Below are 144,179 nucleotides of genomic sequence, written 5' to 3'. Positions count from 1 at the left end.
TGAGTATTTGGAATAGGAATTCCTTTGTTATTTTAAGTGATTTCATTTGTGTTTGTGTAGACATGTCCATGCAGACCAAGCTGTCCAGAAAAAATGACAGAGAGGTTGGGAAAAGCCATATAATACTGTCAGGGGTCAGCTTATAATCGTATGGTTTAAAGTCCAACTCCAGGAATTCGAAAAAAACAAAAAATCTATCTTCGCAGTGCCTCCCCCTCCCCCACACTGCCAGTGATAAATGCTCTAGTGGTGCTCCCCCACCATGTACAATACAGGGTTAATAGCCCTGCATTGTATACGATGACACTACGGGACTGCCCACAGACCAAACCTTCGTGGAGAAGAGGGCAGCGCAGAAGCTGGTCAGAGCAGTGGATACGGTATACAATCTGGCCTGTTCTCCATAATAGGCCTGTAACACCTGCAGCTTGTGGTGGCGGTGGTGGTGTGGGGTGGGGGGGGGTGTCTGCTCACTGCCAGGGTAGTTTTTTTCTAATTCCTGGAGTTGGGCTTTAAAGCTTTATTCAAAATAAAAGAAGGGTTACTGTAAGGCTTTTTTCTTCCTTTGGGCAGCGGGGGGCAGTAAAAATAGGCTGCTTGTGACGAGAGTCACTTTGGGTGGGGGGCCCATGGAGCTCAGCTCACTTTGGAGAGGTGGGGAGACCCCTGTCTCAGCTCCCCATATTCCTATTATGTGTAAGTCACCCTGTGCCTGTTAGGGGTACAGGGTGATCTGTCCTAATATTGTGTAGACATGTCTAGGAGATAGGTGGGGTGGAGGTTGTGGATTGTTTGGTGTTATGTGATTGCATCCCATTGTTCTATTGTGTGTCTGGTTAGCAAACTATTATGGGATGTATCAGGGGCGGGCTGACAACTCATGGGGCCCCCGGGCAATAGGGGATCATAGGGCTCCTGTGTCCTTGCCCAAACTCAAAAAAAGCCTATGAAAAAGGTACCAGGGGGAGCTCATGGGGCCCCCTACTGACCCTGGGCCCTCGGGCAGTGCCTGGGTTTCCAAATGGTCAGTCCGCCCCTGGGATGTATGTGTTTATGTGTATTAGCTTAGTGGGGGGGGGGTGTCTCCAGCAGCCCTCCCTCCTGATGGGACTGTCTGCTGGTGTGAACTTTGAATACTGGTGTGTCTCTTGTTACTAAGTGTAGATTGCCCCACCCGGTGTCATTATGCAGGGAGGGGGGATTGTCCCCTGAGTGTATATATCTTGTATCTGTATTCAAATAAAGGAGTCTACCTCCTACTTCAAGACTGGTGTCGTCTAGTCTTGTATGGTCGTCTGAGGTGTCTGTTCTGACAGGGAAGCGGTATTCTAACAGAAGTACTCAGCGCAGGCTGGGTCGGTTCCGTTACACTGCTAATCTGCAGTTTTTACATTCCCCCCCCTTTGACCACCCAACCAAAAGTCTACAATACAGCCGGAAAGGGCTGTTCACAGTGATGACTTGCACTGTGGCAAATATAATGCAGCAGGCCAAGTTGGCCGATAGCACCTTACTTACAACGGGGCTTTGCCACAACCATGAGCAGAGAGCTTGTATATTTTCATCCTGCGGTGGTGTAGTGTGAACTTAGGCTAACTGATTACAAATGTTTTTGCTGGAGTTGGGTTTTAACCACTTCCAGACCGGACACTTTTACCCCCTTCCTGACCAGGGCAATTTTCAGCTTTCAGCGCTATCACACTTTAAATGACAATTGCGCGGTCATGCAACACTGTACCCAAATGAATTTTTTACCATTTTTTTGAGACAGATATAGCTTTATTTTGGTGGTATTTTTCACAGCTGGGATTTTTATTTTTTTTGCTATGTAAATGAAATGTCCAAAAATTTTGAAAAAAAGTGTTTTTTTAATACAATTTTGCAAATAAATAATATTTCATCATAAATCTTTGCCAAAATTTATTCCGTTATCTTTTTAGTAAAAAAAAATCCACATTAGTTTATAACCAAAAATTATAATTTTTAAACATTTCTTTTTACATTTTTATTTTATTTTTTTATATTATTATTTTTTTTTATTTTTTTACATACTGTCACCCTAGCAGTACAGTATCACCATGGTGACACTGTACTACCTGTGGGGGGTGACGAAGATATATTTTTTTCTTTTACATTGATTGCTTTTACACCCATATAGAATGTAAAAGCAATCATTTCTCTTTCTCTCTGTGTGCACTCTTGCACTCATTGAGAAGTACTGAGTGAGCTGTGATTGGTCACAGCTTGTCACATGGTACAAGGCTGTTGTGAATAGGCTTGTACCATGTGACCTCTGTGATCATTCACAGATTTCACACGTAGTAAGCAATGATGTCACAAGTGACATCTTGCTTACTACTTTGCATGTGATCACTGATTGGCCAATCAGTGATCACATGATCGGGACCTCGTACAGAGGTCCCGCCTGACGTCCGGAGGACACAGTGGGCATCGGATCGCAGTGCTGCACGCTCCCAGGGAGCACGCACAAGCAGGGTGCGGGGAGGCCATTTATAAACGGCCACCCGACCCTGCACTGCCACCGTCCGGCTGTTTATATGCAAGGCCGGTTGGGAAGTGGTTAATTTGTTTGCCCAAAACTAGCTGTCTAGGGCTACCTTCTCCACAGGGTGGCAACACTGTCGTGATTTCACTGCAAAACTAACAGCGTTGTCACCACTATTACAGAAAGTGGAATCATTATGGATTTACATACAGGATCAATAGGTAATAAAATTATGTTAAAAAAAAAACAAAAACTGCTGTATAACATTTCATTTTTGATTTTGCCCATAGTACCCCCTTAATGTGATCCTCACCTGTTAAAAAAAAAAGTCAGCGAAAACTTCCTGTAAGATCTCCATTCTACTGCTGCAGCATCCTTCAGTCTCTAAAGCAGTGGTTGTGAACATATCTGCTAAAGGGGGCTTGATATGGAGCCCACATAATGTTCTATATACAGGTATGCTCGAAAGTTTTCATACCCTGGCAGAAATCGAGAAATGTTGGCATTAATATTGAAAATATGACCGATCATACCAAAATCTGTCTTTTATATAAGGATAGGCCCTGATCAAATGTTTCCATCCCCTGGAATGTTTGGTGCAGACACACAAGATGACACACACAGGTTAAAATGGCAATTAAAGGTTAATTTCCCACTTTTTAAATTGCAATTAGTGTCTGTGTATAGTCAATGAGTCTGTTAGCTCTCCTGTGGATACACTGAGCAGGCTAGATACTGAGCCATGGGGAGCAGAAAAGAACTGTCAAAAGACCTGTGTAATAAGGTAATGGAACATTATAAAGTTGGAAAAGGATATAAAAATGGTATCCAAAGCCTTGAATACACCAGTCAGAACTGTTCAATCACTTATTAAGAAGTGGAAAATTCAGGGATCTCTTGCTACCAAGCCAAGGTCAGCTAGATCAAGAATGATTGCAACCACAACTGCCAGATGAATTGTTCGGGATGCAAAGAAAACCCCATAGGTAACCTCAGGAGAAATACAGGCTGCTCTGAAAAAAAGACGATGTGGTTGTGTAAGCCGTGTACCGGGGTGGGCTCCCTAGGATACAGTGAAGTCACGAACGAGGAAAGCAACCCCAACACCAGCTTTTGCCACAACAGAATATTACTTAGATGTGGCAAATAAACACGACCACAAATGCTGGAAACATACAATAAATTTACATACACCCAGCCTAAAGGCTGAGACCCTTGTGCTGCACAGCACAGCGCCCCCTGATGGATGAAGGTACAAAGTGAAGTAATTTACCTTCTGGCGGGCACAACTAAGCTGCCAAACCTTACCTGTTATTACCCTAAAAGAGCAGGAATCAGTGTATGGGTGTATGGTATGGGCTAGCCTGCGGTGCAGCACAACAGCTTACAATCTTACACAAATCTACAGTATTTCCCCTCCCATAACTGGTCCTGTAGCAGGTGCCTGAGTATTCCTTCTGAGCAAAACGCCAGTCTGGCTTGAGTTTGTAGGATTTTATCAACTCTCCAATGTGAAATGTCACTTTAAGTTGTGGAGTCCTTCCAATAATCAGTAACAACACTTGTGGCCTGACACAAACAGAGACCCTAACTAACTATAGGCCTGGACTCAGTCTCAAGGCGCCAACACTGAAATGAGGTGCGTGCACGATCTTACCGACCCGGGTCTGCTTTTCATCCGCTGGTGACTCTGAACAGAACAAATGTCTCTCCAACAAGCATGCGGTCTCGCCGTATATGTTGCTTAATTCCTCTGCTCTCATCAGCCTTCCTGGCAGCAATCTCATCAGCATTCCTGGCAGCAATCTCATCAGCATTCCTGGCAGCAATCTCATCAGCTTCCTGTCAGCAATCTCATCAGCATTCCTGGCAGCAATCTTATCAGCTTCCTGGCAGCAATCTCATCAGCTTCACTCAGCTGCAGCTCTGGTTACTGAGGGATGCATTCACACTTGGATGTAATCGGATTCTCAACTCACACGGCCCCTTCATTCAGCATCGTCCAAAACATGGCTGCCGCCTCCTGTTCCTATTCACTAAACTCCAACTCTTCATGAATATACAAATATCTATGCAGTCTGAGCTTGTGTTAGAAAAACAGTGACATCTTGTGGTTAAACCACAGAATGTCAGTCAAAACATTAATTTACTTCCACACAGTGTTCAAACAATGAGAGCTGTTTCCCCATCTCACAGTTGTTTCAAGGAGCACAATACAACGATGCTTAAACAAAAATGAGCTGCATGGTGGAGTTGCCAGAAAGAATATAATATGCCCCACAACACCATGATACACCTCCTAGCTTCTGCCACACTGAAATCTGAAGTGATGAGAACAAAATTGAGCTTTATGGTCACAACCATAAGCTCTATGTTTGGAGATGGGCCAACAAGCCTATAGAGGCAAGAATACCATCCCCACTGTGAAGCATGATGGTGGCTGACATGTTTTGGGGGGGGGGGGTGAGCTTTAAAGGCATGGAAAATCTTGTGAAAATTGATGGCAAGATGAATGCAGTTATCAGAAAATAATGGCAGACAATTTGAATTCTTCTGCATGAAAGCTGCTTATGGGGCTCTCTTGGGCTTTCCAGCACGACAATGACCCTACGCACAAGGCCAAGTTGACCCTCCAGTGGTTACAGCAGAAAAAGGTGAAGGTTCAGGAGTGACCATCACAGTCTCCTGACCTTAATATCATCGAGCCTCTCTGGGGAGATCTCAAACGTTCAGACGACCAAAGATTTTGCAGGACAAGGAGGCATTTTGGCAAGACGAATGGGCAGCTATACCACCTGCAAGAATTCGGGGGCCTCATAGACAGCTATTGCAAAAGACTGCACGCTGTCATTGATGCCAAAGGGGACAATACACAGTATTAAGAACTAAGGGTATGCTGACTTTTGAGCAAGGGCCATTTCATTTGTTTTGTTTTATGATTGTGCCATTCTGTTATGACCTACAGTTGAATATGAATCCCATAAGAAATAAAAGAAATGTGTTTTGTCTGCTCACTCGTGTTTTCTTTAAAAATGGTACATATTGTATATTACAGATTCTCCAAGGGGATGCAACTGTATGTAATGCTTGAGAAGACTTTCAGAAATGTCAGACCTAATAGAGTAAATTAGGGTCAGAGAGTGTGGACAGGATACATTGTTAACTGGGGATATGCTGCAGTAGACAATCTGAAACTGGGAACATGAAACTAGTAGAGATCAATGCTATTACCCTAATCAATATTCTCAATACGGACTACTGAGGTCTGCCCATCATATACAGTGCCTTGGAAAGTATTCATACCCCTTGACATTTTCCACATTTTGTCATGTTACAACCAAACACATAAATGTATTTTATTGGGATTTGATGTTATAGACCAACACAAAGTGGCACATAGTTGTGAAGTGGAAGTAAAATGAGAAATGGTTTTCAAAATATTTTACAAATAAATATGTGAAAAGTGTGATGTGCATTTGTATTCAGCCCTCTTTACTCTGATACCCCTAACTAAAATCTAGTGGAACCAATTGCCTTCAGAAAGTAAATAGAGTCCACCTGTGTGTAATGTAATCTCAGTATATATACAGCTGTTCTGTGAAGCCCTGTGAAGGTTTGTTAGAAAACATTAGTGCAAAAACAGCATCATAAAGGGTAAGGAACACACCAGACAGGTCAGGGATAAAACTGTGGAGAAGTTTAAAGCAGGGTTAGGTTATAAAAAATATCCCAAGCTTTGCACATCTCACAGAGCACTGTTCAATCCATCATCCGAAAATGGAAAGAGTATGGCACAACTGCAAACCTACCAAGACATGGCCCTCCACCTAAACTGACAGGCCGGGCAAGGGGAGCATTAATCCGAGAAGCAGCCAAGAGGCCCATGGTAACTCTGGAGGAGCTGCAGAGATCCACAGCTCAGGTGGGAGAATCTGTTCACAGGACAACTATTAGTCGTGCACTCCACAAATCTGGCCTTTATGGAAGAGTGGCAAGAAGAAAGCCATAAGAAGTCCCATTTGCAGTTTGTGAGAAGCCATGTGGGGGGCACAGCAAACATGTGGAAGAAGGTGCTCTGGTCAGATTGAACCAAATTTAACTTTTTGGTCTAAAAGCAAAACGCTATGTATGGCAGAAAACTAAAACACTGGACATCACCCTGAACATACCATCCTCACTGTGAAACATGGTGGTGGCAGCATCATGTTGTGGGGATGCTTTTCTTCAGCAGTAACAGGGAAGCTGGTCAAAGTTGATGGGAAGATGGATGGAGCCAAATACAGGGCAATCTTACAAGAAAACCTGTTAGAGTCTGCAAAAGACTTGAGACTGGGGCACAGGCAGGAACGGACTGACCATTTGGAAACTCGGGCACTGCCCGAGGGCCCTGGGTCAGTAGGGGGCCCCATGAGATGCCCCTGGTACCTTTTTCATAGGCTTTTTTGAGTTTGGGCAAGGACACAGGGGCCCCATGATCCCCTATTGCCCGGGGGCCCCATGAATCTTCACTCCGCCCCTGGGCGGAGGTTCCCCTTCCAGCAGGACAACGACCCGAAATATCCAGCCAGAGCAACAATGGAATTGTTTAGATCAAAGCATATTCATATGTTAGAATGGCCCAGTCAAAGTCCAGACCTAAATCCAAATGAGAATCTGCGGCAAGACTTGAAATTTGCTGTTCACAGACGCTCTCCATCCGATCTGACAGAGCTTGAGGGATTCTGCAAAGAATAATGGGCAGAAATGTCCCTCTCTAGCTGTGCAAAGCTGGTAGAGACATCCCCAAAAAGACTTGCAGCTGGAATTGCAGTGAAATGGGGTCCTACAAAGTATTGACTCTGGGGGGCTGAATACAAATGCCGCCAAACTTTTCACAGATTTATTTGTAAAAATGTTTAAAACCATTTCTCATTTTCCTTCCACTTATGTGCCACTTTATGGTGGTCTATCACATCAAATCCCAATAAAATACATTTATGTTTTTGGTTGTAACATGACAAAATGTGAAAAATTTTAAGGGGAATGAATACTTTTTCACGGCACTGTACCAAAGTGCCACAGGTTAGCCATCAGGGCTCTACAACATTTGACACTATGGGGAACAGTTCCTTGCCTGTGTCCTTCACCATGCTCCATAGTTCCTTCCTCTAACCCCTATATCAGTACAGGACACAGCGGTGAGGTAGGGGTTGAAGAATGGAACCACAGCACATGGCGTGGCACACAGGCATCTGACACTTATTGGAAGAGTCAAATGGTGAAAGACTAGCAGACCCTGCAGCACAGAGGGGAGGTAGGGGACAAGGGACCCGGAAGAAGCGAGTTTAGTTTCTTTTCTTGCCTTGTTGGCTTGCCTTGTTTCTTGGCTTTTTTTTTTTTACATGACCAGCCCACTTTAACAAAAACCTTAGTGACAGCTACATAATCAAAAAAATCTTGAGAAAAAGGAATTAATGAAATAATTGTGTATAAATCAAGGCCAGAATTCCAGAAAGAAAGGCTTGGCTATAGTTCCCTTTTGAGGACCCATTTACACTCAGTCGTCTTGATTCAGTTCGGCAATGCATGCCCATTACCTCCATGTGGTAACTTGTATTGCATTAAGGCAGCTCACTCATTATGAGGGCCCATTCGCACCAGGGGTCTAGGGTTGCTGGTGTGCAGTGTGAGGACAGCGGTGCCGACGTGTCAATCCCAGCACATCACACCATTCATTTATTTTTTTTCTTTTGCAGTTTATGGACATTTAATTAAGCTCTATTGGCGGTGGTGTGAACTGATCCCATAGGAAACAAGGCCTTGTGTTGAGGTGGGACTACAACAAGGCTACCAAGGCCAGTCGAAGCACACCTGGTGTGAATGGGCCCTAAAGCATTCTGATGCATGTGTTAATGTACAGTATATTGCATTGAAATGGAACTATGCTCACCTCCACTCCAGAGTTGCAGTATCCTGGAGCTCCCACCACCAGCCCCTAGTGTCTTCACCCAGATTTCTCCTGGGTTAGGATCCTCAGCCATTTTCATTCATCAGGCCGAGATGACATCCCATCCGCACATGTGTGGAAGTGCATTTATCTCAGCAGGTAAGACATAGTGATGTTGGTTTACTTAGGCTGGCCACACACTATTCAATTTTCTTACAATTTTCTGTCCACTTTCGGCCCAATTTCCTTTAGATTTACCCTCAACTATGTAGTCCAAGGGCCTGTCTAATTAGATACAATTGAAAGTGTTATTTAGGTTTGACCTCATATTATATGGTTTTGGTAAATCTAAAGCAAAAAAATCTCAAGAAAATAGTGAAGTTGATTTACGAACACTGGAGAGTGCAGCTGTGCATGGTAGCCAATCAGATTTTAACTTCAGTTTGTTCAAGAAGACTTTGACAAAAAAAAACCTGGAAGCTGACTGGTTTCAATGAAGTGCTGCACCAGGTTTTGCACTCTCCAGTTTTAGAAAATCAATCCCATGTCTCTTGCGCATTAAAAAAAACCTGCCTGTTAGAAAATTAAAGTTCCACTTTAAGGTAGCCAGTTCATTATGAATGCCCTAGAATGGATAAAAGAAAAAAAACAAACCTTTTTTGGCCTCTATTGTACATTGCTCGAAGTGTGGTTGCACATAGCACCACACATAGGGCAGGTGAATGACATGCGGGGGTTTATTTACTAAAGCTGGAGAGTCCAAAATCAGACTCCCTTCTGCATAGAAACCAATCAGCTTCTAACCTCAGCTTGTTCAATGAAGCTTTGGCAATGAAACCTGGAAGCTGATTGGTTTCTATGCAGAAGGGAGTCTGATTTTGAACTCTCCAGCTTTAGTAAATAAACCCTGTGTTGTCTGCCTTTTATTAACCGCTTCCCGACCACCCTAAAGCAGAAATACTGCTACAGAGCAACACGGGTGCGCAAAATCACATATATATACATGATTTTGCATTTCCGGGTAAGGGGCGCTCGCGGCCACAGCTGTCAGTCACCAGATCCCGGCTGTTGATTACCTCCCAATCACCTCCCAATCACCCAATGATTACCGAGGATCTCCGACGGGGAAGAGAACTGTTTTGTTTACTAACAGTTCTCCTCCCTGTCAGCTCAGGCACACTGCTTTGGATGGCTGTGCTTACAGTGAAACTCGGGCACTGCCCAAGGGCCCGGGGTCAGTAGGGGGCCCCATGAGATGCCCCTGGTACCTTTTTCATAGGCTTTTTTGAGTTTGGGCAAGGACATAGGGGCCCCATGATCCCCTATTGCCCAGGGGCCCCATGAGTTGTCAGTCCGCCCCTGCTTCACAGTGAGAGCTGTGAAAATGTGGAATAGATTCCCTTAAGAGTTAGTTCTGGCCAGATCAGTGGATTGCTTCAAAAAAGTCCTGGATTGTTTCTTAGATACACAGAATATAACTGGATATAACATTTTATAGGTAAAGTTGATCCAGGGAATATCCGATTGCCTCTCGGGGGATCAGGAAGGAATTTTGTTCCCTGCAGGAGCAAATTGGATCATGCTTTGCTGGGTTTTTTGCCTTCCTCTGGATCAACTGTGCATTCTGGGAGTGAATTCTTTATTCAGCCAGACTAACTATGTAACTATGTAACACAAGTGTGACTTGGCCCTCAATAGGCTGCCAGTGCACCACAATGGATGAAAAAACATATTTGACCCTTTTTTTTTTACAACTCAGCCCACCACAATGGGCTCCACTGTATGCTGGGGTGCCATTCACAATAACTGGGACTGCAACACAATGCACAAGGGTGAAGAGCTGGTGCACTAACATGCTCCAATACATGCATTTTAGATCTTTTTGCCACAATACACAACCCTTAAATAGAGTATACTGTATCTAGGTTGCTATCCTGTTTCAGCTTCAAAATCTTCAGTAAATCAGGAAATATCGTCATCCTGCTTCTATGTGGGTGTCTTTTGCCAACGTCATCTCTTTGTTATCCCCCATTAGATGAATAGGACCCTAGTGTATTATAGGTAATAATCTGCCCCTTTTATCAAATTGCCAGATCCATCTCCGCACTCCGAGGCCCTTTTTCAGATGGTACTGTCACTGATTTTCCCATTGTAGTGTCCTTACAATGTACAGCAGGGGGGACATTATTCCCTGTACATTGCTGAATTTTGTGTTCTGCCTTTGGTTCTCGTTATTCAGATGATAGGGGTCAGTGTATCCGTCTTCCTTTATTTCAGCAGAAAATCCTGCCGTCAGCTCGTCTGTTTTACCACTTGTTATTGCTGCCATTGTGCGTTCAAAGCTGCTGAGTATGAAGGGGAAAGAAAAACAATTTAGCTGGTTTCTGGAAAAGGGTTTTTGTATAGCGTGCCCTGACCTCTGGATCTAAAGCGGACCATATATACAAAGATTTCACCATTTCATGAAAAAAAAAAAAAAAGCATCATTGTGGAGAAGCAAAGCAATACTTTCATGTGCCTTCAGTGAATGGCAGTAGCAAAAGAATATGCTCTTTAATTCATTAACTGCTTCCCTGCCATCCTATAGCAGAACTACTGCTACAGGGCGGCAGGGCTGCGCAAAATCACATATATATATGTGATTTTGTATCTCCGGGCAGAGGGTGCGCATGCGCCGTCATACCCACGCCGCCATTAGCGTCTACAGATGTTGATCCCCGGGTCCTGGGTGAAGATTCCCTTCCGGCACCCGGCGATCACCGGGGGAAAGAGGAGAGACCTGTGTGTAAACAAAATGGGTCTCTCTCCTGCCAGCAGTAACATGCTGCTGTGTATTTCTCTGCACAGAAATACACAGCAGCATGTTAACCAAGTAAATCACACACAGTAAAACAGCACACAGTTAACCCTTTGATCGCCCCAGGTGTTAACCCCTTCCTGCCCAGTGCTTTTCATTAGCACTGATCACTGTATTAGTGTCAATGGGATGCCAGTGGCATTTAGTCATTTTTCCCCAGTGTCAGAATGCCCGCCGCAGTCCCACTATAAGTCGCTGATCGCTGCCATTACTAAAATTCCAGTATATATACCGCCATTTGTAGACACTATAACTTTTACGTAAACCAATTAATTTATACATAATCTGATTTTTTTTTAGCAAAGACATGTTGCAGAGTACGTTTTGGCCTAAATTTTTAAAGTTTTAAAATTTTTTTACTAGATATGTTTTAGAGCAAAAAGTCAAAAATATATATTTTTTTTAATTGTTGGTCTTTTTTTGTTTATAGAGCAAAAAATAAAAACCGCACAGGTGATCAAATACCACCAAAAGAAATTTCTATTTGCGAAGAAAGGGAAGTAAATTTCATTTATGTACAGCGTTGCATGACCGCGCAATTGTCAGTTAAAGCAATGAAGCGCCATATCGAAAAAATGGCCTGGTCAGGAATGGGGGGTAGATCTTCTGGAGGGCAAGTGGTTAAAAATGAGTGCAGTTAAAACAAACCTCCTTTATTATAACCAAGCAAATCAAAGTGGGCCTATCATCAGATATATGTTTTCATATTAATGGGGTTCTAAAGTCCCTATATTGCAATAGCAAGTTTGATATGGACACCATATTACCCTTCTAAATGCTACATAATTATTTCTATAAAATGCTTCCTTTCTATATTAAATGCCTTTTAGGCTTCATTCACAGAGGTGTATTTAAGCATACATTGAGGCAAAGGGCCATTTTTGCCCCCATGGGATTCACAGGTGCTTCATGCATGTACATACAGGCAGCCCCATTCATGTCTATTGGGATGCAGCGGCTGTACATACACAGCCACTGGTTCCAATTTGACAGCTGTACAGGCAGGTTCACATGCACCTACTTGTTTTCAATTTTCTGCAAAATATACACATTTACATTTCTGGCACAGTGAAAGTGTGCCTAGATGAATGACTCTTGCACATGCAGGAGAGTGATGTCCTCCCGTACCAACCAATAAAGACAGTTGAAGAAGCTGGGGAGAAGATCAGAAAAAGGGACCTCATGGGCTTTGGAGGATAGTGTAGTGCTTCCCCCCTGAGAAGCTGTTTTTTTTTGGGTCCTCTGTAAGCAGCACGATGCTCTCCCACCTACCCAGATTGAAGAAGGGCTGTTTATTGCAACAAAATATACAATACTGTATTAACCAGAGAAATGGAAATGGCAAAAACCCATCAAACTAATATGTAAAACAGAAGCAAAATTGAGTGTTCAGTTGGTAATAAGCAATCAGACCATAGAATAATCCCTAAACCCTTTCTTTACTGATCAGTATGTTGGAGCCCAAATCTGGCGTTGAAGCACTCATATAAAGTTCTTCCGAACTCAGGCAAAGGCTGCTTTCACTGCAAGTGGACAATACTGTTCCTTTTTAATAGGATGCGGTAGGGTTAGGCCAGCGGCCTCTCACCAACTCCTGGGGTGATGACTTTTCACCATCCATTCTCCAATGGAAAAGTGAAGTCAGTGGCAGCGGCTTCCTCCACAACAACTAAGTGATGACACTAGTCAGCAACAGTGGTGCTTTCACGTACCAATCCACTATCCCACCTCTCTGCACCCCCAATGCAGTGATAAAATTTCTACTCACCAAGTCCCAGAACAGACCTTCCTTTTCCTCTCTCCACCAAGCCCCAGAACAGATCTTCCTTTTCCTCTCTCCACCAAGCCCCAGAACAGACCATCCTTTTCCTCTCTCCACCAAGCCCCAATACAGACCTTCCTTTTCCTCTCTCCACCAAGCCCCAATACAGACCTTCCTTTCCTCTCTCCACCAAGCCCCAGAACAGACCTTCCTTTTCCTCTCTTCACCAAGCCCAAGAACAGACCTTTCTTTTCCTCTCTCCACCAAGCCCCACAATAGACCATCCTTTTTCTCTCTCCACCAAGCCCCAGAACAGACCTTACTTTTCCTCTCTCCACCAAGCCCCAGAACAGACCTTCGTTTTCCTCTCTCCACCAAGCCCCAGAACAGACCTTCCTTTTCCTCTCTCCACCAAGCCCAAGAACAGACCATCCTTTTCCTCTCTCCAACAAGCCTCAGAACAGGCCTCCTTTTCCTCTCTCCACCAAGCCCCAGAACAGACCATCCTTTTCCTCTCTCCACCAAGCCCCAGAACAGACCATCATTTCCTCTCTCCACCAAGCCCCAGAACAGACCTTCCTTTCTCCACCAAGCCCCAGAACAGACCTTCCTTTTCCTCTCTCCACCGAGCCCCAGTGATCCTGAGATATCTTCCACAAGTCTCAGTTCTTCAAAAAAGGCTCTTGTCACTCCCAGAATGCACAGTTGTCAACATCCACTTCCTCTGTGTTCCCTGGGTGGTGGGTGGGGCTTAAATGGCCTGCCCACAGCCCTGTTCCCTTTCTTCTCTGCAGCTGCTCCTGTACTTGACAGCTTGAGAGGCAGAGAGGAGGTACAGGACAGCAGCAGTAATAACAGCCCTGGAGTCCTGTCAATTGATGTGTATAAATGCTCAAGACTCAACCCGGGGGACCTGAGTGGCCTTGCTGCCTTCTTTTTGCCAGGGAATATCCAGAAGCCCACTGGCTCACGCATTTTGAGGGCAAGCCCTCTTTCTCAAAGCCAAAACCGAGGAAGTATTCCTGACTTCAGTTCTGGTTTCAGGGCCAATTCACACTGAAATGTATGGTAAATGCATGTGCATTTCCATCAGAGGTCCATTGACATACATTTTGAAGTCTTTTGAGATGCAAGTGCAGCGTTATGGCGTGAATAGGACACATTGGAAATTATGGTGTTTCAGATGTCCTTCCATTGTTCTGCGTTTTACAGCTGCACCGGTGTGATTTGGCCTCAAAAGGAGTTCAATGTTGGGGTTTACATCCACTTGAATGAATGGAGAGGTGGTTCTCAAACAGTGCAACTCATGGCCAGATAGAGGATCCACAAAACACAAAAATAATGTTGAAAAACTTTTTTTTTTGCTTTTGAAGATTTCATAGTTATGGAACTAGCAGATCCATGAAGTACAGTTTTGGTGTACAGGAAAAAAAAAAAAAAACATTTTCCGGTAAATGAATACTTTTGATCCTACAGCAGGCCCATCACACTCAAGCCCAACAATGGCAGCCCATCAGCAGGAAGACATTTGTAAATAGCGGTGTCTATACATTGATGAAGTGCGCTGTATGAGAATGACAGCTCCATTCAATATACCGATGAATAGGCTTGTCAAACATGATGGGAAAATGCTCATAAAATCTCTTTTTCTCTCAAAGAGGGAAGGATCTGAGCACCATTTGTGATAATCAGGTGGAGTGTAAATGACAACGCTTCTATAAAAAGCATTTTGGAATAACGAGAACCGCATCTTTCAAAAACACCATTCATTTTACCTAAAAGTCAATATTGCTCGGCTATAACATTCTCTTTTCAAAAGTTGTGGTTGCCCCCCCCCCCCCCCGGTTAAAAAAAAAAAGAAAATAATAAAGCATCATCTTGGATAAACCTTTTGCCAACAGTTAGTATAACTGAAGGAAATATTGAGGTCTTCTTTATAAAACATTTGTTGCACGAATGTCAGAAGCATTAATGCAAGTTGAACAAAATGTCGCATATTTTTCTAAGTGAAGTTATTTCAGAAAACCATACACCATTTTGGCCACTAGATGGAGCTGATGATAAAGGCATTATTCTCTTTTTTTACATTATGGTGATATTTTGTTCAACTTGCAGGAATACTTCTGACCCGGGGTGGACTGACAACTCATGGCCCCCCCCCCCGGGCAATAGGGGATCATGGGGCCCCTGTGTCCTTGCCCAAACTCAAAAAATCCTATGAAAAACGTACCAGGGGCATCTCATGGGGCCCCCTACTGACCCTGGGCCCTCCGGCAGTGCCCGAGTTTCCAAATGGTCACTCCGCCCCTGCTTCTGACATTCATTCAACTAGTGATGGGTTGAACACCCCCCCTTGTTCAGTTCACAGTCGAACATTTGAACCTGACGAAAGTTTGACTGCGAACTTCAAACTGGGACAATTCACTAAGCGGTGTGTTACTGCATCCGAGTATGGGGTAAGATATCGCACAGCTGCTACAATACTGCATGAGTTGTACTCGGGTCGTTGGTTCGAATTCCAACCACGGCACCACCTGCCTGGTGTTTGCATGTTCTCCCTGTGCCTGCATGGGTTTCCTCCGGGTACTCCGGTTTCCTCCCACACTCCAAAGACATGCTGGTAGGTGAATTGGCTCCTGTCTAAATTGGCCCTAGTATGTGTATGTATGAATGTAAGTTAGGGACCTTAGATTGTACTCCCCTTGAGCGTTAGGGACTGATGTGAATGTACAATAAATATATGTAAAGTGCTGCGTAAATTGACGGCGCTATATAAGTACCTGAAATAAATAAATAATAACTAAATGAGTTATATTAAGTCATTCAGTATTTTAGAAGTGAAGACATTCTTTACTGTCTCAGCTGTCAGCAGGGTTCCCCACTGGCAGCTAAATGTAAAAAGAATTGCCAGCAATTAAAAAAAAAAAACGGCATGGGGGTCCCCCCAAGATCCATACCAGACCCTTAGCATGCAGCCTGACAGGTCAGGAAGGGGGGGGGGGCAAGCGAGCGCCCCCCTCTTGAACCATACCAAGCCACATGACCTCAACATGGGGGGGTGCTTTGGGATGGGGGTACTCCCCCCAAAAAGCACCTTGTCCCCATGTTGAAGGGGAAAAGGGCCTCTTCCCCACAACCGTGGCCGTTGATCGTGGTGGTGTGCGGGCAGGGGGATTATTGGAATCTGGAAGCCTCCAAGATCTGGGGGTCCCTGATCCTAGCTCCCCCCCATGTGAATGAATATGGGGTACATGGTACCACTACTCATTCACAAAAAAAAGTGTAGTGTAAAAAATGACAGGAGGCAGTCTTTGACAAGTTCTTTATTAAAAACAAAAGTAAAAAAATTTCTCCCAAAGAAGATCCAACGTCAATCACTGTGCCTGCCACCACTGTCGACCCAAAAAAAAACAACCCAGCTCCGCTCTCTATGCTGGCTCCCGCTGTCTGACAGCTGCGTCGGCTTGACAATTTTTAAATATCTAAGGGGCGGGGCCACTCAGTGACATCAACTGGGTGACCCTGTCCCCTTGTGACATCATCATGCGCTGTGACTGGCCGAAGCACTGCACCTGACCTGTAGTCAGGTGCATTGCTTTGGCCAATCTCAATGCACTGTCAGGGCACAGTGAATTGTGGGGTGCGGCAGGCGAACAGCCCGCCAAACGCCCAGACCGTTCGTGTGTTCGCCGAACACATGAATGATTAATGTTCGAGTCGAACCTACGTTCAACTCGAACATCAAGCCTAACTCTACACTCAACAAATGTTTTAGAAATGGACCCCTTTAGATCAGAAAGTCTAATCTTGCATCCAAATGTATTCAGCAGCTCTTTCAGCGTGTCTCTTGATGGGCTGCAGCAGTATCACATGAGTCTGTGCTGTAAAACCTTCAGGTCCCAGCATTTTTCCTTTTACCTTGTTCCTGTAGTAGGAAGCAGCTTTTTTTTAGCTTCCTGCTATTGTAGACATGCCCCCAGAACTACATCTTCCAAAGTGCTTTCCTTACACAGTGTGTGGAAGTCAAGGAAGCAACATTGTTTTGCTTGGAAATAAATCAAAGTATATGGAGAGGGACTGAGAGGAGTGTGGGGGGTTAGGTGGAATTCTGTAGACCAGGGGTATTGAATTAAAATTAAAAGTGTGTCCCCTTACATTAGGTGTCGCCATCAGAGTGCAACTTTACATCATGTATTCCCATCACATCAGGTATGCCGATCAGAGTGCCCCTTTACGTCAGGTATCCCCATCACATTGCCACCTTACATCAGGTATTCCCATCAGAGTGCCCCCTTACATCAGGTATCCCCATCAGAGTGCCCCCTTACACTCAAAGCACTACTTTCTATCATATTTCCCCATCAGAATGCCCCTTTACATCATATTCCCCATCAGAGTGCCCCTTTCCATCACATGTGCCCATCAGAGTGCCCCTTTCCACAGTATGTGCCCATTTGTGCCCCCTTAACATAAAATGTGCCCATCAGAGTGCCCCTTAACATAAAATGGGCCCGTCAGAGTACCCCTTAACATAAAATGGGCCCGTCAAAGTACCCCTTAACATAAAATAAGGGGCATGCTGATGGGCACACGTTATATTGAGGGGCACTCTGATGGGCACGTTATGTTAAGGGGCACTCTGATGGACACATTCTATGTTGTGCCCATCAGCGTGTCCCTTAACATTCAATGTTCCCATCAGAATGCCCCTCAACATAACGTGCCCACCACAGTGGCCCTTAACATAAAATGTGCCCATCAGAGTGCCCCTTAACATGAAATGTGCCCATCAGAGTGCCCCTTAACATTCAATGTGCCCATCAGAGTGCCCCTCAACATAAAATGTGCCCATCAGAGTGCCCCTCAACATAAAATGTGCCCGTCAGAATGCCCCTTAACATGAAATGTGCCTGACAGAGTGCCCCTTAATATAACTGTGCCCATCAGAGTGCCCCTTAACATGAAATGTGCCCATCAGAGTGCCCCTTAACATTCAATGTGCCCATCAGAGTGCCCCTCAACATAAAATGTGCCCATCAGAGTGCCCCTTAACATAAAATGTGCCCATCAGAGTGCCCCTTAACATTCAATGTGCTCATCAGAGTGTCCCTCAACATAAAATGTGCCCATCAGAGTGCCCCTTAACATGAAATGTGCCCATCAGAGTGCCCCTCAACATAAAATGTGCCCATCAGAGTGCCCCTTAACATGAAATGTGCCCATCAGAGTGCCCCTTAACATGAAATGTGCCCATCAGAGTGCCCCTCAACATAAAATGTGCCCATCAGAGTGCCCCTTAACATGAAATGTGCCTGACAGAGTGCCCCTTAACATACAATAAGGGGCATGCTGATGGGCACATGTTATGTTGAGGGGCACTTTGATGGGCACAGGTAATGTTAAGGGGAACTCTGATGAGCACATTCTATGCTGTGCCCATCAGAGTACCCCTTAACATTAAATGTGCCCATCAGAGTGCCCCTGTAAGACTACACCCTACCTTGAAAGCAGACAGGAGCTGTGCCGGGATCCTTGCTGGACGCTTGTGTACAGGCAGGGAGCTGAAAGGTGTGGGGCACACACGTGACATCATGCTGCCCTGATGACCACTCTGCTCAGTGGCGGATCTGTCATTGCTGGCTGGTGGTCCGGGCAGCAGTGCTGCTGGGGCCGGTCATGAACCGCGGTCCACCACCGCTGCTGTAGACCATTAGGCAGACTCAGAGTGCATGAAGAATAGACTTTCCCAGAAGTGTCTGATTCTTTGGTGCCTTCAGTGGTGGGGACAACAGGAGAGGTAAGTATTCACTTTCATCTTTACAGAGAAAAATTGTGCCTGTTCATAGAACGGGCTGAATACGGAAGGGGGCATCATTCCAGTGGTGGCAAGCTCAGAAGTGTCTTGGTACAGTGGTGGCAAGCACAGAGGTGGGCATCGATGTTGTGGCAAGCAGGAGAGATGGTAACAGCAGGGTTGGAAGAAAGGTGGTCTGATGCAGTGGTGAGAGTCAAAGTTGATGTGCAGGTGTGGTGCTAGGAAGGGAGGATGGGGGTCAGCTGTAGTGGTGGGGGAGGTAGGACAGGGAAAGTGGTTTTGGTGGAAAGGTGGGGTGGTTTTAGCCATGGTGGTGAGGTCTGGCAGGGGATCCCCATCAGAGACCACCCTTACTTCAGGATCACCATCAAAGTCCACCTTATGGCATAATCCCCATCAAAGTCTACCCGTACATCAGAGTCCCCCTTACATGAGAGTCCCCATCAGGGTCCACCCGTACCTCACACACTTACAGTATGGTTGGGAGCCTGGTGAGCCCAAGAGCATGGCTGTAGCAGCAGGCAGAGATGGAGCAGGTCTGAAAAAAGGAAGTACCACCCTCCTATGAATGTTGGGGCAAGCACATTATTGGGTGTTAGGACTCCAGTGATCCTAGCAACCAATGACAGTGCAGCCAAGGGAACCTGCACTGGAGAGAACGCAGTTGTGGAGAAACAGAGACTGTAGACCGACCCGAAGACCTCTGGGAGAGACCACTGACCCTAGCAGTAGGTCATACAGTGAGCTGGACTTGGAAGACCCCTGCTCTATAGTGAGGCTGTCAGTCTTCTAGCCACCTGTGGGGGGTGCTATGCATATCATGTTATTAGGGGAAGGGGGAAGCCGTACACAAATCCAAGCTAAGAAGAAGGAGGAAAAAAAAGATGCCGCAACATGTTGTGCATAAAGTTAAATTAAACTTTTTTTTTTAATGAAGTTTAAAAAAGTAAACATTTCATGTGTGCTACGTGCACCGTAACGCGCGCCTGCTGGTATAAAGAGGCCCTAAGGGGGGATACAAAAACTTCATTTTACTTCCTATATTCTTTCTTTACAAAAAGAAAGAACAGGATTGGCACTTTTAGTAAGGCGACGTGGTCACTTTAATTTGGCTTGCGTAATTGTTTTATTTTTCTTTCTGCTCAAGCATTGGCTATCTCCCCCTCTCTCCGTGTCATGCAGCAGCCAATCAGAGCATTCCCAAGCTCCGGTACTCTAAAACCCCTTTTTTCATACATTATCAGTGTTTCCTGTGTTGTGAATTCTGCGGTAGAGCTGCTGATAACCATTCATCTTGGTCTGAAGTCGGGATTTGTAATGCGTATGTCACAAACAGGCAAACGACCAGTGCGATCATCAATCATGTCTGAAAACGAGAAACTAGCTAAATTTTTTCAATTAGGTTTTTAAAATGAAAATTCTTCCAGGGCCTCAGGCAAATGTGAACTGAGGACAAATGGTATTTTCTTTAAAACAAGTGTTTAACTTTTTAAAAAGATAATAGAGGTTATATTACATGGCTGTTTTAGGGGAAAATAGCACTTAGCAATGTTCTTTAACCAACAAAATACTGGGAAAAAAAGTGGTGGACTCTGGAGGTTTTCTGGAGCATCATTTATAAATGGTGCTGTGGAATACACAAATGGATGGCCAATGCACCAATAAATGGCTCTGATGGTTTTGGCATTGAACAGCTCACATCAAAAGCACAATGTACGGAGCCAGTCAGAGCTGCTCTGTACCTTGTGACCTCTGTGAAGCAGCGTTCACAGACATTCAGCCCATTCACACTGGAAGAAGAGGAGCACTTAATGGAGAGCGGTACAACAGGCAACAGTGAAGCATGGTGAAGGTTCCTTGCAAGTTTGGAGCTGCATTTCTGCAAATGGATTTCGACAGGATCAATGGTGTCCTCAATGCTGAGAGATACAGGCAGTTACTTCATCATGCCATACCATCAATGAGGCTTGTGATTGGCTCCATATTTATTCTGCTGCAGGACAATGACCCCAAACATACAGCCAATGTCATTAAGAACTATCTTCAGTGTAAAGAAGAACAAGGAGTCCTGGAAGTAATGGTTTGGCCCTCACAGATCCCTGATCTCAACATCATGGAGTCTGTCTGGGATTACATGAAGAGACAGAAGGATTTGAAGCAGTCTACATCCACAGAAGATCTGTGGTTAGTTCTCCAAGATGTTTGAAACAACCTACCTGCCGAGTTCCTTCAAAAACTGTGTACAAGTCTACCTAGAAGAATTTATGCTGTTTTAAAGGCAAAGGGTGGTCACAACAAATACTGATTTGATTTGGATTTCTCTTCTGTTAGTCTCCTTTTTTATTCAACTTATTTTGTTAATTGATAAAAAATAATATTAACACTTCTATTTCTGATTAAAGTTATAGTTGAACATATATATATATATATATATATATATATAGTATATACATATATACACACCGCTAAAAAAAAATAAAGTAAAACTTTTTAATCAGAGTATAGCATCAACTCAATAAAACTCCTGGGATATTGATCAGGTCAGTTAAGCAGCAGAGGGGGTTGTTAATCAGTTTCAGCTGTATTCATGTTAATGAAATTAACAGGTGCACTAGATGGGTAACAATGAGACAACCCCCAAAACCAAAATGGTTTTACAGGTGGAGGCCACTAACATTTTTTTCCCCTACTCATCTTTTCTTACAGTTTTTTGCTAGTTTTGCATTTGGCTAGGGTCAGTGTCACTACTGGTAGCATGAGGAGATAACTGGACCCTACAGAGGTTGCACAGGCAGTCCAACTCCTCCAGGAAGGCACATCAATATGTACCATTGCCAGGTTTGCTGTGTCTCCCAGCACAGTCTCAAGAGCATGGAGGAGATTCCAGGAGGCAGGCAGTTACTCTAGGAGAGCTGGACAGGGCCCTAGAAGGTCCTTAACCCATCCGCAGGACAAATATCTGCTCTTTTGTGCAAGGAGGAACAGGATGAGCTCTGCCAGAGCCCTACAAAATGACCTCCAGCAGGCCACTGGTGTGAATGTCTCTGACTAATCAGAAACAGGCTTCATGAAGGTGGCCTGAGGGCCCGACGTCCTCTAGTGGGCCCTGTGCTCACTGCCCGGCACCATAGAGCTGGACTGGCATTTGCCATTTGAACACCAGAATTGGCAGGTCCACCACTGGCACCCTGTGCTTTTCACAGATGAGAGCAGGTTCACCCTGAGCACATGACAGACGTGAAAGGGTCTGGAGAAGCCGTGGAGAATGTTCTGCTGCCTGTAACATCGTTCAGTATGACCGATTAGTGGGTCAGTGATGGTCTGGGGAGGCATATCCATGGAGGGACGCACAGACCTCTACATGCTAGACAATGGCACCCTGACTGCCATTAGGTATCGGGATGAAATCCTTGGACCCATTGTCAGACCCTACGCTGGTGCAGTGGGTCCTGGGTTCCTCCTGGTGCACGACAATGCCCGGCCTCATGTGGCGAGAGTATGCAGGCAGTTCCTGAAGGATGAAGGAATTGTTACCATTGATTGGCCCCCACGCTCGCCTGACCTAAATCCAATTGAACCCCTCTGGGATGTCATGTTGCGGGCCATCCGACGCCTCCAGGTTGCATCTCAGACTATCCAGGAGCTCAGTGATGCCCTGGTCCAGATCTGGGAGGAAATACCCCAGGACACCATCCGTCATCTCATTAGGAGCATGTCCCGATGTTGTCAGGCATACATACAAGCACGTGGGGGCCATACAAACTACTGAGGACCATTTAGTTGCTGCAATGAAATTTCAGCCAAATAGACTAGCCTGCTGCATCATTTTTTCACTTAGATTTTCGGGGTGTCTTTGAATTCAGTCCTCTGTATGTTGATCATTTTCATTTCCATCAAACGATGGGACATACTTACGTTCCTGACACATTACCCATCCATATCAGTATAGAGATCTGATGTGTTTTCAGAGTGTTCCTTTCTTTTTTTTTAGCAGTGTGTGTGTGTGTATATATATATAATATGTGTGTTTGTGTGTTAAATGTGTAAGAGGAAGAGTGTTAGCTCCTTTGGCCAGAACCGATTTGAAAATGATTAGTGTAGCTTATGTTTTCATTTTAATAAATTCTTCTCTAATATTTAAAGCTGAACTCCAGGGAAGAAGAAATTATCCCCCTGCAATAGGGCTGCAAGCAGGGGTGGACTGACAACTCATGGGGCCTCCGGGCAATAGGGGATCATGGGGCCCCCTACTGACCCTGGGCCCTCGGGCAGTGCCCGTGTTTCCAAATGGCCAGTCCGCCCCTGGCTGCAAGGGAAGATATTCTCTTGAGTGGTGAACTGTTCCTGACATCATGAAGCCCAGAGCAGGTCCCATAGCCCCTACTACTGCTGTATCGTGGGGGAGCGCTGTTTGCCAGAGGAGCGGAGATTCATGTGAGCATAAGGCTTTCTCCTGTCCCCTGGACAAAACAAGTACTTTACCTCTACAGTGCACAGCCCCACTGCAGGGGAATTTTTTTTTTTTTTTTCTACCGGGACTGTGGCATTAAAATAATTCGGCAGTATCTTCAGCTCTCTCTTACATTCTAAAGTTGATCACGTGTATCCCAACTTCAGAAAGGCGATTTTGCAAATGATCCTTTTCAATTCATCTGAAGTCTTTTCTTCCATGCCAGCAGGTGGCGACGTCAGCCATGGACATTTTTGTTTATAATGTATATCTGGACAAAATACTCTAATACTGTTGTTTTATGTATTAGATATTTATATAGTGCAAACAATTTCCGCAGCATTTTATATATATATATATATATATATATATATATATATATATACACACACATTCACATCAGTCCTTCACATCAGATATTTATATAGTGCCAACAATTTCCGCAGCACCTTTCAAACATATATATATATATATATATATATATAGTACATTCACATAAGTCCTTGTCAAAGAGCTCACAATCGAAGGTCCCTTACATTCATACACACACACACATATTATGGCCAAATTAGACAGGAGCCAATTAATCTACCAGCATGCCTTTGGAGTGTGGGAGGAAACCAGAACACCCGGAGGAAACCCACGCAGGCACAGAAAGAATGCGCAAACTCCATGCAGGTAGTGCCGTGGTTGGGATTTAAACCGATGACCCTAGTACTGCCAAGTGAAAGTGTTAACAAGTTAGTAATAACAATAATATAACATGCAAGCACATTCCCCATGTTCTCGGACTTGAAAAACATTTCAAGAACAAAAAAATACCTGGCGATTCTGTCAGAAATCCAGTGAGCTCCTAACTTACCATCTGGGATGACAACTCCCAAGCAGTGTTGCCTGCCCAGCCACGTTTCTCTAGCCAAACTACATAGCACCACCCCCCTCTGCTCATCTCTATACCATAGGGGAGAGGTGTTCTTCAGTCCAGCACAGGATAACACAGAGAGGATTGATGACACGTTGGGGATTTCAGTGGAGCAGAGGCAGTGTTGTCAGCTCAGCAGATTTATGGCAGATCAACATGCATTTGTCTTTTCTTACAGTGTTTTTAAAGATAAAAGGTTCTCCATTTCAGAGATGTACTGAGCGTGTCTTGTTTATTTTTTGCATGCCCTGACATACACTTTAAGGGAAGTGACTGAAAATGTGCCTATTGAGTATGAAAGAAGGAACAATGTTATCTCTTCTTAAAATGGAATTGTTGAAAGGCACAGTAAAGGAGAGCTCCTTGCTGTAATAACATTTTGTGATTTTTTTTTCCAATATAACCTGGGCAATAAAAGTAGAAATAATACTTTGTGAATATATATTTATTGGGCTGCCTGCCTTTACACGCACATGAACTTTAATGACATCCCAGTCTTAGTCCGTAGGGTTCAATATTGAGTTGGCCCCGCCCTTTGCAGCTATAACAGCTTCAACTCTTCTGGGAAGGCCGTCCACAAGGTTTAGGAGGGTGTCTATGGGAAGGTTTGACCATTCTTCCAGAAGCACATTTGTGAGGTCAGGCACTGATGTCGGGGGAGGAGGCCTGGCTCACAGTCTCCGCTCTAATTCATCCCAAATGTGTTCTATGGGGTTGAGGTCAGGACTCTGTGCAGGTCAGTCAAGTTCCTCCACCCCAAACTCCCTCATCCATGTCTTTATGGACCTTGCTTTTCGCACTGGTGTGAAGTCATGTTGGTACAGGAAGGGACCATCCCCAAACTCTTCCCACAAAGTTGGGAGCATGAAATTGTCCAAAATGTGTTGGTATGCTGACACCTTAAGAGTTCCCTTCACTGGAACTAGGGGGCCAAACCCAACCCCTGAAAAACAACCCCACACCATAATCCCTCCACCAAACTTTACACTTGGTACAATGCAGTCAGGAAAGTACCGTTCTCCTGGCAACCCCCAAACCCAGACACGTCCATCAGATTGCCAGACAGAGAAGCGTGATTGGTCACTCCAGAGAACATGTCTCCACTGCTCTAGAGTCCAGTGGCGGCACAGTTGACACCATGGCATCCGACGCTTTGCATTGCACTTGGTGATGTAAGGCTTGGATGCAGCTGCTCGGCCATGGAAACCCATTCCATGAAGCTCTCTACACACTGTTGTTGTGCTAATCTGAAGACCACATGAAGTTTGGAGGTCTTTAGCTATTGACTCTGCAGACAGTTGGTGACTTCTGCGCACTGTGTGCTTCACCATGCGCTGACCCCGCTCTGTCATGTTACGTGGCCTACCACTTGGTGGCTGAGTTGCTGTTGTTCCCAGTTGCTTCCACTTTGTTATAATGCCACTAACAGTTGACCGTGGAATATTTAGTAGCCAGGAAATGTCACGGATGGACTTATTGCACAGGTGGCAACCTATCACGGGACCACGCTTGGAGTCACTGAGCTCCTGAGAGCGACCCATTCTTTCACAAATGTTTGTAAAAACAGTCTGCATGCCTAGGTGATGATTTTATACACCTGTGGTCATGGAGGTGATTGGAACACCTAAATCACATGATTTGGAGGGCGGGGACGATATGTTTGGCAATATAGTGTGTGTGTGTATATATATATATATATATATATATATATATATATATATGAGTAAATGTACTGAACATACACATTCATGTATGTGAAGTTGGCATTCATAGTGGGCCAGAGGAACTGCATATTTTACACACCAAAAGGCTATCCAAGCACTCATTACTATGTTAATTTATACAGGAGGTAATTACCTTTCCTTTGTTATGTTGGGTTATCCTGTTTTTGGGTACATATGTGGAGAGTTGGGGGAAGTTTCACAGCAGGTTATTTGCAATTAGATTGGAATATTCATGGTGGGCTTGTTTATGGTGAAGAGAGCAGATTTGCCATGAACAAGACAAGGAGTATCTATTTAACTTTTTAATTAAAATCTATGCATGCAGCTATTGTAGGTCTAGACTCAGAAGATCACACATGCTACTAAAAGTGGCCAGAGTGCTTGCCATTGTACTGAATGGGAAAATGGTTAAATGTCACATGAGAAAGGGTCACAGGCAGGTTCTCTGGAGGTTTCTAATGATTGCCTGAATATTCCTGTCATCTGCCAGGTCTGTACCTCTGTCTTATGAACTCCCTGAACTGATTGAATGCATCTCTCTAGAAAAGAACCGTTAGTTGCAGCGGGAAAAGTACAATTATAAATATACACTGAACATCCGGAGAAGGGCTGGATTTCTGTCTATGAACTTATCTAAATCCATCTCTGGCAAAGAACTGTTGTACTACTAATGATAAGACAACATTGCAAATGACCTACTTTGAAATGTAACAAGTTGGCCCCTGAGTGCCCTGGTTATCTTACATAAAATTAACATAGCAAAGAGTTCTTGGCTGCTTTTGTTGTGTAAAATACATCTAGTTCAGTCATATTCTGTCTCGGTCAATAACTTGAGAATACACCACATAATATATCATTTTTTTTAATACACATATTAAAACGCTGATAAAATCTACTGCTGAACACAAGTTTTCTGTGTTAAAAAAAAACAAAAAAAAACTGTAAACTTAACTGCCTGTAAACGACAATGTGTACATGGACACATAGGAGAACATTAGGGAGAGTTCAGGGGCTGCTGAACCCCCCGCAGAACAGCTCCTAAATGTGAGTTTATCAGCTGCAGTGTACATGAGCCCTAACATTGTGCATTAGAAGCTGCAGCAAGTCAGATAGAGTCCACCTCATTTCCTGGCTGGAGGGCACCCAGCATCATCTAGCTCTTTCAGCCACATGCGGCTCTTTACACGCTTTAATGCGGCTCTTGTGTGCTGGGCGCCCGCTCCCCTCCCTCCTCTCGGGCGGCAGGGACTCTGCAGCGTGATCCAAAAAAAAAAAACAGCCAGGGCAGCGCGCTCAAATGCAATGATTGGCCAGTCTCGCTGCCACTCACATCCTGATAGCCAGTGATTGGCTGTCAGGATGTGTGTAGGCGGGGCAGCGTGACGAACGTGAGAGGAGCTAGGCTCCTCTCACAGTCCGCCCTGAAGACCGGAACGGCGCGGGAACACGGCGAGAGGAACGCGCAGAGAAAAGGTAAGTGAATTGACACAGGGGGGACTTGGCTTACTACTTGCTACTTACTTACTACTACTATATGAGGGATGAATTAATATGGGGGATGAATTACTATATGGGGGATGAATTACTATATGAGGGATGAATTACTATGGGGGATGAATTACTATATGGGGGATGAATTAATATGGGGGATGAATTACTATATGGGGGATGAATTACTATGGGGGATGAATTACTATATGGGGGATGAATTACTATGAAAACTTATTGAAACTAAAAACAGTGTACCATCCTATGTATTTTCAGTTTTAAAAATGTGGCTCTCAAAATACATTTCAATCGTGGTTTTGGCTCAGTTGAAAAAAAAGGTTGCCCACCACTGACCTAGGGTCTGCATGCCAATACAGCCTGCCTAGGGCATCCACCAATCAAGGCATTTTGATATTTTCATAAATCCTCCCAAGAGCCAGTCCACTGCTTGCACCAGGGTTGAGTGCTCTTAAGAGGGCAGCACAGTGGCTAAATGGTTAGCACTTCCGCCTGGCAGTACTAGGGTCATTGGTTCAAATCCCGACCATGGCACCACCTGCCTGGAGTTTGCATGTTCTCCCTGTGCGGGTTTCCTCTGAGTACTCCAGTTTCCTCCCACTCTCCAAAAACATGCTGGAAGGTTAATTGGCCCTAGTATGTGTATATATTGATGTGAGTTAGGGACTGTAGATTGTACGCTCCTTCAGGGTTAGGGACTGATGTGAATGTACAATATATATGTAAAGTGAAGCATAAACTGACGGCCTGAAATAAATAAGAGGAGTAAGCTATGTACAGAATCTTGCTGTCCTCTCCCACCAGCCATGATCTGCCTGCATTGCATTGAGAAGCATGCAGAGCCTGTGGGTGACATCACTGGATCTAAAAAAAGATATGCAATAAAAATGGAAAGGTCTTTAACCACTTCCCATCCAGCCCATCTGTATATAAACGATCGAATGGGAGCAGTGCAGGGGCGGGTGGCAGTTTATAAACATCCTCCTCGCTTGTGCGCACTCGCTGGGAGTACGTAGCACTGCGATCGGGTGTCCTCCGGACACAGTGGAACACCGATCGTTGTATGGGAACTCTGTACGAGGTCCCAATCATAAAGAGTAGTAAGCAAGATGTCACTTCCTGACATCATTGCTTATGCAGGCCATAGACGGGACGTTTATTGGCCGAATTGTCGGCTGAAAAATGAAAAATCAGTCGGTTTTTTTAGATTTTCCAGCACGACCGATAAAAAGAAATGAGAAGAACCGCGAAAATCAGCCGACGACATTGCCCCACTAATGGTGTGAACATCGGCTGATTTTTCGTACAGACAAAAATTTGGTTGATAAACGACCCGTCTATGGCCTGCATTACTACGTGTAAAATCTGTGAATGAGCACAGAGGTCACATGATACAAGACTATTCACAACAGCCTTGTACCATGTGACAAGCTGTGACCATGTGACCAATCACAGCTCACACATTTCTCAATGGCTGCAAGAATGCAGCCAGAGAGAAGGAGAAATGATTGCTTTTACAGCCTTTATGGGTGTAAAAGCAATCAGTGTGGGAAAAAAAAAATCACTATGGTGACACTGTACTGCTAGGGTGACAGTATGTTAAACCCCCCCCAAAAAAACTTATAACTATAAAAAAAAAAATTTGAAAAATTATAATTTGTGGTTGTAAACTAATTTGGGTTTTTTTTTTTTTTTTTTTTACTAAAAAGATAACTGAATATATTTTGGCCAAGATTTATAAAGAAAGATTTGCTAAATTTTATAAGAATTTTTCAAAATTTTTGGGCTTTCATTTATATAGCAAAAAAAAAAAAAAAAAAAAAATCCCAGTGGTGAATAAACACCACCAAAATAAAGTTTTCTCTGTCTCAAAAAAATGCTAAAACATTCATATGGGTACAGTGTTGCATGACCGCGCAATTTTCATTCAAAGTGTGATAGCACTGAAAGCTGAAAATTGTCCTGGACAGGAAGGGGGCGAAAGTGTCCGGACTTGGAAGTGGTTAAAGACGTTATTAGCTTGTTGATGAAGGGGAAAAAAGAGGAACCAGGAAAGACAGAACATGAGCAGATTAAATTTCAGCTTTAAGGCTAGGTTCACACAATCACGTGTTGATTGATGCATTTGTCTGGGTGCGTTTGAGTGAATTTTGTATTTTGGAACACACGTTTGTGCCGCATTTGGTGGGTTTTTCTTACCAATAGGAAAGTATGGACTTGGATGTGACTTTGGATAGGTGCAACTTTGATGCTACTTGAGTAGCCAGAGCATGTAAAGTCGCACTACATGAACAGAACAGTCATACTTTCCTATTGGCTTAAAAAAAAAAAACCCACAAAAAACCCCAACAAGGTCGCACCCATCCAAATTCCCACCAAAGTGACATCAAAGTCAAATAAAAAAAAAAAAAAAAAAAGCATCAAAAATGCACTTCATGCATTTCTGCTGCATGTCCATTGAAGCCTATCGAACCAAGAATGAACCGGTTTTAATTTAAAAACGTCCCTGATCCTTTCCAAAAACGAGGCGGCTGAAAAATGCATAGATGTGAATGTGTCCCATAGAAACTCAAGTCAAATGGACGATAGTGCATTTCTGCAAAATATGCTAAAAATGCATAGATGTGAATGTGTCCCATAGGAAACCACGTCAAATGGACTATAGTGCGTTTCTGCAAAATACACTAAAAATGCATAGGTGTGAACAGGGGCGGACTGACCATTTGGGAACCCAGGCACTGCCCGAGGGCCCGGGGTCAGTAAGGGGCACCATGAGATGCCTCTGGTACCTTTCATAGGCTTTTTTGGGTGTGGTTTAAGTTTGGGCGAGGACACAGGGGCCCCATGATCCCCTATTGCCTGGGGGCCCCAAGGGTGTGAACCAGGCCTAACTGTACGTGCTGTTCTCTCCAGAGATGTTCAGGAAAAATACTAACTGCACTAGAAGGCTTGGAAAAAAGTAGACTTTCTGGTGAGATGTGTTCATAAATTAGCATCATGAAATGTATGATGAAACATGATGCAGAGGGTGACCTTTTGAAAAATAACCAAGTAGGGGTTCAGGGGAGTTTGATAATTCTGCAGGAGACTTCCCGTAAGGGATGGAGTTTCTGGAGGAAGCTGGGGCACAGCAGGGAGGATGAAGGCTCTGGAGGGGGTTAGGAGATTCGGCAGCAGACTTGGTGGTTCTGTAGGGTATAAGATTTCTGGAGGAAGCTGGGGGCACTGTAGGGAGGATGAAAGTTTTGGAGAAGTCTAGGAGATTCTGGAGCAGACTTGGTGGTCCTGTAGGGGACAAGATTTCTGAAGGAAGCTGGGGGGCACTTGGGAGGATGAAGGTTCTGGAGGGGGTTAGAAGATTCTGCAGCAGACTTGGTGGTCCTGTAGGGGGATGAGGTTTCTGGAGGAAGAGGGGAGACATTGTGGGGAGGATGAAGGTTCTGGAGGAGTTTAGGAGATTCTGCTTCAGACTTGCTGGTCCTGTAGGGGATTAGGTTTCTGGAGGAAGCGGGGGGGGGGGGGGCACTGTGGGGAGAATGAAGGTTCTAGGAGGTTAGAAGATTCTGCAGCAGACTTGATGGTCATGTAGGGGACAAGATTTCTGAAGGCAGCTGGGGTGCACTGGGGAGGATGAAGGTTCTGGAGGGGGTTAGAAGATTCTGCAGCAGACTTGGTGGTCCTGTAGGGGACAAGATTTCTGAAGGAAGCTGGGGTGCACTGGGGAGGATGAAGGTTCTGGAGGGGGTTAGAAGATTCTGCAGCAGACTTGGTGGTCATGTAGGGGACAAGATTTCTAAAGGAAGCTGGGAGGCACTGTGGGGAGGATGAAGGTTCTGGAAGGGGTTAGAAGACTTGGTGGTCCTGTAGGGCATGAGGTTTCTAAGTTAGGGGGGGCTGTGTGGGACACCGTTGAAGGCACTGTGGAAGGCTGGAGGCTCTGCAGCAGACTGTGGATGCTTAGGGCTCTCAGGGAGCCTGGGAGCAATATGGGAGGTATCAGATCTGTAGCTGGCTTGAGACTCAGAAGATGGGAGGCCGTGGCCTGGAGGTTGAGATCCACTGATCTAGAGTCTGAGGTTCAGTCACATTTTTAGAGCTCATTTACACCAGTAGTGGCATTAGGGCACATCCACTGGTGTGTGGCGAGACCCCTGAAGCGCCTGTGTGCTCTAAACAATGAAATCGCATGGCAACTTTTTGTTTTTAGAGCTTGACTGACATGTCACAAAGTAATATTTCATTCAGTTCTATCAGTCTCACCATGGTGTGCTAAAAAAGTACTACACAATTTACTTTTTTTCAGTACACATTACTGCAACATGGTGGCGTGAACTGACCTAATAAGAAACAAGGCATTCAGCTTGTCCATACAAATGGACTGCACTCGACCAAGCTGCCGAGCGCAGTCCCAACACACCTGATGTAAATGAGTTCTAAAACCGAACTTCAGGCAGAAACAAGGACATAAAATAATGCAGCTTTATATTCACTAACACGCCATTAAATGTTTTTTTTTTTTTAAATACATCTCCCATATACAGTTTCTATATTTGATTTGTGTATTTAGCTATTTGCTTGGAATTTACTTTCATATATCTTTGAAGGCGATTATATCGCTCACATTATACGCAATCAAATAATCCCAAGTGAAGCATTTATTTGGAAGGGTGTGGAAACCAGAACATTTTATGGCATGGGACTTTGTAGGTCACAGTGATATCATGTAACAGTAAAACCACTCGTATTCACCATACTTTTAACTTCCTTTATTTGAGCTTAGCACATAAAAAAATAAACAGATGAAAATAGTGTCTTCACACATTGATCATAAAACGCATATTGGTCCAAAAGTGGATTACTATGAATTATTTAAGTCTTTATAAAATTGGTAACATCATTCAATGCAGCTTTTCTTCAGTAAAATAGCTCATACAAAATTATAAATAAATTACTGACAATCTTTTCTTCGAAAAAGGCACATGATCTCCAAAAGAAGGAGCCTATACATGAGAATAAAAAAAAAAAAAAAAATTATAAGACATCTTGTGCTGATACAGCACCTCGATCATCACGGCAGACCAAGACTTCTCTTCGAACCACCCCATTCTGCAGATGGAACTGGCTTTCCTTCAGAGTCTTGACACAATGAATGTTCTTTCCCCAGGTAATGCTTTTCATTGATGGTAAATGCTGGAGGGTGTCCTTTGGCAAGGATGCAACACCAGAGTTTAACAAGTTCAACTCTTGTAAGGAGCTCAGCCCAACAAATACATCTTTGCTGAGAGTCTTCAAGTTCTGATTATTGGAAAAGTCAAGGATTTGGAGAGCTGGTAGATCTTTAAAGCTATGTGGGGCAATCTCCCTTAAATTCTCCATTTTACTGAGAGACAGGTGGGTTAATCCTTTAAGCCCCAAAAAGTTATGATCCTCAATTGTAGAGATGGGGTTTCTGTCTAAGTTAAGGTATTGTAGAGGAATTCCTTGAAGACCATGCACAGAACGCAGTTGATTCCCAGACAAGTCCAAACTCTGGATGTTTGGAACAGGGTCATCGGGTCTTCTTGAGATAGAGTTGATCAGATTGTTGGTAAGGTTGATATGGATTGCTTTGCCATTACTTTTCGAGGTGAAGGCCCCAATTTGTATTCCCTGTAACCTGTTAAAACTCAAGTCAAGTTCCACCAGAGGGGAATAGAAGAAGCTGTGATCAGGAAGTTCTTCCAGTAGGTTGTGGCTCAAGTCTAAAGACTCCAAGTATCTCAGTTTAGAGAAAGTGGTAGGTGAAATTTTCACCAGTTGGTTGTAACTTAGGTTAAGATTGACCAGGGTCGTGTAACCTGGACCAGACAAAACAGATTCATTAACACTTGTTAGCTTGTTGTTTGAAAGATCCAGGTAAGATGTATCCAAAGGAATTGAAACCGGGACAATGTGGTTACCCACTCCACTACAGTCAACTTTGGTCAGGCTGAAACTGTCGAATAAGCCAAAGGTTTCAACTTCGCAAGAGCAGCCGGGGAAACAAAACTTGTTGGCAGCAACCACGCTGGTGAGGAGGAGGACACTGAACCACAGACAAATCCCCATGGTTACACCTAAGGAAAGACAGAAGGTAAGCTATTAATGTAAAGAAAAATGGATACAAAATATTGTATACACATAGCTATCTGATAAATCACAATAAGAATGCAGTACAGGAAGTTATCAACTGACAAGAGTTTTGGAAAGTCCAACAAGTATTTTGTTGAACCTCTAAAATGGGTAAAATGCTTTAAAGAGTATATTTAACAGACCAAAAATACTTGGTTTTCTCCTTTTTGTTGAATCTCACTGCTGTCTATCTCCCGCTGTCTCATTCAGCCACTTCCAGTCTACATGCAATTCATGGACCATGCCAGTGTAACTTTGGCCCTTCGACGGCTGTGGAACTATAAGTCCTATGAGGCATTTCAAGACAGAGTCACAAGCATTACTCCTAGAAGCACGATGGTGCTTTTAGTTCTGCAACAGCTGGAGGCCCAAAGTTTGCCTTTTCCTCTCGTCTACAGCCTCCCTCAATGTTTTGCGAGTGCCACACTTTTTTGGGGATGCCCATGATTTGTGCTGAACTGGCCAACTGTAATCTCAGTCAGGCATTTGTGTGACTGGGTGACAATGTGGGCGCACAATCTGCAGGCAGGAATGTCATCACCCTATGAAAAAGACGAGAGTTGTGTTTTTGAGCATTTTATTTATTACAGGTACTTATACTCACGTTTTTGAGGCTTTGGCTTTTTTACTAGCCAATATAAAAAATATCATACGTTTCCTCATTTGTTGATGTTTAACTTTTTCATCAGCTTTTATGTATTTATTATTATTTTTTTAGTTATTTATTAATATTTATCATTATTTTCTTTTAAGGTTAGGGGTTAACATGTTTATTTCAGGTACTTGTATAGCGCCGTCAATTTACACAGTGCTTTACATATCTATTGTACATTCACATCAGTCCCTAACCCTCAAGAGGTGTACAATCTAAGGTCCCTAACTCACATTCATACATACACATACTAGGGCAATTTAGACAGGATCCAATTAACCTACCAGCAGGTCTTTGGAGTGTGGGAGGAAACCGGAGTACCCGGAGGAAACCCATGCAGGCACAGGGAGAACATGCAAACTCCAGGCAGGAGGTGCAGTGGCTGGGATTCGAAACAACAATCCTAGTACTGCCAACCACTTAGCCACTGTGCTGCCCTATAACTTATGTTATTTATTTCATTTAATTTTTGGGCTGGAGTTAGGGGTTAATATTTTATTATATCTCAAGCAGAGAAACACAACAGAATGACCAAAAACACACAATCTGCATTTCTATGGGGGGGGGGGGACGGACACTTAAGAAAAAACCCAATCTGCTTAAATTGAGCTACAAAAAAAAAAAAAAAAAGCTCCAAAACAGCGTTGAGCTTCAAGCGACTTGATGTGGAGATGTGAACCAAACGCCCCGGTATGAATGCAGCCTGATGGTGGGATCACCAGATATTATATTAAATGAAAGATGCAGGATTTAGAAATATTGAAAAAAAATGACCATGGAACCATATGATTCCTCTAGAGCAGCAATTCTCGACCTCAGGACCCATATTTGTCTTTGGTCATCAAGTCGCGACCCAAAAATAATTTAATTTCTAAACGTTATAATTTATTCCACTAAACAACTTGTGCAGTATTCTGCAATGTATATGCAGTTTTTAAACAGTAAACAAACAGCTTCCTTCCAGAATGGATAGTGCAGTAATCACAGGGAAAATGAAAGTGCTGTTGAGGTAAAAACCCAATAAAATAAAACAGTAATTGAAACATATGAAATGAATTAGAACTAAAACTGGGGATGCTTCTTGCTCTTGATAAGTATCTCAAGGTCTGGGGTGATGGTAGACAAAGCAACTCTGAGGTCGTGTTCATTCTGTTCTAGCTGGCTGCAATAATACAAATATTAAGGCCAGCCGTAACTGCAGTCCTGGCCCTTTATTTATTTCAGGTACTTATATAGTGCCGTCAATTTACGCAGCGCTTTACATTTACATATTGTACATTCACATTAGTCCCTAACCCTCAAGGGGCGTACAATCTAAGGTCCCTAACTCACATTCATACATACACATACTAAGGCCAATTTAGACAGGAGCCAATTAACTTACCAGCATGTCTTTGGAGTGTGGGAGGAAACCGGAGTACCCGGGGGAAACCCACGCAGGCACAGGGAGAACATGCAAACTCCAGGCAGGTGGTGCCGTGGTTGGGATTTGAACCGACGACCCTAGTACTGCCAGGCGGAAGTGCTAACCATTTAGCCACTGTGCTGCCCTTTTAACATTTATATTCGTGTGGCCGGTGGTTTTTATTAAAGCTCTATGTTGTCAGGGTACCAGACATTTTATTGGGGCATTAGAGGGCACAAGTCTGCCCGTGCTCCAAACCCACTACTTGAGATACATGGCTCTAGAGGTTGCCAGGGGATCCTTAAGCAATTTCTGCCCCTCAGATAAGTTCCCGCTGACACCATAGATCTTTTTAGCTATCTATAAGGGGGTAATTCTTCCCAATGACCATACGTGTGAGGAGTATTCTTCCCACTGACCATCACACCAATGCATCATGAGTTGTAGATATAGTACTGAGGGACAGCAGAAATACTTTTATTTTTGTGTTTCGTTTGTGGCCAAACAATCAACTTGTCTGCTTTGTCTACAATTTGGAGTTCCCTTGCCCGCAGGGGGTGGGAAATGGGATTGATCTCAGCAGGGCGCACAGACAGCATGGTCTTTTGTGGCTAAGCTAAGGCCAGACCAGACCTTGAGTCTGGGGGTTTGGACAATCGAAAAGGCCATGCGGTCTTCTTTATGAATGAGAGAGCTAGAGAGAGGAAGTCTCTCCTAACTGAGCCTAACTAGCAGATGCATGGAACTGTGCTGGGACTTGTGGTCCTATAATGCCTGTGTGGTCTTGAAGCTGCGGCCAAGACACAGCCCTCTGAAGACTTATTGGTCCCCTGCTCTGGAAGAGAACAGCTGTGTGAGGTCTGAGCTGAGGCCAGACCCCACTGATCACGCTGTGTCCCTGGGAAGCTACCCTTGCCTGCTGACCGCTGTCTGTCCCCGGAAAGCTACCCTTGCCTGCTGACCGCTGTCTGTCCCCGGAAAGCTACCCTTGCCTGCTGACCGCTGTCTGTCCCCGGAAAGCTGTTCCTGCCTGCTGACCGCTGTCTGTCCCCGGAAAGCTGTTCCTGCCTGCTGACCGCTGTCTGTCCCCGGAAAGCTGTTCCTGCCTGCTGACCGCTGTCTGTCCCCGGAAAGCTGTTCCTGCCTGCTGACCGCTGTCTGTCCCCGGAAAGCTGTTCCTGCCTGCTGACCGCTGTCTGTCCCCGGAAAGCTGTTCCTGCCTGCTGACCGCTGTCTGTCCCCGGAAAGCTGTTCCTGCCTGCTGACCGCTGTCTGTCCCCGGAAAGCTGTTCCTGCCTGCTGACCGCTGTCTGTCCCCGGAAAGCTGTTCCTGCCTGCTGACCGCTGTCTGTCCCCGGAAAGCTGTTCCTGCCTGCTGACCGCTGTCTGTCCCCGGAAAGCTGTTCCTGCCTGCTGACCGCTGTCTGTCCCCGGAAAGCTGTTCCTGCCTGCTGACCGCTGTCTGTCCCCGGAAAGCTGTTCCTGCCTGCTGACCGCTGTCTGTCCCCGGAAAGCTGTTCCTGCCTGCTGACCGCTGTCTGTCCCCGGAAAGCTGTTCCTGCCTGCTGACCGCTGTCTGTCCCCGGAAAGCTGTTCCTGCCTGCTGACCGCTGTCTGTCCCCGGAAAGCTGTTCCTGCCTGCTGACCGCTGTTTGTCCCCGGAAAGCTGTTCCTGTCTGCTGACCGCTGTGTGTCCCTGGAAAGCTGAGTGCTGCATGGGTCCCTGTCTCCTGGCTGCTGCCGCCCCTGACATCGTGAGTGATCCTGCACATGGTCTGCTGCTTGCCCCTGCAAACTATCTGCCATGAGTGCCCCTACAAGCAGCATGCGGGGGCGTGTGGAACTGTTCTTATTGTGTGCTCCTTGCCTGGACTGCCTAAACGGGTGCCCATATCACCCCTGCCTGGACTGCCCCATTGAATGCCCATATTTCCCCTGCCTGGACTGCCCCACTGAATCCCCATATCACCCCTGCCTGGACTGCCCCATTGAATGCCCATATTGCCCCTGCCTGGACTGCCCCATTGTACACCCATATTCTCCCTTGCCTGGACTGCCCCATTGAATACCCGGACTATTGCTTGCCTGGACTGCCCCATTGTGTACCTGGATTATCATAGCTACCTGGACTTCCCCACTGACCATCGCTACCTGAATCGCCCTATACGGAGCCGGATTATCACTGTTTGGACTCCTCCCCCTCTTCCCCCCTTTTTGGGTACCCAGACGCTACCCTTGTTACCTCGATTGGGTGTCTCTCCTATTTCAATAAAACTGTGTGTGTTTATCATCCTCCGTGTGCGTTCTGTCCCGCCTACGCTTCCTTCACAAGTATTTTTTTTTAGCAGGGGTTCCGGGATACTGGAAAAACTATTTTGAGGGTTCCTATGCGTTGAAAGGGCTGAGAAAGGCTGCTATACAGTACAGATGGACAAATCTCCCACCCGCCAAAATATACAAGCAGCAGATGCATTTGATTGGATGCAGCTGCTATTCGGCTGACCATTTTTTAATAAAAAGGATATTGGGCGAGAGGGTGGCGACAGGGCAACCCATTGAACGGATATCACACAGTGTATAGACCGCTCACCTCTCCAACATCTATGAGAAGCTTACAAAGAACCATCAAGTGTTTGAGGGATCAGATACACATTCTACATCCAGACGAAGTACACCGATCACCCTAAATAGTAATGCAGGGAAAAGAATCATAACTTTTTAAAGATATTTCTTACCCCCACAGCGAAGTTTAATTAGCCCGTTTTTTACGGACTGTCCGCAGTTCCCAACCGCAATTATGGCATGGACACAGCATGCTGCGTTCAGATAAAGCCACTCTTCCACTATAATGGGTGGAATTTTGTGCAGCCACTTAGCTGAGAGTCCTGGGTAATCACACGCCAAGAACCCCGTCCTACAACTAGCCGACGTTTTATTATCACGGATATCACGGTAACAGCAGGTGCTCCCATTACTCGCCTCTTACAGGCACAGCCGGAGTGGGTGAGTGTAAATACCAAGCAATCACGGCTCTGCCATACAAAGATGGCACCTATTAACTGCAGAGACTGCTACACCAATATGGAACCGGCAAAACAAAAAAAGGAGGAACAGCGCCCCTCCCAACTCCTTTCAGTGCCTTTTATTTTTTGTTTTACACACCCAGGCAAAAATATATATATTTTTTTACAAACAAGACTTATGAGCTTTTTGGAATAACAAGTGTGAATAAAGCACCTGCACCAAAAAAAAAAAAAAGTTTTTTTTAAAACCTCATTAGATGCTGCTGCTCATTAATGACAAGACAAACATTATAAAGTGAAACCACAGCGCAAATAAATACAATACGTAAAAAACAAAATATATATTTTTTTGGAATGCAATGTAAATTGCGGCCATATATTTTTCCACCCTGGGAGCACAGCTGCCATGTTTAGCTGCCCATAGTAATGAATGGCTGTACGAGGTGATACAATCGATCTCTCTCTCTCTCTCTATATATATATATATATATATATATATATATATATATATATATATATATACACACATATATACACACACACACACATACATACATATAGCACAGTGGCTAAATGGTTAGCACTTCCGCCTGGCAGTACTAGGGTCGCTCGTTCAAATCCCAACCACGGCACCACCTGCTTGGAGTTTGCATGTTCTCCCTGTGCCTGCGTGGGTTACCTCCAGGTACTCTGGTTTCCTCCTGCTCTCCAAATACATGCTGGTAGGTTAATTGAACCTGTCTAAATTGTCCCTAGTATGTGTATGTATGAATGTGAGTTACGGACCTTAGATTGTACGCCCCTTGAGGGTTAGGGACTGATGTGAATTTATAATATATATGTAAAGCGCTGCGTAAAATTGATGGTGCTATATATGTACCTGAAATAATATTATTTCAGGTAAAACATACATCTATACATACATATTTCAAGTAAAACAGTATATTTATATATATTTATTTATATTATTTCAGGTGCTTATATAGCGGCATCAATTTACATATATATTGTATATTCACATCAGTCCATTACAATCTAAGGTCCCTAACTCACATTCAAACACATACTAGGGCCAATTTAGACAGGATCCAATGAACCTACCAGCATGTCTTTGAAGTGTGGGAGGAAACTGAACACCCAGAGGAAAGCCACGCAGGCACAGACCCTAGTGCTGCGAGCAAGTGTAGGTTTATGCAAATACCGGCATATACAGCCATTGATTACCATGGGCGGCTGAATCTCCGGGGTGGGGAGATGTGTGTACAATTAATGTTTTACAACAAAAAGGTTTAAGGTTAAAAAATAAAAAAAATATATATAACTAAACCCCCCCCCCAAAAAAAAAAACAACAAAAAAACACATAATTGCAGAAAAATGCGGGTTGGGGGATCTTATTAAAACGTGTCTGTACAGAGATTGTATTAAATATCACTACCTGCTATACCCAGAAAAGGAGTCCACATCCCAAGATCATGTCAGAAGGCATTTATCGATTTTTAAAGCCACTGATGTAAAGGTGTGGTTAAAACATGACCTAACACACAACCATCATTTTGAATAGCACTCCAACATATTGTTATGACTAAAATCAATACTAATTGAAAATGTAATACAGTAAAAAAACAAAAACAAAAACACAAAACTATTCCCAATCTTCCAATTTTCTATGTGTTATGATGACCATGACCAGCCAATTTGGAATGCACTAGGCTCATAGTGTGCATTTAATGAAAAGACCATACACATTACAGCCTGCGCCAACCAGCACTGTAATTTGAGTACCTAAACAATTATTATTTACTTATTAGCGGTATTTATATAGTGCCTACAATCTTTGAAGAGCTTTACATACTAAACATTCACATTTGTCCCAGCCCACGAGGAGCTAACAATCTTAAGCAGCCTATAGAGGAGTCTGTTTTTGTCGTTCAACTAGTGGACTGAACAAAAAACAAAAAGACTGACTCCATTCTCCCATGCACACATTCGATGTTGATCGGGGAATCCTCCCTGCTGAGCTATTTTATTCTGACATAGGGGGAGACGTATCTGCCTTCAGAATAGACTGATCAGTGTTGCTGGCTGTAGCCTGCAGTGCTGATCGGGTGGAAATTTTTCAACAGGGCTGAACAGAAGTCGATTGATAGATTGACTTCTGTACAACCACAGTGCCTATACATAGATCAAAATTAGGCTGCTCCCTGTTGAAGCAGCCAATTTCAATGCACGTATGTCCGGCTTAAAAAGTTTGTATCTCACACACATACTAGGGGCAAATGGCAAGAGCCAATTAACCTACCAACATGTCTTTGGAGTGTGAGAAGAAAAACGCCAAGAGAAAACCCAGGCAAGCAGAGGGAGAATATAGAAACTCCATGGACATCGTATCCTAGATGGAATTTAGATGACTGCAATACTACAAGACATAGGAACTAACCACTAAGCCACCGTGCTGCCCATTGCACCCCTAGAAACCAACCAAAACTACCTTGATTTAATCTTTTCTACTGACTCCAATGCAGTTTGCCCCAGAATGGTGTAATTTTGACAAAACTATTGTAACAGACTGTTTGGTCAGCTTTAGGTAAAAAGTTAAGGGAAACCTGTATGTCTGGCTTCAATAGTTTTTGTATCACTGACTTAACCAACATGGGTCAAGTCTAAGTGAAGCAAGAGTTCCTAATCAGCAATTCTATTCCAGGTTGGTGGCTCAGAAAAGTACCAAATCTCCTGTTATGGTTTTCAACTTGTAAAGTATAGGGGGCCTCAGCTGTGGCCCCTGAAATCACCAAAGGGCCACACATAATGCCTGGCATATGTAATACTACATAACTATGGAAATACTACAGGGGATGAATGGAGACTGCAGAGATGTTACAGGAGCGGTTGGAGACTGGCAACATGCTGCTGCAGGACACCGACGGGGACTGAGAACATGTTACAAGAGACTATTCGAGATTACCAACAACAGGCCCTTTACAAATCAACTCTCATACTACTGACTGCTGGAGTGCATGGGCTGCACAACAACTACCAAAAGGGCCCTTGGGCTGTGGATTGGGCACAAGGGATCTATGGCATTGGAAAGACAACCAGCATTTTAGATGTCATTCAATACAGGTGCTCTTTAAGCCATATTCTTCAGACTCACAAGTAGGTCAAATTCAGCATTTTTCAAGGGAAAGGCTCTGAATGCGAGTTGCTTTGAAGCCACTTTAGAGCTGCTCCTACAATGTTTCTGAGCTTTTCGTGCATACCTTCACATTTCAGGGATAAGCAACATTTCAAACTTTGACAATCATTTTAAGCTGCTTTTTTAATGCTGTAAGAACCAGCAGCTACATGACACACTGGAAAAACTAGTCTCTTCCAATTTCGACAGAAAGTTCTGTTTTCCCAGGAAAACATGACGTATTATTGGAGACGCACACACCTGTCAGAATAGAACAGCCAAACTAGACACATGAAGAGGGAGAGGCTGTAGAACAGGCAATTAGATCTGTCATGGACACACTGCGCCACCAACCAACCACACACACTTCTAGAGGTGACATATACCTGCAAAACTCTCCCTTGTATAGACATCCAAAAGCCCAAAAGATGGGTGCCACCATCTTGGATGTAATGAAAGCAGCCCCAGATGGTACTCCCCTTTGCTCCTCACCTGGCTGTAGTTGAAAGGACTAGCACAGAAAAGTAGACACTACCAGAAGAGGAGAGGGCTATGGCATGCAAGGAAGGACGGGGCTGTACCGACTTTTACTGGTGTAGTAAAACTTGCTAGCAAGTTCAGGGCACATTGTCTAGCGGTGTGTCTTTGGTGAGCATTCCTAAGAGTTATTTCTCTTGCAAGGTGCTGTTGAGCAGACTCCAATAGGTTGGGCTTGAGGGGCAATAATTCGGGTTAGGAATATTCAGCTGCCCAGGTCATTTTGAGTCTGGACCTGGAGATATGAGATGAGGTGTTAAATAATTGGCTCATGTCCTGCAGCATGGTTTTCTGAGCTCAGTCCCTGAGAAGAGGTGTATGATGAGCTGTGTGAGGTCCTAGAGGAACATAGGCCTTTGAGGAATGTTAGCTGCTGCAGTCTCCTCCAGGGAGGTCCCAGAAGATGCTAATGTTCTGAAAGCAGCAACTGGCGTTGAGGAGGCATCTGTAGCTGTTCCCTGCTAGATGACCGGCTGAAGGAGAAGATACCGCAAGAACCTTATCTTCTGCCCTAGAAATCTATGACCAACAGACCACTTGAACCTTGGGTTTCTTAGGAGCCAATGCAGAAGAGCCAAGAGAAAATCCTTTGTAGAGGTCTAGAGCCCGATTTGATAATTGTAAACAACTACTTTTGGGATATCTGGATTCATTACTCATGCTCCTTTCCACATTTTTTCTACCTGTTGAATGAGTTTACAGTTTTGCACCAAAGTGTGAACCACAACTGAAGGTGACCATACACTAGTAGGGTTTCAAACATTTGTATGAATTTTTATATGAAAATTCTCAGTACATTTCGATGACTTAAATGTAATTGAAATGTGCTTTTTTTGCTTTCAACATTTGGTTTTTCGAATAAATGGACTTGACCAAATGAAAACCACATTAGAACTTGATTAAGGGGAAATAAAAAAAAATTCTAGCTTGCGCCTTGGAATTTTCTTGTTACTGAGCTTGAATATGAACATCAATCTGGCCCCACTAACAATTTGAAATTTCTGGTTTTAACAATGTTTGTTCAATTTTCTAACAACATTCTATTGGTGTATGGCCAGCTTGAGTGTACCTGAGGCTTTATCTTTATGCGAGTCTGGGACATTTCTAATGAAAGCTATTAGCCATCTGAGGGTCATCTCTTACAGCAGTCAGTACTAATAGTGCCACATACCCAGAGCCACAACTATTTCTACATTACTTCTGAACAGGGATAAAACCATTGGTAACCTTTTGCTCTTGTCTGTGCCTCTGCTGGGGGGGGGAGGGGGGGCGAAGTCACTCTCTCCATTTCCCCTGGTGGCCACTGTTTAGAGTTGTCATCCAAAAAAGGGAGCATTTTTTCCAATGGGGACTTGAAAAGCTATTAGCCATCTGAGGGTCATCTCTTACAGCAGTCAGTACTAATAGTGCCACATACCCAGAGCCACAACTATTTCTACATAACTTCTGAACAGGGATAAAACCATTGGTAACCTTTTGCTCTTGTCTGTGCCTCTGCTGGGGGGGGGGGGGGGGGGGGGCGAAGTCACTCTCTCCATTTCCCCTGGTGGCCACTGTTTAGAGTTGTCATCCAAAAAAGGGAGCATTTTTTCCAATGGGGACTTCTTTTATGGAGGTCACAGTAGTATGGGATTTTCCTTCACTTCTTGTGTTTCCAGGACAGGAAGTGAAGGGAATCCTCTGAAGGGTTATATTTCAGAGATCACGGACATGAGTGCTTACATAGGGATTCACATCTGTTCACAGCACAGCTGGATTAACCCCCCCCCCCCCCCCCAAAAAAAAAAGACTACCATACCACTCTTACATAAACACACTTTGTTCCGATAACCCTCTGGAATGTACAATCATCCACAAATGGCATTACAAATTGGCTTTATATAACCCTGTATCTGTGCTTTGTGTTGTGGTTGTTGGGAAAAAATTTACGAACCCAATCCTTCACTGCACGTCTTCTACACAGAAACATTCTAATGGAAAACCGACTGCAGTATCTAATGATGTGTAATGCCCACAGTTCTGGGAGACCGTGTAAACGTCACATTGGTGAGCAAATGTGTTTCCTGCAATTGACTATAAAAATTGTAATTAAAAAAAAAAAAAATAGCACCTTGTTATTTGATAAAGCTGCCATGAACCCTACTGACCAGCTTTTAAAATGGATTTAAATCTACTACTGTTCTCTTGTTGAACCCTTCTCCTTGCCTGTCAATGTTTATCAGCGTGCACAGCTCAGCGTACATTTAAAGCACTTCTATATGCTTTGACTATGTGACTTCATTGTGCATGCAAAGTGGCGTTATTGTGGCCTGGCCATACAAGTGGCTGAAGTGAGCCACAATGTCTCAAAATACGGTTCATATTAGAGGTGGTTTAATTCAGCTGTAAATAAAAGGCAAGACAATAGGCTCAATTCACAAAGCTTACCGCCATGATAAAGATCTTTGCGTTAGCCAAGTGACTAATTTTCAGATCTCAGTTTTGCCAGCTTATCTCCATCACTTTTTTGAAAAGAAGGATCCTTACCCTGTGTGTTGTCTTTGTAAATTGAAACTATTGTGTGAATGGATTGTAAATCCATCCATAAACAGCACATAGGTCTAAACACAAAGTACTTGCTAAGCTTTGTAATAACCCTGAAGGCCAGACAACAATAATTTACAGTTCGCTAACTGATGATGGGGGTCAAGTCAACAAACTCTGTATAAGTGATAGAGCTCGTCCTGCATGGAGATGAAATATTTTAAAACTCATTCATTCCCGACTGGGGAAACCTGTTCTGAATTCCAGGCGCACAGAACAGATGTACATGTCCTTTCGCTAACAGATAGCATGAGATTCTCTAGGTGTTAATTGATGTCAGACTGGCCCCGGCAGGATTCCACAAGGGATAAATTTAACCAAGTCAGAAGGCTTCCCCAGAGAGAACTATTCCAAGAATGTGCAACACTAGTAGGGATCAGATGGGACAATTGGAAGTTAGAGAAACACCTGGAACTTGTGGATGAAAAGGGGATGGTACTGTGAACAGAGTACAACTGAACCTCTGTACACAAATAGTGCCAAACAGGAGCGTTGCAGAACAGTGTTGGGTTTTCTGGCTTTTGCTGCACCAAACCTCCCATGGTTTCCAAGTTCGGATGGCAGCATCTTAGAAAATCTCATTCACTCATTCCAAAAATCTATAGACTTCAGTGTATCCTTTTAGCTTAGAGCAGCGGTAGGCAATCCTTGACCCTCCAGTTGTTGTGGTGCTACATGTCCTATCATGCCTCCAACTTTGGGAGTCATGCTTGTGGGTATCAAGACTCTTGCAATGCCTCATGGGATCTGTAGTTCTGCAACAGCTGGAGAGCTGAAGTTTGGCTTCTTCTGGGCTTCAACTTTTTCAGGGTGCTTCATAGAAGGTTTACTTTAATCACCATGACAGCCTCAGCCAATGGTTTCAGAAGGCAGGCAGTGAGGGAAAATATCCAACAGGGACCCAGACAGCAATAAAAAGGTGTTTTTTTGTTATGTTTTTGGACAATGTGGAAGGCTAGAACTTTCATCAACTTTCAACTGCATCTTTCCTTTTGATTTTCCTTGGCTTCCCTTCTGGTGAAACCACTGTCTAAACAGTATCTAAAGCCAAGACTGGTTAGGGGCTAGAACACCAGGTCAGGTTTTATTTGCTGGGCACCTTTCACACTATGGGGGGGTTGCACAACTAAGACACCACAATCCAAAATAGCAAAAACTAGATCTTTGTTGTAATAACAACATAGCTGTAGTACATCCATGAATGTGGTGATGCCCTTTGTACCCAGGGTCGATCGATGGATAATAAGCCTGCCTATACATGGATTGAACCTGTTCCCTACTGAACCAGATGAATTTTGATCTACTGTATGTATGGCCTGCTTCAGAAGGTGGTCAACAATGGCAGCCTACATAGTCAAAGCAAGATTAAGTCTTGCTCCGAAGCCTCAGCCAGAGTCATCCTCTCTAAGGGCACAATTCGACGCATACCATTTCCGTGTTTTAAAAAACATTATTGAACCAGACCAGTGAAATTACCTCTGAAGCATTATGGCCACCTTTCGATCCTTGGTCTGGATTAATGAAGTTTGTTGAAACTCTGAAACAGTGTTGGCCACAATTTCATTTTTTGGTGCAGGTTTACTTGAATAGGTTTTGCTATGTGGTAAAGAGATCATTGCAATGCTTCTACTAACCAAGAGTGTAATCTTACCAAAACTGCCCTAAATGCCCACTTATGCAGCACATGCGAATGCTCAACATAAAATGCCATCCTAGCCTCCTCCGAGATACGCGACCTGCATTATGGCTCTGACTGCAGCCAAATCCTAGCTCAGCCTCTCTCAACCTTTTTATCATGAAACAATTTTCAAGACACAGCGAACCCCTGCTAAAAAATTTTTTAGAACTACAGCTCACCATATATTAACCAAAGTAATCAATGAGAGAAGGGCTCCCTTACAATGATAGTGAAAAGAATGCCCATTACAATGGTGGTCAGTGTATTGCCCCCATCATTTGGTGGCCAGTGGGAAGAATGTGCCCTTTACTGACAACCAATTTAATCAATGGTGCCAGTGGTTATTTACTGGAGAAACCAGAGACGTTCCACTGGTGCCATGCCACTGGCTCTACAGAGTGGCATTGGTGCTGGGACACCATCAGGAATGGGATCAATCTACCACTTCTCAAAAAAACCCTAGTAACTTTTCGATAAAGCCTGGTTAAAAAAAAAAGGCTGTCCTAGTTGGTTTGTTGTGTAGTAAGTACCCACCACTAGAATATAGTGGGCTACTGGAGTAGATGTAATGCTAGATCAACAGGCAGTTACTAAAGTCTATCAATAGACATGAAAACAAAAAAAAAGTGCAATACATAGCAGCTGGGAAAACTACTCTCTGACCGGAGGACTTTCATCACCTACTTTCATATAGGGAGGAAATCATGGGGTGTTTAGGGCAACTTTCATATATAAAATCACTAACACGTGAGAGTGGAATTGTGGGATCAACATAAGTACACAAGAATAACAGATCGCTTACCGCATTAGCTTTCTGTACACATCTCTGCAGCAAGTGGTAGGGCAGGAGGAAATTTAAGTCTCAGCTCTGAGGAAGTAGAGACCCTTTAAAAAGAAGGTCAGCTAAGCGGACAAACCCTAAAAAGTGAACAATATGTGATGACAACTTATGCCATTAGTGATCTGTACACTGTTTGCTCATAGCAAACAGAAGATTTAGGAAAAACTTAAGGAGACCTTATGCAAAGGCGTTGGCTTCCGGGTTTGCAAAGCAGATGCCATTTTAAAAGAATAAGAAAAAATTGCCAAATGTTTGTGGACTTCTGATCATCACACTTATCTGATCTTATTGGTAATTTCATTCAAGAACTTTGAGCATTATTAGATATGCAACTACCCCCCCCCCCCACACACACACACACCTTGGAAGGGGTGTTCTGAAGTTAACAGAGAGCAATAGGAAGCAACAGGAACAATGGAACCAGTAAGACATTGGGAGCTACCAAAATTTCTGGCAGATCCAAAAAAATTTGTTTTATGCAACCATCGAAAAGGTTTAAAGGCTGGCCATAGATGGCTGATTGAAAAAACCAAAAACAGATTAACCCATCCACACGAGGCGGAGAGAGGAATCCCCCCCCACTGTACCATTGTATTCTGATAGCAGGACTATCCATTTGATTAACAAAAGTTTTCTAACAGTCCCGATCGACAGAAGTTGATTTTTGGATAGATGATCGAAGTTCTGCCGATCCCTGCTGTAACAGCTGAATTTTGATCCATCTATGGGCAGCTTAAAGTGTTACTAAACCCCGGACCCTGCATTCACTATATCTGCTGCTCTCCCACCGTACACAGATCATGGAAATGCAATCATTTGATTAAATATAAACCGATAAATACTTTTCTCATCAGAAGTACGTAGCAGTCTTGTGATTTCTATCAGTGCCCAACAGAGCACTTCTTAAAGCTTGTAGAAGGAGTTTTCATTCTCTACTGATTGTCCTATGAGGCTGCATAACCCCTGACCCTCTGTCTATAAGGTGTCGATTGGCCCTTTGATGATCACATGCACTCTCCCAAGAAAAAGACAAACAAAAAAAAACCCTCTAGCAATACACACCAAACAGGAGCATGTGCAGAGCGACAGAGAGCCATCCCCGCTGGGAGAACACAGCGATTACTGCTAGCACTAGCAATAATTGTAAAATCCGACAGTCTACGGCCACATCTTCAGTGCATTTACAGTCCATTTTAAAGGAACACTCATTTTCTTTACCAAGTTGCATGTATTAAAAGGTGTGCAAACTTACAGCATGCTGTATTTTTTTAATGCACATGAAAGCACTGTAGTGTAAACTAGACTTATTGGAATACATTCATTTTACTTGCCTATGCATTTGTACTGCGTTTTTTCAGTATTATAAAAAACAAACTAAAAAAACAGAACAAAAAAAAAAAAAACGCATCCAACTGCATCTGGTGTAAACAAGAGCTAAATATCTGGTTTTAGAATGGGATGTTTATAAAGCTCATATGTATGTGACAGTCAGAGTTTATATTCAGAGTATATAGTGTGTGAATATTTGTACATAATGAAAATGGATCAGCAAGGGGCTTGAAATATAAAGCGTGCATCAATATTCCTTTTCAGGTGAACTTTACAGTAACAACTAAAAAGGCGCACCGAGTAATAATACATGCAAATTTTTCCTCTCCTCTTAAAGATTTTGAGAGTACAGACTGTAACGGGTTGGCAAAATAATAATAAACAATGCAGAAAACTGGATCATATCCCAGTGGAAACCGCAATGAATCATACGGAACTCCAAATATACTGTAGGTGGAAAAGAATAATTAAAAGAATCTCTATGCAATTCCTTCCGTCAGGGTATCAAAAACCTAACATACTAAAACATTTGTTCACACATTGTCATGCATTTTGCTGCGTTCTGCTGTAAAAGAACCCCCAATGGGTTTTTACAAAAAAATATAAAAATAAATAAAAGCACTAACTGCTCAGAAAAAAAAAAAAAAAAAAAAAAAGGATTGGTTTGGATATTGATGATACAAAATTATTACAGTGAAACTCCAGTATAAAAGAAAAAAATTAATAATACACATTCAGGTTCTTCTTTGATCATCCCCCAAGGTTCTCAGGGAAGCCAACACTTTGGGAAATGCTCACCTTGTTTCACCAAACCAAAAAAGCCTTCTGGAAGACTTCATCTCCTTCATTCATGAGCTGCTTTTTTTTCTGAGCCATCTTCATACTTGGGGACAGAGGTATTTTTACCTCTGACGGACCCTTCCATGGGCTGGGTGGCCCTTTTCAATTATTGGGGGTTGGTAGCCTCTTTGTGGTCAGTCTGATATCTTTTCTTCCATCAACATGTGATACCTTTATGGCTATAATATAACTGTACTGACAATGACTACAAATACTGCTTACTTGTTTTGTAAACCAATTCATTATAAAGAAAAAGGAAACTTGTACACACACACACACACACACACACACGTCCTGAGGAAGTCTTCATGCACACTGGATGTTTTTACAGCGGCGCGCACAAACACACACACAACAGTCCTGAGGAAGTCTTCATGCACACTGGATGTTTTTACAGCGGCGCGCGCACACACACACACACGAAACAGTCCTGAGGAAGTCTTCATGCACACTGGATGTTTACACAGCGGCTGTTTTTGGCTTTTGATGTTTTTTTTCTACAGCCAGTAAAGCCCCCCAGCATGTTTTCCTATGTATCCATGCACACACAGATTGTAATCAACATTTTTTGATAGGGGCATTTTTTGGCTTAAAAAAAACAAAAAAAAAAAAAACAACCCAGGACTAGTGGGTTTCTAGAGTTTTTTTTTAGCTGCAAAAATGCACTAAGGCTGAAAAACATGGCAAAATGCAATAAATCTCTGCAAACCAGCATTTTGTGGACTTTTTTTTTCACAAAAAAAAACCCTCTAAAAAAACGCCGCTAAACGCTAATACAATGGAAAAAAACCTCAGGTTTTTAACATGACTTTACACAGCTAACGTTACCAGCGTTATCAAAACGCCCCGTGTGCATGGAGCCGAAGAGTAAATAGATAGTGGTGAACCGAAATTAAAATTCTGGTGCCGAAAATTCAGGATATAACTGGCTGAAAACCGAAACCTAAATTAACAGTTTTTAAAAAAATGTATATATTTTTAAAACGCAATTTTTTTGGAAATAGACTTTAATGATTAAAAAACCCCCCACAATATATATACCCCAATTTTTTTGTAAAATATGAAAGATGTTACGCCGAGTAAATAGGTACCCAACATTTCATGCTTTAAATTGCGCACATTCCTGGAATGGCGTCAAACTACAGTAGTTAAACATCTCCATGGGTGATGCTTTAAAAATTTCTACAGGTTGCCAGTGTAAAGTTACAGAGGAGGTCTAGTACAAAAAAAATGATTGCTCTTACGTTCGTGGCGATACCTCACGTGTGGTTTGAACACAGATTTCATATGTGGGCGTCGCCCTACGTATGCGTTCACTACTACGTGCAAGCACGGGGGCACTTAAAGTTTAAACTGTCCCTTTAAAAAAAAAAAAAAATGTATTCACTTTTTTTCCTATCACAAGGAATGCATGCATCCCTTGTGATAGAAATTAGTGACAGGTCCTCTTCATGGAGAGATATGGGGTCAATAGGACCCCATATCTCTCCTCTGCAATGTAAAGCCTTAGATTAAAAAAAAAAAAAAAAAAAAAAGCATTGATCTGGTGCCTTAAAAGTATATATAAAAATAAAAAGGCCTCGTTTACAAGGCGCCAGAACCAAAAGTGACATTGCTTTGGTCCTCCAGGGGCATAGAGATGAGTGGAGGCAATCTTGCCTTCAGTCATCTCTATGCCCAGCACCGGGATCGTTTGGTGGTTTCTCAGGTAAGGCTGAGAACTACCGAGCGGCTGCGGGAAGAGGGGTTATCTTCTGCATCTGTATCGGCGCTAATTTTCATATCAGCCATCAGGGGTGTTTTAGGCCACTGAAATTTTGCTACATCCCTAGAAATAGACTGCAAAATGTGTAGAATAAAGGGTTTTGACCCACATTTTTGAATCTCTATTGGTACAAGTATAATGCAATTGGCTGTGGTCTTACATTTGTAAAAATATATCAACTATAGATTTTATGAACTATACTACTGTTTTGAAAGACCCTTTTCACACGATGGGTCCGATCAGGTCTGCCTGTCAGTTCTTCAGGAGGACCTGGCCCATTCACCCCTAAGGACAGGCGTGTGTAAACGGACCCATGTGTTTACACCCGACTACCTCCAGGTCCGAACCGGTCTGCTTAAAAAAATACAAGGAGGTGGATCCTTCCTCTTTCATTTAGGTAGATCGGAGGGTAGTTGGGTGTAAATGGACAGTGGAGCCTGTGGACTCCCAGCCACCCATAGGGGGGAGTAGGCTCTGTCCATGTCTGCTCTGTATAAACTAAGTGGACACAGATGTGTCATCCATCCACTCTGCTAGGCGCAGGGGGGATGAGAATCAGAGATTGCGTCCCCAGCTGATCGGGACAGAGTCCGCCCCATCTGAAAAGGGGCCTAAAAAATGGATTTTAAATACATGTCATAACGTAAATTATACATATTATATTTTGGTTATTATCATCGTCTTGCGTATCCCTAAAGTCCTCCTTTCCCTTACCTCGAATATACTTCACTGGATCTGAAAACATTGCTAGAGTCACTTCCAAAACTGGATATGTAGAAACATCCCTGAGCCGTCCAAGTGTTTTGTGGACTCTTTTTTTTTTTTTTTTTTTTTTTGTAAGGCAATGTGTTTAAGTTTAGAAACATTGCAGATGCTCAAATTAGACTTCATCCTTTATTTTGAGAAGTTCTTGCTCTACAGCATTCTGGAAAACCATCTATGAACTTACTCTTGATTGAACAGGATAAAAAAAAAAACTTCTCAAGATGAACCCTATCAATGATGAACCCTATCCAATCTTGGGGTCAGATTGAAAAGGTTTCAGGCATAAAACAGAAGACATTTCTTGAAAATTCAAAATTCAGAGACCAGATTTTCAGAGCAGAGGAGATCATATGTGCTGCTCAATTCATCATCCTAGCAAAAATACTTCCACAATACTAAGTTACCCACAAACCTATTCACATCACATATGGCATTAAATACATCGAAGTGATAAGCTGGTGAAAAAAAGACCCCTAGAAAGAAGAGAAATGTGCTCATTAGTTAAAGTCACATCTGAAGAACTGATCACATTATGAATCATTTCTTGGAACTCTTCTTCCGTTAAAGAGAACATTTGTTTTCTGAGATGTTTTCTTCCATCCCTCCACTGCCGTTTCCTCTGAGTAATGTAGAATTTGTCTCGGTTTTATTCTTTTTTTTTTGGCATTTTAAATAAGACTCTGCTTTAGTTTTTTGATGCATCAAAGAAAAACAGGATAAAATCAAGTCTCTCAACTCTCAAGGTAACTGATCCTCTAGAATCAATTGTATCTGACATTTCTGATTGTACAACCTCGAACTGAAAAGCTATCCATTCGTGTTGCCTTTTCAGAATGGAATAGGTTGGTTTTCCTATACCTACTAGTTCTTAGTCCATATTCATAGAGTTCTTCAAAATATTGAACATCCTGGTAGTACTCTTCATGCCTAGTGGAAGAAGTTTCTTCCTTACATAAATCCTGTTCAAGGTGTTCAAAATATTACTAATGTATTGATAATGGTTCTTACGGAGACTGGGATTGTGGTCCTCCATTTATCATCAGATTTTTAAAAGTGTGTGCTCTTCATACTGTAGTCAGACCCATCAAATCCAAAGAACATTGAGACAAAAACAGAATTCCAATCTGAATCAAGCTGGTCTGAATACACACTGAAAAAGGTATATTCTTAACACTCTCTGTATTATAGATTCACGGATATCCTTTTCAGGCTTGTAAAATCCCACCAGATTTTAATCTCATTGATTACCAAATTCTTGTAGAAGTCAAAGTCAGTTTGGAGTGCAGATTCTATAGTCTGCATACTCAAAAAAAAAAAGGTGGATAGCCAAGTGCCAGGAGCCTGGCAGGTAAGGAATCTCAGGACGCGGTGTCCAACTGCTGCTGCGTGCTGCTTAAAATCTGTACGTGCTACTCGATAATGAATTGAAATGTCGATTTATAGGAGGAGGGAGATAAACGCTCCCCATAAATCTATTGAAAATTGCAGATAAATCCACAGGAACACTGAAGGAGCAGCAATCCACATGAGAACAAGGCTATAAATCCAATAGAGCCAGTACAACACTACAGATAAAGCTTAGCATTTAAACTCCCAGTGACGGAAAGGCGTCTCCTCCCCATGAAAGTAAAATCAGAAGCAAAAGGTGCCGGGATGTGCTTCAATCCTCTGAGATGACCTTCATTAAAAATTATAAGTGACATAAAAAAAATCCCACAAAAAACCCCACAAGCGTCAGCCCATAAAGGCCCTAAACTGGCCATACACCAATATAGGGTTCTCCAAATTTTCCAGTTCCAGTACTAGGACCACATTATTAAAAAATAAAATATATATATATATATATATATATATATATATATATATATATAATCAATCTGTTTTATAAGTTCCAAGAAATAATACATCAGAAGCCCCCCAGCACCTCAGAATCCCACATGACATCAGAGCCCCATTTCACATCAGAAGGCCCCCCCCTTTCAAATAAGAGTTCTGAGTCCTCTTATCCTCCCTTACAATCTTCACTATGGTGGCAGCATAGTACAGGGTGGGAGGCAGAGCTGGTCTAGATGGAGGGAGGGAGGTGATCAGGTCTTTTTCTGAATGCTGGTGTGGCCCTGCATGACGCCGCCCTTGATCAGAGTCATGTGCTTCCATATTGAGGTTGGGTTGGACGCCAGCACCAAAGCAATAAATGACGCCATGTCCCCTGGTTGCTCAGCATCACTGGTTATGATGCTGGTGGCTGACCCACCTGCACCATGGAAATATATGAAGAGAACACAGAACATGTTTATTGGGCCACAAACTCTTGCAGCAAGCTAACGTGGCCTTTGGGGAAAAGTCTAGGGAACCCTGCATCAAAGAAAAAAAAAATGTAATATTTTATTACCACTAGATATCACATGGCTTGGATGACAAAAAACCTTCAGGAGATGCATTTAATCCCCTCTTCTATCATGAATTCTGCTGTCAGACTCATCCACCTTACTAACCGTTCCATATCTGCCACCCCTCTCTGCCAATCCCTCCACTGGCCTCCACTCAGTGCCCTCCACCCCTCTCTGCCAATCCCTCCACTGACCTCCACCCCTCTCTGCCAATCCCTCCACTGGCTTCCCATTGCCCAACGGATCAAATTAAAAACATTAAGAATAACATATAAAGCTATTTATAAACACTGCCCCAAATTACATCACCGATCTTGTCTCCAAATATCACCCAAACTGTACTCTCCGCTCCTCGCACGACCTCCCGCTCTCTATCTCCCTAGTCTCCTCCTATGCTTGTCTCCAGGACTTCTCCAGAGCCTCCTCCATCCTCTGGAACTCTCTACCCCAATCTATCAGACTATTGCTTACTCTGCCCACTTTTAGGCGATCTCTGAAAACCTCTCTTCAGGGAAGCCTATCCTGCCCTCAGCTAATAATGGAATCTTCTATTCCTACCAGTCCATTCCCCACAGTTATTACCTTTTGTACCACCAGCCCCTCCCTCTTAGATTGTAAGCTCCAAGGACCAGGGCCCTCCTATCCCTCTTGTATTGAACTGTATTGTCTCCCTTTATATTGTAAAGCGCTGAGCAAACGGTTGGTGCTATATAAATCCTGTATAATAATAATACATGTTTAGGTGGCAGAGCATGATTGCCCAGCACTACTTTTTTGGGTCTTCTGCCTTGGTCTAATCAAAAATCCATGCAGGTCCTTACCTTCTAGCAGAGGGGGGTGGTGTGACCCTACGCTCACATATTTAGCTATGCATGTATTGTGAATAGGCTTGAACATCAGTGGATAAAATTACATAGGACATACCTGAACAGAATACAAAAACAGTATACACCCATGTAGCCATGCTCAATAAAAGGTGATTAAATGAACAGACTGTACAAAAAAAAAAAAAAAAAAAAAAAAAAGTAACAGTAGTTGCCATTACTTTTTTTCATTTTCATAATTTTTTTCATTTATTCATGTTTTTAGACATTCATAGGGATTGAAGGGGAATTCATCCAATCCAGAGTTATTTGTGCTTCCATTGTGTTACATTTCTCAAGCACAGAGATGGTTAAAAAAAAAAAAACACTGGGTTACATACAACACTTACTGCCCCCAATGTGTCCACTTAAAAAATGTGGCCTGTCACACAGAAAGAAATTTGATAAAATGACAGCTCTTGGGATCAATAATTCCATTTCATGTCAACTACCCTGGTGCTAAAATTGTGCCACATGAAGGAACAGGAATTTATCACCCAATGACGTCGTTGTAGAAAGCCTGGACAGTAGGAAAATAAAAACTCTAATTCCATGTAGAGAGAATAAAAAAAGTCCAGATGTCACACTAGACCAATAAAATGACTATTCTCATGTCATAACTTGAATTTATGGTGAGCCAGAGTTGGATTCAACAATGGGCCACCCAGGCCGTGGTCTAGAGCAAGCCTTGGTGCCTTCTAGGTTCTTCAGAGATGCTTGGCAAAAGTACCTAAAAACATTGCCCCAAATTGCCCAATTACAAGCCAGCAGGTGGATCAAGTCTGCCTTTTTCTTACACACAGTCATAGGTTCTCATTGTGCAGAATTACAGCCTTGGGCACTGTGCTGGCCAGCTGCTGGCATCCTAACAATCGGTCATGTCATTGATTGATATGGAGGACCATTGAGTGCCTGTACAGCATCCTCATTTGTCCCTCTCCTGTCCATCGCCATCAGCACTGGGGTCATGTTTGCTGAGTGATTGAGAAAAATGATGGAATACCAGTCAGTACCAAAGTGTGCAAAAGTAGATTATAAAAAAAATATAAAATAAACACCTAAATGTTGGGTGTCCTATGTGTGTGGGTACTGCTGCATTATGTAAAACTATTCATTTAGTTCTTGATGCTTTAGAATGGGGTGCCTCGAGACTATACAAAACTTTTAAGTGTGCTTTGACAAAAAGGTTGAAAAACACTGGTCTACCGCAATGGGCGTCAATATCATCGTAGGTCACATCAGCAGTATGGTTGCCCTCAAAGGGCTGGTTGCTTGCACAATGCAGAGTTCAGGGGCGCGTTACGCGCAGAGTTCAGGGGTCGTTACGCGCAGAGTGCAGAGTTCAGGAGTGAGTTATTTACAGTGTACAGAGTTCAGGAATGTGTTCTGTACAGTTATTTATTATAGGTACTTATATGGCACCATCAATTTACGCAGCGCTTTACAATATATATATATATATATATATATATATAGTACATTCACATCAGTCCCTACCCCTCAAGGGGCGTGTAATCTAAGGTCCCTAACTCACATTCATACATACTAGGGCCAATTTAGACAGGAGCCAATTAACCTACCAGCATGTCTTTGGAGCGTGGAAGAAAACCAGAGTACCCGGAGGAAACCCACGCAGGCACAGGGAGAACATGCAAACTCCAGGCAGGTGGTGCTGTGGTTGGGATTTGAACCAACGACCCTAGAACTGCCAGGCGGAAGTGCTAACCATTTAGCCACTGTGCCGCCCTACAGAGTTCAGGGGTGTGCAGAGTTTCGGATGCATTATGCACAACCCCACCCCAATCTTTCTTGCATCTCTGTCCCAGCTCTACTACCTGTGTTTTCAGCTCTAGTACCTCACCTTGCAGGGAGATCAATCTCTCTCTCAGATTCTTGAGACGTGTCTCCACCATGCCCCGCCGTGAGTACATGCAGGGATCTGTTAGAGCCGGGAGCCACTGAGAGCAAAGCTGTCCCCTGTAAACAGTAAAAGTACAACATGTTGCAATGCAGCACATAAAATTAATGGAGGTAAAAAAAAAACAAAAACAAAAACAAAAAAAAACAACACACGGGAGTGCTACAATGCATTATACCAACACCTTTGTTCCATGCCATGGTGTTGCCATGCGGTGTGAATCAGCCCTTAAATAAATTCAGAAATTCGCTGTGAGAATTGTAAGAAACTCTTTGGATGGCGGTGTGGCCTTAAACCGATACAAAGTAACTTTTCTTCCTCTTGGAGAAACAGCGGTGTGCCCCAGCAGCAATGGCCTCTGGGAGAACATGTGCAGCTAATTAGAACACAGCCAGCAGCGTCCGAGCATACGCTCTGGTTAGATCATCCGTTTGTTGTATCCAGGCTTGAAGGTTTGCTGCTGGATGGTTAATGGGCTCGTTTTGGAGAGGAAAGATCGTGTTTCTGGGAGTGTGAACAGCTGAACTCCAGCGCAGAGACAACACGTGTGTGTGACTTGGTCATTTCCTGGCTTATTGAGGCTTCCTTACCAATTTTATTTAGGGGCACAGCTCAGACAATGACAGGACCACCAGCACATCTGGTTCCTGCACCTGTGTCTCCACTGGAAGCCCATTAAGCTCCTGAAACAGCCGCCTTCATGTGTAGAAAGCTCCTGGGGGGTCAGATTAAAACAGGCGGGGGAGGTGGAGAAGTCTGGACAATTACCAAGTTTGTTTAATTAGCAAGTATTATTAGTGCAACCTTTTCTATCAAGACCTACAGGAGAAAAAGCTGAAGATCTAGGTTACAAAACCACCTATGGTTTTATGTTGAGGTGCTCGTTAATGTACTATTTTACAGAGTCTGTACCAGGGTTCCTCCAGGGGTTTGCTTGAGCAATGAGCAATTTCTGCAGGTCATTAAACTTCCCACTGACACCATTGATCTTTTTAACTTTCAGGAAGGGGGTAATTCTTCTCAGTGACCACATGTGTAAGGAGCATGCTTCTCACGGACCACCACACTAGTGTCTCATGAGTTGTAGATATTGTAATAATTAGTAGGGGTTCCCTTTGACCAGAAAATTATTTCAAGGGTTCCTCTGTGTTAAGAGGGTTGAAAAAGGCTGGCCTATATAAATGGTAACAGGTCACGCAGTGCTTTACAATATATAGGGAAACCGTACAGTTGCAATGCAAATCAAGACAAGAGCTTACAATCAAATGAACGTATTTTAATATTCAATGCGTTAAAGTAGCCCAACCATTTAGGCAAAATCCTCTCATCATAAAAGAGGTATAGACTCCAGAGAGAGATATCATATTATGCTAAAGATAATAATTGAGAGGTTATAAAATAAATTATCGTATCACCCATTATTTGGTCTCCATTCAGTAGCCAAAAAAGGCATGCAAAAAGAAGGATTTGTGAAAAGAGATTCACAGAAAAGCGGCTACATTATGAACAGAATGTGACACTCAGAAAAATTTCCAAAAATTATGCTTTATTACACTTATAAATATGACATATGGGCAGTCGCCCTGGTTTACCATCACCTCAGTATGAGACAATACACACAGACCTAAAACCATTAAAATAACACCAAGACCGGTCTAAATGCATGTGGAACAGAGAAAATGACTACAAGAGTCCCTGTGACACAAACACATAGGTGAACACTTCCCACAGGAGGTGTATCCAAAAATTATACCATAGGTATACCATAATACATGTTATAATATTAGAATTCGGCAATTGCCATAATGGTTATATCCCAAACAGGGAATCTAAAAATTATACTATGGATATGGATATCACATGTATGCAATTCAGCAAGCACAGAATGCGTCAAGAGGAGAACAATGCGCCTCAGGCCTGTATGAAAAAAGACAAAAATGTCATATGTATAATACAATACATTCCTGTGCCGGCACAAGTGGTTGGGGCCCATTCATCTGTATATACAGCTGTTTCCTAGAGCTCTTAAATGAGAATATGCCCCATTTATTCCCAGGATGGAAGAAAAGATGCAAAAAGCAGCACTCTGCTTGAAATGGTTTCTTCACAACTACATGTGGACTACATACCACTTTCTGTAAGAAAAACAAGACACATCCCAAAAGATCTTCTGCCTGTTGAAATGCATGTGGTATATCTTGTTTCCCATAAAAAGCACCAAGATGTCCCCATCCACCTGTGCAATAGATAATAGGAACGGAAAGGATGTCCTTCATAGGTATTGCCATACAAGGCCAAAGAGGCCAAGGAACCACCGCTGACATCCGCCGATATACCGCGGGTTCCAGCCCCCTCTTGGCGCCTGTGCTGCTTAGGCTTGCCTCATGGCATGTGAAGATGGCTTCCTCCTAATGGGTCAGCGTGCGTTCCAACTAGTGCGCATGACCGGAAGTGACGTATCTGACGTCATACTTGTGCCGGCACAGGAATGTATTGTATTATACATATGACATTTTTGTCTTTTTTCATACAGGCCTGAGGCGCATTGTTCTCCTCTTGACGCATATTGTGCTTGCTGTATTGCATACATGTGATATCCATATCCATAGTATAATTTTTGGATTCCCTGTTTGGGATATAACCATTATGGCAATTGCCGAATTCTAATATTATAACATGTATTATGGTATACCTATGGTATAATTTTTGGATACACCTCCTGTGGGAAGTGTTCACCTATGTGTTTGTGTCACAGGGACATTAGACTCTTGTAGTCATTTTCTCTGTTCCACATGCATTTAGACCGGTCTTGGTGTTATTTTAATGGTTTTAGGTCTGTATGTATTGTCTCATACTGAGGTGATGGTAAACCAGGGCAACTGCCCATATGTCATATTTATAAGTGTAATAAAGCATAATTTTTGGAAATTTTTCTGAGTGTCACATTCTGTTCATAATGTAGCCGCTTTTCTGTGAATCTCTTTTCACAAATCCTTCTTTTTGCAGAGATATCATATTACCCCGGTACAAATCATTAGTAACACCTCATCTGGAATATGCAGTTCAGTTTTGGGCACAAATTCACAAAAAGAACATTGGGGAACTGGAGAAAGTACAGAGAAGGGCAACCAAACTGATAAGAGGCATGGAGGAGATCAGCTATGAGGAAAGATTAGAGGAACTGAATTTATTCTCTCTTGAAAAGAGGAGATTAAGGGGGGATATGATCACCATGTATAATACATAAGGGGGGATATGATCTCCACGTATAATACATAAGGGGGGATATGATCTCCACGTATAATACATAAGGGGGGATATGATCACCATGTATAATACATAAGGGGGGATATGATCACCATGTATAATACATAAGGGGGGATATGATCACCATGTATAATACATAAGGGGGGATATGATCACCATGTATAATACATAAGGGGGGATATGATCTCCATGTATAATACATAAGGGGGGATATGATCTCCATGTATAATACATAAGGGGGATATGATCACCATGTATAATACATAAGGGGGGATATGATCTCCATGTATAATACACAAGGGGGGGATATGATCACCATGTATAATACATAAGGGGGGGGATATGATCTCCATGTATAATACATAAGGGGGGATATGATCTCCATGTATAATACATAAGGGGGGATATGATCTCCATGTATAATACATAAGGGGGATATGATCTCCATGTATAATACGTGTCTCTAGACATGTAAAAGTATAGAATCAAGCATTTTACACATTGAATGTTGTACAGTCACAGTATACAATGCCTCAAAAGGAGGCTTGTCTCAAAATAACGTCAGGAAGTTGAAGATCATTAGAAGGATAATACAACAACAGGGAAGCAAAATGTAGGAGAAATATATTCTGATGAAAACTGTATGGAACAAAAGCACACAACCACCTTGATGAAATGAACTTCACATCAGGAGGTCTCCCCATTACCTCACAGTCCCAATTATATAAGAAGCCCCCCTTCCCATTAAGAGTCCCCCAATCACAGAGTCCCCTCCTTTCATCAAAGCCCTGCCTTAAATCTCCAGTAGTATGGCCGGAAATGGGAGAAGCAGGTCTGGTCAATGATGCAATTCGGTCCTCTTTTGAATGCTAGGTGTGGTCCTACATGCCATCATCCCTGGGTCAGCGTGCATCCTGGCCCCAGAGCTTTGTTGGTTGTAATGCTGCTAGCGGGCAGCCTGCCCACACCATGAAAGCACATGACACTGATTCAGGCCAAAACTATTTCCCGCATTCGTTCGGCACTCTGGAGGAACCTCAGTTGAGAAAAAGATCAAAAGGAATTAGGTGCAAGTCTAGTGTAGTTATTGTCAATGCCTCATAGCTAATCTTGTTTCTTGCACAGCTGTCTAAGTAGTTCAAGTTGATATTGGCATAAGTGTGTGAACACTTGAGTACATAGAGAGAACTGAGTCAGGAAAAAGGTATAGGGGTGGAAGAGAACTCCAGGTGAGCTAGGAGAAGGCTACAGGTGGTCAGTTTCATGGCTCTTTGAAGTTCTTCTTATGATGGGCAGATCAAAGGGAGTAAAGTGGCCAAAGTTATGTAGGAGATGGGAGATGTTGTGGAGATGGGCGGTGAGATTTTCTATCAAGTTGACAACCCAGATCCTCATGTGTACTTCCGTGAGAGGTGGGGGACAAACACCTTTCAGTTTGAGGACTTCTAAAGAGTCTTGCTGCCGGAAGTATGTGTTTTTTTTTTGTTGGTAAAACAAAATCTTTCGAGGGCAAGCCCAAATGGTAAATTTTGGGACTAAAAGGGGATCCAGATGTCAATGCAATGGATCAGTAAGTGAACCATTCTTTAATATGGTTTAACAAGGCACTGATTCTATAAAGAGCCAAGTTCTTTCTGGCATTGCCATAGTCTGTTGTTGGCTGTGGGATATAGATCATGTAAACGTTCTGGGGCTTGGCATCAATAGAAAAATATTTTGTATTAATTTTCTTTGTAGAATGTATAGAGACACCTCGGAGGCTTGTGACCTTGATTGCCATATTTCTATGGGTAACTTTTCTACCAAAATCTTTCCCATTTTTTTTTTATGTAGGAACATTTAAACAGGGGTTGTAGGTTAAGTTGGTTGAAGAGTTTAAAAAAAAAAAAGCCAGAAATCAAGCCTTTATGAGAGGGGACCACAAAGCAAAATTTCCTTAAAATGTATTTAACTTGGAAAATTGTATTTTACGATAATTTTTTTTTTAGGAGTTGAAATAGGCTTTGGTAATCAAAAAAATGCTGTAACAGTTTTGGTGGTATTGTAATTTCAAAATGGTCACTATATGACCTAGGAAAAGAAATATGGTAGGTTTTTCAAGGGGAGAACAGGTTTCTATCGCACAATGTCCTGGAAATAGGGACAGTGGGAGGGATACCATACTTTACTAAAAGATTACTGGGCAGGGCTGACACCACTTATCCTACAAAATGCTGTGTTGCCAACCCAATACAAGAAAATAGGAACCGATTGCATTTCTGGCTGATCAACAGATATCTTTCTATAATCAGCAAACACAAATGCTCCTGCGCTTGGGGATGGACTCGATGCAGGCTACAACCACATTAGTAATGTCCTGGAACATGCACACCTTGCTGCCCTCAACAGACCAGGGAAATCCAAATATACTGAATGAGGAAAGAACAAACAGAGGGCGCACAGGCCTAGTGCATTACCATAAAAAAGGTTTAATAAAAAATAAAGTATGTGTTGTACTCACAAAACGACAATATAGTCAAGGCACATCAAAGAACAGCTGGGTCAACACCGCGCTGAGTAACAGTCCGCAATAGGGAGTGTAGACATCCAAAAGTCTGACGCGTTTCGAGGACTTGCCTCTTCCTCAGAGCCAACTGACAAAATGTCTGCCCATCATGATGTGCGTTGACTATATTGTCGTTTGTGAGTACAACACATACTTTATTTTTTATGGTAATGCACTAGGCCTGTGCCCCCTCTGTTTTTTCTTTCCTCATCTTTCTATAATCCCAAGGTCTTTAAAAGAATGGAGAAATTTGCATGTACTTTAGAAATGTGTTTTTTTTTCTTGAAATGAACTTAAAAAAAAAAATAAAAAAAATTTAAATCCTGGGTCACCCACAAGACTATGAATGTTTCTTTTTTCTAATTTTGCTTGGAGTTCTATTTTAGGATAGTTTATGAAAATGTGATGCCCATAGTACCAACAGTACTTATTTGACATCCCAAATGCTTGTCCTGGAAATGTAAATGTTAGTGCGCATTAAAAAAAACAAAACAAAAAACAAAACAAAACAAAACAAAAAAAAAAAACACGGACAGTACTCTTGTTTTGTATTGCAAGTAATACAACTACAAATGACCTCAAGTACTGTAGGTGACAAACTGGGTCAAAAAATATGTTGGTGACAAAAAAGAAAACTGAAAAGGGCCAAAAAAAAAAAAAAAATGAAATAAATGAAAATAAAAAGGAGGTCGGAAGTTGCAGGCCGTAGATTAGACGTCACCGGAGAAATAATCCTTACTTTATAAACAGTAACAGCTGTCCGAGTTCGCTCTCCCGGCTTCCATCTGAGGAATGCCAACTTTTTACACTGCGAACAAGAGCAGTATTTTTCACACAAATCCATGACAAACAACGGACTGTGTCATGATAAACTGTCTGGAAATACAGATGGGACTGTGATGCAGAGAGGTTTACACATAGACCCTACCAAGTGATACAAAACCTACGAAGCATACTACACATCTCGTATTGTTTGCCAGCTCATTATATTAAACAGAGGGGGGGGGGGGGGAACAAAAGGGAAAAAAAAAATCATTTGCCTAATTAGGACAAAGCTCTAGATTTTGAACAGTTCTATAAAACAAGCAACATCATTGCAACTAACCACCAAACAGCGTCTACTGAATTTGTGAAACCAGCTGCGGGCGGTAGGTTGTCTTCAGACTTCATCTGTTTCATGGTTTTTGCGGCATTCCCTTTGTTGAAACGCATCCTCGCTGCTCCCCAGCGGCTGCAAGTATTCCACTGGTCGGATAGGTTGAATGCTTGAGTCCCGCACTACATACATTGGTTCCACCCACCAACTTGTATGTCCTGCAGTCAGAAACCAAGGGGCCCCATACAGCCAGCCAATCTGACAGCCCCCCCCCCCCCAAAAAAAAAACAACAAAAAAACAGCATGCTATGCTTCAGTTCTGAATGAACACAAGAAGTGATCAGTACTGAACACTCATTTGTGTTCATTCAGGAAAGGAATGGGCTGGAAAATGTGACTCCCCCACTCTCCATCCTGAAAGATCCTATTTTGTGCTTGCAGCTGCTAGTGGTAAAGAGAGAAGGGAAGCCGGTAGCACTGCGGGGGTGGTGGCACACAGGGGGGCATGGGTAGCAGGGGGACACATATGGGACACAGGGAGGGTTTTGGGAGTGGATGTGTGTGCCTATTACTGGAACACATCCCCTGTATGGCTCTCTCTGCAGCAGCTAAAAACCAGTGGGAGGGAAAGGAGGAGAAGCCAACTTCCAGCTGCTGCAGAGAGCCATACAGGGGATCGGTTCCAGCAGTAGCCTCACTCATAACCCTCCCTGCCCACATCTGAATCATCCAGCTGCCTGGACCCCCCTGCTGGCTTGGGCCCCATACAGGAGGAATGGTGGTACCCCCTTATCTACACCCCCTGCCTGTAGTGAATTATGAGCCAGCGGGGGAAAGCAATGTGTACTGCAGGGAAGCTGGAAACACACATGCATGTAAGTGAAGAATACTTCTAGTGGCCGGGAAGCAGTGAAGAAGAAACACTAACAAATGGGTCTTCAGAAAGGTAAGTACACTCACCGGCCACTAGGTACACCTTGCTGCATGTACCAGGTTGGACCCCTTTTTGCCTTCAAAATTGCTTTAATTTTTCTTTGCAGAGATGGTATTCTGCATACCTTGGTTGTAACGAGTGGTTATTTGAGTTACTGTTGCCTTTCTATCATCTCGAACCAGGCTGCCCATTCTCCTCTGACATCAACAAGGCATTTTCTTCTACACAACTACTGCTCACTGGATTTTTTTCTCTCTTTCGGACCATTCTCTGTAAACCTTAGAGATGGTTTTGTGTGGAAATCCCAGTAGGTCATCAGTTTTTGAAATACTCAGACCAGCCCGTCTGGCACCAACAAACATGCCATATTCAAAGTCAATTAAGTCCCCTTTCTTCCCCATTCTGATGCTGGTTTGAACTTCAGCAAGTTGTCTTCACCACATCTAGATGCCCAAATGCATGGAGTTGCTGCCATGTGATTGGCTGATTATTAATTTGTTTTACCAAGCAATTGAACAGCTGTACCTAACAAAGTGGCCGGATTGCTTCTTATATGCTTTTATATACAAAGTCTCCCTGCACTGACAGGGTCAAAAAGATTTAATTAGCATAATAGGCAAGGTCTAATTAATAGTGGGGTTCAAATCAGTAAGGCTTGAAGCACACCTTGTGTTTTTGCTTGATGCATTGTCCATTTAAATCAAACGCATGTCAAATCAGCTACTACCATAAAGACACGTGTCATGGCGCATGTAAACGCAGCAAGACATGTGTGAACGCAAGTTGATGGGCTTTCTGATCTATGTTCACATTGAATACAAAGTCCATTGCAATGCATATTATTACATGGCTTTGGAACATTTCTACTGATTTTAAAAACACATGGAAACCGTATTAGAGGGAAAAAATACATGAAACCAGCCTAATACAGCAGCTTACTGCACCCTGCTTTTACCACCTTTTTACCCCAGAGGAACACTAAAAATAAATTTTCAGGTCTCTGGGGACCCCTGCTAAAACGAATTTATTGGCTCAGTGGGAAGATGTCCTCCCTTACAATGGTGGTCACCCTTAGACAACTAAAAAGTTAAATGGTGCCATGCTGCTGGCTCTGCCAAGGGACACTTGACCTAGAACTATGCAGGCATCTCAAGGAACCCCAGTAACATCTAGAAGGAACCCTAAAGTTCCATGGAATCGTGGCCGAGAATGGAAGTAGGAAATTCTAGGATTAAAGGTTTAATAAGCAGCACCTTTTGAGAATCGCACACTCCAATGTGCCAATCAGCCAACCTGTTCTCCAACTTCAGAGCTATTAGTTACATAGTTAGTCTGGCTGAAAAAAGACAAAAGTCCATCCAGTTCATCCATTTAAAAAAAAAAAAAAAAAAAAAAAAGTTATAATCCTACACCCACAGTTGATCCAGAGGAAGGAAAAAAAAAAAGAAAAAAAAGAAAGAAAACCCAGCAAAGCATGATCCAATTTGCTCCAGCAGGGAAAAAAAATCCTTCCTGATCCCCCGAGAGGCAATCGGATATTCCCTGGATCAACTTATTATACAGGATTTATATAGTGCCAACAGTTTGCTTAGCGCTTTAAAATATTACAGGAGACAATACAGCAACAATACAGTTCAATACAAGAGGGAAAGGAGGGCCCTGCTACTCGGAGACTTTACCTATAAAATGTTAGTATCCAGTTATATTCTGTGTATCTAAGAAAGAATCCAGGACTTTTTTTTTTTAAAGCAATCCACTGAGCTGGCCAGAACCAACTCTGAGCGGTCGGCTTTGGGATCCCCAAGAGACTTGGAGCCCTGGAAACCACCAATGCAGCCAAGCGGCCGATGGATCATGATGCCCCTAGTGGCCGGAGCGGATGTATCACAGGCAAGGCACCAATATGTGATATGCAAGCTTTTATTGCTGTTCTTGTCAGTTGCTCTACCAGTTCCCCTTGTGACTCCATGAGCGCCACTGTTTTCTACCCATCTGTTATTTACTAGATCTTGCCTATTGAAGGTACCAGGGTCTCTTTAAAAGGAGCCAACATGTTGTAAAAGCAGCCCCACCCTTTAAATCATAAAGAAAAATCCTGGTCAGGACAACACATAAAATTATTTTTTGTATCCTTAATTCCCCCCAGAAAAGAATTTGAGAGTGCAGCTGTACACCCCGAGGTGACCAAATTAATACACACGCTGAAGGTTCATTTGGGGGCCAGCAATCAAACAAGACGCTGTATAGACTGGTCCTTGGGGGAACAGGTGTCAACATTACATGGCTAAATAGGACAGCTGCTATCAAAAAACTCATTAAATTCTTATAAATAATTAAAAAAAGGAGAAAAAAAAATTGTAAATGTTGCTACTCTCAAGGATTAGGAGCCCAATTAACATAGATACTGCAATAGTGGTGTGTGCCCTCTACATTTATGAATGAAAAAGTAGGCAATAAAAATGTTGAACTCTGCGCAAAAAGAAAAAAAGTCACAGAGATCGTAAATCTCAGGTACACTCATGGCTGCAGGGTCTTACTAGCAGAAGACTAGAAGGATTTAAAGAAGCAGCTTTGAACTGCTGGGATTTGTCATTCCGTACGGACCACGTGCTGCCACTTGCACACTGGGAATGCCGTTGCGTACGGACCGGGCGCTGCCACTTGCACACTGGGAGTGTCGTTGCGTACGGACCGGGCGCTGCCACTTGCACACTGGGAGTGTCGTTGCGTACGGACCGGGCGCTGCCACTTGCACACTGGGAGTGTCGCTGCGTACGGACCGGGCGCTGCCACTTGCACACTGGGAGTGTCGTTGCGTACGGACCGGGCGCTGCCACTTGCACACTGGGAGTGTCGTTGCGTACGGACCGCGCGCTGCCACTTGCACACTGGGAGTGTCGTTGCGTACGGACCGCGCGCTGCCACTTGCACACTGGTACTTGCCGTTCCGTACTGACCATGTTGACACTTGCGCATTGGGACTTGCCGTTCCGTACTGACCGCGCGCTGCCATTTGCACACTGGTACCTGTTGTTCCGTTTTGGCTGCTTGCGATTATTTGGACACCTGGACCGTTGTACTTGTTCTATATTGGCTGTGTTCAGCAATTTAGACTGTAGAACTGCTGGGACATGTAGTTATTTAGACACCGGGACTGCTGGAAATTTTTGTTTCATATTAGCTGTGTGCTGTTATCCAGACACAAGGGCTGCTGGGACTTGTAGTTCCAGATTGGCTGTGTGTTACTATCTGGACACTGGAACTTGTGGTGCTTCCCTGTCACGTACGTAATCATTTTTGATGATGGTGGCTCCCTATGATCATTATTGTGTAATTTGTTGGAGGTCTGACCCACGCTTGTTATCCAGGTTGGATACAAAATGATTGGATAGATTAGGTAGGTCCTAATATTACATAGTTTTGGTAAATCTAAAGTTGATTGTATATGGTGACCCTAAAGGCTGGCCATACATTATACAATTTTTCTATTCAATTTCCTTCAACTATGTAGTGCAAGGACCTGCCTGATTGCATACAAATTGAAAGCATTTAGCTTTGACCTCATATTATAGGATTTTGGTAAATCTGAGGGAAAATTGTACAATGTATGGTCAGGATAAGACTGATTCCTGCTGAGCTTTATAGTGACCAACAAATCATTTGAAAGTTTTAAGAAAAAAAAACAAATAAAACCAAATAGGTTAGCCTGGGCTAAAGTTCACCCAGCGCTCATAATCATGCAGTCTTCCTACAGGATCACAGTCCATACAGCCCACCATAACAGGTCATGGCTGCACAGTCTGAGGATAAAGGACAAAGTTACACAAACCTGTGAAAGTGGAAAGAGTCACATTGTGGTGTTGGATAGAGAGGACAAAAGCCCCCCTGTGTCCAGCCAAGAATGGAGGGGGTTCCTGTGTCCAGCTCAGAATACTAATTATGCCCTGCAGGGCCACTGCAGGACAGGGAGGACCCGGGCCAGGGATTGGGGCCCATTCGCACTTGCCCTGTCTCCAAAAATGTATAAATCCCATTTGTTTCCATGAGGGAAAGACAGAAAGAAAAAGGAAGGAAAGAAAAAAAAGGAAGGAAAAGAAAAAAGGGAAAGAAAAAAGGAAAAGAAAAGAGAAAGAAAGAAGGAAAGAAAAAGAAAAAAAAAGGAGGAAAGAAAGGAAAAGAAAAAGGAAAGAAAAAGGAAGGAAAGAAAGAAAAAAGGGAAAGAAAAAAGGAAAGAAAAGAAAGAGAAAGAAAGAAGGAAAGAAAAAAAAAAAAGGGAAAGAAAAAAGGAAAGAAAAGAAAGAGAAAGAAAGAAGGAAAGAAAAAAAAGGAGGAAAGAAAGGAAAAAAAAAAGGAAAGAAAAAGGAAGGAAAGAAAAAAAAAAAGGAAAGAAAAAAAAAAAGGAAAGAAAAAAGGAAGGAAAGAAAAAAAAAAGTAAAGAAAAAAAAAAGGAAAGAAAAAAGGAAGGAAAGAAAAAAGTAAAGAAAAAGAAAGAGAAAGAAAGAAAAAGAAAAAAAAAAAAAGGAGGAAAGGAAGAAAAAGGAAAGAAAGAGAAAGAAAAAAGGAAAGAAAGAGAAAGAAAAAAGGAAAGAAAGAGAAAGAAAAAAGGAAAGAAAGAGAAAGAAAAAAGGAAAGAAAGAGAAAGAAAAAAGGAAAGAAAGAGAAAGAAAAAAGGAAAGAAAGAGAAAGAAAAAAAAGGAAAGAAAGAGAAAGAAAAAGGAAAGAAAGAGAAAGAAAAAAGGAAAGAAAGAGAAAGAAAAAAGGAAAGAAAGAGAAAGAAAAAGGAAAGAAAGAGAAAGAAAAAGGAAAGAAAGAAGAAAAGAAAAAAGAAAAGAAAGAGAAAGAAAGAGAAAGAAAGAGAAAGAAAGAGAAAGAAAGAGAAAGAAAGAGAAAGAAAGAGAAAGAAAGAGAAAGAAAGAGAAAGAAAGGAAGAAAGAAAGGGAAAGAAAGGGAAAGAAAGGGAAAGAAAGGGAAAGAAAGAGAAGAAAGAGAGAGAAAGAGAGAGAAAGAGAGAGAAAGAGAAAAAAAGAGAAAGAAAGAGAGAGAAAGAAAGAGAGAGAAAGGAAGAGAGAGAAAGAAAGAGAGAGAAAGAAAGAGAGAGAAAGAAAGAGAGAGAAAGAAAGAGAGAGAGAAAGAAAGAGAGAGAAAGAAAGAGAGAGAAAGAAAGAGAGAGAAAGAAAGAGAGAGAAAGAAAGAGAGAGAAAGAAAGAGAGAGAAAGAAAGAGAGAGAAAGAAAGAGAGAGAAAGAAAGAGAGAGAAAGAAAGAGAGAGAAAGAAAGAGAGAGAAAGAAAGAGAGAGAAAGAAAGAGAGAGAAAGAAAGAGAGAGAAAGAAAGAGAGAAAGAAAGAAAGAGAAGAGAAAGAAAGAGAAAGAAAGAGAAAGAAAGAGAAAGAAAGAGAAAGAAAGAGAAAGAAAGAGAAAGAAAGAGAAAGAAAGAGAAAGAAAGAGAAAGAAAGAGAAAGAAAGAAAGGAAGGAAAGGAAGGAAAGAGAGAGAGAGAAAAAGAGAGAAAGAAAAGGACATAGAACACATAGCAATGGGCTACATGGGCTGTAAAGCACTTGTGCATATTTTCACACACAAACTTCTAGCTTAATTTTAATCAAGCGAGTGTGGCATATACATGTAAAAATACTGGACTGTATTTTATTTTTTTTTACTAATCAATGCACAGTACATGTTTATGTGCCTGTGTGTACAGGCAGATTGAAGACAATGGTCTGCATTTACATCAGAACAAAAACAAACACAACCAAAAAAAACAAAACAAAAGCCTTTATGCCTAAAACACTGCATTTTAAGGAGCAGTGTGCAGGAGGCATGGGAGCTACCTTCAAACCAGCAACCTAGGAGCAGTAAAAAGAAAAAAAAAAAAAAACCCACACAGGCAGATGACCCCCTTTTTTTACCACCCTGACTGCTTACCTACAATGTGATGTGGGTAGCTGGTGGGGCCTGTTCACATTTTTACTCGGTATGCCCCACTGCCTACAATGGCAAAAATGTGCCCATTGATGTCAATGGGACCACATGTGGTTGCAGTGCAGTATTTTAATGTAAAATGCCCCTTGGGATTTAAAAAAAAAAAAAAAAAGGGAAGGGGGATCATTACAATTGTTTATGACGCACAATGCTTTAGCAAACTAATGCCCACCCAGTTAGGGTTTACATATACTTTGAACCTGAACTCCAGGCAGACATAAAAAATACAATTGGATGCAACACCATATTCATGAATACATCATTAATATCTCTATATATCTTATTTTTTTTTAATTAGTTAAAAAAGAAAAAGAAAAAACAGAATATGACCTAGCATTAGCCTTTTACAGTCCCTGTACAGCAGAGCCCAGACTGGAGGAGGAGGAAGCAGAACAAGGAGCCATTCAGGTATACTGCAGTGCTAGGAGCATGCTGATAGGAGGAGAAAGCAGAGTGACAGAGGTGAGCTAATTAACCTGCTGCTTCTCCGTTCAATCACAGGCTGGGGGAAGAAGACGACAAAGCAGCCCATAGAGAAATCAGTTTTTTTTTCCATTTAACCAGTGGGTTAAATGAAAAAATAACCGACTATTCCCTCATCCACACATTTGAGGTCGCATCCTTGAATCCTCCCCACTGAGGTATTGTATTCTGACAGCGGGGAGACCTCTCTGCCGTTAGTGTACACCGATCAGTGCTGAAAGCTATAGCCTGCGGCGCTGATCAAGTTGGAAAAATCCAACATGGTGGTTGCACAAAACTTGTTTGGTAGATTGACTTCTGTACAACCTCAGTGCTCATACATGGATTTAAATTTGTCCAGTACCAGCTGAATTTCAATCCATGAACTGAACCGCAGCAGAGAGAAATCAGATCTTCCGCCCTGCTAGACAAGAGTTGTACTGTGTGGCGGAGCTGTGTAAATCTCAGGACCGGATGGACAGGAATACAAATTCTTTGGCAAGTAATAATGCTCCCTTCTATGCATTTTATGTGTATATAGCAGTTTGCCCGGAGTTCAGCTTTAAAAGGTGACCAGAACAATGACTTACTATGGCGGAAGGCGGTTATGGAGGATGGACCCCACTTTCATGTTTTGTTGCAGAATTGTAAAGCGAATTGAAGTCACAGAAGAATCTCCAGCTCATTAGTTCACTGGGCAGGAAGTTGCATTCGGAGAGGCATACATCTCCACCACATCAAGAGCTGCGATTTTACACGTCCCCTGCAGGCTAGTTAACAATTGCAACAGTTTTACAACTTGTTGGCCACCATAAAACAAGAGCACAGGGCTGAATAGGCCAGTAAACAGCGGGAGATGTTTAGTATTCTGACCCACGCGCTCCCCGAGCCTGAGAATGGAGCCAGCCAAGACTGGAGGCTCAGAGACACTCGGCCATTGTCAAGGCACGGCCAAATTCAACAGGGGCCATTGACGGGAGGGATCAGGAGGTACGGCATGTAACAGAGTACCGTACCCCTCCCCACATCCCCCTACGAGTGTCTGAACCCAACCAGAGATCCCGGCTACACGGTTATCGGAGAACTCCACTCTCGGCATATATTGAAAATGATGATTATTGTTTTAAAGGCTAAAAAGCATAGAAACGGACCCAGCGTCAGCCTCTTGCAGTTCTTGTACAGCAGAACTCAGACTGGGAGAGAAAAAAAAAAAAAAAAAAAAAAAAAAAAAAAGGAGTGACAGATGAGCGGATCACTGTGCTGCTACAGGCTGGGGGCCAGTCTATGAGGACCAGGGATTAAAGGAAGTTTGTTGAATGATGCTAGCCAACAGACTGAGGACATCTAGTGGTAGAAAAAAAAAAAAAAAAAAAAAGTACTGCAGGGACAAGCTCTGCAATGAAGGTGAATATTGCATCAAGTGTCATTTTCTGCAGCATACCAAAATGTACACTAAAGAAGCTGCGGCGCCACCGCAAAACCCCCAGCACTGGCGTCAGCGGGCGCCACCGCAAAACCCCCAGCACTGGCGTCAGCGGGCGCCACCGCAAAACCCCCAGCACTGGCGTCAGCGGGCGCCACCGCAAACCCCCAGCACTGGCGTCAGCGGGCGCAACCGCAAACCCCCAGCACTGGCGTCAGCGGGCGCAACCGCAAACCCCCAGCACTGGCGTCAGCGGGCGCAACCGCAAACCCCCAGCACTGGCGTCAGCGGGCGCAACCGCAAACCCCCAGCACTGGCGTCAGCGGGCGCAACCGCAAACCCCCAGCACTGGCGTCAGCGGGCGCAACCGCAAACCCCCAGCACTGGCGTCAGCGGGCGCAACCGCAAACCCCCAGCACTGGCGTCAGCGGGCGCAACCGCAAACCCCCAGCACTGGCGTCAGCGGGCGCAACCGCAAACCCCCAGCACTGGCGTCAGCGGGCGCAACCGCAAACCCCCAGCACTGGCGTCAGCGGGCGCAACCGCAAACCCCCAGCACTGGCGTCAGCGGGCGCAACCGCAAACCCCCAGCACTGGCGTCAGCGGGCGCAACCGTAAACCCCCAGCACTGGCGTCAGCGGGCGCAACCGTAAACCCCCAGCACTGGCGTCAGCGGGCGCAACCGTAAACCCCCAGCACTGGCGTCAGCGGGCGCAACCGTAAACCCCCAGCACTGGCGTCAGCGGGCGCAACCGTAAACCCCCAGCACTGGCGTCAGCGGGCGCAACCGTAAACCCCCAGCACTGGCGTCAGCGGGCGCAACCGTAAACCCCCAGCACTGGCGTCAGCGGGCGCAACCGTAAACCCCCAGCACTGGCGTCAGCGGGCGCAACCGTAAACCCCCAGAACTGGCGTCAGCGGGCGCAACCATAACCCCAATCAAGGTGCTGCAGTTGTCCTCGCTGGGGAGATCGACCCTCTTTATGGATCCTTGAGGACCATTGCCACTGAAAGCATCTCCGTAACAGGAAAGTGGAAGTAAGACTAGGAATACGGAGATTGGAAGTATTATTATTCAGGATTTATATAGCACCAACAGTTTGCTCAGCACTTTACAATATAACGGGATACAATATAACGGGAGACAATACAGCAACAATACAGTTCAATACAAGAGGGATAGGAGGGCCTGATCCTTGGAGCTTACAATCTAGGAGGAAGGGGCTAGTGGTACAAAAGGTAGTAACTGTGGGGGATGGACTGGTAGGAGGAATAGAAGATTCCAGTATTAGCTGAAGGCAGGATAGGCTTCCCTGAAGAGACAGGTTTTCAGAGATTGCCTAAAAGTGAGCAGAGTAGGCAAGAGTCTGATAAATTGGGGTAGAGAGTTCCAGACGATGGGGGAAGCTCTGGAGAAGTCCTGGAGATGAGCATGGGAGGAGGAAACAAGGGAGATAGAGAGCAGGAGGTCGTGCGAGGAGCGGAGAGTACGGTTTGGGTGATATTTGGAGACAAGATTGGTGATGTAATTTGGGGCAGAGTTATAAATGGCTTTAAATGTTATTGTTAATGTATTGAATTTTATCCGTTGGGCAATGGGAAGCCAGTGGAGGGAATGGCAGAGAGGGGTGGAGGACACTGATTGGAGGCCAGCGGATGGATTGGCAGAGAGGGGTGGCAGATATGGAACAGTTAGTAAGATGGATGAGTCTGGTAGCAGCATTCATGATGGACTGAAGAGGGGATAGCCTGCGATGAGGTCGGCCAGTGAGGAGGGAGTTACAATAGTCAAGGCGAGATATAACAAGGGAGTGAATGAGTTGCTTAGTAGTTTCCGAGGTTAGGAACGGGCGTATCTTGGAGATGTTGGGGCGGTGAAGTCTACAAGATTTGGACAGTGATTGGATTTGGGGCTGAAAGGACAGATGGGAGTCTAGGACAGTGTTTCTCAACCATTTTGCAGTCAAGGCACCCTTAAAAATGGACAGTCTTGAGGCACGCCATTCTAAATGTGAAAAGGTTTATATAACGCAGCAACATCCACACATGTAGGACACCCAACATTAGAGGCGATTTATTCTTCCAAAGCAAATACACTTTTTGGAGGGTCAAACTAGGATGCTGTGCAGGCAGCTGACATCCTCATCAACTGATGTCATTGGTTGTCAGGACGCCGGCGGCTAGAAGGTCGTAATGGAGCACAATGAAAACCTGTGGCTTTGAGTAACTTGAAGGCAGGCTTGTTCCACCTGTTGGCTTGTATACAAGTTTTGGGCATTTTTTTTTAGACATTTTGCCAAGGCACCCCTGAAGAGACCTCAAGGCACCCTGGTTGAGAAAGGCTTGTCTAGGATTACACCTACAAATTTCCATCAGATCGCAAGTTTATCTCAGCGACTTCAATTGGTTTTATGTGCAGTATGGAAGGAAGCATCCTCTACTGAACCTCCCACAGAGGCTATAGGTCACCTTGGTGTATTCCCTGCCTGCAGTCAATGAACCTCCAACCTCTACAAGGCTATACAGAAGGACACAAATGGACGCTTTTCTTGCTGTAACCCATCATCATCATTCTTGCCCATGATCACTCATCACAACAACATCAGCTAAGCTCAGCCGTTCAGTGCTGAATTGTAAACAGCGCCTGGAATGCCCAAGTGCAGACACAAAGTGATGCGATAATCCACTATTGCTGCCGCACACTAAATGTGCACAATGGTCTTTGATGCACTTCAATGAGAATATGACATACCGTGCTGTGTGAAGGCATAGAAAATGTGTGTCACAGAATAAATAATATATATATAAAAATATACTGTATATACACATTCATGTATGTGACATTGGCATTCATAGTGGACGGATGGCTGACCCAATACTTTTGGCAATATCACACACACACACACACACACACACACACACACACACACACGGGATCGAAAGTTTGGGCACCCCAGCTAAAAATTTGTATTAATGTGCATAAAGAAGCCAAGGAAAGATGGAAAAAATCTCCAAAAAAGGCATCAAATTACAGATTAGACATTCTTATAATATGTCAAAAGTTAGATTTTATTTCCATCATTTACACTTTCAAAATAACAGAAAACAAAAAAATGGCGTCTGCAAAAGTTTGGGCACCCTGCAGAATTTATAGCATGCACTGCCCACTTTGCAAAGCTGAGACCTGCCAGTCCTGACCGATGAGGTTAAAATTGAACTTTTTGGCCGGAATGAGCAAAGGTACGTTTGGAGAAGGGGCACAGAATTTAATGAAAAGAACCTCTGTCCAACTGTTAAGCATGTTGTTGGATCAATCATGCTTTGGGGTTGTGTTGCAGCCAGTGGCACAGGGAACATGTCACGAGTAGAAGGAAAAATGGATTCAATAAAATTTCAGCAAATTTTGGATGGTAACTTGATGTGATCTGTGAAAAAGCTGAAGTTAAAGAGAGGATGGCTTCTACAAATGGATAATGATCCTAAACACACCTCGAAATCCATGGGGGATTACATCAAGAGGCGTAAACTGAAGGTTTTGCCATGGCCTTCACAATCTCCTGACCTCAACATAATTGAAAATCTATGGATAGACCTTAAAAGAGCAGTGCGTGACAGACAGCCCAGAAATCTCAAAGAACTGGAAGACTTTTGTAAGGAAGAATGGGAAAAGATACCTCAAACAAGAATTGAAAGACTCTTGGCTGGCTACAAAAAGCGTTTACAAGCTGTGATACTTGCCAAAGGGGGCAGTACAAGATATTAACTCTGCAGGGTGCCCAAACTTTTGCAGACGCCATTTTTTTGTTTTCCGTTATTTTGAAAGTGTAAATGATGGAAATAAAATCTAACTTTTGTTGACATATTATAAGAATGTCTAATCTGTAATTTGATGCCTTTTGGAGATTTTTCCATCTTTCCTTGGCTTCTTTATGCACATTAATACAAATTTTTAGCTGGGATGCCCAAACTTTCGATCCCCACTTTATATACACATATAAAATGTGTGTGATATATATATATATATACACATACACACACACACACACACACACATACACACACACACACGTTAAGTTGGCATTCATAGTGGGCCAGATGAACTGCATTTTTTTTTTTTTTTACTCACCAAAAGGCTATCCAAGCACTCATTACTATGTTAATTTATGCAGGAGGTAATTACCTTTCCTTTGTTATGTTGGGTTAACCTGTTTTTGGGTACATATGTGAAGAGTTGGGGGAAGTTTCACAGCAAGTTATTTGCAAATAGATTAGGAAAGGTCTTGAATATTCATGGTGTGCTTGTTTATGGTGAAGAGAGCAGATTTGCCATGAACAAGACAAGGAGTATCTATTTAACTTTTTAATTAAAATCTATGCATACAGCTATTGTAGGTCTAGATCACACATGCTACTAAAAGTGGCCAGAGTGCTTGCCATTGTACTGAAAGGGAAAAATGTGTATATTAAGGAAGCTTTTTTTTTGGTTAAATGTCACATGAGAAAGAGTCACAGGAAGGTTCTCTGAAGGTTTCTAATGATTGCCTGAATATTTTAAGTATCCTGTCATCTGCCTTATGAACTATCTTGAACTGATCTAAATCCATCTCTGGCAAAGAACTGTTGTACTACTAATGATAAGACAACACATTGCATACAGAAAAGAGGACTTCCAAAAAGACCAGGATCCATCAATGACTGGGAGGAGGGGGCAGGAAGGGCAGCTGCCTGGGGCACACAACTGCATGCATGCTCCAGATCGGTTGTGGGCAACTAGTGAATGATGGCCTACCTTCTACTGGGTCACAGCTTTCTGCCTGCTCTAACAGCTAATGCTTACTAGCAACATGCCCACTCTCTGCTGTCCTTGTCCTAACTGCCCACAGCAGACACAAAATCGCACTTGAGACACCATCCACCCATCCCCAGCTGCTAAAAATCAAGCAAATGACTATGCATGCACAATGCAACCTCTATGCCCACCATGGGTAGCCGAAGTACTGGGCATGGTATGCCCATCTACAACATGTATTAGCAGCAGGAGAGGGGGCACAGTTCTGTTTTTCAGCTTTGGGCACTGGATGACCATATCCTTGCACTGCCTACTAGTCCCATCTGCCATCGTAGCAGAGGGACTTGCAGAATGGTGACGTCATCACAATTGTAGGTCATCCATAACTTACGCCAGCCCCAAAACCTAGTGTGGTCATTGTAGGTCATCCAAAACTTCCTCCAGCCCCAAAACCTAGTGTGGTCCTTGTAGGTCATACACAACTTCCTCCAGCCCCAAAACCTAGTGCGGTCCTGTAGGTCATTCACAACTTCCTCCAGCCCCAAAACCTAGTGTGGTCCTTGTAGGTCATCCACAACTTCCTCCAGCCCCAAAACCTAGTGTGGTCCTTGTAGGTCATCCACAACTTCCTCCAGCCCCAAAACCTAGTGTGGTCCTTGTAGGTCATCCACAACTTCCTCCAGCCCCAGAACCTAGTGCGGTCCTGTAGGTCAACCATAACTTCCTCCAGCCCCAGAACCTAGTGTGATCCTGAAGGTCATCCATAACTTCCTCCAGCCCCAGAACCTAGTGTGATCCTGAAGGTCATCCATAACTTCCTCCAGCCCCAGAACCTAGTGTGATCCTGAAGGTCATCCATAACTTCCTCCAGCCCCAGAACCTAGTGTGGTCCTGGGGCTGGGGATAAAACAACGCTCTGAAGGCCCAAATACAAAAATATCATAAAAGAACTTGTTTTATCATTGTTACATTGTGGTTTCATTTTTTTCATAAGGTGGACTATGCCATTATGGATCATGAAATATGGCTCAGCAAGGAAAAAAAACAAAAACAAAAAACAAACAACAGACTGAAGGAAAGCTGCATTGGGATAGAAATGTAATTGGTCATGGTTGACCTCCGTCTGAAACTGCTGGTTGCCTAGTGGTCATCATTACTACCACTCCTTGACAGACAAGGTATGTAGAAAAAGATTTCACTGGCTGCCTGCTTTTGATGCAGAATGTATTTCTGCCAGATAATTACGATTCATTAGAAAGAGGTGAGCGATAAGTTAATTTTTTTTTCAGCACAAGCTTTGCTAATACATCAGGATTTCGGTCAGCTAGGAAAAAAAAATAAAAATCTTGCAGTTGAGTGTTCAGAATCTGGCCAGTAAATTGTCATGAGACTTCCTCTAAGCTAATCAGGGAGGGGCCTGTCACACCGATCGCTCAACACATCCTGCCCTGTATACACAAAGTCACATGGCCGTACCCAGTCCAACACAACCCCAAACAATGTACATTACCCAAGCCATGGAAGAACTGCAGCTTAATAGTTCTTAGGTGCTTAGGCACTTTTACATAAAAAAAAAAACAAAAACAAAAAAAAAAAAAACACATCTTCCTGGTAGGTTTTGCAGTTCTTTGTTGTATAATGCTACAAGTACAAAAACCTAGAAACACAAAAAGAGAAAAAGTGTTTGTAAACCTCAGACTGGAGATATGAACAAAGCACATCCCTCTATAGTGTGTACTTGTCTCAGTCCAGACCACCAAGTGTCATTTCTGTCTGCCGATTCATTCTTCGGCTAGAAGCATGTTTCACTTAAGAGGAGTTTTCCTGATACCAACAGAAACATGGTAACAGGGGGGGACCTCCAGCAGATTGACAGCCTCAGCTCTGTTCCTGTGAGCTGTGTGACTGGCCCCTGCCGACTACCCCACCCAGCAGTCTCGTAAATGGACTGTTCCTGGTATCAACATGCTCAATGAACTTTCCATTGATATGAACAGTCCACTGCTGGGCTGTGGGGGTGGGGGGCACCCCTAAAAAAAACAAGCAGTTGATCCATGCAGTGGAGGCAAAGCCCCGATGCATGGTTAAGGATATTTATAAAAAAAAAAAAAAAAAAAAAAAAAAAAAAGTTGACCGGAGTTCTCCTTTGAGGCAGAACAAAATTCCCCAACTGGTCCATTGTGGTTACCCCATTTTTTTATTGCTATATATTTGTATAAAAGAGTAGGGGATACTCAAGTAGAATCCTTGGTCAGAGTGGTTGTAAACCCTTGAAAACTCACAGTAATCATCACAGCAAGTACTATACATGGTTAGACTCATTGCCTTCCATTTTCAGTTTTGGACTAGTAACTTGTCAATGTCTTTATACTATAAAGGCAAACTATTTTAAGACACCTATCAAGTTTATGTGAACATCCCTCCAATTATCTATCATTTTGGCAGTGAAGGGCTTTATTTTATGAGGCCATTTTCTGACCTAGCATGCCTGTATCCCTGAGCACAAAGCCAGCTCCATGAAGACATGGTTGGGCGAGTTTGCTGTGGAGGAACTTGAGTGCCCTTCAACAACCCTACTGGACTGGAATGCCAACAATGTGCCAAATCTCAAACATCAGTACCTGATCTCACAAGTGCTCATTTAGCTGAATGGACACAAATTCCCACAGACACACCAAAATCTGGTGGAAAGACTTCCAAGAGGAGTGTAGGCTACTATTGCCTAAAAAAGGGACCCAACTCCATCCTAATGCCCTGGGCTTAGAAATGGATGTCCAACAAACAATCTCATATAGGTATAATGGTCAGGGGTCCACAAAAGGTTTGCTATATAGTACATCTAATACTGATATTTCTTCATGGCACTGTAGGCCAGAAAGAAAATACAACCATCAAAATTGGAACACTGATACAATTCAGTGGCAACAGTCACTGTAGGCAGGGAATTCTACTGTTAATATCTCACCAGTGGACTCCATGAAGGATTTAAAGTGGATTGTGCCTGCCCAAAAGTCTTCTTTGGCCACCAAAGTACAGGAAACCAATTATAAATTCCTCACGCGTTGGTTCCGGGTGCCATCTAAACTTCACCGTAGTTTCGGGATGCGTGTTGGCGCTGTGGGGCCGACGGTGGCACTCTTCTCCATGTCTTCTGGCAGCGCCTGACATTATTAAACAACTTACTGCTGTGGACCTGCGAGAGAACCCAGCAGGCTGCCTGTTGCATCTTTCGGGGAGACCCATCAAAAAATTAGAAGACCTCTCTCACTATTCAGCTGCTTAATGTGGCCAAAGCTTGCATCCCTCTACGGTGGAAAGACGGACAACCACCCTCCTATCCTTTCATTGTGGTTCTCCAAGGTGAACGAGCTTAGGGACATGGAGGATCTTACTGAATACCTGACCAAATCTACTCACTCTCACTGAAGTCCCACCTCTCACCCCGGGAGGGGGTGCAAATCCCGAGGGATCCTGCTGTTTCTCCAATACCCCATATTTTCCCTGCCTCTGCTCCCCTTTTCATTTGATTCCCTCTGTGCTGTTCTAACCTTTCCTTTTCACTCCAACCCCTACAGTGTTTTACTGTGGGGTTCCCCCCTCACTTTCTCTCTTCATTTTACTATGTCCTTTTTTTATACTAGTATAGTTTTTGCTATGTCGGTTCAATATCCTTTTTATGTTACCTTTCCTATCTTTGCAACTCTACAGTCAGTCCACGTTCACTATGCTCTGGCATAATCCCCCTTTCCCTAGGATGTTATTTAAACTATTACATAATGGATTTGTTCTGTTCCTGCTACGTTGTCATATATATGAGGTTTCATTTGCTCATGGTCCATTGACCTCACATACTAACTTTATGACCCCTAAGGATTCAGTGTGACCATTTCAACTGTTGCTTAGACGTTTGTACCATTGTTCTCTGTATTTTGGTGAAGATTTCTCGTTTTATTTGTGGAATGAACATTCAGAATTCTAAAAATAAAATGGCCTGTGCCATTTATTGTGCTATTCCATCTACCAGCACTTGTGCATAGAGGTCTTTTTAGACATTGCTACCTCTCCCAATTTACAGTTGTCTAGTTATACCAGACAGTACAGCCAAGAGAAAAAAAAAAAAAAATCAAGCCTGTTGGGAAAATACTGAAGGTAAAGTTGATTTTTGAGTTCTAACAGCTATCTACAGAAAAAGCAATAGCGAGCTTAGAACATTCTCTATACACGAGTAATGTTAGAATGGATGGAAACAGCAAGGGTCACTTTCAGAAATCATCATGTAAGCCAGTGGTTCTCAACATGGGGATCGAACAACCCTTTCACAGGGGTCGCCTAAGACCATCGGAAAACACATATTTCCAATGTGTAAAGAGCAGCTACTGTGTAGAAAGCAGCTACTGTGTAGAAAGCAGCAGTATTGGAGGAAAAACGACACTTCATGAATTATAATTAATGGGTAAATAATTTTATGGTTGGGGGTCACCACAACATGAGGAACTGTATTAAAGGGTCAAGGCATTAGGAAGGTTGAGAACCACTGATGTAAGCGATCATGTCAGCAACTAAATATAAAATTGAAATATAAATCTGGGTGGAGCAGGTCTAAGCTTTTAACCTCCGAGTACAGGAAACATATGACATGACCAGCACTGAGTAAGGAGCATCAGCCAAAATTCAGGAAGATTGTGAAAGAAAATAAACTCCCTCTGTCTCATCCAAACTTCCCAAAATCATTTCCAACTACCATGGTGACCAGAGAAACAGATTGCAATAAAACAGTTTAACCCCAGACAACAGGAAAGGCTCACGTCAAGCAAGTACGTTTGCTACCTGTATTTTTTCTGCGGTCAGTCCTGTTCTCGTTTTGGTCTAAGGCTAGGACCATAAAGCACTGTATTTGTTATAATATCTGAAGTATAAAAGCTTTGAATTAAAAAGGGACTGACAAATGGTTCTTTGTTTAAAGCAGATTTGATGATTGCAATCATATCCAAACCCGTTTCATGGTTTAAACATAGCACTTCTTCAGGGAAATATTATCATACAATACAAAATGCCTAAACGATAGTCATATTTAACCAGGATAAAGATTTAGTTTAGACAAAAGAATTTTGTTTGTGGGCAGACACCCTCACTTTAAGAAAAACAAAAAAAACTATACTCACCCAGGTAGATGCAGCATCGGTCCAATGCTGCATCTGTCCTCCCTGCTTCTAAGACCGAGAACTGAGCGATCAAAGACCACTGAGCCCTCAGTTCTCAGTCTTCAGTGAGCAGACAGTCCTTGACTGTCAATCACCAACTCTGCTCTGCCCCTCCAGCGCTCAATGGAACTCCAGGCTTTGCAGGGGGGCAAGAGCAGCTGGCTCAGGCTTTCAGCAGTTTGTTGATAGGCTGAGCCAGCTGCCGGTCCAGGCATCTGGGGGTGGATCAAAAACGTTAAAACTGGGACCTTTCCACAGTCTGGACCAGCTGAAGTGACGTCAGCGAGCTTTAGTCCGCTGTCAGCTGAAAACAGGTCACAGAAGTGCAGAACGAACCAATCACATGCAATCACTGTCCTGGTCCTGTAGGCTGCTGAATACATTAGCTGGCAGGAGAGATTCCTTTGTCTACTTTTAGCATGGGTGAGTGATCTGTTAGATTAAGTTCAGGCTGTAAAAAAACCTGTGTGTATGGCTAGCTTCAGGCAGTGATCTATCTGCAACTAACAATGGTTCCCTCAGCTGTGGAACAAGGGAACCCACCTAGAGAAGTAATGGAGACCAGGGGCGGAGTGACAACTCATGGGGCCCCTATGTCCTTGCTCAACCTCAAAAAAGCCTATGAAAAAAAAGGTACCAGGGGCATCTCATGGGGCCCCCCACTGACCCCAGGCAGTGCCAGAGTTTCCAAATGGTCAGTCCGCACCTGATGGAGACTAAGCCTGAAGCAGTCCAGTCTTCAATTCTAGGGATTGGTTTGCCATGCTCAAAAACGCCTCGTCTATATGTGAGCCACTTGGTCCAATGCCCACATTAAGGTCTGTTACACAAGGGGCACATGGAAAGGGTCAGAACTGCCAAGTAGGTTCCCACAGCTACATGGTGAGCACGCCCTTACAAAGCAGTAGTCTCCTCCGATCTCAGTGGTGTGTAATTCCAGAGTAAAGTGTATGGAGTAGAAGAAAAGTCTGCTTCTTGTCTGCCATTTTTTTTTTCTTTTTTGACACGGAGTCTTACACATTTCTTAGAATCTGTTCCAGCTGACACCTCTGGCAGGTGACTCTGGGTCCAGGTGATGGCTTGGTCTTCACCAGATGCAACCCACAAGGAGTGGCAGGCCAGTGACTCTAGTGGTCCCCAAGTCAATTTGCTGCTAGCTTTCACCAAGTCGCAGCTCTCGAGTTTGCTCAACCAAGGGGGCTCAGGAGCAGGGTTGGCTTCGTTGAGTGCACAGGACCAGTGAGGCAGCAGGATGTGGGGCAGGCATGAGAGTAGCCAATGGCCAGGCAGGGGTCTAGGCAGGCATGAGACTAGCCAATGCCCAAACAGGCATGAGAGTAGCCAATGGCCAGGCAGGGGTCTAGGCAGGCATGAGACTAGCCAATGCCCAAACAGGCATGAGAGTAGCCAATGGCCAGGCAGGGGTCTAGGCAGGCATGAGACTAGCCAATGCCCAGGCAGGCATGAGACTAGCCAATGCCCAGGCAGGCATGAGACTAGCCAATGCCCAGGCAGGCATGAGACTAGCCAATGCCCAGGCAGGCATGAGACTAGCCAATGCCCAGGCAGGGGGTTAGACAGGCAAGAGAATAGCTAATGTTCAGGCAGATAAGAGAGTAGTCTGAGTCCAAGCAGGGGTTGAGGCAGGTGGTAAAGAAGGCGAACAGGATTGGGCAGAGTCAGCAACAGAGGCTGTAGGTGAGCAGAGGTAGGCAATCTGGGTCAGAAACAGGTAGTCAAAAAAACCCAGCAATCTCACCCATAGGGTAGCTATAGGCGATCACAGCATCAACCACCAGAAGTGAATGTCTGTCTGCTTAAAAATACATTACTCTCCCCCCATCACAAGTCCGAAGCGGCAGAAAAATTTTCAACATTCTCAAACAGTTGGCCGTTCTCCTATCTATGTTCAGCACAGATAAGCGCTGCATCCACCCCTTGCCAAAACAAGCTTTTAGAACTCTAAAAATCTGGTTCAATCAGAAAACACAAGTTGGAAAAAAAAAAAAAAAAAAAAAAAAAAAAAAGTCCAACATTCATTAATGTATTCTGGTTAAAAAAAAGAAAAAAGAAATGAAACTTATCTAGGAAGTTTACAGGCACAGCCCCGAGATTTTAAACCACTCACTGAAATCAAATGGAATGTTTTTTCTTTTTGGCTTCTGCAAGAACAGCTGGAAAGCGGATTTTGGGAGAATATCGTGACGCTGGAAAAATGCTCCAAGGTCACAGCTGTGGCTCACATTGAACATAATAAATCAGGCACACAAGAGGGAACCTTGCTGCTTGACCCTCTGAATTTCTGCCTGCAAATCCATAACAAAAGTCATTAAAAAAAAAAAAAAAAAATAATAATAATAATAATAATAATAATAATAGGACAGAAGAGGAAAGAACTCATAAATCAGCTTTGTAACACATCCTCAAAAGTGACTTGGAGCACCCTGAATCCAGCTAGACATGAACATTTTACTTTTACACTCACTCAGTGGACACAGTCCCCTACATTTTAAATTTGAGCTGCTGGCTATGGTGCTCACTAAATCCTACGACTGCCAGTATAATTTAAGAGGACTCATCAGTAACTTTAAAATTCTGCATGACTTGACTCCTGAGATGTCGCAATATACAGAAACAGTATACTTTTCAAAAAACCTCCTAGGCTGAGATATTGCCATCACTCTGCTGCAGGCAGGAGGAAGCATTTCCATCTCCTGTAGCATGTTTCCGACCTCCTCCCGGGGCGCGCCCCCATAGTCTGGGACCATCTCCAGTAGCGTGCCCCATAGTCTGGGACCATCTCCAGTAGCGTGCCCCATAGTCTGGGACCATCTCCAGTAGCGTGCCCCATAGTCTGGGACCATCTCCAGTAGCGTGCCCCATAGTCTGGGACCATCTCCAGTAGCGTGCCCCATAGTCTGGGACCATCTCCAGTAGCGTGCCCCATAGTCTGGGACCATCTCCAGTAGCGTGCCCCATAGTCTGGGACCATCTCCAGTAGCGTGCCCCATAGTCTGGGACCATCTCCAGTAGCGTGTCCCACAGTCTCGGACCATCTCCAGTAGCGTGTCCCACAGTCTCGGACCATCTCCAGTAGCGTGTCCCACAGTCTCGGACCATCTCCAGTAGCGTGTCCCATAGTCTCGGACCATCTCCAGTAGCGTGCCCCATAGTCTCGGACCGTCTCCAGTAGCGTGTCCCATAGTCTCGGACCATCTCCTATTGTATATCTGCAATCTGATGGCCTTCTTTAACTTTCCAGTCACAGAATATAATGTACAGCCCTTGCGAGATGTCAGGAGAACCACTAAAGGCCACCTATATCAAGAAAGTTGACCACCATGGTCTAACCAACAGTTTCTCAACCAGGGTTCCTCAAAAGATTGCTAGGGGTTCCTTGCGCAATGAACAATTTCTGACTCTCAGATAAGTTCCCACTGACACCATCTATATCCTTTTGGCTATCTGTAAAAATTCTTCCCAATAACCACAAATGTAAATATCATTCTTCTCACTGACTATACACTAATGCATCATGAGTTGGGAAAAACCTGCTAAAAATTACTATATCTACGAGACCGGAAAGTCATTTCAAGAGTTCCTTTGTGTTGAAAAGGTTGAGAAAGTCTGGTCTAACCCTTCCCCACTCTATCCAAAAATGAAAAGAATACATTTCTCCAACACATTTTAATGATGTTTAAATAGTGCCTGTATACCTTTTGTTTGTAGAGTGCTGTGGATGGAGCTGAGACTATCCATAAAACACTACACCAGCGTCTTAGTGGTTAACTCTCTTGCCGTGCAGTGCCGAGGTCCTGAAATCAATGCGTACCCAGAACTGAGCGGTTTCTCTTTTACTCTAATAAAACACTGGTGGAAAGCTGGCTTCTGCCCAGATTGGCATGCTATGTGTACGACTGCGGAAGGGAGATTAGATTGCAAGCTCTGAGGGTAGGGGCTGTTGTGGTTAAACGTTCTCTCTACAGCACTGCAGAAGAAAGGTCAGCACTACATGAAATGAGTACAATACAACGGAACACCAATGCAGGAAAATACAGAGTCTTCAGATTTGCGAAGCGGCTAGACAGGTACCCGGCAGTCAGGGATGGTTAGCCAGCTGGGGCGGGAGGGTAGTGCCTGGGCACGGGGAGGAGGAGGCGGCCGCCGGCTCTTACGGCTGCTGATCAAATTACTTGCAGCCGTGGCAATTTCAACTCGGCTCAAGAGACAGAGCTGGGAAAGAAACTAACCGCAAGCCAGTGACAAATTCAGTTTACTCGCAGTCAGATGTGCGTTAACCTCTTCATGGGAACTTCGTGCTCCGCAGAACATTCACAAAGTAGCAGTGGCCAACCTTATTACTTGCCTCTTCAAAACTATCCCCCCCCCTAAAAAAAAACCTTTCATATCTTGTCCATTATATCTTCTAAATCACTTCTAAAAGGATTTGGTAAAATGTTATTATTTGGAGTGGGAAGACTGCGAAAACCAGGACGAGACGGCAAGTCAGAGCTGAATACGGAGGATGAGACGGCAGATTTGTGGAGTGCTGACATTATGAGGTGTCAAGGCCAACGGGGTCTCAATGTCACCCAGAAAAAAGAGGCTAATATTCAGAAACAGTCGGGAAACTTGCCTTGCGCCAGAATGCTGGCGCTTAGTATTTGTGATCTGTTAAGACGATTAGAAAGTGTTAAATACTGTTGTATGTAATGTGCTACTAATTGTAAGCTCTTCAGGTTAGTTACAGTAATATTAGGTGCTAGGACTAAATTTCAAGCGCTAACTGGTCAAAGTGCCAACAGCTAGAAGAGTATGAGCATGGAGGGGGGGAAAAAAATTATTTTAAAAGTACACTTTTGATATTGAAATCCAATTTAAAAATGTATTATATATATATATATATATATATATATATATATATATATATATATATATATATATATATATATACACATACACACACACACACACACACACACACATATACACACACACACACACACACATATATACATACACCAAAATTTTTTTTAAATTTATATATTTAAATAAATTTTTTAAATTTTAATATCAAAAAGTATACTTTAAAAAGGATTTTATATACACCCCCTGCCCACCAATTCTTTTCATTCAGCAAATATCTGCCAGCATGCTGGATTTTTATTTTTTTGCCAGCACCCCCAGTACATAAGACCAGCAGTGAGCAGAATTCTGCAATGGCTAATTGCAATGACGACGCATTATTCCAATCGACCATTTCGCTACCCTTCCCCAGTATAAGCCATTATCAACTGCCTTTTGAATATCTCTTTAGGAGACTGAATGGAAGATAAAAACATTTATAAAATTCTGTGTCTTTAAAAATGATCCAGTCACGTTCAATTGATCCAGAATCATTTCCAAAGTATTACAGGACCGAACAGAAGATGCAGGCCATTGGACGGGTTTAGGAACTTCCAACTTTTGTTTTTTTTTGTTTTTTAAAGCCAATCCTTACAGGGAAGACATCCCCAACTTATGGGGAAGACCCCCCCCATCCTTTCCCCAACTTATAGGGAGAACTCCACCATTCCAAGTTTGAGGGAAGACCCCCTCCTCTCACCCCCCAACTTATAGGGAAGGCCCCTCATCCCCAACTCATAGGGAAAACCTCCCCTCTCACCCCCCAACTCATAGGGAAGACCTCCCCCATATCCCCAACTCATAGGGAAACCCTCCCCCATATCCCCAACTCATAGGGAAAACCTCCCCTCTCACCCCCCAACTCATAGGGAAGACCTCCCCCATATCCCCAACTCATAGGGAAGACCTCCCCCATATCCCCAACTCATAGGGAAGACCTCCCCCATATCCCCAACTCATAGGGAAGACCTCCCCCATATCCCCAACTCATAGGGAAGACCTCCCCCATATCCCCAACTCATAGGGAAGACCTCCCCCATATCCCCAACTCATAGGGAAGACCTCCCCCATATCCCCAACTCATAGGGAAGACCTCCCCCATATCCCCAACTCATAGGGAAGACCTCCCTAACCCCCCACTTATAGGGAAGACACCCACTATCGAGGTTTCTTTCCTTTTAAGTTCCTATTTTTTTGGAAGCCCGAACAGAAGGCGAAAACGGTTGGGCGGGTTTGGGAACGTGCAATAATTTTTTTCCTATGGCAGATGGTGCTAAATCGATCGATCCTCAAACTATTTGCTTTCCCTTCCCTTTTTCATTTAAAGCAATCAAATTGCCATCAAATTTATCACTCAGGTCGAATCTAACCATTTTCGACGAACGTCTCAAAACAGCCACCCACACGAAGAACGTTCAGTCAAATACTTTCTAGCACTGTACTGAATTACAGTAACTTCTACTTGGTAATTACTAACTTCTAAACCAGACACAGAATTAAAGGCGGCAAAATGCTACAGATACCTTGCAGAACATAAGTCTCACATCCAAAATCTTAAGAGTAGGGGAGTAGAGCCGAACTACCTTCTGAATCCCAGAAATCAATAGTGTATTGTTAAAATAAATGTATCTCCTGCGAGAAGCGGACTCCCCTGATGCGTTTCGTCCACCCCTGGGTGGAGTCTGTGCCCATTTTTAGAAGAAACGATTGATATCTGGGATTCAGCAGTGGTGCAGCTCTGTTTACTTCCTCTAGTGATTTCAGATGTAGGACACATCCATGAACAGCCTGGGGATCCGCAGGCTGGTTTGTATGTTGTATGAACCTGGAGAGGTACCTGCGGCATCTCTATTTTTTTTTTTTTTAATTCTGTGTATAATTTAGTAGTTAATCATTTTGGAGCAGAAAGTCCTGTAATCCAGTAGGTGGCTGAAAGTCTTTGACTGAATGTTCATGTTTTGGTATGGGTGGCAGTTTGGAGATGGTTGTTCTAAAAGATTGTTTGGTTGAACACAGATCATAAATTTGCTGGAAGTTCAATCGCTTTAAACAAAAACGGGAAGAAATATGGATTGTTCGATGTGCAGTGTACGCCACGAGATCGGGTTTCCTTTATCCTCCTGAACCCTTCAACTCTCTCACAGCTACAAATCGCATATTTATAAACATCAGGGCGGAGATTGTAAATATTGACAGAAACCATAAAAATTAAGAAAAGCAAGAGTCAGAGAGATAAGTTATAGGGAGCCCCCCCCCCCCCCCAAGTTACAGGAAACCACCCCAAGTCATAGGAAAGACCCTCTAGATCAAATATTATGAGAACACTCTCCTCATAGACCCCTCAGACAACCCCGAGTTATAGAACAGTCCTCTCCGCAACACCCAAGTTATAGGATAGACCCCCCCCATCCCCAACTTATAGGGAAGCCCCTCTCCTCTTACCCCCAACTTATAGGGAAGACCCCCCCCATCCACAACTTATAGGGAAGACCCCCCCCATCCACAACTTATAGGGAAGACCCCCCCCATCCACAACTTATAGGGAAGACCCCCTCCTCTTACCCCCAACTTATAGGGAAGACCCCCTCCTCTTACCCCCAACTTATATGGAAGACCCCCCCCTCATCCCAATCTTAGAGGGAAGACCCCCCCCCTCATCCCAATCTTAGAGGGAAGACCCCCCCCCCTCATCCCAATCTTAGAGGGAAGACCCCCCCCCTCCATCCCAATCTTAGAGGGAAGACCCCCCCCCTCATCCCAATCTTAGAGGGAAGACCCCCCCCCTCATCCCAATCTTAGAGGGAAGACCCCCCCCCCTCACCCCAATCTTAGAGGGAAGACCCCCCCCCTCACCCCAATCTTAGAGGGAAGACCCCCCCCCCTCACCCCAATCTTAGAGGGAAGACCCCCCCCCCTCACCCCAATCTTAGAGGGAAGACCCCCCCCTCACCCCAATCTTAGAGGGAAGACCCCCCCCCACCCCAATCTTAGAGGGAAGACCCCCCCCCCTCACCCCAATCTTAGAGGGAAGACCCCCCCCCCCTCATCCCAATCTTAGAGGGAAGACCCCCCCCCCTCATCCCAATCTTAGAGGGAAGACCCCCCCCCCTCATCCCAATCTTAGAGGGAAGACCCCCCCCCCTCATCCCAATCTTAGAGGGAAGACCCCCCCCCTCATCCCAATCTTAGAGGGAAGACCCCCCCCCCTCATCCCAATCTTAGAGGGAAGACCCCCCCCCCTCATCCCAATCTTAGAGGGAAGACCCCCCCCCCCCCTCATCCCAATCTTAGAGGGAAGACCCCCCCTCATCCCAATCTTAGAGGGAAGACCCCCCCCCCTCATCCCAATCTTAGAGTGAAGACCCCCCCCCCTCATCCCAATCTTAGAGGGAAGACCCCCCCCCCCTCATCCCAATCTTAGAGGGAAGACCCCCCCCCCCTCATCCCAATCTTAGAGGGAAGACCCCCCCCCCCTCATCCCAATCTTAGAGGGAAGACCCCCCCCCTCATCCCAATCTTAGAGGGAAGACCCCCCCCCTCATCCCAATCTTAGAGGGAAGACCCCCCCCTCATCCCAATCTTAGAGGGAAGACCCCCCCCCTCATCCCAATCTTAGAGGGAAGACCCCCCCCCTCATCCCAATCTTAGAGGGAAGACCCCCCCCCCTCATCCCAATCTTAGAGGGAAGACCCCCCTCATCCCCCAACTTAGAGGGAAGACCCCCCTCATCCCCCAACTTAGAGGGAAGACCCCCCTCATCCCCCAACTTAGAGGGAAGACCCCCCTCATCCCCCAACTTAGAGGGAAGACCCCCCTCATCCCCAAATTAGAAAGAAGATTCCTAATAGGACAGTAATAGGAAAGACCCCACAAGATGAGTTATTGAAAAGATGCCCCCCTCCTGTTATCAGGAGCCACCCCCAAAGTTATAGGGAAGACCCCCCAACCTAAGTTATAGGAGGGACTGCTCCCCCCCCCAATCATGAAGTTATAGGGGACCCCCCCCCTCCTCCAAGTTCCAGGGAAGCCCATCCCCCACCCCATGCCAGGCACAGGAAGAGTCCTCCCATAGATCCCTCTTCTTCTGACCCCCCGAGGCCAGGCACAGCTCATGCTGAACAGGAAAGTATTAAGGGGCCCCTCCATGCAGTCAGCGCTCTGAAGTTTCACTCAACAGGCCCCCAAAGTTGGTGCCCCCCGGAGCCCCTACCTGCAGATCGGAGAGGGGTCCCCGGAGATGGAGCGTTATCTCTTCTCTGTCATCCTGCACCCGATCCCAGCCCGCACTCCTCGCTCTCATCGATCGTCCGTCTATGGGGGGGTCGGCTCCGTCCACTCTGCCTCTCCTGCACAGCGCGCACACACCGGGCTCCGCAATCCTCTGCAGCCGGGGAGCGTCTGAGAAGAGGCGAGCGAGGCCGCCCGCTGAGGCACCGTCATGCCGGAGACCAATGGCTGTGTGTGGGATGGGAGGCGACGGAGGCCTCTGATTGGACGGAGGGTGGCGAGCCGAGAGCGCATTCCTTAACCCTTACCACGCCCACCAGCTACCCATCCTCCGCTGGCCGGGGCTGGCGGCACGGCGACTCCCGGGAGGGAGGGGGTTAATGAGCGCTCTGCGGGGACAAAACTTCCCCGACCGGCACAACTTCCAACCAAAAGATACTTTGTGTCCGGGATCGGGAGGGAGGGGGTTAATGTCCCAGAACTACGGGGGTGGGGGGGAGGGAGAGGGTTAATGTCCCAGAACTACAGGGGGGGCAGGGAGGGGGTTATTGTCCGAGAACTACAAGGGGGGGGGGGGGAGGAAGGGAGGGGGTTAATGTCTGAGAATTACAGGGGGGGGGGGGGGGGGCACGACGTAAATTGTATAATGAACACTCCCATCAATGAATGGATACAACAGAGACTAGACCAAGAGATAACTTCACCCCCCCCATATACCCCCCTCCCATCACATCACACACCCCCAATATCATACCCCACATCACAGCCCCCCATATATCCCCCATCACAATATCATACCCCCCCCATTACAACCCCCCCCATATCTCAACCCCCCATCACCCACCCCCAATATCATACCCCCGATCACATCACAGCCCTCCATCATATGACCTCCATCACATCACAACCCCCCCCATCATATCACACCCCCCTCCATATCATACCTCCCATCACACACACCCCCATTATCATAACCCCCCATCCCCCCCCCCAATATCATACCCCAATCACATCACAAACCTCCCATATCATAACCCCCCCATCACCCCCCCCCCAATATCATACCCCCCATCACATCACAGCCCTCCATCATATCACAACCCCCCCATCACATCATAACCCCCATCATATCACAGCCCCCCATCATAACATAACCCCCATCACATCACAGCCCCCCATCACATCACAGCCCCCCATCATATCATAACCCCCCCATCATAACATAACCCCCCCATCACATCACAGCCCCCTATCATATAACCCCCCCATCACATCACAGACCAACATCATAACATAACCCCCCCATCACATCACAGCCCCCCATTATATCATAACCCCAATCATATCACAGCCCCCCATCATAACATAACCCCCCATCACATCACAGCCCCCCATCACATCACAGCCCCCCATCATATCATAACCCCCCATCACATCACAATCCCCACCCCCATATCATAACTCTCCTATCACAGCCCCCCCATCATAACATAACCCACCCTTCACAACCCCCCATCTCAACATAACCCCCGCTTCACATCACAAACCCCCATCATATCATAACCCCCCATCATAACAATCCCCCATCACATCACAGCCCCCCATCATATCATAACCCCCCAATCACATCACAGCCCCCCATCATATCATAACCCTTCAATCGCATCACTGCCCCCCCATCATAATATAACCCCCATCACATCACAGCCCCCCATCATATCATAGCCCCCAATAACATAAAAGCCCCCCATCACATCACAGCCCCCAATCATATCACAGCCCCCCATCAGCTCACAGCCCCCACCATATAACCCCCATCACAGCCCCCCATCATATCACAGCCCCCCATCACATCACAATCCCCCATCATATCATAACCCCCCCATCACATCACAGCCCCCCATCATATCATAATTATATCATAACCCCCCATCATATCACAGCCCTCCATCAGCTCACAACCCCCCATCATATCATAACCCCCCATCACATCACAGCCCCCCATCATATCACAGCACCGCATCACATCACAGCCCCCCATCATATCATAACCCCCCCATCACATCACAGCCCCCCATCATATCATAACCCCCATCGCATCACAGCCCCCCATCATAATATAACCCCCCATCACATCACAGCCCCCCCATCATAATATAACCCCCATCACATCACAGCCCCTCATCATAATATAACCCCCATCACCTCACAGCCCTCCGTCATAATATAACCCCCCAATCGCATCACAGCCCCCATCATAACATAACCCCCCATCACATCACAGCCCCCCCCATCACATCACAGCCCCCCCCATCATAATATAACCCCCATCACATCACAGCCCCTCATCATAATATAACCCCCATCACATCACAGCCCTCCGTCATAATATAACCCCCCAATCGCATCACAGCCCCCATCATAACATAACCCCCCATCACATCACAGCCCCCCCATCATATCATAACCCCCATCACATCACAGCCCCCCGTCATAATATAACCCCCCAATCGCATCACAGCCCCCATCATAACATAACCCCCCATCACATCACAGCCCCCCCATCATATCATAACCCCCCATCACATCACAGCCCCCATCATATCATAACCACCCATCACATCACAGCCCCCCATCATATCATAACCCCCCACCACATCACAGCCCCCATCATAACACAGCCCCCCATCATATCATAGCCCCCCATCACATCACAGCCCCCCATCATATAACCTCCCCATCACATCACAGCCCCCATCATAACACAGCCCCCCATCATATCATAACCCCTCATCACATCACAGCCCCCATCATAACATAACCCCCCCATCATATCATAACCCCCCATCATATCATAACCCTCCATCACATCACAGCCCCCCATAATATCATAACCCCCCATTACATCACAGCCCCCCATCACATCACAGCCCCCATCATAACATAACCCCCATCATATCACAGCCCCCATCATAACATAACCCCCCCCATCACAGCCCCCCATCATATAACCCCCATCACAGCCCCCCATCACATCACAACCTCCATCAGATCAGAGCACATTATCCCATCATAACCTCCCTTCACATCAGAGCCCCCTTTACATCAGAGCCCCCCTTCACATCAAAGATCCCCCTTTACATCAGAGCCCCCTTCAAATCATAACCCCCCTTCACATCAGAGCCCTCCATCACATCCTAACCCTCCATAACATCAAAGCTCTCCCTGCCCATGACATCATAATCCCCCTTTACATCATAAGCCCCTATCACATCAGAGCCCGCCTTCACATCCGAGATCCCACATCATATCAGAGCCTCCTGTCACATCAGAGCCCCCCCATCACAACACAGCCACCCACTGGTTGAATGAAAAAAGGAAACCTAGACCTACTGTATATGTGGTTCCCTTTTCACATCAGAGTCCCCCCTTCTTATCAGAACCTTCCCATCTTATCATGGTCCTCCTTGCACTTTAGAGCCTCCCATCACATCAGAGTCCCCCTGTTGCAGCAGAGCCCCCCCCCCCCTTGCACATCAGAGCTCTCCTTCCCATCAGAGCCCCCAATACAGGAGACGTTGCTGCAGGCTGTAGTGGGCTGAAGGTGGTCTGCAGGCGTCAGGTTGCAGTAGGGAAATTTTAAAGCCAAAGTGCAGCCAAAATACAGAAAAATTGTCAAAAGGGACAAAACGTAGATTGTGTCCCTTGTGCTGATGCCTCCTCTCTGAGGTGCAGCGCTCCTCCATCATCTCCCCGCCCCCCCCCCACCGTAAACGTCTGGTGTAGCGGGGGTTAATAGAAGTGCTGTCATAGGCTCTCATCGAGAGTGCTCAACCATGCTTGTCCTTTGTCCCTCCACCATTCACAGAAGTCCTACTACAGTTTCTGAGAATGAAACGGGATCTGTGAATGGAGGGGGCAGACCTTTCAATCATCCGCCAGTCCTCCATTCACAGATCCTGCTAACTTCCTAGAAGCTGTAGTGCTCATCTGAAGAATTTGAATGAAATTGATCGGTTTTGCAGGAAATTGATCGATGACAGTGGGCTCAATTCACTAAAGCATTCTGCATGTGGTATTGGGGTTGCGGAACACATTTTTTGAAAATGTCAATTCACTATCCCTTAAGGCTCCATTCACATCTGAGCGTAGCGTTTTTCAGCATTTTTGGCATTTTCATTTTGCGTGCATTTTTGTGCATTTCCATACAGCGTTTTTAGGCGTTTTTGAACTTTGGCATTGTTTTTATTAGCCAACAGAGAAAAATATCATCTGTTGCATCATTTGTTGCTAGGTTTTTCTTTTTTTTCGTTTTTCAATCAGCTTTAGTTATTATTATTATTAATTTTTTATTATGTTTTTTGTTAGGGTTAGTTAAGGTTAAGTTAGGGTTAGGATTGGGTTTGGGTTGGGATTAGTATTTTATTTATTATTTTCTTATTATTTATTTATTATTTTATTTATAGTATTTTACTTATTATTTCTCATTATTGATTGATTTATTTATTTTTTTAAAGAATAATAATAATAATAATAATAATTTTGACCACAAAAAAAACTTTTTTCTTGGTCCAAAAAAAGCTAAAAAAAAACCTGTAAAAACCGCAAACACAGGAAAACGCCGCTAAACGCTAATGCAAAAACGCTACAAAAAGCTGAAAAACTCATGTGACTTTACACAGCTAACGTTACCAGCGTTATCAAAATGTCTCGTGTGCATGAGAACTGAAAAAAAAATATTTTCTACTTTCTGTTATAAAACATATCCAATGAATAAATTATAAAAATCTAATTTCTTCATAAATTTAGGACAAAATGGGTTCTTCTACATGTCTTTGGTTAAAAAAAAAAATCCAATAAGTGTCTAATAATTGGTTTGTGTGAAAGTTATAGAGTCTCCAAACTATGGTATACAGCGTTTTTGAACTTTGGCGTTGTTTTTATTAGCCAATAGAGAAAAATATCATCTGTTGCATCATTTGTTGCTAGGTTTTTCTTTTTTTTTTTGTTTTTCCATCAGCTTTAGTTATTATTATGAATATTATTATTATTCATTTTTTTAATATGTTGTTTTTTGTTAGGGTTAGTTAAGGTTAAGTTAGGGTTAGGATTGGGTATGGGTTGGGATTAGTATTTTATTTATTATTTTCTTATTATTTATTTATTATTTTATTTATAGTATTTTACTTATTATTTATTATTTTATTTATAGTACTTTACTTATTATTTATTATTTTATTTATAGTATTTTACTTATTATTTCTCATTATTGATTTATTTATTTATTTTTTGATAGAATAATAATAATAATTTTGACCACAAAAAAAACTTTTTTCTTGGTCCAAAAAAAGCTAAAAAAAACCTGTAAAAACCGCAAACACAGGAAAACGCCGCTAAACGCTAATGCAAAAACGCTACAAAAAGCTGAAAAACTCATGTGACTTTACACAGCTAACGTTACCAGCGTTATCAAAATGTCCCGTGTGCATGAGAACTGAAAAAAAAATATTTTCTACTTTCTGTTATAAAACATATCCAATGAATAAATTATAAAAATCAAATTTCTTCATAAATTTAGGACAAAATGTGTTCTTCTACATGTCTTTGGTTAAAAAAAAAATCCAATAAATGTCTAATAATTGGTTTGTGTGAAAGTTATAGAGTCTCCAAACTATGGTATACAGCGTTTTTGAACTTTGGCGTTGTTTTTATTAGCCAATAGAGAAAAATATCATCTGTTGCATCATTTGTTGCTAGGTTTTTCTTTTTTTTTTTGTTTTTCCATCAGCTTTAGTTATTATTATGAATATTATTATTATTCATTTTTTTAATATGTTGTTTTTTGTTAGGGTTAGTTAAGGTTAAGTTAGGGTTAGGATTGGGTATGGGTTGGGATTAGTATTTTATTTATTATTTTCTTATTATTTATTTATTATTTTATTTATAGTATTTTACTTATTATTTATTATTTTATTTATAGTACTTTACTTATTATTTATTATTTTATTTATAGTATTTTACTTATTATTTCTCATTATTGATTTATTTATTTATTTTTTGATAGAATAATAATAATAGTTTTGACCACAAAAAAAATGTTTTTCTTGGTCCAAAAAAAGCTAAAAAAAACAGTAAAAACCGCAAACACAGGAAAATGCCGCTAAACATTGCAAAACGCCGCTAAACGCTAATGCAAAAACGCTACAAAAGCTGAAAAACTCATGTTTTTAATGTGACTTTACACAGCTAACGTTACCAGTGTTATCAAAACGTCTCGTGTGCATGAGAACTGAAAAAAAAATATTTTCTACTTTCTGTTATAAAACATATCCAATGAATAAATTATAAAAATCAAATTTCTTCATAAATTTAGGACAAAATGTGTTCTTCTACGTGTCTTTGGTAAAAAAAAAAATCCAATAAATGTCTAATAATTGGTTTGTGTGAAGGTTATGCAGTCTCCAAACTATGGTATACAGTATATACTGGAATGTAAGCAGCTATAGACGCTATACTGGTAATGACAGTGATCAGCGACTTATAGTGTGACTGTGATAGTGTGGAGGGGAATCTGGCGCTAACAGACACTGGCTGGGAGGGACACTAACTGACTGACACTGACGTCGCTGGTGACACTAAGGTTAGGTTCACATCTATGCAAAATACTAACAATGACATATAAAGCCGTCCACAACACTGCCCCAAATTACATAACCGATCTTGTCTCTAAATATCACCCAAACCGTACTCTCCGCTCCTCGCAAGACCTCCTGCTCTCTAGCTCCCTTATCTCCTCCTCCCATGCTAATCTCCAGGACTTCTCCAGGGCGTCCCCCATCCTCTGGAACTCCCTACCCCAATCTATCAGACTATCGTCTACTTACTTTTAGGCGATCACTGAAGCCGATCAAGGGAAGCCTATCCCGCCCTCTGCTAATATTGGAATCCTCTACTCTTCCAACCAGTCCATCCCCCACAGTTATTACCTCTTGTACCACTAGCCCCTCCCTCTTAGATTGTAAGCTCCCAGGATCAGGCCCTCCTATCCCTCTTGTATTGAACTGTATTGTTGCTGTACTGTCTCCCACCATAATGTAAAGCGCTGAGCAAACTGTAGGCGCTATATAAATCCTGTATAATAATAATAACCTATGCAGTTTTCGTTTTTTTTTATGCATTTTGCATTTTTTATTTTTTTAAATTTTTCTTGTTGCTAGGCAGATTTAAAATGCAAAACAATCAAAAACGTAGCAGAAACGCAGCAAAAGCGCGCTTCATGCTTTTCTGCAGCATACCCATTGACAGAACCAAAAACACAACTTTTTGCGTTCAAAAAAGTCCCTGACCCTTTCCAAAAAACGCACTGAGCAAAAATGCGGAGATGTGGACGTGTCCCATAGGAAATCATGTTAAATGGACTATACTGCGTTTCTGCGGAAAACGCATAGATGTGAACCTGGGGTAATACATTGATCAGTGATAATACTGTCCCCTGTATGAATGGCACTGGCTGGGAAGGGGTAAACATCAAGGGGCAATCAAGGGGCTAAAGCAGGCCATACATGGGTTGAATTCCGAACGATTTTTCAATCGAAAACATTGTTCGTTCTCTAATCTATCAATGATTTCGAAAATTGGTTGTTTTTCACAAATTTTCCAACATGCTCGATAAACGAAATGGAGAGGAACCACTAAAACTGCACTGGCTGGGAAGCGGTAAACATCAAGGGGCAATCAAGGGGCTAAAGCAGGCCATACATGGGTCGAATTCCGAAAGATTTTTTCAATCGAAAATCAAAAACGTCGCTCTTTCTGTAATCCATCAATGATTTAAAAAATCGGTCGTTTTTCACGAAGTTTCCAACATGCCCGATAAACGAAATGGGGAGGAAACACAAAAATTGCACTGGCTGGGAAGCGGTAAACATCAAGGGGCAATCAAGGGGCTAAAGCAGGCATACATGGGTCGAACGCTGAGCGATTTTTCGATCAAAAATCAAAACGCTGTTTTGTTCTGTAATCCATCAATGATTTCGAAAATTGGTTGTTTTTCACGAATTTTCCACCATGCCTGATAAACGAAATGGGGAGGTACCACGAAAATTGCCCTGGATGGGAAGGGGTAAACATCAAGGGGCAATCAAGGGGCTAAAGCAGGCATACATGGGTTGAATTCCGAACAATTTTTGGATCGAAAATCGAAAACGTTGTTTTGTTCTGTAATTCATCAATGATTTAGAAAATCGGCTGTTCTTCACGAATTTTCCAACATGCTCAATAAACGAAATGTAGAGGAACCACGAAAATCGTCTGGTGCCATTGCCCCACTAACAGAGCGAAAATCGGTCGATTATTCTTAGGTCCGACGAATGAAAAATCGTTTGGAAATCAACCCATGTATGGCCAGCCTTACTGTGTGCCTAACAAGAACATTACTCTTGTTAGACACACAGTTAACCCCTTGATTGCCACTTGATGTTTACCCCTTCCCAGCCAATGCAATTAATACAAATTATTATTATTATACAGGATTTACATTGGTATTATTATTATACAGGATTTATATTGGTATTATTATTATACAGGATTTATATTATTATTATTATCATTATACAGGATTTATATTATTATTATTATTATACAGGATTTATATTATTATTATAATACAGGATTTATATTATTATTATTATACAGTGTTTATATTATTATTATCATTATACAGGATTTATATTATTATTATTATTATTATACAGGATTTATATTATTATTATTATACAGGATTTATATTATTATTATTATAATACAGGATTTATATTATTATTATTCAGGATTTATATTATTATTATACAGGATTTATATTATTATTATTATACAGTGTTTATATTATTATTATTATCATTATACAGGATTTATATTATTATTATTATAATACAGGTTTTATATTATTATTATTCAGGATTTATATTATTATTATACAGGATTTATATTATTATTATTATACAGGATTTATAGTATTATTATTATTATTCAGGATTTATATTATTATTATTATACAGGATTTATATATTATTATTATTATTATTCAGGATTTATATTATTATTATACAGGATTTATATTATTATTATACTACAGGATTTATATTCTTCCTATTATTATTATTATCATTATACAGGATTTATATTATTATTATTATTATTATACACAATTTATATTATTATTATTATTATACACGATTTATATTATTATTAATATACAGGATTTATATAGCACCAATAGTTTGCTCAGCGCTTTACAATATAACGGGAGACAGCACAGTTACAATACATTTCAGTACAGAAGGAATAGGAGGGCCCTGCTCATGGAGCTTACAATCTAAAGGTAATGTGTGCTGCTTTTACTCACAGATCTGTTTTTTCTCCCTGCTTACCAGGGAAAGGAAACAGCCAGATCATTGTGTACAGAGTCCTGTGTGTTTGTAAACAGGCTCTGAGTAGAGAGAAGGATGTGATCTGTCTGCTGAGAGCTCACGTTCTGTATGTCAGGTCAAACCTGGCAGGGATTTACGGCGATATTCTATACTTCGGAAATTGTTGTGGGTGGCACGTGTAGACCTGAAACAGGTCTATCTACTTTGTTAATGTGATTTACGGCACTCACGCCATTATAACAGTGCAGCAAGCCTATTTAATTCCTCCGAATGTATTTTTTTCCATTCAAAGGAGAAAGAGAATACAGGGGAGAATGTTATTGATTGATCACTGTGATAGCCAATCACAGGCTTTTACAGTGATTTCATGATTGAGATCCGGTACTCTTGGCCCCCAGATGCTACCTGCACAGGCTATGTACAGTACAGTGATGATGTCACCACTACTTTTACAAGGTAATGTATGGAGTTGGTGGTACATCTAAAGGAGATTTCTGTAATCAGATTGTATAGTGTATGCCGATGGGATTGGAGGGTGATAGTTTTTGTTTACCAGAGTTGGGCTGTAAAGTAATGCCAAATTTTATATATTTTATTATTTTTAAAACTGCAGATTTCGATAAAGTAATACCTGATGGTCCTGGCATGTAGATCCGTGTTCTGGCACTGGCTGTTATGGAGTGACAACGCTCTTTCCTTGTCACTCGGTTGTGCCCTTGTGTTGTCACTCTCTCATACAGGAGTCCACAAGCAGCTGTACTGACACACATTACACTTTTGTCACTGTTAGGAAACCCGCCATGAGAAATGCCATGCAGCCATTGCTGGAGTGCATGAAGACGGGAAATGGCTGAAAGAGGCTGTAGGAGACTGGCAGTACAGAGATGGCATTAACCACTTGCCGACTGCAGATAGCCAAATGACGGCTTCACTGCGGTCGGCCAGTTCTGGGAGGACATCATATGACGTCCACCCAGAACACGCTATCCCGTACGCCCACAGGGGCGCGCACCCAGCGATCTGCATGATCGCTAAGTTCTATGGACACAGCTGATCACGTGATGTGGTAAAAGGCCAATCACAGCGGCCTTTTACCACATGATCAGCCGTGTCCAATGACGCAGCAGATCACCATTAAATGCAGTTGCCGGTTATCGGCTGCACTTTCCTCCCGCTGTCATAGCATGAGGAAAGTACTGCCGATAACCAGCAATTGTCAGAGGAGGGATCGGCACTGATCATCAGGGCACTGATGATCAGTGCCACCCACCAGTGCTGCCCACCTGTGCCCAGCAGTGCCACCCATAAGTGCCGCCCATTAGTGCCCAGCTGTGCTGCCAGTCAGTGTCCAGCAGTTCTGCCAGTCAGTGTCCAGCAGTTCTGCCAGTCAGTGCCACCTGTCAGTGCTGCCTATCAGTGCCTATCAGTGCCACCTATCAGTGCCCATCATTGTTGCATATCAGTGCCATCAATACCGCCTATCAGTGCTGCCTATCAGTGCCCATCATTGCTGCATATCAGTGCCATCTCATCAGTACCGCCTATCAGTGCCACCTATCAGTGCCCATCATTGTTGCCTATCAGTGCCAGCTCATCAGTGCCACATATCAGTACCAACTCATCAGTGCCACCTATCAGTACCTATCAGTGCTCGTCAGTTCTGCCTATCAGTGCCCATCAGTGCAGCCTCATCAATGCACATCAGTGAAGGAGAAAAATTACCTGTTTGCAAAATTTTATAATAGAAACAAAGAAAAACATTTTTTTTTTCAAAATGTTTGCTCTTTTTTGTTTATAGCTCAAAAAATAAAACACCCAACCAGGGGCGGACTGACCATTTGGAAACTCGGGCACTGCCCAAGGGCCCGGGGTCATTAGGGGGCCCCATGAGATGCCCCTGGTACCTTTTTCATAGGCTTTTTTAAGTTTGAGAAAGGACACAGGGGCCCCATGATCCTCTATTGCCCGGGGGCCCCATGAGTTGTCAGTCCGCCCCTGCACCCAGCGGCAAGTACATACCACCAAAAGAAAGCTGTATTTCTGTGAAAAAAAAATATAAAAATTTCATATGGGTACAGTGTTGCATGACCGCGCAATTGTCACTCAACAGAACTGAAAGCTGAAAATTGGCCTGGGCAGGAAGGGGGTATAAGTGCCCGGTAGGCAAGGGGTTAATGTATAACTAAAAGCTATTTTTTTAAAATTTTGGATACAGTGGAGAGGGACTGGAACCCCTGTCAGTTTTTATTTCTGTCTGTGCCCCCATTAGGGAGATTCACCCTCTGTCTATGTCCTGTTTACCATTATCGTTGAAAGTGAAAGTAAAAGAAACCCCAAGTTTTGGGTTGCCCTTTTGGTTTTTCTAATAAAAAGCAGCTCTGGGTGCGGTACTCACCTTCTAAGAGTAGCTCTCCCTGCAGTACCTCTTTTCCACCACACAATGTCCTTGGTTTCCCAGACTGAATGACACCCAGCATCACCCAGTAGGCTGAGAAAAGACTGTAAGTGCAGGGTGTCATGGCCCTGCCCCCTAAGCATGGCGCCCTGTTTTCACAGAAAGTGGTGCAACTCTTCATAACTTGGAACCTGTTGAGAAAATTGGTTTCTAAACAAAGTCATGTGCAGGGGAGGACTGACCATTCGGACATTCGGGCGCTGCCCAAGGGCCCGGGGTCATTAGGGGGCCCCCATGAGATGCCTCTGGTACCTTTTATAGGCTTTTTTTGGGAGTGCTTTGAGTGTGGGCAAGGACACAGGGGCCCCATGATCCCCTATTGCCTGGGGGCCCCATGAGTTGTCAGTCCGCCCCTGATCATGTGATTGTGAGCCTTAGGGTTAATTTAAACCTTATTTTATACCCAGTGATGTCATTAGTGGGTCTAAGTGCTTCTCTGTGTAATGTAGGCAGATCAAGGCTGGTGGGAGGGGCCAGCAGGGGTCTGTACCTAGTTTCTTTAAACATCGCAGCACCCTGCCTCAGTACTCCTCTCAAGAGTCCTCAGCCCTGTTATTAAAATATCTTGATGGGTGGGTATCTGGAAGAATGGACTTTTCTGGGCAAACTATCACATTTGCAGGCAGGCCCCTTACATGTGATGTCAGGCCTCCATGACTGAAAGAACTGCAATGAAAGGGATGGACAGTCAGGCTGGGGAGGAAAGTGCTAGATGATGCTGGATGTCCTCCATCCAGGAAATGAGGCGGCTCTATCTGACTTGCTGAATCTTCTAGTGCACATTGTGAGGAGCTCACAGTGTGCAGTGAAATCAGAGTGAGCAATGTCAACACAGAGGAGCCGGTACAACTCTGCAAGACTGAAGAGAAAGCTGGAGTTTAGGTTATAATGTAATGATGTATAAAGAATATTTATAAGTTACTATAAAGACTTTTTTAAAAGTTATTTTCAGATTTTAAAAGTTGCATACAGAATTCCAACAAAACTGGCTCTGGTGCACGGGCGGACTGACCATTTTGGAAACTTGGGCACTGCCCGAGGGCCCGGGGTCAGTAGGGGGCCCCCATGAGATGCCCCTGGTACCTTTTCATCGGCTTTTTTGAGTTTGGACAAGGACACAGGGGTCCCATGATCCCCTATTGCCCGGGGGCTCCATGAGTTGTCAGTCCGCCCCTGCTCTGGTGTGTGTGTAGGTTTATGGTGTGTGTGCCTCAGTTAAGGTCATTGTTCATGATTCAACAATAAGAAAGAGATTGGGAAAAAATGGCATCTATGGGAGAGTTCCAAGGCGAAAGCTACTGCTGACCAAAAAGAACACAAAGGCTCATCTCACATCTTGATTATCTCCAAGACATTTGGGAAAATATTCTATGGACTGATAAGACAAAAGTTGAACCCTTTAGAAGGTATGTGTCCCGTTACATCTGGCAAAACTAACACAGCATTTCATAAAGAAAAATCATTCCAACAGTCAAACATGGTGGTGGTAGTGTGATGGTTTGGGGCTGCTTTGCAGCTTCAGGACCTGGATGACTTGCCATAATTGAGGAAACCATGGATTCTGTGCTCTACCAGAAAATCCTGAAGGATAATGTCTGGCTATCAGTTCGTGACCTCAAGCTCAGGACAATGATCCGAAACACACCTGCAAGTCCACCTCTGCATTGTTCAAAAAAAAAAAGAACGAAATCAAAGTTGATGCTCGAAAACCCTCCAATGTGGTTGATATAAAACAATTCTGCAAAGAAGAGTGGGCCAAAATTCCTCCACAGCAATGTGAAAGTCTCATTTTCAGTTGCAAACTCTTGATTGTAGTTGTTGTAGTTGGGAATGTCACTGCTGTGGTAGACATGTGCACGCCACAAATTTTCATTTCATTTCCTTTCGGATCTATTTGCTAATTGAAGAATTTAGTTTGTGCTTCTTAACCACTTCCTGTCCGGACACTTTTACCCCTTCCTGTCCAGGGCAATTTTTAGCTTTCAGCGCTATCACACTTTGAATGACAATTGCGCGGTCATGCAATACTGTACCCATATGAATTTTTTACCATTTTTTTGAGACAGATAAAGCTTTATTTTGGTGGTATTTATTCACTGCTGGTATTTTTATTTTTTTTACTATGTAAATGAAAAAGTTCAAAAATTTTGAAAAAAAGTGTTTTTTTAAATAAAATTTTGCAAATAAATAGTATTTCATCATAAATCTTAGCCAAAATTTATTCCGTTATTTTTTTAGTAAAAAAAAAAATCAAAATTAGTTTATAACCAAAAATTATAATTTTTAAACATTTTTTTTTACATTTTATTTTATTTTTTTTATATTATTATTTTTTATTTTTTTTTTACATACTGTCACCCTAGCAGTACACTGTCACCATGGTGACACTGTACTACTTGTGGAGGGTGATGAAGATTTTTTTTTTTTTTTTTTTACACTGATTGCTTTTACACCCATATAGGATGTAAAAGCAATCATTTCTCTTTCTCTCTGTCTGCATTCTTGCAGTCATTGAGAATTACTGAGTGAGCTGTGAGTGGTCACAGCTTGTCACATGGTACAAGGCTGTTGTGAATAGCCTTGTACCATGTGACCTCTGTGATCATTCACAGATTTCACACGTAGTAAGCAATGATGTCACAAGTGACATCTTGCTTACTACTTTGCATGTGATCACTGATTCGCCAATCAGTGATCACATGATCGGGACCTCGCACAGAGGTCCCGTCCAACGATCGGGGAGCGCGCACAGCTAGAAAAGGCGGGTGCCGTTTATGGACGGCAACCCGACCCTGGACTGCCACCGCCCTGCTGTTTATAAACAGCAGGCGGACGGCAAGAGGTTAAGATCTGGTATGGATATTATGGTTGTGGGGGTGCAGGGGGCGACTTTTCAGAATCTGGAAGCCCCCTTTAACAACCATCCCCCCATGTCAATGAGTAGGGTTACATAGCACCCTCTACTCATTCACCAAAAAAAAAAAGTCAAAAGTAAATAAAAATACTCCTTAACAACCAGCTATTCACAATGAATCCAAATTAAATTAATGCGTTCATTAATTTCATTATAACTTTTTTTTTTATGGATTCGTTGACATTCGTTATTATCTCCTAGATTGTAAGCTCCAAGGAGCAGGGCCCTCGAACCCCTCGTGTATTGCATTGTATTGTTATTGTACTGTCGCATGTTCTGTCTCCCATTGTAATGTACAGCGCTGAGCGAACTGTTAGCGCTTTATAAATACTGTATAATAATAATAATTTCCGTTTGGAAATCCAGGTATGTCCGAATGTGATCAAAATGCACGCCTGTCCTTCACTGCTCCTCAGCTCAACCCCTAGTGCTTGGGCTATATGGGACCATTACACAAATGTGCCTGAAAGGCTACCCCTCACATCCAAGAATAATCACATTTTAGCAGCATCAGCGTTCCTGATAGCCATCAGGAGGTGACTCAGAAAAGTAATCTGCCATTTTTACAGGTGACTTCTTTACTATTTTACTAATATTCTATTTTACAATTATTCACTTGGTTAAGCCATTCTAGGAGTTTGCTCCACAAAATCATTGATGGAGTAAATTTTTCCAGATTTGCTCATCCCTACTCTACTGCAAACACCCACACACGCGAAATTATCACCCGAACTAGCCATAAATGGCTTTTATATCCCATGGACACATTTACAAGGAGAAGGAAAGTGACTGAACATGTAAGGTGAGTAACCAATGAGCTATGAAAACACAGTCAGATGTATAATCTTAGCCACATTTTCTAATTAATTAATTTCTTAGGATCAAAGTGTTCATTAAAGAGTCATTTTTGAAAGGTTTCTACAACTTCAAACCCAGGGAATGACATTGAGAACAGGTGTTCATTTACAGGAGCACACTAAAATTCAATTTAATTAGGATTAATGGACTTAAAAATGGTATAATGCGGTTATCTATTTGAAGAGAAGAAAAAAGTTTCCCAGCAGATTTGAAGAGGCGAACGTTTCGTACGAAAGTCCGGAAACATTATCATCCAATTAATATAGACAGAGATTCATTCACCTTTAGATGGAAAGGTTATAGAAACTCGTTTCTTGGAGATAAGAAGTAAGCTTTTTGCTTCAAAAATGTTGAAAACTGCTATTAAAGGCAAAAGTATAGAAATGGTGATATCTAAAGGACAAATGTATTCCAAAAGTAAGATAGCAACCTTGCTCCCTTAACACAGTTTGATGTCTTTGAACATGTAGTTGTTAAAGAAACCCTTGTCTTTTACTATGGTTAAAGTATCTTTGGGGAAATTTTAGTTACGCAGCTTTTAGAATCACAACTTTTGTTCCTCGAAAACCCAACTGGGCTCCGCCATTTTGCTTCTCATATTATAGAGATGGGAAAGGCAGCCTTTCAATCAGACTGCATGTCAAGAACACTTTGTTTGCCTTGTGTCTTTTGTTATTGCTCTTCATATATCAGTGGTCATGGGTGTGGTTGAGGGGTTAGCTGCTGACTTCTGAGAAAAAGTCAACATTTGCATATCAATAGCATATCAATAGCAGCTTTGTTTAATCTGGTGCACAGTTTGAAGGTGTTTCTATGTTTACATACTTAGGGAAGGAAATAGATCGCTTTGACCACTTCCCTTCCGTAGGGCATTCTAATTTGTCCTGGACTTTAAGTGGTTATAATTGTTTTCAGCTGGATACGGCTGTTACATAAAAGTGATCTAAATGGCTCTTTAGCTGGCAAATTACTTTTATAGTGATTAGAAAGGCTGACCCCCTTATCCTCCACCAAACAACCCCCTTCCCCCACTCCAAACCTCTCTTCACCGAATGAACCCAGAAGCAGTGTGTATGATATTACTTCCCTGTTCACAGCTGGCATTCCCTGTCTACTGTAGTGGAGGATACAGCTAATCAAGCATGATCTGTGCTTAAATAGCTGCATTGGAGGGCATGGGAGACATTTGGAAGGGAGGTCTAATAGAACCCCAATGTCTCCATAAAGAGAACTCATCATGTGCCCAGGCTATCACATAGGGGGCTTGTTAGCCTTCTTCACACACATCGATGCTCATGCGTTCAAATGGCCCACCCCAGTATGTAATCAGCAGAGCCGCCATCAGGGGGGACAGCAGACACAAATGTAGGGGGTCCAGGCGTCCTGAGGGGCCTGGCCGCCCGGCAGGCAAGGAGATGGCAGGGGTGGGTGCAGGGAAACCGCATGGTGCACTACAGAAGAGAAGTAGGTAGCTGCTGCTCTTTGTTATTGAGCTCATTACTGACACCTGTGGCTACGTCCTGCATGTGCGCTCCTCCTGTGTGTGCTGCTTGTACTGTACTGTGTACTGTGATTGGCTGCAGTTCCTCTCTGTGTCTCGGCAAGTGCATACAGGTGTAGGGGGACTGAGTGTGTACAGGTGTAGGGGGGCTGAGTGCGTACAGGTGTAGGGGGGCTGAGTGCATACAGGTGTAGGGGGACTGAGTGTGTACAGGTGTAGGGGGACTGAGTGTGTACAGGTGTAGGGGGACTGAGTGCATACAGGTGTAGGGGTACTGAGTGCGTACAGGTGTAGGGGGGCTGAGTGCGTACAGGTGTAGAGGGACTGAGTGCGTTCAGGTGTAGGGGGACTGAGTGCGTTCAGGTGTAGGGGGACTGAGTGCGTACAGGTGTAGGGGGACTGAGTGTGTACAGGTGTAGGGGGACTGAGTGTGTACAGGTGTGAGGGGGACTGAGTGTGTACAGGTGTGAGGGGGACTGAGTGCGTACAGGTGTAGGGGGGACTGAGTGCGTACAGGTGTAGGGGGACTGAGTGCGTACAGGTGTAGGGGGACTGAGTGCGTACAGGTGTAGAGGGACTGAGTGCGTTCAGGTGTAGGGGGACTGAGTGTGTACAGGTGTGAGGGGGACTGAGTGTGTACAGGTGTGAGGGGGACTGAGTGTGTACAGGTGTAGGGGGACTGAGTGTGTACAGGTGTGAGGGGGACTGAGTGTGTACAGGTGTGGGGGGGCTGAGTGTGTACAGGTGTAGGGGGACTGAGTGTGTACAGGTGTGAGGGGGACTGAGTGTGTACAGGTGTAGGGGGACTGAGTGTGTACAGGTGTAGGGGGACTGAGTTTGTACAGGTGTAGGGGGACTGAGTGTGTACAGGTGTGAGGGGGACTGAGTGTGTACAGGTGTAGGGGGACTGAGTGTGTACAGGTGTGAGGGGGACTGAGTGTGTACAGGTGTAGGGGGACTGAGTGCGTATAGGTGTGAGGGGGACTGAGTGCGTACAGGTGAGGGGGACTGAGTGTGTACAGGTATAGGAGGACTGAGTGTGTACAGGTATAGGAGGACTGAATGTGTACAGGTATAGGGGGACTGAGTGTGTACAGGTGTGAGGGGGACTGAGTGTGTACAAGTGTAGGGGGACTGAGTGTGTACAGGTATAGGGGGACTGAGTGTGTAAAGGTGAGTGGGGCTGAGTGCATACAGGTGTAGTGGGACTGAGTGTGTACAGGTGTGAGGGGGACTGAGTGTGTACAGGTGTAGGGGGACAGAGTGTGTACAGGTGTAGAGGGACTGAGTGCGTACAGGTGTAGGGGGACTGAGTGTGTAAAGGTGAGTGGGGCTGAGTGCATACAGGTGTAGTGGGACAGTGTGTTTACAGGTGTGAAGGGGACTGAGTGTGTACAGGTGTAGGGGGACTGAGTGTGTACAGGTGTAGGGGGACTGAGTGTGTACAGGTGTAGGGGGACTGAGTGTGTAAAGGTGAGTGGGGCTGAGTGCATACAGGTGTAGGGGGACTGAGTGTGTACAGGTGTGAGGGGGACTGAGTGTGTACAGGTGTAGCGGGACTGAGTGTGTACAGGTGTAGAGGGACTGAGTGCGTACAGGTGTAGGGGGACTGAGTGCGTACAGGTGTAGGGGGACTGAGTGCGTACAGGTGTAGGGGGACTGAGTGCGTTCAGGTGTAGGGGGACTGAGTGTGTACAGGTGTTAGGGGGACTGAGTGTGTACAGGTGTGAGGGGGACTGAGTGTGTACAGGTATAGGAGGACTGAGTGTGTACAGGTGTAGGGGGACTAAGTGTGTACAGGTGTGAGGGGGACTGAGTGTGTACAGGTGTAGGGGGACTGAGTGTGTACAGGTGTAGGGGGACTGAGTGTGTACAGGTGTGAGGGGGACTGAGTGCGTACAGGTGAGGGGGACTGAGTGTGTACAGGTATAGGAGGACTGAGTGTGTACAGGTGTGAGGGGGACTGAGTGTGTACAGGTATAGGAGGACTGAGTGTGTACAGGTGTAGGGGGACTGAGTGTGTACAGGTGTGAGGGGGACTGAGTGTGTACAGGTGTAGGGGGACTGAGTGCGTATAGGTGTGAGGGGGACTGAGTGCGTACAGGTGTGGGGGGGACTGAGTGTGTACAGGTATAGGAGGACTGAGTGTGTACAGGTATAGGAGGACTGAATGTGTACAGGTATAGGGGGACTGAGTGTGTACAGGTGTGAGGGGGACTGAGTGTGTACAAGTGTAGGGGGACTGAGTGTGTACAGGTATAGGGGGACTGAGTGTGTAAAGGTGAGTGGGGCTGAGTGCATACAGGTGTAGTGGGACTGAGTGTGTACAGGTGTGAGGGGGACTGAGTGTGTACAGGTGTAGGGGGACAGAGTGTGTACAGGTGTAGAGGGACTGAGTGCGTACAGGTGTAGGGGGACTGAGTGTGTAAAGGTGAGTGGGGCTGAGTGCATACAGGTGTAGTGGGACTGAGTGTGTACAGGTGTGAAGGGGACTGAGTGTGTACAGGTGTAGGGGGACTGAGTGTGTACAGGTGTAGGGGGACTGAGTGTGTAAAGGTGAGTGGGGCTGAGTGCATACAGGTGTAGGGGGACTGAGTGTGTACAGGTGTGAGGGGGACTGAGTGTGTACAGGTGTAGCGGGACTGAGTGTGTACAGGTGTAGAGGGACTGAGTGCGTACAGGTGTAGGGGGACTGAGTGCGTACAGGTGTAGGGGGACTGAGTGTGTACAGGTGTAGGGGGACTGAGTGCGTTCAGGTGTAGGGGGACTGAGTGTGTACAGGTGTTAGGGGGACTGAGTGTGTACAGGTGTGAGGGGGACTGAGTGTGTACAGGTATAGGAGGACTGAGTGTGTACAGGTGTAGGGGGACTGAGTGTGTACAGGTGTGAGGGGGACTGAGTGTGTACAGGTGTAGGGGGACTGAGTGTGTACAGGTGTAGGGGGACTGAGTGTGTACAGGTGTGAGGGGGACTGAGTGCGTACAGGTGAGGGGGACTGAGTGTGTACAGGTATAGGAGGACTGAGTGTGTAGAGGTGTGAGGGGGACTGAGTGTGTACAGGTATAGGAGGACTGAGTGTGTACAGGTGTGAGGGGGACTGAGTGTGTACAAGTGTAGGGGGACTGAGTGTGTACAGGTGTGAGGGGGACTGAGTGTGTACAAGTGTAGGGGGACTGAGTGTGTACAGGTATAGGGGGACTGAGTATGTAAAGGTGAGTGAGGCTGAGTGCATACAGGTGTAGGGGGACTGAGTGTGTACAGGTGTGAGGGGGACTGAGTGTGTACAGGTGTAGGGGGACTGAGTGCGTACAGGTGTAGGGGGACTGAGTGCGTACAGGTGTAGGGGGACTGAGTGCGTACAGGTGTAGGGGGACTGAGTGCGTTCAGGTGTAGGGGGACTGAGTGTGTACAGGTGTGAGGGGGACTGAGTGTGTACAGGTATAGGAGGACTGAGTGTGTACAGGTGTAGGGGGACTGAGTGTGTACAGGTGTAGGGGGACTGAGTTTGTACAGGTGTGAGGGGGACTATGTGCGTACAGGTGAGGGGGACTGAGTGTGTACAGGTATAGGAGGACTGAGTGTGTACAGGTGTGAGGGGGACTGAGTGTGTACAGGTATAGGAGGACTGAGTGTGTACAGGTGTGAGGGGGACTGAGTGTGTACAGGTATAGGAGGACTGAGTGTGTACAGGTATAGGGGGACTGAGTGTGTACAGGTATAGGGGGACTGAGTGTGTGCAGATGTGAGGGGGACTGAGTGTGTACAGGTGTAGGGGGACTGAGTGTGTACAGGTGTAGGGGGACTGAGTGTGTACAGGTGTAGAGGGACTGAGTGTGTACAGGTGTGGGGGGGACTGAGTGGGTACAGGTGTGGGGGGGACTGAGTGCGTACAGGTGTGGGGGGGCTGAGTGCCTACAGGTGTGTGGGGGGCTGAGTGCGTACAGGTGTGAGGGGGACTGAGTGTGTACAAGTGTAGGGGGACTGAGTGTGTACAGGTATAGGGGGACTGAGTGTGTAAAGGTGAGTGGGGCTGAGTGCATACAGGTGTAGTGGGACTGAGTGTGTACAGGTGTGAGGGGGACTGAGTGTGTACAGGTGTAGGGGGACAGAGTGTGTACAGGTGTAGAGGGACTGAGTGCGTACAGGTGTAGGGGGACTGAGTGTGTAAAGGTGAGTGGGGCTGAGTGCATACAGGTGTAGTGGGACTGAGTGTGTACAGGTGTGAAGGGGACTGAGTGTGTACAGGTGTAGGGGGACTGAGTGTGTACAGGTGTAGGGGGACTGAGTGTGTAAAGGTGAGTGGGGCTGAGTGCATACAGGTGTAGGGGGACTGAGTGTGTACAGGTGTGAGGGGGACTGAGTGTGTACAGGTGTAGCGGGACTGAGTGTGTACAGGTGTAGAGGGACTGAGTGCGTACAGGTGTAGGGGGACTGAGTGCGTACAGGTGTAGGGGGACTGAGTGTGTACAGGTGTAGGGGGACTGAGTGTGTACAGGTGTGAGGGGGACTGAGTGTGTACAGGTGTAGGGGGACTGAGTGTGTACAGGTGTAGGGGGACTGAGTGTGTACAGGTGTGAGGGGGACTGAGTGCGTACAGGTGAGGGGGACTGAGTGTGTACAGGTATAGGAGGACTGAGTGTGTACAGGTGTGAGGGGGACTTAGTGTGTACAGGTATAGGAGGACTGAGTGTGTACAGGTGTGAGGGGGACTGAGTGTGTACAAGTGTAGGGGGACTGAGTGTGTACAGGTGTGAGGGGGACTGAGTGTGTACAAGTGTAGGGGACTGAGTGTGTACAGGTATAGGGGGACTGAGTATGTAAAGGTGAGTGAGGCTGAGTGCATACAGGTGTAGGGGGACTGAGTGTGTACAGGTGTAGGGGGACTGAGTGCGTACAGGTGTAGGGGGACTGAGTGCGTACAGGTGTAGGGGGACTGAGTGCGTACAGGTGTAGGGGGACTGAGTGCGTACAGGTGTAGGGGGACTGAGTGCGTACAGGTGTAGGGGGACTGAGTGCGTTCAGGTGTAGGGGGACTGAGTGTGTACAGGTGTGAGGGGGACTGAGTGTGTACAGGTATAGGAGGACTGAGTGTGTACAGGTGTAGGGGGACTGAGTGTGTACAGGTGTAGGGGGACTGAGTTTGTACAGGTGTGAGGGGGACTATGTGCGTACAGGTGAGGGGGACTGAGTGTGTACAGGTATAGGAGGACTGAGTGTGTACAGGTGTGAGGGGGACTGAGTGTGTACAGGTGTGAGGGGGACTGAGTGTGTACAGGTATAGGAGGACTGAGTGTGTACAGGTGTGAGGGGGACTGAGTGTGTACAGGTATAGGAGGACTGAGTGTGTACAGGTATAGGGGGACTGAGTGTGTACAGGTATAGGGGGACTGAGTGTGTGCAGATGTGAGGGGGACTGAGTGTGTACAGGTGTAGGGGGACTGAGTGTGTACAGGTGTAGGGGGACTGAGTGTGTACAGGTGTAGAGGGACTGAGTGTGTACAGGTGTGGGGGGGACTGAGTGTGTACAGGTGTGGGGGGGACTGAGTGCGTACAGGTGTGGGGGGGCTGAGTGCCTACAGGTGTGTGGGGGGCTGAGTGCGTACAGGTGTGGGGTGGCTGAGTGTGTAAAGGTGAGGGGGACTGAGTGTGTAAAGGTGAGGGGGACTGAGTGTGTAAAGGTGAGGGGGGCTGAGTGCATACAGGGAGGAGGGGGGGCTAAGTGTGTGCAAGTGAGGAAGGGCTGAGTGTGTACAGGTGTGGGGGGGCTGAGTGTGTACAGGTGTGGGGGGGCTGAGTGTGTACAGGTGGGGGGGGCTGAGTGCGTACAGGTGTGGGGGGGCTGAGTGTGTACAGGTGTGGGGGGGCTGAGTGCGTACAGGTGGGGGGGGGCTGAGTGCGTACAGGTGTGGGGGGGGGCTGAGTGTGTACAGGTGTAGGGGGGCTGAGTGCGTACAGGTGTAGGGGGACTGAGTGTGTACAGGTGTAGGGGGACTGAGTGTGTACAGGTGTGAGGGGGACTGAGTGTGTACAGGTGTGAGGGGGACAGAGTGTGTACAGGTGTGAGGGGGACTGAGTGTGTACAGGTGTAGGGGGACTGAGTGTGTACAGGTGTAGGGGGACTGAGTGTGTACAGGTGTGAGGGGGACTGAGTGTGTACAGGTGTAGGGGGACTGAGTGCCTACAGGTTTGTGTGGGGGGGGCTGAGTGTGTACAGGTGTGGGGTGGCTGAGTGTGTAAAGGTGAGGGGGACTGAGTGTGTAAAGGTGAGGGGGGCTGAGTGTGTAAAGGTGAGGGGGGCTGAGTGCATACAGGGAGGAGGGGGGGCTAAGTGTGTGCAAGTGAGGGGGCTGAGTGTGTACAGGTGTGGGGGGGCTGAGTGTGTACAGGTGGGGGGGGCTGAGTGCGTACAGGTGTGGGGGGGGGGGCTGAGTGTGTACAGGTGTGGGGGGGCTGAGTGCGTAGAGGTGGGGGGGCTGAGTGCGTACAGGTGTGTGGGGGGGGGGGCTGAGTGCGTACAGGTGTAGGGTGGCTGAGTGTGTAAAGGTGTGAGGGGGACTGAGTGTGTACAGGTGTGGGGGGGCTGAGTGCGTACAGGTGTGGGGGGCTGAGTGCGTACAGGTGTGGGATGGCTGAGTGTGTAAAGGTGAGGGGGACTGAGTGTGTAAAGGTGAGGGGGACTGAGTGTGTAAAGGTGAGGGGGGCTGAGTGCATACAGGGAGGAGGGGGGGGCTAAGTGTGTGCAAGTGAGGAAGGGCTGAGTGTGTACAGGTGTGGGGGGGCTGAGTGTGTACAGGTGTGGGGGGGCTGAGTGTGTACAGGTGGGGGCTGAGTGCGTACAGGTGTGGGGGGGGGCTGAGTGTGTTCAGGTGTGGGGGGGCTGAGTGCGTACAGGTGGGGGGGCTGAGTGCGTACAGGTGTGGGGGGCTGAGTGCGTACAGGTGTGGGGGGGGCTGAGTGCGTACAGGTGTGGGGGGGCTGAGTGCGTACAGGTGTGGGGGGGGGCTGAGTGTGTACAGGTGTAGGGGGACTGAGTGTGTACAGGTGTGAGCAGGACTGAGTGTGTACAGGTGTAGGGGGACTGAGTGTGTACAGGTGTAGGGGGACTGAGTGTGTACAGGTGTGAGCAGGACTGAGTGTGTACAGGTGTAGGGGGATTGAGTGTGTACAGGTGTAGGGGGACTGAGTGTGTGCAGATGTGAGGGGGACTGAGTGTGTGCAGATGTGAGGGGGACTGAGTGTGTACAGGTGTAGAGGGACTGAGTGTGTACAGGTGTAGAGGGACTGAGTGTGTACAGGTGTAGAGGGACTGAGTGTGTACAGGTGTGAGGGAGACTGAGTGTGTACAGGTGTGGGGGGGCTGAGTGCGTACAGGTGTGGGGGGGCTGAGTGCGTACAGGTGTGTGTGTGGGGGGGGGCTGAGTGCGTACAGGTGTGGGGTGGCTGAGTGTGTAAAGGTGTGAGGGGGACTGAGTGTGTACAGGTGTGGGGGGGCTGAGTGCGTACAGGTGTGGGGGGGCTGAGTGCCTACAGGTGTGTGTGTGGGGGGGGGGCTGAGTGCGTACAGGTGTGGGGTGGCTGAGTGTGTAAAGGTATAGGGGGACTGAGTGTGTAAAGGTGAGGGGGACTGAGTGTGTAAAGGTGAGGGGGACTGAGTGTGTAAAGGTGAGCGGGGCTGAGTGCATACAGGGAGGAGGGGGGGCTAAGTGTGTGCAAGTGAGGAAGGGCTGAGTGTGTACAGGTGTAGGGGGCTGAGTGCGTACAGGTGTGGGGGGGCTGAGTGCGTACAGGTGTGGGGGGGCTGAGTGTGTACAGGTGTGGGGGGGCTGAGTGCGTACAGGTGTGTGTGTGTGGGGGGGGGATGAGTGCGTACAGGTGTGGGGTGGCTGAGTGTGTACAGGTGTGGGGGGGCTGAGTGTGTACAGGTGTGGGGGGGATGAGTGCATACAGGTGTGGGGGGGCTGAGTGCGTACAGGTGTGGGGTAGCTGAGTGTGTACGGGGGCAAAAGGGGGGGCAGGTGTGTGTGTGGGGGGGGGGGGGCTGAGTGCATACAGGTGTAGGGGGACTGAGTGTGTACAGGTGTAGGGGGACTGAGTGCGTACAGGTGTAGGGGGACTGAGTGTGTACAGGTGTAGGGGGACTGAGTGCGTACAGGTGTGAGGGGGACTGAGTGCGTACAGGTGTAGGGGGACTGAGTGTGTACAGGTGTAGGGGGACTGAGTGTGTACAGGTGTAGGGGGACTGAGTGCGTACAGGTGTAGGGGGACTGAGTGTGTACAGGTGTAGGGGGACTGAGTGCGTACAGGTGTGAGGGGGACTGAGTGTGTACAGGTGTAGGGGGACTGAGTGCGTACAGGTGTAGGGGGACTGAGTGCGTACAGGTGTAGGGGGACTGAGTGTTTACAGGTGTGGGGGGGCTGAGTGCCTACAGGTGTGTGTGTCGGGGGGGCTGAGTGCGTACAGGTGTGGGGTGGCTGAGTGTGTAAAGGTATAGGGGGACTGAGTGTGTAAAGGTGAGGGGGACTGAGTGTGTAAAGGTGAGGGGGGCTGAGTGTGTACAGGTGTGGTGGGGACTGAGTATGTACAGGTGTGGGGGGGCTGAGTGTGTACAGGTGTGGGGGGGCTGAGTGCATACAGGTGTGGGGGGACTGAGTGCGTACAGGTGTGGGGTGGCTGAGTGTGTACGGGGGCAAGAGGGGGCTGAGTGTGCACAGGGGTGAGGGGGCTGAGTGCGTACAGGTGTGGGGGGGGGCTGAGTGCATACAGGTGTGGGGGGGGGGCTGAGTGTGCACAGGGATGAGGGGGCTGAGTGCGTACAGGTGTGGGGGACTGAGTGCGTACAGGTGTGGGTGGGGGGCTGAGTGCATACAGGTGTGTGGGGGGGATGAGTGTGTACAGGGGCAAGAGGGGGCTGAGTGTGCACAGGGGTGAGGGGGCTGAGTGTGTACAGGTGAGGGGGGCTGAGTGTGTACAGCCGAGGGGGGGCTGAATGCGTACAGGTGAGAGGGGGCTGATTTCGTACAGGTGAGGGGGGGCTGAGTGTGTACAGGTGAGGGGAGGCTGAGTGCGTACAGGTGTGAGGAGGGATGTGTGTGTACAGCTGAAAGGGGGCTGAGTGTGTACAGCTGAAGGGGGGCTGAGTGTGTACAGGTGTGGGGGGGCTGAGTGCGTACAGGTGTGTGTGTGTGGGGGGGGATGAGTGCGTACAGGTGTGGGGGGGCTGAGTGCGTACAGGTGTGGGGTAGCTGAGTGTGTACGGGGGCAAAAGGGGGGGCAGGTGTGTGTGTGTGGGGGGGGGGCTGAGTGCATACAGGTGTAGGGGGACTGAGTGTGTACAGGTGTAGGGGGACTGAGTGCGTACAGGTGTAGGGGGACTGAGTGCGTACAGGTGTAGGGGGACTGAGTGCGTACAGGTGTAGGGGGACTGAGTGCGTACAGGTGTGAGGGGGACTGAGTGCGTACAGGTGTAGGGGGACTGAGTGTGTACAGGTGTAGGGGGACTGAGTGTGTACAGGTGTAGGGGGACTGAGTGCGTACAGGTGTGAGGGGGACTGAGTGTGTACAGGTGTAGGGGGACTGAGTGCGTACAGGTGTAGGGGGACTGAGTGCGTACAGGTGTGAGGGGGACTGAGTGTGTACAGGTGTAGGGGGACTGAGTGCGTACAGGTGTAGGGGGACTGAGTGCGTACAGGTGTAGGGGGACTGAGTGTTTACAGGTGTGGGGGGGCTGAGTGCCTACAGGTGTGTGTGTCGGGGGGGCTGAGTGCGTACAGGTGTGGGGTGGCTGAGTGTGTAAAGGTATAGGGGGACTGAGTGTGTAAAGGTGAGGGGGACTGAGTGTGTACAGGTGTGGGGGGGACTGAGTATGTACAGGTGTGGGGGGGCTGAGTGTGTACAGGTGTGGGGGGGCTGAGTGCATACAGGTGTGGGGGGGCTGAGTGCGTACAGGTGTGGGGTGGCTGAGTGTGTACGGGGGCAAGAGGGGGCTGAGTGTGCACAGGGGTGAGGGGGCTGAGTGCGTACAGGTGTGGGGGGGGGCTGAGTGCATACAGGTGTGGGGGGGGGGCTGAGTGTGCACAGGGATGAGGGGGCTGAGTGCGTACAGGTGTGGGGGACTGAGTGCGTACAGGTGTGGGTGGGGGGCTGAGTGCATACAGGTGTGTGGGGGGGATGAGTGTGTACAGGGGCAAGAGGGGGCTGAGTGTGCACAGGGGTGAGGGGGCTGAGTGTGTACAGGTGAGGGGGGCTGAGTGTGTACAGCCGAGGGGGGGCTGAATGCGTACAGGTGAGAAGGGGCTGATTTCGTACAGGTGAGGGGGGGCTGAGTGTGTACAGGTGAGGGGAGGCTGAGTGCGTACAGGTGTGAGGAGGGATGTGTGTGTACAGCTGAAAGGGGGCTGAGTGTGTACAGCTGAAGGGGGGCTGAGTGTGTACAGGTGAAAGGAGGTCTGAGTGCGCACAGGTGTGAGGGGAACTGAGAGAGTTGTTGCTATTGTAATAACTAATAATTGCTAAAGCAGGGTGGCCGTGGAGTGAGCCAATGCAGCTCACATAGTTATGGCTGCAGGGGGAATGCGGAGGGATATCATCTGTACTCCTCTTCTCCCTGAAGATCGGATACTGGTTTGAGCGCCATGCCAGTCGCAGCTCATCTGTGTGGAAGAGCTGTGCTACATGTGGCCTGCAGGACTGCTCAGTGCTGTCTCTTTGTTGCATTGGGCTGACTCTTTGCTATGTGAGGATGTCTTTTTGATATATGAGGATGTCTCTTTGCTGAATATACTGTATGGGGATGTCTCTGCTTGATTGGGTCGTGTCTTTGCTGGATCGGGATGTCTTTTTGCTTAATATATGGGGATATCTCTTTGCTGGATGGGGATGCCTCTTTGCTGGATTGAGCTTTCTCTTTGCTATATGGGGTTGTCTCTTTGCTCGATTGGGATGCTTTGCTGAATATTTGGTGATGTCTCTTTGCTGAATATATAGGGATGCCTTGTTGTTTGATTGGGTTGTCTCTTTGCTTGGATATTTTTGTTCTGGATTTGTTTTCATTTTCTTAGATATGCCAGAGGAAGATAGGTGGGGGAATTAGGTCAGATAGGATTCCGCCCAAAACAGTCTACCTTGTCGTGGTGGCAGGCTTCATAATTTTTGGCCAATATATAATTCCTTACTGTTAAACCTTGAACATACTAATGACTTTGAATACGCTTTTCATTTCATATATTAAGTTGTAAGAGTGTTAAAAGTGGGTGCACAGAAGGACTTGGTGGGGTGGCCAGTAAGCAGATCTGGTGGGACAGCCCTGGGGAATGTTGGTGGTCAGGCTGTGGGGCCCAAGCCTAAAGTTGTGTAAGGGACCCAAACATTTCTGATGGCTGCCCTGGTAGTCAGCAATTGTACCACACTTGTGAAGTATCACTGTAAATGTCATAGTGAAAGCAATAATTCCAGGGCCATCATTCTTGGTTGACTCTACCTGGATTAAAGCCTTCCAGATGTGTATTATGTCACTTTCAGGTTCACAGCTCCCATTTGCTGGCTACTGTAGCTGAGGATGCAGCTAATCAAGCATGATCTGTGAATACTTGTAGCTGCATTGGAGGGTAGCAGGGAAGGTGAGACATGGAGGCGGGGGGTCTAATAGACCCCTGATGTTTCCATAAAGAGAACCCATCATGTGACCATACTATCATATACGGGGCTTGTTGACACTCTGCGCATACACACAAATGCAAATGCTTTCATTGGTCCTGCACATGTATGTAATCAGCAATTGCACCACACATGTGAGTCGTGTGCAAATGTCAGCGTGAATGCAATAATTCCAGGGTCATCATGGTTACCTCTAAACTGATTAAAACCTTCAACGTTGTACTAAAACGTTTAGGTACCATATTTTTTTTCCATTTCACGTGTGCACGCAATTAGCCTTGACATGTTTGGTATCTATTTACTCAACACAAAACCATCATTTATATTTTATAATAAAAATTGGGTAGTGCAAACTCAAAAATAGTAATAAAAAAAATAAATTGGGTAGTATTGTGTTTGTGTGAACTAAAATTCGTTTAATTGGATTTTTTCCTAAATACTTGATAAACAGCTGCGCAAATATCGTGCAACATTAAAAATTTGCAACAACCACCACTGTGTTCTCCATGGCATCTACATTCAGAAAATATATAATGGTTAGAGGTGCTAAGTACATTTTTGATTTTAACACATGTAACCCCCCCCCCCCCCACACACACACACACACACACACACGCAAAGTGGTTAAAGGAAATCTGTATATAGAGAAATAAGTACCCTGCCTGTAAGAGGGCTTTGCAATTGGCTAGATGTTGGCGCCAAAAACACACAAGTCCCTGCCTTGATCCTGTTTTTGCTAGAACACTGTCTCTCCTGCTGAGTCCGAACCCTCTTCCATATTGTGCCCACTTCATGCCAGTGACACAACATACCAGGCCGCTGACCTTTATATCCCCAAGGAAAGAATGTCCACACATGAATAGGGTTGCTTTACTGGTGGTACTTCGGAAATGGCATAGCAGTCACATCACACTGATATGCATTCCTGAGTCACTTGTCAGTACATTGTCAATTACATTCAGTGGATGGTCTGCAGCAGTCACATGTGAAAGCATATGCAGCACTTTTAAGCAGCCATCTCCTTCTAACAGTTTCTCCTTCCACACATTAGTACTCACAGGACTGAGCTCTCTGTAGCTCTTGGATAAATAAATATCCATGCATCCATTCACACACAGAGCAATGGCTTGGCTCCGCTCCCTCTCTCTACTCATTGGCTGACTGGCTGTGATTGACAGCAGCAGGAGACAATGGTTCCCACTTCTGTCTCAGCCAAAGAAGAGGGAGAGACCCGGGACAGCCAAGGCTGTTGCGCACATCGCTGGATCGCATGGAATGCATGAAGGTGAAAATAAAGGGCAAAAAAGCCTGCAAAAAAAGACTGGTAATCTGCAACATATTAAATTTTTTGGGGGGTTTAGATACGCTTTAAGGTATATGTAATCCCTAAGAACTGACCTCTCACACATTTCCTTTCAGTCTGTTAAATATGCCACTGTTTTTTTTTTTAATCTGTTCGATAAGTGAAACAAAATACCACTTGATCCTGCCATCTGCTGCATAGTTATCATTTATCATTGTTCCCAGCTTTACATGTGAACTACAGAACACCCCCCCTTACAGCTGGTTCACACTATGCGGTGCAGGACACCACCTGTAATAAGCACAGGAATTGGACCGTATTTCTGTGCGAATTACATAGAAATGCCTGTGCGGTGCGATCAGGGGCAGACTGACAACTCATGGGGCCCCCGGGCAATAGGGGATCATGGGGCCTCTGTGTCCTTGCCCAAACTCAAAAAAGCCTATGAAAAAGGTACCAAGGGCATCTAATGGGGCCCCCTACTGACCCCGAGCCCTCGGGCAGTGCCCGAGTTTCCAAATTGTCAGTCTGCCCCTGGGTGCGATTTGAGCCATACACTTTGGGTAAGGTGCAGGACTCTTTTTTAAATCCGCATCATCTGGCAATCACATCATGTTTTGCAATCTGTTTTTGGGTATCATTAAATTATTATTGACACCTGCACCAGATCGCATGAATGTGATGCAATCGCAATGCGGTGCAGGAAAATGCACAAGATTCTCAGCGCGTCCCGCACTGCATTGGTGTGAACCTAGGATCAATGTTATGGACCCAAGGAGGGGGGAGATGTCCTGTAGTCATAAGACACTTTGCCTTACGGTAACAACACTACTTCTCCATTGATACAGCACAAAGAGTGAGTGTTGTCACCCCAGGATGGGAAGCATGTTAGCATCAGGATCATCAAGTACAAATTAAGGAAAAAAGTAAAAAAAACAAGTGGTAACCTGCAATGTATTAACCATTTTCCCACCGCCCTATAGCAGAAATACTGCTACAGGGTGGCACGCTTGCGCAAAATCACGTATGTATATGTAATTTTGCATTTCCGGGTAGGGGGCGCTCACGGGCAATGCACGTGCCCTACCTGCGCTGCCATTGGTGACCTCAGCTGTCGATCACCAGGCTCATGCTGGTGATTCCCCGCCAGCACTCGGTGATTGCTGAGTATCACTGATGGGGGAGAGACCTGTATGTAAACAATACAGATCTCTCCCCCGTCAGCTCCTGCACATTGCTCTGTATTGCTCTGCATAGCAGTGTCTCCCCCCAGTGTCAGAATGCCCGCCGCAGTCCCGCTATAAGTCGCTGATCACCCCCATTACTAGTATTAAAAAAAAAAAAAAAATACTACTATATATACCGCCATTTGTATTCGGAAAACGGAGGGATGGGGCGACCATCAGGTGGTAGGAGGTCACAACCCCAAGAGTAACATAGTGCCATATCCCAATTGAAGAATATTGGAGGCAAACATATCTAATGGGCTTTTTAGGCACATAAACTCAGTACACAAAAAGTAAAAACAAATGTTGCTTTATCGACATGTCACACCATGTTAACAAAGCAGCATTGTTTTTACTTTTTGTGTACTGAGTTTATGTGCCTAAAAATTCCATTAGATATTTTTGCCTCCAATATTCTACCGCCATTTATAGACGCTATAACTTTCACGTAAACCAATTAACCACTTCCAGACCGGACACTTTTACTCCCTTCCTGACCAGTGCAATTTTCAGCTTTCAGCGCTATCACACTTTGAATGACAATTGCGCGGTCATGCAACACTGTAACCGAATGAATTTTTTACCATTTTTTTGAGACAGATAAAGCTTTATTTTGGTGGTATTTATTCACTGCTGGGATTTTTATTTTTTTGCTATGTAAATGAAAAAGTCCAAAAATTTTGAAAAAAAGTGTTTTTTTAATAAAATTTTGCAAATAAATAATATTTCATTATAAATCTTTGCCAAAATTTATTCCGTTATCTTTTTAGTAAAAAAAAAAATCCAAATTAGTTTATAACCAAAAATTATAATTTTTAAACATTTTTTTTTTACATTTTTATTTTATTTTTTTATATTATTATTTTTTATTTATTTATTTATTTTTTTACATACTGTCACCCTAGCAGTACAGTGTCACCATGGTGACACAGTACTACTTGTGGGGGGTGATGAAGATTTTTTTTTTTTTTTTTACACATTGCTTTTTCACCCATATAGGATGTAAATGCAATCATTTCTCTTTCTCTCTGTGTGCATTCCTGCACTCATTGAGAAGTACTGAGTGAGCTGTGAGTGGTCACAGCTTGTCACATGGTACAAGGCTGTTCACACGTAGTAAGCAATGATGTCACAAGTGACATCTTGCTTACTACTTTGCATGTGATCACTGATTGGCCAATCAGTGATCACATGATCGGGACCTCATACAGAGGTCCCGTCCGACGATCGGTGTTTCACTGTGTCCGGAGGACACAGCGGGCACCGAATCGCAGTGCTGCGTGCTCCCAGGGAGCGTGCACAAGCAGGGTGCCGGGAGGCCGTTTATAAACGGCCACCCAACCCTGTACTGCCACCGTCTGGCCGTTTATATGCAACGGCCGGTCGGGAAGTGGTTAATATACATGTATTAGGATTTTTTTTTCAGTAAAGACGTGTAGCAGAATACATTTTGGCTTAAATTTATGCCGAAATTTTATTTGTTACATTTTTTTACTGGACATGTTTAATAGCAAAAAGTCAAAAATGTTTTTTTCTCACAATTGTCAGTCTTCTTTTGTTTATAGAGAAAAACATAAAAAATGCAGAGGTGATTAAATACCACCAAAAGAAAGCTCCATTTGTGGGGAAAAAAGGACATAAATTTAATTTATGTGCAGCGTTGCACGACCGCGCAATTGTTAGTTAAAGTAAAGCAGTGCCGTATCGCAAAAAATGGCCTGGTCAGGAGGGGGAGGGCAAGTGGTTAAAGCTGAAGTTAGGCTAAAAAAAAAAAAGAATTCCTGCAGCTTTAGTTGCATCACTTACCTGTAATGAATGATATCCCACATTGTGTAGGCACCTGGATCCTGGAGAAATCTTCACTGCAGGGGTGCCGGTCCTCTTCCTGTCTTCCTGGAGCATGTGTTTTAAATTAGTGATTGATTCCCATGCAGTGAATGTTTGGTAAATGTGACATTCACTGCTTTATAGATATACCCCATTATGTTTTAATGGGATGCATGTTTTCTATTGAAATGCATGTGTTTGAACACAAAACACAGCAAAGGCTGCTTTTTATCTACTTTTCCTTCAAAGTGAACAGATTTCAATGGAACCCGCTGTGTCCACGGAAGCGCGAAGAAGAGTAAAGCAGGTCAAAGCAGCCTCACAACTGTTATCCACAAGTAAATAGAAATTAGAAATGTAGGAAAACAAAACCAGCCTACATGAGTCCTAAGTATCGATAATTATGTGGCTCATGTTGTGTTGCACAATAATTCACTGTAAGGGCCGATTCACACCATCGCAGGGCTTTTACAAGCATTTTGCCACACACCAATGTGTGTTTTATTCAAAATAAATGAGCTGCTAACACGCCAGAAATTGTACAAATGCCATTTCCGACAGCCAGTTGGCAAGGGGCATTGGGGTGCCATTCAAAATAAATGGCACTGCATGGCATAAATGTACAATATCTCCGAGAAGCGAGGACACCCCTCACGTTTTTGTAAATATTTGATTTTATCTTTTCATGTGACAACACTGAAGAAATGACACTTTGCTACAATGTGACGTAGTCAGTGTACAGCTTGTATAACATGTAAATTTGCTGTCCAATCAAAATAACTCAACACACCTCCATTAATGTCTAAACCGCTGGCAACAAAAGTGAGTACACCCCTAAGTGAAAATGTCCAAATTGGGCCCAAAGTGTCAATATTTTGTGTGGCCACCATTATTTTCCAGCACTGCCTCAACCCTCTTGGGCATGGAGTTCACCAGAGCTTCACAGGTTGCCACTGGAGTCCTCTTCCACTCCTCCATGACGACATCACGGAGCTGGTGGATGTTAGAGACCTTGCGCTCCTCCACCTTCCATTTGAGGACGCCCCACAGATGATCAATAGGGTTTAGGTCTGGAGACAAACTTGGCCAGTCCATCACCTTTACCCTCAGCCTCTTTAGCAAGGCAGTGGTCATCTTGGAGGTGTGTTTGGGGTCATTATCATGTTGGAATACTGCCCTGTGGCCCAGTCTCCAAATGGAGACTCTGCTTCTGTATGCTCTGCTCTGCTTCAGTATGTCACAGTAAATGTTGGCATTCATGATTCCCTAAATGAACTGTAGCTCCCCAGTGTCGGCAGCACTCATGCAGCCCCAGACCATGACACTCCCACCACCATGCTTGACTGTAGGCAAGACACACTTGTCTTTGTACTTCTCATCTGGTGCCACCATACACGCTTGACACCATCTGAACCAAATCAGTTTATCTTGTTGTCATCAGACCACAGGACATGGTTCCAGTAATCCATGTCCTTAGTCTGCTTGTCTTCAGCAAACTGTTTGAGGGCTTTCTTGTGCATCATCTTTAGAAGAGGCTTCCTTCTGGGACAACAGCCATGCAGACCAATTTGATGCAGTGTGCGGCGTATGGTCTGAGCACTGACAGGCAGACCCCCCCATCCCTTCAACCTCTGCAGCAATGCTGGCAGCACTCATACATCTATTTCCCAAAGACAACCTCTTGGATATGACGCTGGGCATGTGCACTCAACGTCTTTGGTCGACCATGGCGAGGCCTGTTCTGAGTGGAACCTGTCCTGTTAAACCGCTGTATGGTCTTGGCCTCCATGCTGCAGCTCAGTTTCAGGGTCTTGGCAATCTTCTTATAGCCTAGGCCATCTTTATGTAGAGCAACAATTCTTTTTTTCAGATCCTCAGAGAGTTCTTTGCCATGAGGTGCCATGTTGAACTTCCAGTGACCAGTGTGAGAGCGTGAGAGCGATAAAACCAAATTTAACACACCTGCTCCCCATTCACACCTGAGACCTTGTAACATTAATGAGTCACATGACACCAGTGAGGGGAAATGGCTAATTGGGCCCAATTTGGACATTTTGACTTAGGGGTGTACTCACTTTTGTTGCGGTTTAGACATTAATGGCTGTGTGTGAGTTATTTTGAGGAGACAACAAATTTACATGTTATACAAGGTGTACACTCACTACGTCACATTGTAGCAAAGTGTCATTTCTTCAGTGTTGTCACATGAAAAGACGGAATAAAATATTTACAAAAATGCGAGGGGTGGACTCACTTCTGGGAGATACTGTATATAATGCGTGTTATAATAACACATGTATTACAATAATGTGAATGGACTCTAAGTAATGTTTTTAGTGCAGCGCTCAACTTTGAAAGGACTGCTGAACTTAGAACAGGTTCTTTCCCAGACAGTGCAGAGGCAGCCAGGCACACAGCAACAGTTCATTCACTTCAGCTCAGTAACCAGTCTAGGGGACTGTGGCCAGTGTAAGTAGAAAAGGTCCTGGCATCACTGGTAATACACAATGCTCCCTCTTTAGTATTGGGGGGGTAGTGTCCAATCATAGGTATCAAGTGGAAGGAATGGTCCCCCATCAGTTGTGTCAGTGAGAGGAATAGTGCCCCATCATTGGTATCAAGTGGGAGGAATGGTCCCCCATCAATGGTGTCAGTGGGAGAAATAGTGCCCCATCATTGGTGTCAGTGGGAGGAATAGTCCCCCATTCTTGGTGTCAGTGGGAGGTATAGTCCCCCGTCATTGATATCAGTGGGAGGAATAGTGCCTCATTGTTGGTGTCAGTGGTAGGAATAGTCCCCCATCATTGGTGTAAGTGGGAGGAATAGTCCCCCATCATTGGTGTCAGTGGGAGGAATAGTCCCCCATCAATGGTGTCAGTGGGAGGAATATTGCCCCATCATTGGTGTCAGTGGGAGGAATAGTCCCCCATTCTTGGTGTCAGTGGGAGGTATAGTCCCCCGTCATTGATATCAGTGGGAGGAATAGTGCCTCATTGTTGGTGTCAGTGGTAGGAATAGTCCCCCATCATTGGTGTCAGTGGGAGGAATAGTCCCCCATCATTGGTGTCAGTGGGAGGAATAGTCCCCCATTCTTTGTGTCAGTGGAAGGTATAGTCCCCCGTCATTGATATCAGTGAGAGGAATAGTGCCTCATTGTTGGTGTCAGTGGGAGGGATAGTGCCCCATCTTTGGTGTCAGTGGAAGGAATAGTCCCCCATCATTGGTGTCAGTGGGAAGAATAGTCCCCCATTCTTGGTGTCAGTGGGAGGAATAGTCCCCCATCATTGTTGTCAGTGGGGAATAGTCCCCCATCATTGGTGTCAGAGGGAGGCATAATGCCCCATTGTTGGTGTCAGTGCGAGGAATAGTGTCCCATCATTGGTGTCAGTGGGAGGAATAGTCCCCCATCGTTGGTGTCAGTGGTCTTGCATGGCAAGACCACATACTGTTATCTCACATATATATTCTTATTATTATAGCCAAATTTACCACCCTAACTCCTCCCACAGTTTTTACACGACATAGACAGTAATATACCAAAACGTGCGGATTGTTCCCGATTGGTGTGCTATTACTTTGTGGAACGTTTCGCCGAATGGTTCACAAAATATTTGCGTTTTTGTGGTGAAATTGGTCCCATAGGAATGAATGGCGGAATGTTCAAAACTAGAGTGGGAGCTGACAAAAGCTAGAGTGTGAGCTGAAAAATCAGGACATGATTTCTAAACTGCCATCACTCCCTCATTTTCAAGCCCACCCACACAAATCTTATATCAAAACGTTCAGCTATCCCTGCTGCCACTAAAAATATCCATGGCTAAGCCATAATCCTGACCATTTGTTTGCAACTCACGCCGCCCATTGACATTCATTGAAACTCAACTCTAGCCACCTCAAATTTGAAGGGCAATTTCTAAACTGTGACTGTGCCTTCATTTTTAATATTTCAGAGACATACTATGCATCAAAATGTAGGTCTGGGTCTTGTGTTTCTCACAATATAAAGCTCTTCAGTGTAGAATTTATAATTTTAAAACTACAACCATTTTAAGATGGCAACTGCCAGTGAAGTGAGCAAGTTGGAGCAGTTTGTTTTTAACCGCTCTTCTCTACCCTTGCTGTAGAGTGAGTTGCCATAGGAACCCAGGTGTGTGAGCAGGCAGCAGAGTGACTCAAGCCACTCCACCCAGTTACTCCGCCCACTCCAGTTGTAGACTACTGGTGGAGACAAGAACACCACACAATTTCCCCAGAAATTGTAGCTTTTCTAGTTACTCATGCAATACTGTACCCATATGAAATTTTTAACATTTGTTTTGAGACAGAGCTTTTTTTTGGAGGTATTTGATCGCCACTTGTTTTTTTATTTTTTGCTATATAAATGAAAAAACACCCAAAATTTTGAAACTAAAAACATTTTTTGCTTAGTTTTTCTTACAAAATTTTGCAAATAAATATTCTTTCTTCATAAATGTAGGCCAAAATGTATTCTGCTACATTTTCTGGGTAAAAACAACCCAAAACAGTGTGTATTATTTATTCTGTGTGAAAGTTATAGAGTCTACAAACTATGAGATATATATATCTGAAAATTGATCAGATGAGACCCCAAAATGCCGTACGCTGGTATAGGGTAATGCCGTGATCAGGACATTGGTATAAGGTATGGTGATGATGAGATAATTGGTATGAGATATGGCAGTGATCAGGAAGCAGGTATGACATATGGGGTGATCAGAATGCTGGTATGGGGTATGACGGTGATGAGAACACAGGTATGGAGTATGGTGGTGATCAGGAAGCTGGTATGGCATATGGGGTGATCAGAATGCTGGTATGGGGTATGACGGTGATGAGAACACAGGTATGGAGTATGGTGGTGATCAGGAAGCTGGTATGCCATATGGGGTGATCAGAATGCTGGTATGGGGTATGACGGTGATGAGAACACAGGTATGGAGTATGGTGGTGATCAGGAAGCTGGTATGCCATATGGGGTGATCAGAATGCTGGTATGGGGTATGACGGTGATGAGAACACAGGTATGGAGTATGGTGGTGATCAGGGCGCTGGTATGGTGTATTCTGGAGATTAGGGCTCTGGTATGGCATATGGCGGTGATCAGAAGGCTGGTATGACATATGGGGTGATCAGAATGCTGGTATGGGGTATGACGGTGATCAGAATGCTGGTATGCGGTATGGCGGTGATCACGACACTGGTATGGCATATAGGGTAATCAGAATGCTGGTATGGGGTTTGGCAGTGATCAGGGCATTGGTATGGTGTATGGTGGTGGTTTGGGCGCTGGTAGGGCTTATGGCGATGATTAGGTCGCTGGTATGGTGGTGATTAGAGTGCTGGTATTGCATATGATGTTGATCATGGTGCTGATATTGGGTATGGCGGTGATTAGGACGCTGGTATGGTGGTGATCAGAGTGCTGGCATTGCATATGATGTTGATCATGGTGCTGATATTGGATATGGCGGTGATCAGGACGCTGGTATGGTGGTGATCAGAGTGCTGGCATTGCATATGATGTTGATCATGGTGCTGATATTGGATATGGCGGTGATCAGGACGCTGGTATGGTGGTGATCAGAGTGCTGGCATTGCATATGATGTTGATCATGGTGCTGATATTGGGTATGGCGGTGATCAGGACGCTGGTATGGTGGTGATCAGAGTGCTGGCATTGCATATGATGTTGATCATGGTGCTGATATTGGGTATGGCGGTGATCAGGACGCTGGTATGGTGGTGATCAGAGTGCTGGCATTGCATATGATGTTGATCATGGTGCTGATATTGGGTATGGCGGTGATTAGGACGCTGGTATGGTGGTGATCAGAGTGCTGGCATTGCATATGATGTTGATCATGGTGCTGATATTGGGTATGGCGGTGATTAGGACGCTGGTATGGTGGTGATAGGAGTGCTGGCATTGCATATGATGTTGATCATGGTGCTGATATGGGGTATGGCGGTGATCAGGACGCTGCTATGGTGTATAGTGGTGTATATACCACTGGCTGCATTTTGTCTTAGAACTACACTGGGGCATTGATCAAGGACACTGGAGTGCCTGGCACTGCAGTCTGTGAGTGTACATGCAGCCTCACAGGCTGCAGCATTGGTTCTCTTCGCTCTCACAGTGAGAGCAGAGAGACCCAATCTTTACTTTCACTTTCTATTGTTTACTATGTGGTTGCTCTGGTTGGACACAGCAATCACATGGTAAAACACCATGTGATCACTCGGACACAGTTTTAATGGGATCTGCTGTGTCCAGGTAACACATAGATTGCCAGGTTCCTGGGTGTGCACTCTGTGAGCTGCGCTGGAGCCGCTGATGCGGGCTGATGTACAGGTACATTAGCCTGTATGGGCACTGCTTTTATAGGCAATGGGCAGACAGGAAGCAGTTAAATAAGTCCTCTAGGCCAGGGGTCTCCAAACTTTCTAAACAAAGGGACGGTTTACTGTTCATGAAACTTTAGGAGGGCCGGATTGTTACCAGGGGGAGTTGAAAATGTTTTGGTGTCAGTGGGAGGAAAAGTGCCCCACTGTTGGTGTCAGCGAAAAAAATAGTGCCTCATTGTTGGTGTCAGTGGGAGGAATAGTTCCTCATCATTGGTGTAAGTGGGAGGAATAGTACCCTATCGTTGGTGTCAGTGGGAGGAATACTGCCCAATCGTTTCTGTCATTGAGAGAAATAGCACCCCATTGTTGGTGGCAGTAGGGAGGAATAGCGCCCCATCGTTGGTGTTAGTGGGAGGAATAGTGCCCCATCATTGGTGTCAGTTTGAGGAATAGTGCCTCGTTGTCGTTGTTAATGACAGGAACTATGTACTGCTGACAGTGGGGGGAATAATGGCCCAAGGGCCATATAAAAGCAAGTCATTGGGAAGGGGCATACTTTGGAGACCACTGCTGTATGCTATACAGTGGGTGCCCTACATAGGGTGTTCTGTGGCCCAATCCAGATGACAGGGTGGGCAGCAAGGTCCTTCCCTACACTAAAGAAGTCTTCAGGGGTGCTCTAGATGTTCCTCAGGAACTTTCCCTATACTAGGCCTATCACTCCCTAGCCAGTGCTTTTTTGTCTACCTGTGACAATCAGACACAGGCTTCCCCAAGATGGCCACTGGGAGTCCAGCACAGAGGACAGGTCAGGCCTCTGCAAGGTTTCCTCTAGTGCCAGAGATAAGCATTCATCATATGATTGGTGTGTCTACTTATGGAAGCTGATCAGGATGTGAATTGACATTATGGTTATTGTTGACTCACAATCTGTATAAGAACCTGCTCAAGCATCATCATCACTCAGCAGGACAGTGGTGGCTGCCAACAACACCCTCCTACATGGGTGTACTTCCACAAACAGAATGAGTAGCTAATTGCTATGTATGGATGATATTTATTTCACGTTCGTGGCAAATCTTGTGGCTTTTTTGTTGGTCAGCCATGGTCATCAGGCTTAGAAGGGCCAATAAGGGGACATTTGGAAAAATCAATCCCCTCACTAGGTGTAGGCAGTTAGGTCTTGGCAGATGGTTCTATGGGCATAGCCTGAGCAAGTGAAGGTTTTTTTTTAGCTGGATCTTGGTGCTCTCCCTGCTCTAGTGGTGAGCAGGGAGCAGAGTTCCTGAACCAGAGGTGGTGGAACTGAGTTCCACCACGTTCCAGCTGGAAGAAAGCCCCGGGTAAATGTATACATATTACATAACCAAACAACAACTGTAAACAGAGAAGTCTGACTTCTGTGTTTACAAGTAACAGCTTGTCTCCCAATAGCTCCCACAGATCTGGTCTTATGAGTGGCTCCCACTGAGTGCAGAATGGGGACATGTGGAAGATGGTGGAGCTTTTAGGGAGGGGGGAGATGGGGCTGTGGTGGGGGGTTGCATGCAGGGGTAAGAGCTGAAGAAGGGTAAGAGTGAGATGTGGATGTGGGATGCAGAGGTAATCAGCTGTGGAAGAGGGCTGAACACCCCTGAATTCTGCACTATGTACATAGCGCACCCCCGCACTCTGCACTCCGTGTTTAACCTCCCCAAACTCTGCACTCTGTACATAATGCACTCCTGGTATGTAAAAGATAAGTTCATCTTTTGGACAAAAATAATAAATGCAAATTTTTTTGCAGGTAAAAAAATGTGCATTTATTATTTTTGCCCAAAGGAGCCTGGAAAGCATTGCACCAGCAATCAGTAGATCACTGATGCCATGCAGGTCTCCTGCAGACCTGTCAGAATATCTGCTAGCCATATGGGAAGTACAGCCAAGCAGATATTCTGACAGGAAGCTCCAATGAACTACAGCGCTCCACAGCACCGTGGTAGTTCATTGAAAACTACAAGCCAACAGCTGCTAAGGCTGTCGGAACTTGCATGCACTCATTCACAGAATGCTGTGAATGAGTGACGCGGCAGTGTGGGCGGAGCCCTGCGTGGCCACGCTGTTTTCAAATTTGACAGATAGTACGGGGAAACATCCCCATATTATCTGTCAGAGGGAGGGGGGGTGGCGAGCACAGCTGCGGCTATGGGAACATGTTACATGTTCCACCCTAAAAATGGGTGGAACATGTAACATGTTCTCAAAGGTGAACTTATTCTTTAACCACTTGCCAACTGCACTATAGCCAAATGACGGCTACAGTGTGGTTGTCCAGTTCTAGGAGAGCGCCATATGACGTCCTCCCAGAACGCGCCCTCCTGGGGGCAAGCACTCGGCAATCTCTGTGATCGCTGTGTCCTACGGACACAGCTGATAACGTGATGTGGTAACAGGCCAATCACAGCGGCCTTTTACCACGTGATCAGCTGTGTCCAATGACACAGCACATCACCGGTAAATGCAGTTGCCGGTTATCGGCTGCACTTTCCTCACACTGTCACAGCGCCAGAGGCTGGATCAGTGCCCTGATGATCAGTACCCAGCAGTACCACTCACCAGTGCTGCCCAGCTGTGCCCAGCAGTGCTGTCCACAAGTGCCCAGCAGTTCCACCCACCTGTGCCCATCAGTGCCTAGTAGTGCCACCTACCTGTGCCCAGCAGAGCCACCCACCAGTGCCCAGCAGTGCCCCCCATCAGTGCCACCCATCAGTGCTGCCCAGCAGTGCCGCCAGTCAGTGCCCAGCAGTGCCACCAGTCAGTGCCACCCATCAGTGCTCATCAGTGATGACCATCAGTGCCGCCTATCAGTGCCCCCTATCAGTGCCCATCATTGTTACATATCAGTGCAGCATCATCAGTGCCAGCTCATCAGTGCCGCCTATCAGTCCCGCCTATCAGTGGTGCCTATCGGTGCCCATGTTGCCTATCAGTGCAACCTCATCAACGCACATCAATGAAGGAGAAAAATTACCTGTTTGCTAAATTTTATAATAGAAACAAAGAAAAACTTTTTTTTCTCAAATGTTTTGCTCTTTTTTTGTTTATAGTGCAAAAAATAAAACACCCAGTGGTGATTAAATACCACCAAAAGAAAGCTCTATTTGTGCGAAAAAAAATGATAAAAATTTCATATGGGTGCAGTGTTGCATGACTGCTCAATTGTCATTCAAAGTGCGACAGCAGTGAAAGCTGAAAATTGTCCTGGGCAGGAAGGGGGTATAAGTGCCCCGTAGGTAAGACCATCCCACTGTTAGTAAAATTTGACCACACCCAGTATTTGATGTGGTTTGGAGGGTGTGTATGGAAGGGTGTTTTGTGGGGTCGTGGTTGAGTTCCTGCACCTATTTTCTGAGAAAAAAAGCCCTGAGCAAGTGGAATATTTCCCAGTAATCTCCAGTGGTCTTGTAGCAGATATTGAATAGTATAGGACAGCCATTATCAGTCAGAGTTCCGTTGAACCCTAGGGTTCCTCCTGAGGTTGCTTGGGGTTCCCTGAGCAGTGACATCCTATTTGATGTTACCTGCGTAGTTCCAAGACCAATGCCATTTGACAGAGCCAGCTACATGACATCAAAGGTCATTCTATCTGTTTGCAAGGTTGGCATTCTGACCACCACTGTAGGGGAACCTTTCTTGCCAGTAGCCTTCAATATAATGGGCATTTTTCCTCACTGACCTCCAATGAATCGGTCTTAGTAGGGGTTCCCCAAGACCTAAAAATAATTTCCATGGCTTCTCCGGGAAACAAAGGTTGAGAAAGACTGGCATTAGAGGTTCAAGTTTATCCTATAAAGTGAACATTATTGTGCCATGTATATGCAAAGTATTCAATCACTTGTTGCATGGATGAGAATGTGTTCAGTGAAGTCACATCGATGCAAACTGCATCTAGAAACAGCAGAGGCGCCAGTCCTTGCAGTCAGTTAAGCGGAAGAATTGTGGGCATGTTGCAGCCCTTTGAAGATTAATTCACATGTACGGTTGCCAAGATGTTGTCTCACGATCTATATTGCTAATTACATGGCTAATTCATAATATTGACATACTTCCTCTTGTAGAACAGCCTTAGCACTCAGGCACTCTTTACAATTAACACTTTTGCTGCCATGGACCTGCTCATTTTTGGGGCTTTAAATAAAAAAAAAAAAATAAGAGTGTCACTATTGCATTACTTCAGTAGTCTCCAAACTGTGGCCCTGGGGCCAAATGCGGCCCTTTGCATTCCTTTATCTGGCCCTCGGGGTACTATTCTTCCCACTGACACCTATGATGAGGCACTATTCCTCTCACTGATACCAATGATGGGGCACTATTCCTCCCACTAATACCAGTGATGGGACACTACTCCTCCAACTGATACCAGTGATGGGGCACTATTCCTCCCACTGATACCAATGATGGGACACTACTCCTCCCACTGATACCAATGATGGGGCACTATTCCTCCCACTTATACCAATGATGGGGCACTATTCCTCCCACTGATACCAGTGATGGGGCACTATTCCTCCCACTTATACCAATGATGGGGCACTATTCCTCCCACTGATACCAATGATGGGGCACTACTCCTCCCACTGATACCAATGATGGGGCACTATTCCTCCCACTGATACCAACAATGGGGCACTATTCCTCCCACTGATACCAACGATGGGGCACTACTCCTCCCACTGATACCAACGATGGGGCACTATTCCTCCCACTGATACCAATGATGGGGCACTATTCCTCCCACTGATACCAATGATGGGGCACTATTCCTCCCACTGATACCAATGATGGGGCACTATTCCTCCCACTGATACCAACGATGGGGCACTATTCCTCCCACTGATCTCAATGATGGGGCACTATTCCTCCCACTGATACCAATGATGGGACACTACTCCTCCCACTGATACCAATGATGGGGCACTATTCCTCCCACTGATACCAATGATGGGGCACTATTCCTCCCACTGATACCAATGATGGGGCACTACTCCTCCCACTGATACCAATGATGGGGCACTATTCCTCCCACTGATACCAATGATGGGGCACTATTCCTCCCACTGATACCAATGATGGGGCACTATTCCTCCCACTGATACCAATGATGGGGCACTACTCCTCCCACTGATACCAATGATGGGGCACTATTCCTCCCACTGATACCAATGATGGGGCACTATTCCTCCCACTGATACCAATGATGGGGCACTATTCCTCCCACTGATACAAATGATGGGGCACTATTCCTCCCACTGATACCAATGATGGGGCACTATTCTTCCCACTAATACCAATGATGGGCCACTCTTCCTCCCACTAAAACCAATGATGGGGCACTCTTCCTTCCACTAAAACCAATGATGGGGCACTCTTCCTTCCACTAAAACCAATGATGGGGCACTATTCCTCCCACTGATACCAATGATGGGGCACTATTCCTCCCACTGATACCAATGATGGGCCACTCTTCCTCCCACTAAAACCAATGATGGGGCACTCTTCCTTCCACTAAAACCAATGATGGGGCACTCTTCCTTCCACTAAAACCAATGATGGGGCACTATTCCTCCCACTGATACCAATGATGGGGCACTATTCCTCCCACTGATACCAATGATGGGGCACTATTCCTCCCACTGATACCAATGATGGGGCACTATTCCTCCCACTAATACCAATGATGGGCCACTCTTCCTCCCACTAAAACCAATGATGGGGCACTCTTCCTTCCACTAAAACCAATGATGGGGCACTCTTCCTTCCACTAAAACCAATGATGGGGCACTATTCCTCCCACTGACACCAATAATGGGGCACTATTCCTCCCACTGATACCAATGATGGGGCACTATTCCTCCCACTAAAACCAATGATGGGGCACTATTTCTCCTCACTAATACCAATGATGGGGCACTATTCCTCCCACTAAAACCAATGATGGGGCACTATTCCTCCCACTAAAACCAATGATGGGGCACTATTCCTCCCACTAAAACCAATGATGGGGCACTATTCCTCACACTGATACCAATGATTATTATTATACAGGATTTATATAGTGCCAGCAGTTTGCGCAGCACTTTACAATATAAGGGAGACAGTACAATTACAATACATTTCAGTACAGAAGGAATGTGAGGGCCCGGCTCCTGGAGCTTACAATCTAGGGGGGGGGGGGAAGGGGGAGGTGATACAAAAGGTGATAGCTGCGGGGGATGATCTGGTGGAGGTGATTCAAGTACAGTTCTTAGGTGGAGGTGGGGTAGACTTCCCTGAAGAGGTGAGTTTTCAAAGATCGCCTAAAGGCAGACAGGGTGGGGGCTGACTGGACATGCTGTGGTAGGGAGTTCCAGAGGATGGGAGAGGCTCTGGAGAAGTCCTGGAGGTGAGCGTGGGAGGAGGTGATGAGGGAGCTAGAGAGGAAGATATCTTGGGAGGAGCAGAGTGGGCGATTTGGGCGATATCTGTGGATGAGGTTGCCGATGTAGCTAGGGGCAGTGTTGTGGATGGCTTGTAAGCTGTGGTTAGTATTTTGAATTTTATATGTTGGGTTAGTGGAAGCCAGAGGGGCAGCAGTCGCTGATCGGTTGGTAAGGTGTATGAGTCTAGCAGCAGCATTCATAATAGACTGAAGGGGGGATAGCCTGTGTAACGGTAGACCAGTGAGGAGGGAGTTGCAGTAATCGAGGCAGGATATAACTAAGGCGTGGATAGGTTGTTTTGTGGTGTCATTGGTCAGGAAGGGGTGGATTTGGAAATGTTCCGGAGGTTGAGGCGGCAGGATTTAGCCAATGAGTGGATGTGGGGCCCAAAGGAGAGGTCAGAGTCTAGGATTACGCCTAGCACCCTGGCATGAGGGGAAGGACCAATGGTTGTGCTGTTGATCTTAATGGTAAAGTCGTGAGTGGGGGATCGGGGGGAGGAAATATTACGAGCTCAGTTTTGGAACGATTGAGTTTAACCACTTGCCTACCAGGCACTTATACCCCCTTATTTACCAGGCCAATTTTCAGCTTTCAGCGCTGCCGCACTTTGATTGACAATTGCGCGGTCATGCAACATTGTACCCATATGAAATTTTGATCATTTTTTTCTCACAAATAGAGCTTTCTTTTGGTGGTATTTAATCGCCACTGGGCGCTTTACTTTTTGCGCTATAAATAAAAAATTGCCAAAAATTTGAAAAAAAAAAAAGTTTCTTTGTTTCTATTATAAAATTTTTCAAACAGGTAATTTTTCTCCTTCGCTGATGTGCGTTGATGAGGCAGCACTGATGGGCACTGATAGGCGGCACTGATGGGCACTGATAGGCAGCACTAAAGGGCACTGATAGGCAGTACTAATGAGGTGGCACGGATAGGCGGCACTGATAGACAGCACTAATGAGGTGTCACAGATAGGCGGCACTAATATGCAGCACTGATAGGCGGCACTGATAGGTGACACTGATGATGGGTACTGATATACGGCACTGACTGGCATCACTTCTGGGCACTGACTGGCGGCACTGACTGGCACAACCGCTGGGCACTGACTGGTGGCACTGACTGGCAGCACTGCTGGGCTGCACTGGTGGGCTGCACTGGTGGGTGGCACTGGTGGGCAGCACTGGTGGGTGGGCACAGGTGGGTGGCACTGGTGGGAACAGGTGGGTGGGCACAGGTGGGTGGCACTGCTGGGCACAGGTAGGTGGCACTTCTGGGCACAGGTGTGTGAAATTGCAGAGTGGCACAGGTGGGTGCACTGCTGGGCACAGGTGGGTGATCTGCTGGGCACAGGTGGGCGGAGCTAGTGGGCGCACTGCAGGGCACAGGTGGGTGGAACTTGCGGGTGGCACTGCTGGGCACCGATCATCAGGGCACTGATCATCAGTGCCCTGATGATCGGTGCCGATCCCCGCTCTGACAACTGCCGGTTCTCGGCAGTACTTTCCTCACGATCTGACAGCGTGAGGAAAGTGCAGCCGAGAACCGGCACTTGCATTTCCCTCTGATCAGCGTGTCATTGGACACCGCTGATCAGGTGGTAAAAGGCCGCTGTGATTGGCCTTTTACCACATCACGTGATCAGCTGTGTCCGTAGGACACAGCGATCACGGAGATCGCCGGGTGCGCGCCCCCTGGGGCGCGCAGGAGAGCGCGTTCTGGGGGGACGTCATATGACGTCCACTCAGAACTGGCCGGCCGCAGTGCAGCCGTCATTGGGCTATCTGCGGTCGGCAACAAGTTAAGGTAGTGATGTGACATCCATGCTGATATGTCGCTTAGTAGATTTGTGATACGTGAGGAGATTGAGGGGGTGAGCTGGGGAATGGAGAGATAGATCTGGGTGTCATCAGCATAGAGGTGGTATTGGAAGCCATGGAAGGTTATCAGTTGGCCCAGGGAGGAGGTATAGAGAGAGAAAAGGAGGGGCCCAAGAACAGAACCTTGGGGTACCCCAACAGAAAAAGGGAGAGGAGCAGAGGAGGGGGAGTTGTATGTGACACTGAAAGTGCGCTGAGAAAGGTAAGAGGAGAACCAGGAGGCCAATGGAGTGGAGTTTACTGAGGAGGAGTGGGTGGTTGACTGAGTCAAAGGCAGCGGAAAGGTCAAGGAGTATGAGTATGGAGTAATGGCCGTTGGTTTTAGCAGTTAGTAGGTCATTAGTGAGTTTTAGTAGGGCAGTTTCTGTGGAGTGTTGTGGGTGGAAGCCAGACTGTCGGGGATCAAGAAGGTTGTTGTCGGTGAGGTAGCAGTTCATATGGTTGTGAACAAGGCACTTGAGAAGCTTGGAGGCAAATGGGAGCAGGGAGAGGGGTCTTAAGTTATTCAAACAGGTTGGGTCTAGCGAGAGTTTTTTGAGTATGGGGGTAACCAGTGCATGTTTGAGCAGAGATGGGGCACTATTCCTCCCACTGACACCAATGATGGGGCACTATTCCTCCTACTGGCACCAATGATGGGATACATTCCTCCCACTGATACCAATGATGGGATACTATTCCTCCCACTGACACCAACGATGGGGTACTATTCCTCCCACTGTCACCATCGATGGGGCACTATTCCTCCCACTGTCACCATCAATGGGGCACTATTTCTCCCACTGACACCAATGATGGGATACATTCCTCCCACTGATACCAATGATGGGATACTATTCCTCCCACTGACACCAATGATGGGGTACTATTCCTCCCACTGACATTAATGATGGGGCACTATTCCTCTCACTGATACCAATGATGGGGCACTATTCCTCTCACTGATACCAACAATGGGGTACTATTCCTCCCACTGAAACCAATGATGGGGCACTATTCCTCCCACTGATACCAATGATGAGGCACTATTCCTCCCACTGACACCAATGATGGGGCACTATTCCTCTCACTGATACCAACAATGGGGTACTATTCCTCCCACTGAAACCAATGATGGGACACTATTGCTCCCACTGTCACCATCGATGCTGATATATGGTTATTACAAGGTTATTATAGTCCTAGATTGTGAGCTCGAAAGAGCAGGGCCCTCGAACCCCTCGTGTATTGTATTGTTTCTGTCTTGTCTCATGTTCTGTCCCCCTTGCTATTGTACAGCGCTGAGCATACCCTTTGGCGCTCTATAAATACTGTATAATAATAATAATAATAGGCACATAACTGGCCCCACATGCCGGTGTGTTTTTAATGTGTGTTTTTAAATGCTCTCAGAAACAATTGAGTACTGTCCGTGATACTTTTTTTATTTGCACTAACATACAATTTTGAGGACAAAGTTTCGGGGTATGTCCCCTTCTTCTCGCTTTTGATGTATCTTATCTGTAGCCTTTTTGTTTTGTTTTTTTTTCTCAATCCCTTCTAACATTCTGCTTAACCTTTGTGATTTGTAATAGTACTGTTTGGAGTTTGAAGAAGGGGACATACCCCGAAAGCTTGTCCTCAAAATTGTATGTTAGTGCAAATAAAAAAAGTATCACAGACAGTACTCAATTGTTTCTGTCACAAATGCACTAATACGGCTACAATCACCTCAAGCTAAATGCTCTCATAAACTTTGGGCATTTTTGACATTATATGATGTCACAGTGATCTGCGTATGTGATTTGGTGAAAATAATTGTCATTTTGTGAATCTAGCGTAGAATATTACATGCAAATATTGTAAAATCACCCTATGCCCTAGAGCAGGGGGTCTCCAAACTTTTCTGTTTTATAAATCAATAAATTTGAAGTGAAATCACACTGACTTAAAAATGCAGGGAAAATGGATTTCCATTCCATCCATTTTATGTGCGTTTTAATGTGCATTGACTTGCGTTGATCTGCATTTTAGAGCAGTAGTAAAATGCTGGTCAACACATAGATGCATAAAATACAATGTTTTATGTGTCCTGCTCGCTCTACAATTCTTTGACCTGTGTTGCATTGAAATGCAACATGTATGCATCTTATTGCAACGTAATTAAATTGTGTTAAAATGCATATAAATGGATTGATAGGTAATTTTTTTCCTGAATTTTCTTTCAAGTCATTGTGAATTCAGTCTCAATCTCTAGCCTAATCCTTTGTGGACTAATTGCACCTGAGTCCCTGTTTTCAGGCTCCCTTTTCTTGCCCAGGCAGGCTCTCCACAATTCCATATCTACAAAGAGACAGATCATTTCTCTGTCACACCCTATACATCCAGGACTCGATCACACCAGAACGCAGTACGGGAAACCCCTGTTCCATGCATGTTTCCTGCACTGCGTTCAGGGTGTGTGGGTGTCTCAATGTATTCCTAACAGCAGCCCAAAAGTAGATCCCAATGTAGATCGCAAACACAGTGCATTTGTCTGCACCGAATCTAATAGTACCGCAGTACGATCTGGTTACAGTGCATTCTTAAAAGTAGTGCATGCAGTACTTTTGGTGTGATCCAGTGCAGTGAACTTTGCTTTGTATACAAATTCCAACTGGGCTTCATTGTTTGGAACCATGAATATTGTAATCTGGGGGGCCCAAGATCACCAGCCAGCTACTTGTAAGAGTATAAGTCTTTTTTTGGACATTAAAAACAAGCAGACAAAAGAAAAGCAGCATTCTTCAGCTTTCTTTTATTCAAAACAACATAACAGCTCACCCCCAGTGTACCAGTCCTATACTTGGGTTTAGGGTTCCCACCTGTCTCAGGTACAGAAATAACCACAGGATCTCGGCAACACAGAGTATCAGTCTCCAGATAGTCCACACTTGTCCACAGCTGTGAACCACTCCACAATACCTGATAGACACCTACTGACAGCTTCCAGTTGCTTTTCAAGCCTTCCTTGCAGGTAGGCTAACCTTTTCAGAACCAACATACCTGTAATCAGGAGGTGGAGGCTCTTTCCCACCAAAAGTGTCTCAGAGCCTCTGAATTTACGGTAGCAAATAAAAATGTATCAATCCAGACAGTACTCCCTGAGTAATAACAAATGTCTCCAGCAGTCCCCATCAGAGTCCCCCTTGCATCAGGGTCCCCATCAGAGCCCCCCCTTGCATCAGGGTCCGCATCAGAGCCCCCCCCTTACATCAGGGTCCCCATCAGAGCCCCCCCTTACATCAGGGTCCCCATCAGAGCCTCCTTTACATCAGGGTCGCCATCAGAGCCCCCCCCCCTTACATCAGGGTCCCCATCAGAGCCTCCTTTACATCAGGGTCCCCATCAGAGCCTGTCTTACATCAGCATTCACTTTGAGAAAGACGTAGAAACAATCCATCAAACAGAGTAGAGCAGGCAATTCGGTGGCATCCATAAACAGAATTTTTTATTGACTGCATGGTAAGATTCAGCTGAAACACAGGGCTTACGCATTTTGGCTATATGGCCTTACTAATAGGACTATGGTATGAGAGCTATGATTGTATAGCTGAAACGCATAAGTCTGGATCTTACCATGAAGTCAGTAAAGACTATGTTTATGGATGCCACTGAGTTGCTGGCTGAGTTGCTGGCTCTACTCTGTTGGATGAATCATTTCTAAGTCTTTTCCCCAATTTTAAAGACATGCTGGTAGGCAGGGACTGATGTGAATGTAGAATATATATGTAAAGCACTAAATAAATATTGGTGTCATATAAATACCTGTAATAAATAAACAAAATAAAGTATTTACTGTAGATAAGTTGGTTGCAATTACTGCAAGCAAAGGCGTGGAGTACCGAGAGGGACTATGATCTAAGGTGGGCTCTGATGTGGACCCTGGTGCAAGGCGGGCTCTGATGTAAATCCTGGTGTAAGGGGGGCTCTGATGGGGACCCTGATGTAAGGTGGACTCTGTTGTAAGATGTGCTCTGATGTGACTGAAGATTCTATTTATGCTGGCTAGTGGGAGATCTGTTGTAGCTGCTGGGTGTCTATTGTTGCTGGGGTGGTATTTTGGTTTGGGGGTCAATTAT

At 44.9% G+C, this 144,179-nt stretch overlaps 1 protein-coding gene across 3 annotated transcripts; it reads right to left on the bottom strand.

Moving 5' to 3' along the window:
* Positions 1 to 32,219: 32,219 nt before the first annotated feature.
* TSKU (tsukushi, small leucine rich proteoglycan) lies at positions 32,220 to 92,397 on the bottom strand. 3 transcript variants are annotated; one of them, XM_089676748.1, is made up of 3 exons: positions 92,191 to 92,397; positions 57,324 to 57,439; positions 32,220 to 33,563 (listed from the first exon to the last, which is right to left on the bottom strand). In XM_089676748.1, exons 2-3 carry the CDS (start codon positions 57,391 to 57,393, stop codon positions 32,500 to 32,502), a joined length of 1,134 nt encoding a protein of 377 aa, XP_089532874.1. In that variant the 5' UTR covers positions 57,394 to 57,439; positions 92,191 to 92,397; the 3' UTR covers positions 32,220 to 32,499. The 3 variants fall into 3 exon arrangements, with proteins under 3 accessions (XP_089532874.1, XP_089532875.1, XP_089532876.1); XM_089676749.1 differs by lacking the exon at positions 57,324 to 57,439 and having other exon boundaries at positions 92,191 to 92,396; XM_089676750.1 differs by lacking the exons at positions 57,324 to 57,439; positions 92,191 to 92,397 and adding an exon at positions 89,504 to 89,579.
* Positions 92,398 to 144,179: the final 51,782 nt, after the last annotated feature.

Source organism: Staurois parvus, unplaced genomic scaffold (assembly GCF_062004578.1).
Source record: "Staurois parvus isolate SC_StPar_1 unplaced genomic scaffold, SC_StPar_1.0 ptg000173l, whole genome shotgun sequence".
NCBI classification, from domain to species: Eukaryota; Metazoa; Chordata; class Amphibia; order Anura; family Ranidae; genus Staurois; species Staurois parvus.
The sequence above is the reverse complement of the archived record's forward strand: the minus strand, read 5'-3'. Positions and strand labels throughout refer to the sequence as shown.

Excerpts from the sequence above, each read along its gene's own strand:
- TSKU (XM_089676748.1), bottom strand. The coding sequence starts at position 57,393 with ATGTACTCACGGCGGGGCATGGTGGAGACACGTCTCAAGAATCTGAGA. Across the intron at positions 33,564-57,323 it reads GAGATTGATCTCCCTGCAAG|GTGTAACCATGGGGATTTGT; the intron begins GTGAGGTACTAG and ends GTCTTTCCTTAG.